Source organism: Chlorocebus sabaeus, chromosome 18 (assembly GCF_047675955.1).
Source record: "Chlorocebus sabaeus isolate Y175 chromosome 18, mChlSab1.0.hap1, whole genome shotgun sequence".
Lineage (NCBI taxonomy): Eukaryota > Metazoa > Chordata > Mammalia > Primates > Cercopithecidae > Chlorocebus > Chlorocebus sabaeus.
In genome coordinates, this window is record NC_132921.1 from 62,369,046 (window position 1) to 62,487,667 (window position 118,622).

At 44.1% G+C, this 118,622-nt stretch overlaps 3 protein-coding genes across 4 annotated transcripts; 2 read left to right on the top strand and 1 right to left on the bottom strand.

Moving 5' to 3' along the window:
* Positions 1-22,005: 22,005 nt before the first annotated feature.
* Positions 22,006-49,816, top strand: CLUL1 (clusterin like 1). Its single transcript, XM_007974495.3, has 7 exons — positions 22,006-22,124; positions 23,207-23,355; positions 29,071-29,238; positions 31,910-32,342; positions 37,970-38,107; positions 45,673-45,887; positions 49,573-49,816. Exons 1-7 carry the CDS (start codon positions 22,019-22,021, stop codon positions 49,762-49,764), a joined length of 1,401 nt encoding a protein of 466 aa, XP_007972686.2. The 5' UTR covers positions 22,006-22,018; the 3' UTR covers positions 49,765-49,816.
* A 13,028-nt stretch (positions 49,817-62,844) lies between these two features.
* Positions 62,845-74,519, top strand: TYMS (thymidylate synthetase). Its single transcript, XM_007974498.3, has 7 exons — positions 62,845-63,177; positions 65,187-65,260; positions 67,608-67,782; positions 70,139-70,240; positions 71,783-71,958; positions 72,469-72,540; positions 73,927-74,519. Exons 1-7 carry the CDS (start codon positions 62,973-62,975, stop codon positions 74,062-74,064), a joined length of 942 nt encoding a protein of 313 aa, XP_007972689.1. The 5' UTR covers positions 62,845-62,972; the 3' UTR covers positions 74,065-74,519.
* Positions 74,520-74,992: 473 nt separating this feature from the next.
* ENOSF1 (enolase superfamily member 1) lies at positions 74,993-113,799 on the bottom strand. Of its 2 annotated transcripts, XM_007974497.3 has the most exons (16): positions 113,635-113,799; positions 107,789-107,897; positions 97,370-97,485; positions 94,455-94,541; positions 94,090-94,116; positions 91,571-91,643; positions 91,435-91,473; positions 90,930-91,012; positions 88,973-89,007; positions 86,021-86,108; positions 83,021-83,155; positions 79,674-79,715; positions 78,723-78,852; positions 78,328-78,427; positions 76,325-76,406; positions 74,993-75,405 (listed from the first exon to the last, which is right to left on the bottom strand). In XM_007974497.3, the coding sequence occupies exons 1-16, from the start codon at positions 113,716-113,718 to the stop codon at positions 75,304-75,306; spliced, it is 1,332 nt and encodes a 443-aa protein (XP_007972688.3). In that variant the 5' UTR covers positions 113,719-113,799; the 3' UTR covers positions 74,993-75,303. The 2 variants fall into 2 exon arrangements, with proteins under 2 accessions (XP_007972688.3, XP_037838388.2); XM_037982460.2 differs by lacking the exons at positions 94,090-94,116; positions 94,455-94,541; positions 97,370-97,485; positions 107,789-107,897; positions 113,635-113,799 and adding an exon at positions 91,750-93,862.
* Between the last annotated feature and the right edge of the window lie 4,823 nt (positions 113,800-118,622).

Consider the following 118,622-nt stretch of genomic DNA (forward strand, 5'->3'; position numbering starts at 1 on the left):
CGCTTGCAGCAGTGGAAACAGAAGTACCTCTCTTGGATAATTTAGAACACTGGTGAGCAGAGGGTCAGATCACCCGGGGGTTGGTGTCACAACCAAAAAAGTGGCTGTGGCACTGAGTTCTTGGATGGTTTTCTACAGCTGGTCCAGATTTTCCATGGGCTCACCTTTAAATTGAAAGAATTTCTGCACTTTCAAGAATTTGAAAACAAAGCCATGTGTGAGAATAGGAGATCCACTCATATGCCCTTGCAAGAAATAGGTTGCATTCCTTTTTCTGCACTTATAAAAAGTACCTCCTCTTTTTTTTTAAAGAAAGCATATATGTAAATGATTCCAAATTAATCTTTAGCATGTGCCCATGTTGTTCTGATTTACTAAACTTTAAAAATATGTCCATTGTTCTCTGTTAACAGCTTTTGGCAACTTTTTCAGAGATTGAAATATGTGAGCAAATTAGAGAAATGAGTACAATTATTAGCTAGTACCATTCAACAAGCACTAAAGAAACAAATACCTCTACAATACATCAAAGGTATGATTATAGTAGATTTTATAATGCCATGTAAGGTTTCTTATTTAACTTCATTCTTAATTCTCAAAATAAAATGAAATTACATAGAAGCAAAGTAATATAGTTACCAGAATAGTATTTTTACATGTCTTTAAGTGATTTTTGTTGTTGTTGTTGTTGTTGTTGTTTAAGGTAATTATGTGATGTTGTGGAAAGAACAGAGACCTGGGTTAGATAGAATGCTAGTTGTCTACCTTAACAGTTTGTGATAGTGAGCAAATTACTTACCTTCTCTGATCCTTATCTTGTTTATCTATGAAATAGGATTGGTAATACTCATCAGGTTGAAAGGATTAAATGAGGCTCTATGTAAAACTTCTAATATGGTGCCTGGGACAGTAGAAGATGCTTAATAAAGATAGCATTCATTATTATTATTAACTTTTTCAGGTGATGGTTATTTTAAATGTTTAGGTAATTTTTTAAACTTTAGAAATAGTTGATTTTCAAATGATTAAGACTGCTTATTTTAATCATTTATTTTTATCACCAGATTTATTTTTATTACCCAAAATGTCAATGACTATCACAAAGATAAAAATTAATAATAATTGGCCGGGCGCGGTGGCTCACGCCTGTAATCCCAGCACTTTGGGAGGCCGAGGTGGGAGGATCACGAGATCAGGAGATCGAGACCATCCTGGCTAACACGGTGAAGACCCGTCTCTACTAAAAATACAAAAAATTAGCCAGGCGTGTTGGCAGGCACCTGTAGTCCCAGCTACTCGTAGTCCCAGCTACTTGGGAGGCTGAGGCAGGAAAATGGCGTGAACCCAGGAGGCGGAGCTTGCAGTGAGCCAAGATCGCGCCACTGCACTCCAGCCTGGGCGACAGAGTCAGACTCCATCTCATGAAAAGAAAAGAAAAAATTAATAATAATTTAAACCCGAAGTATGAACTGAATTGTTTCCTTTAATAGCACATCACATAGGCTGATGATAGTTTTGGTGACTGGTTTATCTATTCTTCCTAAAAGCAAACTGTTGTTAGATGGATGATCACTTGCATGTTGTGACTGAACTCAGCAGTTGGATTTTATTTTTTATTTGCTTCAGTAGCATTAGCCTTTCCTACCAAGACTCGAACAATCCATTTGCCTTTTTACCCCTAAAATCTCTCATACATTATAAATACTGGCTAAATATTTCCTGGACAGACATAAAGAACACATAAATCAGTCTCTGTATGATGTTTCTCACTGTAAAGGAGTTTACCTGGTTCAAGACCAGGACATTTATTGCATATCAGGTTTCTACAGTTCAGCCAAAAGTTTGAGGATAAGGACTTACTGCAAAAAGTCTTCTATTGTTCTCAACCATTTTCTCGCTTAGCATATGCAGAGATTTGAAATGGTCAGTGGTGCAATAGTTGCGTCTGCGTATTTCTCTTGCAGAATATTAAAACAAGGGATTGGCAGTTTATAGAGACGGCTGGCAAGGTGTTTGGAAATACACACAGAAACCTGAGTGGCAAGAGAGGCTTATTATTTCTAGAAATATGCTAGAGTATGTTTTGATTGTACACCTGAGGAATTAATAGATTAAGTAGTTTTATAAGGATTGGGGTTACTAGAATACCGGCAGTGAAGTTTGTCTTAGGACTTATTATTATTATTATTTTTTTGAGACGGAGTCTTGCTCTGTCGCCCAGGCTGGAGTGCAGTGGCCGGATCACAGCTCACTGCAAGCTCCACCTCCCAGGTTTACGCCATTCTCCTGCCTCAGCCTTCCAAGTAGCTGGGACTACAGGCGCCCGCCACCTCGCCTGGCTAGTTTTTTGTATCTTTTTTTAGTAGAGACGGGGTTTCACTGTGTTAGCCAGGATGGTCTTGATCTCCTGACCTCGTGATCCGCCCGTCTCGGCCTCCCAAAGTGCTGGGATTACAGGCTTGAGCCACCGCGCCCGGCTTGTCTTAGGACTTCTTAACTGGATAATCAGTGAAGTCACCAGATCCCAGTTAGAGACAGTTCCAAGTTTTACCAAACTCAAGATAACTGTCCAAGAGCTGTAATGGCTTAATCATCTTTGAATACTACCTCTCAATGAAGCTATATCATAAGGAATAAAAATCTAAGTTTTAAAAAATTGGCTGTAATCATAAGGTGACTAACTGTCCCTGTTTACCCAGGACTCAGGGTTTCCCAGGCTGAGAGACGAAACCAGGACAGTCCCAGGCAAACTGGGATGGTTGATCACCCGACCCAATGGCCTCATCTGTCTCATTAAAATATCTGGATTACTTCATGCCTCAAAAATGTCCTTGGCTTACCTGACTCTAGACAGTCAAGAAGCTTTTATTAATTGCCTACTGTGTGCCATTTTCTGGAGGTGATATTGTTCAACTGATGGACGAGCATCACTGATTGAAATATTTTGTGGTTCTCATGCTTTGTGTCTTGTGCCGATAGCCCCACATGGATATTTCTGTTTCCAGGTTTGTGTCACTTCTGGAGATATTAGCCTGAACTCAGCAAAATAGGATGATCAAAATGAATCTTTCCAGGGAATTCTGTCCTTGTTGTGCTGTTGTCATCTAACTTAGATACAATGGCCGGGCATGGTGACTCATGCCTATAATCCCAGCACTTTGGGAGGCCGAGGCAGGTGGATCACCTGAGATCAGGAGTTCGAGACCAGCCTGGCCAACACAGTGAAGCCCTGTCTCTACTAAAAATACAAAAATTAGTTAGGCGTGGTGGCGTGTGCCTGTAATCCCAGGTACTCGGGAGGCTGAGGCAGGAGAACCGCTTGAACCAGGGAGTCAGAGGTTGCTGTGAGCCCAGATCACCCCACTGCACTCTAGCCTGGCAACAGAGTGAGATGCCATCTCAAAAGAAAAACAAAAACAAACAAAAAAAATTAGCTGGATGTGGTGGCGCATGCGTGTAATCCCAGTTACTCAGAAGGCTGAGCAGGAGAATCTCTTGAACCCAGGAGATGGAGGTTGCAGTGAGATGAGATCGTGCCATTGCACTCCAGCCTGGGTGTCAGAGTGAGACTCCATCTCAAAAAATAAAAATAATAAAAAATAAATAAATACATAAATAAATGAATACATAAATTAGATATACCTAGAAAAGTATAAAAAAATCTTGTGTGAACATAAATGAAAATTGGCCAAAATAGGTAATAGACAGGGTCACGCACGGTGGTTCATGCGTGGAATCCCAGTACTTTGGGAGGCTGAGGTGGGAGGATCACTTGAGGCCATGCGCTCAAGATCAGCTTGGGCAACAAAGCGAGACCTCATCTCTATGAAAGAAAAAAAAATTTTTAAGAGGTAATGAACAACTTGCTTGCCTTCCAGCCTCCCTTCCTTAAAATACTAGGTTAAATGCAATACATGCTCTGACATTGTAGTTTGCTTTCACAAGGACTTACTGAATACTTACTCTAGGCTAAACCTTGTGCTACGTGTGGGGCTACAGGGATGAAAGAGAATTGGTCCTGCCCTCAGGAACCTTTCATTTAGTATGGAGATTTCGTGTGGGCTGGTTGGTCTCTGCTCTCCCCTTCTCCTCCAGATCTATTCTCCACCTTTTTCTTCCCCTCTCCCTGCCTCCAGGGAGGGGGGCTGGATCACTGTGGCTCATGGCTCTGTGGCTTCTGATTGAGTTCAGTCAATAGGAGGCATCATTTTGGCGTGGCAGCTCTGGCGGTTCCTCTGCAATTGCAGTTCCCTCCTCCAAGGATCTGGCACTCACTGGGTTCCTGTATCCAATAACAGACTCCCTTAAATGCTCACTTCTGAAAATAGTTTCTTCATAAAACTATTTTTATAATTTCCTCTGAGTGTGCCTTCTGTTTCCTGTGCAGACCGTGATTCAATAGGAAAACAAATTATTGAAATAGAGGAAGAGAAGTGTAATAATAGAGGTATACATAAGTAGAATGGGGCAATAAATGGTGCATTTTCACGCCATCAAGAGTGCCCATATAACAGAGATAAGTAAATATATCTTGAGTTGAACACTGAAGGATAAGAAACAAATGGGAGAAAGACCTAGAAGGGGCAATATACAGCAAGGAGGGAAAATAAACTATTGTGCATTCATGCAAATGTTAGTGGTTAGGACATCTGGAACACAAAGTATATGGGAGAAAGCAGTGGGAGATAGTGTGGAGAGATAGGCCAGGGTCCATCTGTCTCATGTATGTATGGTAAGCAGTTTTGATCATTATTCACACCCACCCATCATGTACCAGACACCATCTAGCCACTTGAGATTCACTAAACAACAAAACAAAGATTCCTATCCTTAGGAAAACATGAACAATAAGCAATAGAAGGCCAGGCTCGGTGGCTCATGCCTGTAATCCTAACACTTTGGGAGGCCGAGGTGGGCAGATCACCTGAGGTCAGGAGTTCGAAACCAGCCTGGCCAACACGGTGAAATCCTGTCTCTACTAAAAATACAAAAATTAACTGGGTGCGGTAGTGGGCACCTGTAGTCCCAGCTACTCAGGAGGCTGAGGCAGGAGAATCGCTTGAACCCGGGAAGGGGAGGTTGCAGTGAGCCAAGATCGCTCCACTGCACTCTAATTGGGTAAAAGAGTAAGACTCCATCTCAAGAAAATAAAATAAAATAAAAACATAAGCAATAGATACAACCTATAAATAAATTACAAAGCATGTTAGAAAGTGCTAAGTGTTTGGTAAAAGAAAAAGTAGAGCAAGGAAGGTCAGGAATGAGTTGGGAGGGTAGTAGGTTGCCATTAAAAAGGGGAATAGGCCTCATTGGAAAGGCCACATTGAGAAGGAAGTTTGTGCACAGAGTTGAGGGAATTTAGGGAGTTAAGAATGTGGATTTCTGGAGGAAGAGCATTCCAGACAGAGGGATCACCAGTGCAAAGGCCCCATGGCAAGACTGTACCTGGGACATGATCCTGACATCAGTAAGGCCAGTGAAGCTAGAGGTGGAGTGGAAAAGGAGAGAGTGATAGGAGTGGGGTCAGAGAGTTTTGGGGTGGGAAGGTCTTGCGGAACCTTATAGGTCATTGTAAAGCATTTAGATTTTATTCTGAGGGTCACTGGGGTGTCATTAGAGACTTTTGAGCAAAGAGGTACATGCTCTGACTGAACTTTATTCTGTGAACAATGAGAATCAACTAGATGGATTTAAATATGGGTATCCCATGAAAGAAAATTACTTAACATCCTTGCTACTCAAAGTATGATCCAGGACCAGCCACATTGGCATCAGCTGGGAACTTGTTAGAAATGCAGAATCCCAAGTCCCCGAGACAAACTGAATCAGAACTTGCACTTTAACAAGATCCCAGGTGGCCCATTTGTATGGTAGAGTTTAAGAAGCATTAGTTTAGGGCAGGGCGCGGTGCCTCAGGCCTGTAATCCCAGCACTTTGGGAGGCCGAGACGGATGGATCACGAGGTCAGGAGATCGAGACCATCCTGACTAACACGGTGAAACTCCGTCTGTACTAAAAATACAAAAAATTAGCCGAGCGTGGTGGCAGGTGCCTGTAGTCCCAGCTACTCGGGAGGCTGAGGCAGGAGAATGGCGTGAACCCGAGAGGTGGAGCTTGCAGCGAGCCGAGATCGCGCCACTGCACTCCAGCCTGGGCGACAGAGCGAGACTCTGTCTCAAAAAAAAAAAAAAGCATTAGTTTAAAAGATCCCTCTGATAGGAGCGTGGAAGATACACTTGAAACAGAATAGACAAGTCAGAGAGAGGTGGGAAGGGCCTAAAACAGGGCAGCAGTAGGGAGGTAAAAGAGGGGAAAAATATAAAGGAAGAAAATGCACAGCACAATGTAGACAATTCCTAAATACTTAAAAAAATTTTTTTGAAATAATCATAGATTCACAGGAGGTTGTAAAGAAATGCGTAGGAAAGAACAATGCACCCTTTACCCAGCCTCCTCCACCATTAACATCTTATACAACTATATTAAAATATCAAAAACAATCAAATGGCATTGCTACAATCCATAGAGCTTATTCAGATTTCACCAGTTATTAGATGCACTCGTGTGTGTGTGTGTGTGCGCGCGCGCGTGCATAGAGCTCTGTGTAATTTTATCACATGTGAAGCTTTGCTACCACAATCAAGATATACAAGCCATTAGCAGAAGACTTTCTGGTGTTACCTCCTTATAGCCACACCCATCCCTCCATCATTAACCCCGGGAACAACTAATCTGTTCATCTCTATAATTATTCTGTTTCACAATGTTTTATAGATGGGTATGTGCAGTATGTATTTTTTGGGACTGGTGACAGAGCAAGACAGGATCTCACTCTGCACCCAGGCTAGAGTGCAGTGTCGTGATCTTGGCTCATTGCAGCCTCCACCTCCTGGGCTCAGGTGATTCTCCCACCCCAGCCTCCTGACTAGCTGGGACTACAGACATGCGCCATCTCGCCTGGCTAATTTTTTATATTTTTGTAATGATGGGGTTTTACCATGTTGCCCAGGCTAGTCTAGAACCCTTGGGCTCAAGTGATCCAACCGCCTTGGCCTCCCAAAATGCTGGGAGTACAGGCATGAGCCACCACTCCCAAGAGCTTTTATTCATTCATAATTTCTTTGAAGTTCATCTAAGTTGTGTGTATCAATATTTCACTCCTTCTAATTACTGAGTAGTATTCCATGGCTTGGATGTACTAGAATTTATTCATTCCATTCAACCCATTAAAGGACATTTGGGTGGTTTCCAAGTTTCCAGTTTTGGGCTATTATGAACAAAGTTGCTATGAACATTCATACGCAATGAATACTTTTTGTATGAATGAATGCAATGGAATGGAATGGATACGATTTAGTGATCAGTTATGTGGGATGAAGAGTGGCAAAAGTAGTAAAAAGTAACCCTCAATGCAATGTGCAGCCAGCAAGTACTACTACTAACAAAAAAGAGTTTATTTTGTTTCATACATATATTTCTATATATGCATACACACACTTTATTAATAATCAAATAATATCCGTTTCAAATGAAAACAATAATTTAACATAAACTATGAACTTAGAATCTAAAGTAAAACTTGACAACAGTGATGCAGGATTTTTTGCTCCTTAGCTCAGTTGGGTCTGTGTTCTTGTCTTATGCCCAGGAAGAAATAGGTACCCAGACATCAGAGAATGAGTGACGTAGAATTTGTTAGGCAAAAAGGAAAGCTCTCGGGAAAGAGTGGAGTCCTGAAAGCAGGTTGCTGGTTGCCCCTTCGTAATTGAATACAAGAGCTTCTATATAAAAGCTGATGGGGCTGAGTTCCCTGTTCGTATAAGGCATGAATTCCTGTTGGCTCCACCACACTCCCCCAGTGCATATGTGGCCCCTTCATCTGCTAGGGACATGTTTAGGCAGGCCGCCTGTGCGCGCTCCCTTATCTGCACAAAACATGGGTTGGAGGTTCTCCAGGGACCCTTCCCTTACTTTCCGCCTAAAGCAAGCTGGCCAACTCCTTTCAACAATAATAAAGACATATGGACAATGGTTCTCAGTACAATCATTTTAAATATTTAAGTAAACTTAAAATGGTGTTTGTTTTGATTTGACATTTTAAAAGATATTGCTGTTCTAAAAATTCTGTTTTTTTAGTTATTTGGGCTCCTATTCTACAATGTGCTATTACTATTAAGCATTATTGTATCATGGTGTTCCTCAAATAGTTTTTAAATTACTTTTAATTTGAAGAAAAAACATTCTATACAGTCAATGGAAAGTGTCAAAAATGAAAATGAGGCAGGGCGCGGTGGCTCACGCTGTAATCCCAGCACTTTGGGACGCCTAGGTGGGTGGATGGCTTGAGCCCAGGAGTTTGAGACCAGCCTGGGCAATATGGTATAACCCTCTGTCTATAAAAAATACAAAAATTAGCCAGGTGTGGTGGCCCATGCCTGTAGTCCCAGCTACTTAGGAAGTTAAGGTGGGAAATCCTAGGTGACAGAATGAGACTCTGTCTCAAAAAAGCAGAAAAAAGAAAATGATAAAGGATACATATCAGGAAAACATGCATGGTATTTTGTATCATCTACTTTAGAGTAATTCCAGTATAGTGGGTTTTTTGTTGTTTATTTCATTTTTGAGAAAGGGTCTTATGCTGTCACCCAGGCTAGAGTGCAGTGGTACGATCTTGGTTCCCTACAACCTCCACCTACCAGGCTCAAGCCATCCTCCCGACTCAGCCTCTGAGTAGCTGGGACTACAAGCACATGCCACCACGCCCAGATAATTTTTGTATTTTTTGTAGAGATGGGATTTTGCCATGTTGCCTGAATGCCAGCCTCAAGCAATCCACCCCGCTCAGTATCCCAAAGTGCTGGGATTGCAGGCGTGAGCCACCACACCTGGCCCCAGTATAGCACTTTTTTCTTTTCTTTTTTATTCTATGTTTTAATGAATTTACACATTACCCAAATGTTCCTTAGTTTTTCTGCCCTCCAAGATCACTCTGGAAGAATATTTAAGAATATACCAAATAAGAATATTCAAGTCCTCCCCTATGGGTGGCAGGAAGAACACCCCTTCCCCAGATGGTATCTAGCACCTCTGGCTGGGAACTGCTTCCTCATGCTCCTAGGTCCGGGTCCTCTCTTGGATCGACGCTACCACCACTGTGCAGACCCACAGCAGGAAGAAGGACAACCAGAGTCCCTCAATCCCCTGTCCCCAGAGTGTGCACAGCCTGACTCCTAACTCCCCACCACCGACTCTAGGGGGAAAATAGCACCGGGCAGGAAACAATTTTCCTTGTCACCAACCTTTCTCCGAGGGAACCTACTGGCCACCTCCCTCTTAGGACCAGCCCATCATCCACAACATGGAAGTCCAGCTTCCCCTCAAATCAGAGTGCTTTCTTCATGACATTGCTTTGCAAAGTACCAGGACCCACAGCTCTGAGACTCTGGCCGTCCTCCAACCCCTCATTCCCACCCCATCTTCCTTGTCCTCACCCCTGGTCAGGAGAAGCCAAAACATCAGTCAGCGTCCCAGGAATTAAGCGTGGCTTTCTCACCGAGGGCTCGCCCCAGATCAACCACCGCCTTCTCCTGATGTAGTCAAAAGGCTATTAGAGTCTTCTCAAATGAAAGAGATTTTATCAAAGACTTGGAGAATAAAAGAAAAAGAGGATTATATAATAAAACATAAAACAACAAACATACACACAAACAAAAATAAATGTGAGATATGATTCTCCCAGAGTGTTTAGAGCAGGAATGTTGTTGGGCATCTCTCTTTAGCCTTCCCCCATGAGCACCCCCCACAAGGCAAGGCCAGTTCACCCTCAGTGCTCACTACTTTGCAGTGTTCATAGAATATCTGTAATAATTTTAATAGGCTTCCTAAAACTTCTTTCCCTTCCCTTCCCTTCCCTTCCCTTTTCCCTTTTTCCTTTTTCCTTTTTCCTTTTTCCTTTTTCCTTTTTCCTTTCCTTTCCTTTCCTTTCTTTAGAGTCACGTCCCTCTCCATTGCCAGGCTGGAGTTCAGTGGCATGTTCATAGCTCACTGAAGTCTCAAATTCCTGTGTTCAAGTGATCCTCCCACCTCAGTCCCATGAGGATCTGGGACTACAGGCATGCACCGCTATACCTGTCTATATTTTATTTATTTATTTATTTTGAGACAGAGTCTAGCTCTGTCACCCAGGCCAGAGTGCAGTGACATGATCTCAGCTCACTGCAACCTCTGTCCCCTGGATTCAAGCACTTCTCCTGCCTCAGCCTCCCTACTAGCTGGGATTACAGGCTTGCACCACTTACATCCAGCTAATTTTTGTATTTTTAGTAGAGACGCAGTTTCACCATGTTGACCAGGCAGGTCTCGATCTCCTGACCTCAAATGATCCACCCACCGTGGCCTCCCAAAGTGTTGGGATTACAGGCATGAGCCACCACGCCCAGCCTATTTTATTTTAAAAATTTTTTTAGACAAGGTCTAGCTCTGTTGCCCAGGCTGGAGTGTAGTGGTGCAATCACAGCTCACTGCAGTCTTGATCTCCTGGGTTCGAGTGATCCTCCCACCTTAGCCTCCTGAGTAGCTGGTACTACAGGTGCCTGCCACCACCCAGCTAATTTTTAAAATTTTTTTTATAGAGACGGAATCTTACCCTGGTGTCCAGGCTGGTCTCAAACTCCTGGGCTCCAGTGATCCTCCCACACTGGCATCCCAAAGTGCTGGGATTATAGGAGTGAACTACTGTGCCCAGTCTTTTAAAAAATTTTCAAGAGATTGGGGTCTTGCTATATTGCCCAGGCTGGTCTCCACTCCTCCTGTTAAGTGATCCTCCCACCTCAGCCTCCTTGAGTAGCTGGGATGACATTATAGGCACACACCACCACCCCTGGCTCTAAAACTTCTTCTGTGCCATTTGTGCAATTCACCCAATTGCCTCTTTATAGTAATTAATTAGGAACTTGGGTGAAAAAAAAAAGTCAACAGTTATATATAGTCCTCAAAATTGTGTATGTATCTGAGCAGTCATCAGTTGCACAGCGCAGAAGGATGAATTGCAGTCCCTCCACCTAAAAAGCGTTAGTGACCATCACGGAACCGTCAGATGCGTGCCAGACCAAAGCAGGGTGAGGCTGTGCTGGATGCTCTGTTTGTGTCTGCCCGTGCTCTCACTTCTCTGTCTTGCTCTGTGCCCTTGCAAGGTTGACCCTGAGTTGGCATCACCAGGTCTGAGTCTGCTGGTTTCCTGGGTTCCCCTTGAAGGCTACTGGTCCCACAAGGCAACCACGGTTTCAGCTCTAGCTCTCACTGAGCTCCAGAATCATTGTTTCATCCCCTTACCCAAGTGAGAATAATTCTGTTTTATTCCAGGACCCTGACAAATGGACAGGCCAAAAAATCCCCTAGGTATTATCTGATCTTGATGATCAGGGAGGTGTTTGTTTTGTTTTTTTAATGCAGACACAAAATTTTAAAAATTGTTCACTTTCACCTACTATAAGAAAAGTCATATTAATTCACAATTTTGATTAAAAGAACAACCAACTTCTGTGACATTTTGGCTAACAAGTGGTTCAATATTAAAGCTTTGTCAACCAGGTGCAGTGGCTCATGCCTGTAGTCTAAGTGCTTTGGGAGGCTGAGGTGGGAGGATCACTTGAGGCCAGGAGGTCGAGGCTGCAGTCAACCACGATCTCACCACTACACTCCAGCCTGGGCAACAGAGTGACACCCTGTCTCTAAACAAACAAACAAATAATAAATAAAGTTTTTTCAAGCATGGCAGACAATGGCCTGGATCTCTCACTGCCTTTTAGATAAAAATCTGGCAATAACCAAAGAGTTTTCATAAGGCCTGTTGATCTGTTTATAAGATATGCAAATAATTTACTTGACCATTATAATAATCTAAATCTATTGTCTTTATCTTCCAATAATCCAGAGTCAGCACACAAGGATTCTTTTTTCCGTATATAGAATGAGTATTCCTTATCTGATATGCTTGACGCCAAAGTGTTTCAGGTTCTGGATGTTTTGGGATTTTGAAATATTTGCATATACACAATGAGATATCTTGGGGATAGAATCTACGTCTAAACACAAAATTCATTTATGTTTCATATACACCTTATACACATAGGCTGAAGGTAAATTTACACAATATTTTAAATAATTTTGCACATAAAAGAATGTTGGTATACATTGAACCATCAGAAAGCAAGATGTCCCTGTCTCAGCCACCTACAAGGACAGTCTGTAGTTGTCTGGTGTCACCATCATTCCTCATTCCGAATTGATACACTACTGATAAACAATCAGCTTCTTACATTTACACATAAGCACTTAGTTTAAAAATGACATATATATCTGGCATGCTCAGAAGAGTTATATTGCAGCAGAAGGGAGCTGGGAGGGTCCTTTTTTCCCTTGGAGAACACTGAATAAATTGTGTATTATGTGCCTGTGTTCTGACTGCGACCCCATCACATGAGGTTAAGTGTGGAATTTTCTACTTGTCTCTCTGTGCTTAAAAAGTTTAGATTGGCCAGGCACAGTGGCTCATGCCTGCAATCCCAGCACTTTAGGAGGCCAAGGCAGGTGGATCATTTGAGGTCAGGAGTTCGAAACCAGCCTGGCCAACATGGTGAAATCCTGTCTCTACTAAAAATTAAAAAATTAACCTGGTGTGGTGGTGCACACTTGTAATCCCATCCATTCGGGAGGCTGAGGCAGGAGAATTTCTTGAACCTGGGAGGCAGAGGTTGTAGTGAGCAGAGATCACTCCATTGTACTCCAGCCTGGGTGACAAAGCTTGACTCTGTCTCAAAAAAATGTTAGATTTTGGAGCATTTTGGATTTTGGATTTTGCATTAGGTCAGTTCAAGTTGAAAAGAAAATCTGATTTGCTCAGGACAAACTTAACAAAACAAGTGAGATATTCTGATACTATATATATGCTCCTGTTTATATTTCCTTAATTAATTTGGACTTGGAACAACTTAGCCAATTACGGATTAGAGGATGAGACTTAAATGTTACTATACAACGGTTAGAACGATTCATTCCTCTATGTTATCAGCAACTACTTATGGTATTTTACCCATCCTGCTGTCATGGAGATCAAGAACCAAAGTAAAACACATTTGCCAGGGTCATAATAATGTGGCCAGAATTTAAAGAAAAACTTGATTTTTAATTATGTATGATTTTGCTTGTTTAGTCTACCGATTTCTATTTGCTTTAGCTTACTCAAAAATAAAGCGCAGCACTTCTAGGGCTATTGACTCATGTAGGCCTTTATACTGCATGGGTCCAGATGCAATACATCTGGCGGTCTGCTTGGATTGGCCACTGGATTGAAGGAGAGAGAGAAGTCTGGGATGATTCCCAAATGTCTGGATCTGGTGACAGGGAGATATGGCAGGGCGAGCTTGAGGGGAAAAAGCTGGGTTAGGAACCGTTGAAACTGAAGTCCCTGAGGGCTGTGCCGACAGAGAGAGAGCCGGTAGAAGGTTGCCTTTGTCTGTCCGTGGTTCTGGGTAAGTTCATTGAAAGAGAGTTCCAGGCAGTAGAAATAAGAGTACCCAGGACAAAGCCCCAGGGAAGAGAAAACATCTGATGGAGGACAGAGGAAGAAGGGTCAGGAATGAGACTGAGCAGGCGTCATGTGTCTGACACCAGAGCCTGACACATAGTACGTAGTAGACACTCAGCAAATACCATAACAGAGATGAATCCAAGGCTGGGGGAGGTGGCTCATGCCTGTAATCCCCACACCTTGAGAGGCCTAGGTGGGAGGATCCCTTGAGTCCAGGAGTTCGAGACCAGCCTGGAAAACATGGTGAGATCTTGCCTCTAAAAAAGTAAAAACTAAACATTAAAAAAGGAGATGAATTCATAACCTGGCCGCTGGAGCCCACTGTGGGTTGGGTGGGCATAAAAACCCAGCCCACTTTTACCAGCAGCTAATCAATAATTTGCCTGGAATTCTGAGGCTCCCGTCCCACGTCTTGGCTGCCCCTCTCAGATCACCTTCTGGCCGATCCCAAGTCCACTTCCCATGCTCCTTGCTTCCTTCCTCCTGGTCTCCCTCACACTTTCCTTTCCTACTCCCCTTCCCCCCGGGGCCCTGGCTCAGCCCAGCACAGGGAGAGCCCTGTGCCACCTATTACAGCTTGCCTGCACCTTCGCGTCTTTCAGAGTGGAGCACCTACAAGATAACCCTCCCCCCGACCTTTTTTTTTTTTTTTTTTTTTTTTTTTTTTTACCAATACAGATTGCCTCTCATAGCATAATTGGGCTTCATTATTATCCTTAAAGACCCTCTCTCTGTGACAGATTGGAATGGATAAGATAAAAAAGATTGAGAGGATGAAGAACCCATCCTGTTTTGCCAGTGACAAGGGGGTAGAAATAAAAAGATTAGGAGGGCTCAGGCATGGTGGCTCCAGCGTGTCATCTCAGCTACTCAGGAGGCTGAGGCAGGAGGATCACTTGAGCCCAGGAGTTTGAGACTACAGAGCACCATGATTACGCCTGTGAATAACCACTGTACTCTAGCCTGGGCAACATATCAAGACCCTGTTTCTAGGGAAAAAAATATTTTTAAATAAATTTAAAAATTAGGGGAAAGGTAACCACATCCTGCTACAAATAAAAGAAGTTGGAGAGGTAAGAGGAAGACCAAGAGCTAATGGCATCATTTACACAAAAAGAGATGCTTTAAAATCAGTTGCTCATCCAATTCCACAAGGACAAAAAGTAAGAAAGAGGATAGAGAGTCACAAGTGGATTTGGTCATCATTGACTTCTTGATGACTTTAGCAACAAAAATTCTTGTTGGTAGTGAGAGTTAGACCCTGGGGGGCTGGGTAGAGGGTTCCTGGAGCACGAGCAAAGGCCCGTGCCAGCCAATGGCCCCCACTACACTCTGACCTAGCCTTTCTCATCTCAGAAAATGGCATCCCCCATCCAAAGCTCAAGTCAAGAATCCAGCAGCCACCCTTGATTCTGACTTCCCCTCACCTCACAGTCCAGTCCTGTCTCCAAAATAAGTCCCAAATCTCACCACTTCTCACTCTCCAAAGAGCCACCATTATCTCTTTCCTGGCGATTAAAACAGCTTCCTAACTGGCTTCCCTTCTACCTTGCTTTCCCATAGTCCATTCTTCTCAGGACAGCAACAGTGGCCTTTTAAAACTAGTGCATTGGCCGGGCGTGGTGGCTCACACCTGTAATCCCAGCACTTTGGGAGGCCAAGGCGGGTGGATCACGAGGTCAGGAGATCAAGACCATCCTGGCTAACATAGTGAAACAGCATCTTCACTAAAAATACAAAAAATTATCCGGGTGTGGTGGCGGGCGCCTGTAGTCCCAGTTACTCGGGAGGCTGAGGCAGGAGAATGGCGTGAACCTGGGAGGCGGAGCTTGCAGTGAGCTGAGATCACACCACTGCACTCCAGCCTGGGCGACAGAGTGAGACTCCACCTCAAAAATAAATAAATAAATAAAAACAAAATAATAAATAAAAGCAGTACATTATCGTTGCCCTTTGGGAAATCCTCCACAATTACGCAGTCTTTCTTCAAAAAATATATGTATTTCTGACTTCTTACACTGCCTTACTTATAGGATATGCACGTTTCTGATCTCTAGCTAATATCACACTTCTTCTGTCCCCGCACTCTGCCACACTCGGCCAGGTTTGTTCCCACTCCTCCTGCACTTGCTCTTAGATCTCAAAACAGGAATGCTGCTTGTATTTCAGGTCAGCCAGCTTCACACATGTGCCATGTGCACCCCTCGCTCAGAAGGGATCTGTACTTGGTTTGGATCTATTGTTGCCATCTTGAAATTCTTAATACTCTTTGAACACGGGGTCCGTATTTTCATTTTGCACTGCGCCCTGAAAATTGTGTAGCTGGTTCTACTTTCAGGGATTGTATTAGAAGTCTCCTCCTCAAAGAGGCCTTCCTTGGCCACCTATCCTCAAGTAGCCCCTCCCCTTCTGAGTTACTCGCTATCCCATTATTCCCATTTAATTTTCTTTATAACAGTTGTCATGCTTTTATACATTCTGGCCTCTGTATTTATTTGCGTGTTGTCCAGTTCCCTCCCTTTGGAACGCAGCGTGAGCACCTATAACACAGAGACTGCTGTATGCCCGGTGCAGAATGTAATGAGTGCCCAATACATCTGCTGAATAAACTATTGAAGGGTTGAACTTGCTGGAAGCAAGAGAAGCACTATTCTGGGTATAATGGAAATTTTAAATGTACTTGATTTTAAATGTACATTCTAATCAATACTTAAATTTGTATAGTGCTGGTCCAAACAGATAAATTCTGGCTTCATGATGATGGTTAAGTGGAATATAATTTTCTCATTTTGTATTCAAACTAGACCTTTTTCATGAAGGAGTTTGAAGTCTAGATTCAATGCCTACCTTTGCTACTTATGTTATATGAAACTGAAACAATTATTTTATTTTATTTCATTGAGATGGAGTCTTGCTCTTGTTGCCCAGGCTGGAGTGCACTGCTGTGATCTCAGCTCACTGCAACCTCCACCTCCCAGGTTCAAGCAATTCTCCTGACTCAGCCTAAAGAGTAGCTGGGACTACAGGTGCGTGCCCCCACGCCCCACTAATTTTTGTGTTTTTAGTAAAGACAGGGTTTCACCATGTTGGCCAGGTTGGTCTCGAACTCGTGACCCAAGTGATCCGCCCGCCTCAGCCTCCCAAAGTGCTGAGATTACAGGCGTGAGCCACCACACCCAGCAATAATTTTAGTTTAGTCTGAAAAATTTTTTTTTTTTGAGACGGAGTCTCGCTCTGTTGCCCAGGGTGGAGAGCAGTGATGCGATCTCAGCTCACAGAAACCTCTGCCTCCTGGGTTTAAGCAATCCTCCTGTCTCAGCCTCCCGAGTAGCCAGGATTACAGGCACCTGCCACCACCCCCAGCTAATTTTTGTATTTTTAGTAGAGATGGGGTTTCACCATGTTGACCAGACTGGTCTCAAACTCCTAACCCAAGTGATCTGCCTGCCTCAGCCTCCCAAAATGCTGGGATTACAGGCCTGAGCCATTGTGCCTGGCCTAGTCTGAATTTTTTTTAAAAGGTTATTGTTCTACCTTCCAATGACATTGCACTCTATGTGGCTCAATAAAACATTTTCATTTATAATTACTAATTTGACCTGCTCAGCAATCTCTAAGAGAGAGAAAGTAGCTGTAATTCTTCATTTTACGGGTCACGTCAAATCATTTCATACATTCTAGCTATGTGGAAGCTTGGGGAGAATATGTGAATAATAATCACAGAACTTCAGAGCTGGGAGTAACAGTTGGAAATATTTCTTCCAATAATCACATTTTTTATGAGAGGATGATGAGGTCCAAGTGGACAGGACCATGAGACAACCGTGTGGCAAGGAAGTTAATGAAACTTGACCTCTTAAGTCAGTGATCTTTATGTCCATCATTTCTTTTGACCAAGTGAGTTAGCCAACCTTTGTCTGCAAAGGGGGAAACTTTAAATTGAGTATTTACACTCTGCTTCTAAAATTTTGCTTATTATTGTGAATCATCTTCTTTAAGTTTATTAAATGAATGACTGAATAAATGGACATAAGGAAAGGAGGAAGGGAGAAAGGAAGGAAGGGAGGAAGGAAGGGAGGGAGGGAGGAAGGGAAGGAAGGAAGGAAAGAAAGAGGGCAGGAGGGAAGGAAGGAAGGAAAGAAGGGGGGAGGGAAGGAGGGAGGGAAGGAAGGAAGGAAGGAAGGAAAAAGAAGAGAGGAGGGGAAGGAAGGATAAGTCTGATGACATTAGCTGCTATTATATTCTATGTGGATAATTTATTTAGATCTTTATCTTTTGTTTTACTTCTCTTATGCATATTCTCCTCAACCTTTATTCAGCGGGCCAGAGAAGGCGGACTGCCTCTTGAGACTGTGGAAGGACTTCTATCAGGCTAACCTGCCTGGCCTCTCACTCTCCCGGTTCTCACACTGAAAAGCAGAGTGTTATTTGATTCATGTTCTTAGTCTGTGGTTGTCAGTTGAGGAGAACTTGTTAGAGATTTGCCCTCTTTCCATCTTTTTTGGACCTTACTGGTGCAAGACAGCAAATCCTAGCTGGTGTCTACAGGACACATGCTCTCCTGGGTTACATAACTGCAGGGACCACTGTCATTGTATCCTGGAGCTGGTTCTATATAAGACACAGCCTAAGTAGTATACAGGCTTCCTAGTCTGCTCTGGGCCAAATGTCCCAGTCGGAAGCCCAAAGGTTGTCTGGCTATGCCAGTGGCAGGATGGGCAAGTCTAACTTAAGGGTGAGATATTAGCAAGACCACTGTGGTCATGCATCTAAGATGCTCTGTCCAAGCCTGAACTTAGCAACAATAAACTTGACATTTTGAAATCCATCGATTCCTCTCTTTTCCAGTTGATACCACATGCATCTTGTTGCCATCTTTCTTAATTAAGATGACTTTGCTTCTAAATCTCCTTAATTATCAAACTGCTATGTATAATATTTTGTAATCCACTTAAATCTTGAGTACAATGATGTCATAATTATGAAAGTGACCGGATTCACATGAAGTATCGCTTAATCTTAAGAACAAAATGGCAGCTGTGAAAACAGATGAAGTAATTAGAGGAAGAGCCTTTTTGGAAGCTTTGAGATATTTTCAAAGTAATTAGTACTAGTTAGCAATAAAGCTCTGTTCTCAGAAATTGCTCTTAAAGGAGGAACATGGATTAAAGAAAAAAAACCTGCTACTAGGAAGGAAGCCACTAGACTTCCTAAAAACTGGTTCTGTTTTCAACAAAATTTGGGTCTGTTGAAAAAGAACACTTCAGGCTGGGCACGGTGGCTCAAGCCTGTAATCCCAGCACTTTGGGAGGCCGAGATGGGCGGATCACGAGGTCAGGAGATCGAGACCATCCTGGCTAACACGGTGAAACCCCGTCTCTACTAAAAAAAATACAAAAAACGCCGGGCGCGGTGGCTCACGCCTGTAATCCCAGCACTTTGGGAGGCCGAGGCGGGCGGATCACGAGGTCAGGAGATCGAGATCACAGTGAAACCCCGTCTCTACTAAAAATACAAAAAACTAGCCGGGCGCGTTGGCGGGCGCCTGTAGTCCTAGCTACTCGGGAGGCTGAGCCAGGAGAATGGGGGGAACCTGGGAGGCGGAGCTTGCAGTTAGCCGAGATCGTGCCACTGCACGCCAGCCTGGGCCACATAACTAGACTCCATCTCAAAAAAAAAACAAAACAAAACAAAACAAAAACTAGCTGGGCGCGGTGGTGGGCGCCTGTAGTCCCAGCTACTCGGGAGGCTGAGGCAGGAGAATGGCGTAAGCCCGGGAGGCGGAGCTAGCAGTGAGCTGAGATCCGGCCACTGCACTCCAGCCTGGGCGACAGAGCCAGACTCCGTCTCAAAAAAAAAAAAAAAAAAAAAAAAAAAGAACATAGATCCAGCCTTGACGTCAAACGGACCCAAACTTGGACAATAGTAAACTAATGAGCAACGGTGCACAGAGTCAGGGTAGAGCTGGACAGTTTCCTATGACCAACTTTTCCAGGACTCTGCTCTGCTCCTCCTGAGAAAAATATCCAAAGTGCTGCCTCTTCCATTGGCCAACCATGCATCTTTCAGGATAGGACACATCTGTTTATAGGTGTGGATTGTAGTTGCTCAGAAGTGACATTAGGCTATTAAAAATAATAATAGTTTGAGTCTTGCTATGAGCTGATCTGTTTTCCAACAGAGCTAAGAGGTTTCCAGCTAAAAGAGGGCATTAATGGGTAATCAACGCAGCTGACATGGGGTGTGGCTGGGCCTTGAATGTGGGTCACTCTCTGTGCCCAAGCAGAGCAAAGATAAACTCCAGACTGCATGTTGCTCAGAGACCAGGACCAACTTCGCAGGGCCCCTAAAAGGTAGGTGGCCAAGTTCAGAATTGTCAAGGTCTGACCTGCTTAGACAAGTACTGAATACATAGTAAGTAAGGATTGGCTAGTCTCTCTAAACTTGCAAACAGGGCCCAGGGTGATCTTGAGATTTCAGTTGCTGGAGAGACCCATCACGTAGATTCCAGAGTTGGCTATGGTGACTAACAGCTGTCTAAGTTGTTTTTAAATGAATCATTAAGGGCTACATTTTCAGTTCAGCTAATCAAGTAGCAAATTGCAGTGGGCCTAAAATACTCATCTATTGCATTATGTATATGCTAGGCTTTATCACTTTAGTGGGTTATATCGCTTCATATACTGATAGTCAAAAAATGCCAAAAGAACAAACAAACAGAACAAAAATGCCACATGACTGTGTAAGTACACTTTCCAAACTGTTCTAAGCATTTACTCACTTTCACGTTGTGGTTTCTAGTATTTCCAATCTAAGAGACTTATTTTGCCTACATAGGAAACTACATATTTTAAATTGAAAATTAAAAAAATATTTTTAAGGTTTTAATGAGTCCTATCAAAACACATTTGTATAAAGGAAGGTAGCCCAAGGTCACTGTTCCCAATTGTGTACACAGCCTGCCCTCTAGTGTTTTCTTCTAAACAGTATCAAATTTTAGATCATAGTTTTAATCTCAAAATGTTGGGTTAATAGGATTAAATACTGTGTCATCAAATTGATAGTACACAGGTAAATCCCTGACACAGATGAAAATTAAAGCAGAGAAAAACAAAGGTCCTTCCAGAAGCTGGTGGCAACTTCACTGGGGAGATATTGCAAAGTTAGTGGTAAATATACTATATTAAAAAGTTTTGTAAACAGAGTAATGATAAGAAGAAGAGTTAGTTGAAATGATGTATGTAAAATGTGATAACTATATAATTACTAGTACAGTTGCTAGTTTATGATTGTATTAAAAAGATATTCCAAATGTTGATCAAATAATGGAGGTTTCTGTGGTTGTTTTCTTTTTAAAATAGTAAATATATGTAAAGCAGATAAATATCCCCTTTGTGGGAGTTAAAATAATCTAGCTTATTTTATAGTTTTAACTTTATTAAAGCATATGGCTATTCTAACTTATTTAACTTTTCTTAGTAAAGTTTTAACCTCTGTATTTGGAATATGTGTAAGTAATGTATATCAAATTAAACTCAAAGGGAAATTCATTAACTGAGAAGAGAAAATTTTAACTGTGCACTATTCACACCACATAATGGGTTTTATAAGGAGTATGAGAAAAATGTGTGCGGTTGGTTTTGCTTTTTTTAAAAAAAAACATAGCGAACCACCTGGGTAAAAACTCACTTGAGAACATAGAATTTTGGAGGGAGATGCCTGGTGCGGTGGCTCACGCCTGTAATCCCAGCACTTTGGGAGACCGAGGTGGGCAGATAACCTGAGGTCAGGAGTTCGAGACCAGCTTGACCCACACGGAGAAACTCCATCCCTACTAAAAATACAAAATTAGCCAGACTTGGTGGCACATGCCTATAATCCCAGCTACTTGGGAAGGCTGAGGCAGGAGGATGGCTTGAACCTGGGAGGTGGAGGTTGTGGTGAGCTGAGGTCGTGCCATTGCACTCCAGCCTAGGCAACAAGAGCAAAACTCTGTCTCAAACAACAACAACAAAAAAAAATTATAATAATTTGGAGGGGAAAAAAAAAATCAATCTAACAGATTCGAATCAATTCTGTGTTTCCAGATGTTTGCTGTTGACAAGAAAATAAAATGAAGCTTGGACTCTGAGAGGATGTGATCTATCTTCTCCATTGCATTGAGTTTCAAGTACTTCACATGGCGGCCTTATTTAACTGTCATGAAGAATTTAAACCAAACAGGGACTCGAATTTGTTTGTTTTTTTAACTTACATTTCAAGCTTCCTTATGTCTCCGGCACATTAGCATAAGTTGTCTAAAGTCATAAAGAAAAATCGACAGAAAAATGCTTTGGAGCCCCAGGTGTTTTCAATTGATGCCAACAGAAAGTAACCTAATGGAAAGCATTTGATGCGAGTTTATTTTTCCTTTGCAGTAACAGCGGGAACATGAAGCCGCCACTCTTGGTGTTTACTGTGTATCTGCTATGGTTGAAAGATTGTCACTGTGCACCCACTTGGAAGGACAAAACTGCTATCAGTGAAAACCTGAAGAGTATGTTTGGTTTCTTGTCTGTGCTGTGTCCTGTTTGCATGCTGGCTGTCCTGCTGGCATTTATAGTGAGTCGCAGTTGAGAGATAACCATATTCGCTGTTTTCACGGTGAAACGTTCTCAAGGCACTTAAACCGAGTCATCATGACGCCAAACATCTGGATAAAAATAGAAAATTCCAATCACGTCCCTGCAGGCGTTCACATTTCCAGATGTTTGTATCATGTAGATAAAACCTGCCAATTTTTTCACTGCATTTTTTTGTATCATCCAGATGGTTGGTGTCATCTCAGCACAGCTCTAATGAACAGTGAAATACTTTTCAAGCATTTGAAAAATTTAAACCATTAGAGTAATCTGTGCAATTATTCTTAAACTAGTGAAAGAACGGGTTATAATTACATTGAATCTGGTTGTTCTGTGGCCATTAACTTGCAGCCTTTGCTTGGTGATATATGCTTTGGGTACTTAATATTTAAAAGAACAAATTAGCTAAAATGTAGCTGATGTAGGGTCTGTAATTAAAATCAGAGTCAAAAATAAGCTCCTTAGTAGGCCACATTAGCTATTTTGAACAGGGAATGACAATGAATTTTAAATTTATTAAAGGTGTATAAGACACATCCATTAGGTTATTAAGGAAGCTTGTATTACATGGGATACTTTCTAGGTTTCATGCCTCCTTATTAGGTGACTGAAGCTGAAAGAAAGAGAAATTGGTGACTCTGTTTGAGGTCCCCAGTTGGGCGCTTACTATAAATTGTGAAGAAAATGCAAAATTTTATCTAATATAAACACACTTGAGTCTTAAATGAAAGAAAAAAAATGGATAAATGAAAACAGGGCCTGAGCAAACTGACAAGAATGAGGTTCAGTGAACTCTGTTTGTTTAGGAGCTTACAAGAGAGGAACAGAAGGTATGGTCCATGTGGCAGCTGACAGCTAATTCATTATGATCTGCTTTCAGAATATGAGCCTATAAAAGAACAGTGAAGCCTATCTTTAGGAGACATGAAAGACTGGTGAACTCGGTGTTTTGTAATCTGATCAGATCTCAAAGAAAAAATTGCCACGTGTCTTTTAGGTTTTTCTGAGGTGGGGGAGATAGACACAGATGAAGAAGTGAAGAAGGCTTTGATTGGTATTAAGCAAATGAAAATCATGATGGAAAGAAAAGAGAAGGAACACACCAATCTAATGAGCACCCTGATGAAATGCAGAGAAGAAAAGCAGGTACAGTCATTGAAAATAATATCTGTTCTTACACAGATCTGGACCGGAAATATTACACTTGTTAGTGCTCTTGATGAATTACTTGCTTTCCTTAATAACACATTTTATGGGTAGCTGCTTTTATTAGAGGAAAAGTTTGAGGGAAGCTTCAGACTTCCTTGAAGAACATATTTCGTGTAGGATAGGCTTCTGCAAGACTCCAAACCGGAGTCTGGGGGAGTCATCTCTGTTTAAGCGCTGCTTTCTCAAAAATGGATTATTCTTGGTCTCTTCTGAGTTAGGATATTGAGTCAAAAGTATTTGAAGAGTGTTTTTTACTAGATCAGTGGTCTCCAGAATTGTTTTTTTGTTCTGTTTTGTTTTTGTTTTTGAGACAAAGACTCGCTGAGGCTGGAGTTGATCCCAGCTCACTGCAACCTTGGCCGCTTGGGTTCAGGCGATTCTCCTGTCTCAGCCTCCCTCGTAGCTAGGATTACAGGCTCCTGCCACCACGCCTGGCTAATTTTTGTGTTTTTAGAAGAGATGGGGTTTCACCATGCTGGCCAGACTGGTTCTGAACTCCAGGACTCAAGCGATCCACCCGCCTCAGCCTCCCAAAGTGCTGGAATTACAGGCATGGGCCACCGTGTCTGGCCCAGGGTTTTTTTGGTCTCTCATTCCTATGACTAAAAAATGTGTTAGCACTCACTCCTAAATATATGCATATTAACTTACTTATAAATTAGATATGTAAATTGCTACCATTAATATCTCAAGACCCAATATGTATGTAAGGTGAGATTCACCATTAGCGAGTGTGGATGTAAGTCCACATTTCAAATAATCTTCTAAATATTTTGAAACTTTTAGTTGACTTGCCAGATCTGATTAGATCACCATAGTTTTCCTTTGTCACATGGCCAATAAAGAGCTCATAATGATCAAGTGTCAGCTCTGCCATGTTGCTTTTGGTCCACTTGAGCTTAAATTATTCATTTTTTAAAATCTGCCAAGTTTTTTTTTTCCAAGAATCTTGTTAACCCTGCTGTGCATTTAGTGAAGGTTAGTTTAGTTAAAACTAGATAATAAAATCCATCAGTCTACCTGAGTTCTCTTACATGGCAACTCATTACAATTGGCTGCATGTGCACAGAGCAAGGGAACTATAGTCGATTCTTCTGGAATGTAGAGGATCCCCTCTTTCCCAAGGTCATCACATACAGTTGGGCACATACGATATCTAACATATGCATCTCAAGAGAGTACCATGTATATCCAATAATGCATCAGCCTAATTCACTTTTTCAAATTCAAATAGCTTTATTTAATAGCTATAGCTTGAACTACATATTTTATCAATGGAGAACACATATTCAAACGTCTTTGGAAGATGTAAAAAATTGTTCCTATGCTACAGTATAAAGTTCAGTAAATTTCTAAACTATAAACATTGAATAACTTGCAGTTTAATGACATTAATAATTAACATCACACTCAAAACAATGATTTTTTTTTAAAAAGGTTATCTTCAAACATTACCCTTAAATCAAAGAGGAAATTAAAACTGTAACAAAAATAATTTGGAAAATGTTTTCAATTTTAATATTGAGAGTAAATTACTTTTTTTTTTTTTTTTTGGCAGGGGGGACAGAGTCTTGCTCTGTTGCCCAGGCTGGAATGCAGTGGCGCAATCTTGGCTCACTGCAAGCTCCGCCTCCTGGGTTCACACCATTCTCCTGCCTCAGCCTCCCAGTAGCTGGGACCACAGGCGCCCGCCACCGCGCCCGGCTAATTTTTTGTATTTTTAGTAGAGACGGGGTTTCACCGTGTTAGCCAGGGTGGTCTCGATCTCCTGACCTCATGATCCGCCCGCCTCGGCCTCCCAAAGTGCTGGGAGTACAGGCGTGAGCCACTGCGCCCAGCCAAGAGTAAATTACTTTTTAAATTTATTTTTATTTTTTGAAAAATGTTAAGTTGTAAAATACGTATAACAAAATTTACCATAATAACCATTTTTAAGTGTACCATTCAGTAGTGTGAAATACATTCATACTGTCATGTGACCAATCTCCAGAAATCTTTTCATCTTGCAAAAACTGAAAGTCTATACATATTAAACAATGCCCCATTCCCCCCACCCCAGTCAGATTTTTAATTTAAAAATACAAGTGGAAGTTCTAATATTTTCTAACTATCCCTCTATCTATAAAGTTGCGGGCCACTGAATTTCAGATTGCTGCTTGCATCTTTTTACTTCTGAGCATCATGGCCTCTGGGAGTCCATTAAGCAACTGGAGCCGGGTAGTGTGACAGGCTGACCCCAAAGCAGTGTGTCAGCCTGTCACCGGACTGGTTGATGTTGCAGCCCCACCTACTGCCCTGAGTCAGTCAGGGTTCTGGCAAGGAAAGGAGAGTGCGGGACCAGCAGCTGCAAACACTTCTCCCTCTTGGCAGCAATCAAAAGATTTTGAGGAAATCTAAAATAACTCCTCATCAGGAAAATGTGGAAGCCCCTCCAGCTGGGATCTTCCCTGGTGGGCTTGTGAGCCTGGCCATCTGGGAATAGAGACACTAGATAGCAGTAATACACTCTTCACCAAACACATTATCACATGGAATGCTTTAAACATCTGGGTAAAGCACTACTTTCATTTTATAGCTAAGAAAACTGGGGTTTGAGATGTTTGTTAATTAACATGTTACTCCAACACTGTAATGAATGAACTGAGATAAAGTCAGCAGATGTGTGCATGGGGGACCCAGTGACTTCCTGCTTTTCTCACTTCCCTGAACCTCCTGGCAAGGAGGATAGGGTATACAGCTATAACAAGAATATTCCACTTTGGGTGAGTCAAGTAAGCAAATGTGGATTTCACTTCTGGCCCGGAAGAATCCAAGCAACTAGCAGAATTTTTATTTATTCTTAAAAACCTTATTGTACAAAAATTCATTGAATTATACTCTTGAGTTTGAGGCACTCAATTAGAAAGTTAATTGGAAAAAAAAAAAAATCTGTTTAACCCTGAATATCCCTCCCTAAAATTACTTAAAGCCTAGAATAAAGGTCAGTTTAGACAAATTATGAATTGGCAAATATGGTGTTAGCAACCCTCGTCTCTCAGTATTGAGCCCCACCCATTCTCAAGGGGACTGTTCAGTGGTGACCCACATCATCTCTGCCCCCTTCCGCCACCCTTCCTTATTAATATTTAGTGAGACTACCTGAAACTTCTTAAGTAGGAAACCCTAGAGAAGGTTCGAGTGATTTGACCCCCAAACCAGGTTTTATTTGTTTTTACTTTTAATGAAATGGGGTCTTGCTATGTTGCTTAGGCTGGTCTTGAACTCCTGGGCTCAAGGGATCCTCCTGCCTCACTCCCAAGCAGCTGGGATCACATGCACGGGCCGCCACATCTGGCTCAACACCAGGTTTATATAGTACTTTTGATAAACTGTCAACTATAGGAATAGAGTTACAAGCATGAATCTGCCCGTTGGTACAATGTCTAGCAGGAAACGGAGGGCATCGATAGGACATTTCCTCTAGGAATGTTTACCAGACAGAGGTCTACTTCTTCCATGGCAATGTTTCACTTCCAAAACTTGGGACCTGTGATTTGGTAACTGTGTTTTTGTTCTGCTTCTGAGCAGTGAATGGAAGGAAGCCTGAGAGATACTAGTTATTATACTAGACTAGTTATAGTAATAGATGCCTTGTCTATGATAATGGATACTAGTTATAATAATAAATGCCTTGCTTGTTTAGCTCATTCAATTCAAAGACCTTGAGAAGTAGATACTATTATTCCTATTATTCTTATTTGCAAATGAGGAGACTAAGGCTTATACATATTAAGTAATTTGCCCAAGGGTACACAGTCACTGTAGTTTGGAATTGGGAATATTAGGATTTTGGCTTAAGAGGACAATGAGCAGAATATGTAAAATTGGGACTGATTGAGAAAATTCTGGAGGTATTGTTCCTTGCCTTGGAGAAACAACCTTTTTTTTTTTTTTGAGACAGTGTCTTACTCTTGTTGCCCAGGCTGAAGTGCAATGGTGTGATCTTGCCTCACTGCAAATTCTGCCTCCCGGGTTCAAACGATTCTTCTGTTTCAGCCTCCCAAGTAGCTGGGATTACAGGCACCCACCATCATGACCAGCTAATTTTTGTATTTGTAGTAGAGACAGGGTTTCACCATGTTGGTCAGGCTGGTCTCAAACTCCTGACATCAGGTGATCCACCCACCTCGGCCTCCCTCAGCCGGGTGCAGTGGCTCATGCCTGTAATCCCAGCACTTTGGGAGGCCAAGGTGGGCAGATCACTTGAGGCCAGGAGTTCGAGATCAGCCTGGGCAACATGGTGAAACCCCATCTTTACTAAAAATACAAAAATTCGCCAGGCATGGTGGCACGCACCTGTAGTCCCAGCTCCTCGGGAGGCTGAGGCACGAGAATCACTTGAATCTGGGAGATGGAAGTTGCAGTGAGCTGAGATTGCACCACTGCACTCCAGCCTGGGTGACACAGCCAGACTCTGTCTCAAAAAAAAAAAAAAAAAAAAGATATGAGATTCCAAAATTGTTCTGCCAAGTCCAAGGACACACACACACACTCCTCTCCGGGTCAAGCTGGGGCCCTGGTAGTTCTCTTATATGGATCATAGCAAACGCTACCTGGCTTAGCAGCTGAACTTTACAGTGAGAGCAACTGACAAATCCTAGCCAGGCAGAGAAGATGTGGAAGACTGTCAGTGCCCAGGTGATTCTTTGGGCTTAATACTCCAGGAAAGGGTCATTTCCATTAGCTCTGAGGTTGTCTTCTTATAGCCAGATCCACTATACTCACTTAATTCCCCTGCACAATATCTCGGCATGTAGGCGGCTGGGGTTCAGAAGTCCAAACTTGCAGGGAAGCCAGAGGTTTAGGCAGGGGCACAGGAAGAAGGGTCTGTTGCACCATAGTGCTGACCCGTGAGGCACTCCAGGGGCAGGGCTGAGGCTGGCAGGGACAGGTGCCACTGCTGCTGGGCTCCTCACCACCCAGAGCAGGACTTGGCCAAGTACAGCAAGCACCACAAGGGGGAGCGCTGGGAATATAAACAAGAAGAACAAAGGCTTGTTTATATTCGCATTTATATTTATTTAATATTACATTATATATAAATATAATATATTTATTATATTACATTCTAATTGCAGAGATGCAGAATGGCATAATAACTCAATGGGAACATTTAATTTGACATACAAGAATGCACTTTCTTGCAATGTTTAAGCATATACAACAATTAAAGACAGCATAAATGAAAGAAATAAAATGTGCCAGCTTTATAAAGTGTAAAGCCCACTTTCCCCATGCCCCAGTGGACGAGAATTGAAGACAGACTTCCCAGTAAATAGGTAAATCACAATTGTTCCCAGATCGGGATGGCATCTTCATTGTCAGGTCACCCACACCTAGAGTAATGTTTGTCACATAGCAAACACTCAGTAAATACTTAATGAACAAATGAATGAACAGATGAATGAGATTTACAGTCTTCAGTAGGGATCAATCAGCACTCTCTTCTTAAACTAAACAGAAGGCTTTGGGGGAGATCTGGCAGCTGCGAGGCACCTGAAGGAGAAAGAATGAAAAGCAGGTTAGAATGTGCACATTTCAAAGGGTGAAATCAACTAAGGTACACATAGATCATGAAATGGAAATTGGACTTTTGTTTCTACTTTTAATTAGGAGGCCCTGAAACTTCTGAATGAAGTTCAAGAACATCTGGAGGCAGAAGAAAGGCTATGCCAGGTGTCTTTGGCAGATTCCTGGGATGAATGCAGGTCTTGCCTGGAAAATAACTGCATGAGAATTTATACAACCTGCCAACCTAGTTGGTCCTCTGTGAAAAATAAGGTAAAAGAAAAAGAGAGCTCAAGATTTCACAGTTTTGTTGTTGTTGTTGTTTGAGACGGTGTCTCGCTCTGTAGCCCAGGCTGGAGTGCAGTGGCCGGATCTCAACTCACTGCAAGCTCCGCCTCCCGGGTTTACACCATTCTCCTGCCTCAACCTCCCGAATAGCTGGGACTACAGGCGCCGCCACCTTGCCCGGCTAGTTTTTTGTATTTTTTGAGTAGAGACGGGGTTTCACCGTGTTAGCCAGCATGGTCTCGATTTCCTGACCTCGTGATGTGCCCGTCTCGGCCTCCCAAAGTGCTGGGATTACAGGCTTGAGCCACTGCGCCCGGCCTGATTTCACAGTTCTTAAGGCACGTATTTCAGCTTACTTTTTTTTTTTTTTTGACACGGAGTCTGGCTCTGTTGCCCAGGCTGGAGTGCAGTGGCCGGATCTCAGCTCACTGCAAGCCCCGCCTCCCGAGTTCACGCCATTCTCCTGCCTCAGCCTCCCGAGTAGCTGGGACTACAGGCGCCCACCACCTCGCCCGGCTAATTTTTTTTGTATTTTAGTAGAGACGGGGTTTCACGGTGTTAGCCAGGATGGTCTCGATCTCCTGACCTCGTGATCCGCCCGTCTCGGCCTCCCAAAGTGCTGGGATTATAGGCTTGAGCCACCGTGCCCGGCCTCAGCTTACTTTTTTATTACTTTATGTTAATGTTTAGAACGGAGATGCCTGATCTGATAGAGGCCTTTTGCTTTCCAGAATCTAATACTAATGCTTACATCCTATCACCTGTGTCTACGTGATTTATAAGGTAGAGCATCCAGTCAGTGGACACTGAATGCATCTCTTAAAATATCCTGGCTTTCTGCCTTGTTTTGTTCTTTGTGAACATGTTCCTACTAGATAGTAAGCTCTTTGAGCGCAGGGATCATATCTTATTTGTCTTCATTTGCTCATTGGTGGCATCCAGTAAATGTTTACCAAATCGCATTTGGAATCATAGCATTGCAGTCTCTGATTTCAATCCACATTAATTTTTCCTTCTGGAGGCCAAATATTTAAAGATATTCTCTGCCTCCCAAATGTCACCTTCAACATGCTTGCCCCTTATGCATAACACACACACACACCCTTTCATGTCCCCTTTCGCCCGACCCATGTATGTTCTGTAGGACTGGCATGTTTTCTTCTTTGTCCCCTTTGGTTATCTTCTCAGCAGAGGGATCACAGAGGGTGGTGACCTGAATAGGATGAGCTCTGCCCCACTAACGGCTCCAATTAGGCTAGATTTTCCTCCCCCTTCAAGAAATGAGCTGAATACAAAATTGAGTGGAATTTCACGCTCCATATTAGAGCACATACTAATTAGAATATGTTCCTGGCTTGGCAATGCCATACTCAATTACAAAGGGAGCAACTACTAAGATAATGAATGCGCCAAGTTAATTTGCCTCCACTATTAATTGCATCTGCTCTATTTTTAGAGCCACTGTCACCTGCTAATACACCAGAATATGGCGTAATGAGCAGCAGCAGGAAGTCAGGAGATTTGGGGACCATTCCCATCTGGGTCAGTTGTGTGATCTTACGAAAATTTCTTGGGGCTTTAAAGGTTTGTTTTGTGGATGAAGAGTCAAGTAAACAGAAGCTGGTAGAGGGAGAGGCAGACAACCCACCCAAATTCTTTTCTTTATATTTTTCATGATATGGGGTGTGGCTCTTTTGCCCTGGCTAGAGGTAGTGGTGCCATCTTGGTTCACAGCAGCCTCCACCTCCTGGGTTCAAGTGATTCTCCTGCCTCAGCCTCCTAAGTAGCTGGGATTACAGGCACCTGCCACCACACCCAGCTAATTTTTGTATTTTTAGTAGAGACAGGGTTTTACCATGTTGGCCAGGCTGGTGACCTCAGGTGATCCATACGCCTTGGCCTCCCAAAGTGAAAACTTGACCTTTTTAGGTTATTGGTGGGCAAATGTAAACCAGGAGAAATTTCAGATCCTGTTTCCATAGGCAAAGGCAAAGTCAGGTATAAGAGGATTAAGAAATTATCTTAAAGTTCATTGCCTCATCCTAGCTTGCCAAGAATTATTCTTGATTTGAAATGACTACTGTAAGTTGACTTTAAAATTTGCAATAAGAAATGGTCCAGGGCTGGGTGCAGTGGTTCACTCCTGTTATCCTAGCACTTTGGGAGGCCAAGGCATGTGGATCACCTGAGCTCAGGAGTTTGAGACCAACCTGGGCAACACGGTAAAACCCTGCATCTACTAAAATACAAAAAAAAAAAAAAAAAAAAAATTAGCCAGGCATGGCGGCGTGTGACTGTAATCCCAGCTACTCGGGAGGCTGAGACAGAAGAATTGCTTGAACCAAGGAGGCGGAGGTTGCAGTGACCTGGGATGGTGCCATTGCACTCCAGCCTGAGCGACAGAGCAAGACTCCATCTCAAATAAAAAAGAAAGAAAAGAGAGAGAGAAAGGAAGAAAGAAAGAGAAAGAAAGAGAGAAAGGAAAAGAAAGAACAAAACAAAGAAAGAAAGAAAAAGAAAGAAGAAAGAGAGAGAGAGAGAAAGAAAGGAAGAAAGAGAAAGAAAGAAAGAAAGAGAAAGAAAGAAAGAAAGAAAGGAAGGGTCCAGAAAGAAAGTAATTTTTTATTCCATTTCTGTCCCCTACTCTACTCCACAGATTGAACAGTTTTTCCAGAAGATATATCAATTTCTATTTCCTTTCCATGAAGATAATGAAAAAGATCTCCCCATCAGTGAAAAGCTCATTGAGGAAGATGCACAACTGACCCAAATAGAAGATGTGTTCAGCCAGTTGACTGTGGATGTGAATTCTCTCTTCGATAGGAGTTTTAACGTCTTCAGACAGATGCAGCAAGAATTTGACCAGACTTTTCAATCACATTTCATATCAGATACAGACCTAACTGAGCATTACTTTTTTCCAGCTTTCTCTAAAGAGCCAATGACCAAAGCAGATCTTGAGCAACATTGGGACATTCCCAACTTCTTCCAGCTGTTTTGTAATTTCAGTGTCTCTATTTATGAAAGTGTCAGTGAAACAATTACGAAGACACTGAAGGCAATAGAAGATTTACCAAAACAAGACAAAGGCAAGTATTAAAAGATAACTTTTACTTAGAGGTCTATACTAAAGTCAAGTTTTGTTTAGCTTCAGAAATGGTAGACATTTCTGAGTCACATTGTATGGTGCTTCTTGAAGTGATAATTTATGGAAAATGTTTCAGAGCCTCTTAAAAGAAGCTTTGAAGTCTGCTAAACACCATCCCTCTTCCATCATTGTTGAGAACTGAACTCTTTCTAGAGCAAATTTTCAAAGCAGAAAGAAAAAATGCTAATAGGTTGAGAACTTAAAAAAAAAAAAAAGGTTCCCTCATTTATTATTTGTTTATTTATTTCATTTTGTGACAGAGTCTTGCTCTGTCTCCCAGCCTGGAGTACAGTGGTGCGATCTTGGCTCACTGCAACCTCTGATCCCAGGTTCAAGCAATTCTCCTGCCTCAGCCTCCCGAGTAGCTGGGACTACAGGTGTGCACAACCATGCCCGGCTAATATTTTTGTATTTTTAATAGAGACAGGGGTTTCACTATCTTGGCCCGGCTGGTCTCAAACTCCTGACCTCAGGTGATCTACCCACATTGTCCTCCCAAAGTGCTGGGATTGCAGATGTGAGCCACCATGCCTGGCCATTTCTCTCATTTATTAAAGCTCATGTAGATGCTCAGCTCTATTCTGCTAAAGCATCAGAGAGTTTCTGTAAAATTGATCTGAAATCCTCAACTCCCAGTTTGAGAAAAAGCCCACTCTGACACATAACCAGAGCAATTTAGTGCCCTCCTCTGAATCACTACAATCATTCCTTAAATCATAAAGCGTATGCATAAAACCACAGAAAATGCTCACAAACCCCACACTACAGAAATATTAGATAAGAATTGCCTTCTACCAATAGTAATCATGCCTCATGACGCTCCATGTTGGAGACACAATGCTGCTTTATGTTTCCAGGCAGGAGATATCTTCTGTGGGCTTCTATGGAGTAAATTAGATCCAGCATTTGAGAAATGAGAGTTGCCACGAGGGTCAAGTGTAGGATCTGCATTTCCTTTGTTATTGTATTGACCACTAAGCCAGGTTGAAGGCTGCTCTCCTTTGAGATGAAAAATAAAATGGGCTCTTTCTATCCATTTTTCTCTTTCTTTTTCTTTTTTTGAGATGGAGTGTTGCTCTGTTGTCCAGGCTGGAGTGTACTGGTGCGATCTCAGCTCACTGCAACCTCTGCCTCCTGGGTTCAATCAATTCTCCTGTCTCAGCCTCCCGAGTAGCTGGGATTACAGGTGCCCGCCACCACACCTGACTAATTTTTGTATTTTTAGTAGAGACAGGGTTTCACCATGTTGGCCAGGCTGGTCTCAAACTCCTGACCTCAGGTGATCTGCCCGCCTTAGCCTCCCAAAGTGCTGGAATTACAGGCGTGAGCCACCACACCCAGCCAGCTACCACACCCAGCCAGCCACCACGCCTGACCCTATCTGACTATTTTTCAATTATATTAGCTGTAGCTGGCAACAACTGAATCAGATTCTCAGAATCGCCATGAGATTACATAACTGGCCTCTGCATAGGAGAGGTTTACTTTTCAGAAACTGAAGCTAGAAACAATGCATTACATCCTTCAGGTCCCATCGTTCCATGAACAGAGAACAGGCATCATTACTGGAATTGTTGGGTTCTATTTCAGAGTCCAGTGGACTTTTTTTATAAGTCAAGTATTTCGTCTGGTATTCCATTCTGAGGTTCCAAATTCATCAAATATTCAGGATAAACACCAGGCAAGTAGACTAAATCTATCCAGGCTGGGTGGTATCAAGTGATTTTAGCCTGACTGTTTAAATGGATATCAACTGTCTTGGAATAACACTGAGAATGTGTTCATTAGAACAAAAGGATTCCTCCCCTCCATGTTGTGTAGTGGCCTTACACAAGCTTTGCTTATATTTCCATGTGCACAGGACTGTCCGCAGTGGTTCAGACATGCCAGAGTCTAGATAATGTGCCAACCACTGTAACCCTCTTCCACACACCAGCTACGAACATGGGTTACCACTGTCTGCCACCATTGCCTTCTCATTCACACAGCTGGGGGCCAACCCTACTCTCAGCTGCCTCACACACCCCCTCCCCAGCCCCTCCGTGCCACTTCCATCTCAGTGATGACCTAAAAAGCCAAGGCCCCCTGTGAATGCAAATATTAAAGACAAAAACAAAATAGCAAACAAAAAAAGTCTATTTACTCTATTGTACTCTTCTTTCTCCAGTATCTCTCCTCTAGCCAGACAGTACACAGAAGCTTACCACAGAGGACACATTGTCTTCCCAGATGAGCAAATGTGACTGTTTATCAAGAATAGTCAGGCAGGGGCTCTACGGCACTTGAATGTGGTTTCCATCACTTTTCTGGACAGGTAGTTGGTGAGGAGTAAGCTTACTGCCCCTAGAAAATCTGCCTAATGACTTGACACTTTGAGTTTTGCCCCTTGTGGTAGGCAAAATAATGACTGCCCAAAATATCCCCACCCTAATCCCCAGAACCTGTGAATTTATGTTAGGTGGCAAAGGCAAAGTAAGGTTGCAGATGGAAAAAATAAATTTGTTAATCAACTGACTTTATTTTTATTTATTTATTTTTTGAGACAGAGTCTTGCTCTGTTGCCCAGGCTGGAGTGCAGTGGCGTGATCTTGGTTCACTGCAACCTCCACCTCCCGGGTTCACGCCCTTCTCCTGACTCAGTCTCCTGAGTAGCTGGGATTATAGGCACTCACCACCATGCCTGGCTAATTTTTGTATTTTGACTAGAGGCAGGGTTTCACCATGTTGTCCAGGCTGGTCTCGAACTTCTGACCTCAAATGATCTGCCCACCTCAGCCTCCCAAAGTGTTGGGATTACAGGCATGAGCCATCGTACCCGGCCTCAACTGATGGATTCAATGTAATCACAGGGTCCTTAAAAGTGGAAGAAGGAGGCAGAAAAGAATTAATTGCAGTGGCCGCAAGAGAAGGACTTGGCTCTACTTTGATGGCCTTGAAGGCAGAGGACAGGGGCCATGAGCCGAGGAATGTAGGTGGCCTTGAGGAACTGGAAATGGTATAGAAATGAATTCTCCTCTAGAGCCTCCCAAAAAACTAGCCCTACTGACATCTTATTTTTTATATTTTTTATTTTTTTGAGACAGAGTCTCAGTCACCTGAGTAGCTGGGACTACAGGTGCGTGGCACCACACCCAGCTAATTTTTGCTTTTTTTTTTTTTTGAAACAGATGACATCTTGATTTTAGCCCAGTGAGACCCACTTCAGACTTCTGACCTAAAAGACCAAACAATAATGAATTTGTGCTGTTTCAAGCCACTGAATCTGTGGAAGCTGTAACAGAGCTAATAATAATAGTAACTGACCAACATTTACTGAGCAAGTTCTGTGTGGCAACCTTCATGGATGGGCCTTATTGGTCATGATTGTTTAAAGGGCCAAAATCAGAAAAATAGCCAAAACTGAATTATGAACACCAGGAAAAGGAGAGTGAAAATAAAAAGAATCAGAAATATCTTGATAATCAATGTTATTTTTGTTTTTTTTGAGTATAGGCTCATTTTGGTCTCAAATTTCTTTCCTACCTTGGTCTTTCTGGACCTCAGGTCCTGAATCTGTTGAAAGTGAATAGTGAATAGGTCCAGCTCTTGGAGTTGTCTTCACTTGTCTTATGAATCCCTGGAAAGAACAGATGAGATCATGTTCTACTCTAGCTTGACCAGTGCAGGGGACCAGCAGACCTGTTTCTAATCCTTAAGAGAGAATTAGTGGACATTAATTTTCACATGGGAAAAACAGACAGGCAGGTGGGAGAGTAGATGATTTATCTCAGGCACTGCACTGGAAGTAGCTCCCTGGAAGGGTTCTGAGGTTCTGTCAAGGCTAGACTAAGTGAGGTGATAGATCGTGCTCTGGGTGCAGGATGGGGAATTAGTGTCATATGGGCCTAGAATTTGTCATCCTTGGTGTACGTACCAGGTATTAATCTAGATGCTAGAGATAAAATGATGATTATGACACAGCTTCTGACTTCCAGGAGCTCAGTCCAGAGAAAGGAAAACAGATTAGTGAACAATTACATCACCATATCGTGGGTAAAATGGCAGAAGAAGGCACAGAAGAATGACAAGATTAAAATGGCAAGACCAAGTCCCTTCCCTCAAGAGGCTTAGAGTCTAATGGGAAAGATAAGAAAGCAAACACTGCATAAAGCGGGACTCAATTCTACAGTGGAAATTCTCACAGGGGGCTATGCAGGGCAAAGAAGAGGGTCCAGGAAAGCAGCTGGGAGAAACTGACTTTCTAGTCACCAAAGCGGATGCGTGCCTTCCATGCCATTCTATCGAACAACGCTTCGCTGTTTTTAAACTATGGACATTGCAATTTATGTCAAAATAAAATGTTTCATTTTTAAATGCTGAGGATTTAATCTAACAGAAGATCATCAGGTTGTAAATTAGTAATACATGTTTCTTAATGTCAAATACTCTATCGGGAACTGCCAGTTTTCTGTTGGATAGACTTCTCTTTTACATATTTTTATATGGATTAATTCTCTTAGGGGAAAAAACTTTTCAAAACATGATCTGCTTTAGGTATTTTCCTAAATCTTTGACCCACTGTTCATAACCGTATGTACATCTCCACACACACATACTCACACACATATGTGTGTGTGTATATATATATACATACACGACAAATGCAAAAATAGAATAGTAATAAAATAACCACTTATCACCCACTTTAAGAAACAGACATTTCTAATATCTTTGAAACTTCTTCCCAATTATAGCTTAAAAAATTATTAAAGCATTTTTTAAAATACAGAAAAATCCAAGAGAAAAAGTTGCTTACAGTCACCTATTTACTTAATCCTATTGACATCAGAAATACTAATGATATAAATAAGACATACGATTTTTAAAACATATAAAAGAACAAAATTAACGAAAGCTGCCCTCTCCTACCTTATCTAGTCCCTCTTCTAAAAGATAGTTGTTAATAATTCTTCATGACTCCTCCTAGAAAATAAAATTACATGCATTAATATATTTGTGTATATACTAATAATAAATGTCTAGTAATGAGATTCTTGGATTCAAGAGTATGTGCAATTTTTAATAGATGTTCAGTTGTCCTAGGAAATTATTGCACAGAAACGCAACATGCGTTTCTGTGTCTAAATATAGGAAAAAGGGCCCGGCACGGTGGCTCATGTCTGTAATCCCAGCACTCTGGAAGGCCGAGGCGGGTGGATCATTTGAGGTCAGGAGTTCAAGAAACCAGCCTGGACAACATGGTGCAACCCCATCTCTATTAAAAGTACAAAGATTAGCTGGTTGTGGTGGCTGTCACCTGTAATCCTAGCTACTTGGGAGGCTGAGGCAGGAGAATCACTTGAATCCGGGAGGCAGAGGTTGCAGTGAGCCAAGATCCCGCCACTGCACTTTAGCCTGGGCAACAGAGCAAAACTGTCTCAAAAATAAATAAATTAAATACATACATACATACATATATACATGAAAAAGATTTTGAAAGCACCGGTAAGAAAAAGCAGTGGCATTGTCTTCACTTCTTTACAGTGCAAACTCTTAGACACTAACGTGTAAATGTTATGTTCCCTGTAGCCCCTGACCACGGAGGCCTGATTTCAAAGATGTTACCTGGGCAGGACAGAGGACTGTGTGGGGAACTTGAGCAGAATTTGTCGAGGTGTTTCAAATTTCATGAGAAATGCCAAAAATGTCAGGCTCACCTATCTGAAGGTAAATAATTGCTATTTTTTAAAAATTATACTTTAAGTTCTGGGGCACATTTCGTTATAAAGTTTCAGTGCCACAAAAGAAATAGCACTCGAATATGAAATTTTCTTTTTAATTCTCAGCAAGGCAAGTTACTTCTGTAGACGGTTGCACCCTTACAGATGGAACAACGGTGAGCGCGCACTTCGACAAGGGAGGGGAAGGTGTTCTAGCCCCTGCTGCTGTGTCGTTCTCCTATTGGCTAGGGTTAGACCGCACAGGCTGAACTAATTCCGATTGGCTAATTTAAAGAGAGTGATGGGGTGACTGGTTTGGCGGGAAGAACGGTTACGACAGAGCAGGTAATTGGAATTAGTCAGGGTGAGTAGGTACTCGGAATGAGTCTGGGCGGGGCAGGTAATCGGAATGGGTCGGGGCGGGGCAGGTAATCGGAATGAGTCCAGGTGGAGCAGATAATCGGAATGAGTCCGGGTGAAGCAGGTAATCGGAATTAGGGTGAGTAGGTACTCCGAAAGAATCGGGGCAGGGCAGGTAATCGGAAAGAGTCGGGGCGGGGCAGGTAATTTAAAAAGGTTGCTTTAGGAGGAAATCAAGTTTAAAAGTAGAAGGCAAAGAATTGAACATACTGACATATTGATTGTTTGAAAAGAAATTCAAAACTCATATCTAACAATTTTTTTAGGGTTTCTTTAGTATTCTGGACAGAGGACAAAATCTCATTCTCACAAACATGGTGGATTCATTTGCTTTCCTCCTCCAACCACTTTTTTGCAGGCTCATTTCCATGTGGGGGCGTTCAATGTAGGTTTATAAACTGGTTTTTTTTTTTTTTTTTTTGAGACGGTGTCTTGCTCTACTGCCCAGGCTGGAGTGCAGTGGTGCAATCTTGGCTCACTGCAACCTCCACCTCTCGGGTTCAAGCAATTCTTCCTCAGCCTCCCGAGTAGCTGGGATTACAGGTGTGCGCCACCATGCCTGGCTAATTTTTTTGTATTTTTAGTAGAAACGAGGTTTCACCATATTGGCCAGGCTGGTTTCTAACTCCTGACCTTGTGATCCGCCCACCTCGGCCTCCCAAAGTGCTAGGATTACAGGCATGAACCACCACCCCCGGCCCGGTTTACAAACTTTCGTTCTTGTGATTTTTTTTAAAAAAATGATTAATGACCAAACACTACTGTGCGCAAAAGAAAAACCTTGAGCAAATTAGGGCAACTCCTTCCTTCTTACCGCAAAAAAAAGAACACCCGCCTCCAACCATGAAAGAAACCTTTTCATTCTGTAAATCAGTGTTTAGACAAGTGAAATCTTTTTTTTGAAAGTGGCATTGGCTCTTTCCTGTTGGTGGGTTAATTAACTAATTAGCATTTAAATTGGGAAAGTGGCTTCTCCTTCCAAGCCCCAGGAATCCTTTTCCCTCCCAGAGTGGCCTTTCTAGTTCCTTCCCCATTTAGGAAATCATTCTCCCTTTCCTCCATCCCTCCCCTCATTCCCCTTTCCTTCTCCGGACTAAAGTCACTCCTACCCCACCAGAGCCAAATTACAAATTTTCTTATATAAAACAAGAGCTTTTGATTCCTATGCTTCTGCATTTTATCTCACTAAAGCCCTAAGGGAAGGAAATTTTTAAAGTGTGGCTAATGGCTTAGAGTTGGAAATTGGAAGATACAGGATGGACAGAAATCAATACGTCAGTAAATTCTACAACACTAGCTAGAGATTTTGGGCAAGTCATTTATGCTGTCTAGGCCTCAGTTGAGTAATTTGTAAGTAAAGGACCCAAGATAATCTCTGGGTTCTAACAAAATTCTTCTATAAAACAGTGGTCCCCAGCCTTTTGGTACGAGGGACTAGATTCGTGGAAGACAATTTTTCCAAAGATGGTGGGGCAGGGGGTATGGTTTGGGGATGATCATCAGGCATTATTCTCCTAAGGAGCGTTCAACCTAGACCCTTTGTATGCACAGTTCACAACAGGGTTCGTGCTCCTGTGAGAATCGAATGCCACTGCTGATCTCACAGGAGGCGAGGCTCAGGCATACATGCTTGCTCACCTGCCGCTCACCTCCTACGTACAGCTCCCTTCCTGAGAGACCACAGGCTGGTACGGGTCCATGGCCCAGGGGTTGGGGGACCCCTGCTATAAAGGATGTTCAGAAAAATCAGATTATAATTCGTTTACTACCAAGTAATAGCTCTTGTGCCCTTAACTTCCCACAGTGAAGACCGCTGGAGTAATTTATATCAACAGAAAGAACAAAAAAGCATAGTCAGTGGAAACTCCTGTCCCTCCCTTGGCTTTGTCTCCTCAAGCTAACAATGAGCAACTTGCAACAAATTTTGCTGTTCAGAGAAAAGGGAGAATGGAATTGTTACAATCTTTTCTGTCACCTAGGCTGGAGTGCAGTGGTGTGATCTTCACTCACTGCAACCTCTACTTCCTGAGTTCAAGCAATTCTGCTGCCTCAACCTCCTGAGTAGCTGGGATTACAGGCATGTGCCACCACACCTGGTTAATTTTTATATCTTCAGTAGAGACAGGGTTTCACCATATTGGTCAGGCTGGTCTCGAACTCCTGACCTCATGATTCTCCCACCTCGGCCTCCCAAAGTGCTGGGATTACAGGTGTGAGTGGCAGCCAAGAAATTGTTACAATCTTAAACAACATAATATCCTGAACATATTTGGCTTTTAAAGTATCATTAGATACACCACAATAGTAATAAAGGTTACCTTTGGGTTTTAAGATTATACATGATTTTTAAAAATACTTATTTCTGTATTTTCCAAACTTTTAACCATAAGATATTCCTTGACTTAGGATAGGGTTATGTCACAGTTAACCCATCATAAGTTCAAAAAATTGTAAGTCGAACCATTGTAAGTTGGGGACCATATGTACATGTATGCATATATGATATTAAAAAGTATTAGACATCTTTAAAATTTGACTTTTTAACATATTACTTTTATTTAATCACCTTGCTCAAGGAGCCTGTAAATTACATATTAATATTCTCTATTATGAAATAGGTCTTTCCCTTGTGCAAATTAACGCATTGTAGGGGTTCTAAACATCTATATGCTTTCCAACTCAAAAGGAATAAGGTTCCCTTTCTAATTTTTTTATTCAATTAAATAAAAAAACCATGAATTTAATGGAGTCTATTAAATTAGATCATTATTCGAGTACTTATTAAACCTTTTTAAAGTCGACAACACCCCCTGTCTCTTTCTTTTTAAGCCGGAGTCTCGCTTTGTCACCCAGGCTGGAGTGCAATGGCACGATCTCGGCTCACTGCAACCTCCGCTTCCCAGGTTCAAGTGATTCTCCTGCCTCAACCTCTCGAGTAGCTGGGATTACAGGCACCTGCCACCATGCCCAGCTACTTTGTTGTATTTTTAGTAGAGATGGGGTTTCACCATGTTGGTTAGGCTAGTGGCGAACTCCTGACTTCAAGTGATCCGCCCGCCTCCACCTCCCAAAGTGCTGGGATTACAGGCCTGAGCCACCACGCCCAGCCCCTTTCTCCTTTTTAAACATCACCAGCCTAGGTTCTTATTTCCACTGAATTCTCAGGCTAGTTGGGCTAGTGAGGGAGTCAGGTTACACGGGCCACAGAACAAGAACAAGGATTGTTCTTTCTCTCCCTCTTCCACTTCATTCTCTCTCAGCCTCTCCCCACCTCAGTAGTTGGTCTTTTCTCCCCCTTCTTTTGAAAGCAGAGTCCATTATACAGATGGACTTGTCTATTTCTCCACATCCCTCTTGGGCCAAATTTTCTGCCATGGGCACATCTACCCCGCCTTAGAATGTATATTAGACAATTTGACGTCTAGAATATCTTGTGGCAGAAAAGGATTTGGAAAGCATTGCTCCAAGTAGCTTTGATTATAAACTGGACCTTTTCGCTGGGTAACCTGAGCAGTTGAGAGTGCTCTTCCTCCTGGCCTGGAGCAGTGGCTCACACTGTAATCCCAGCACTTTGGAAGGCCGAGGTGGGCGGATCACCTGCGGTCAGGAATTTGAGACCAGCCTGGTCAACATGGCGAAACCCCGTTCTACTAAAAATACAAAAATTAGCCGGGTGTGGTGGCATGAACCTGTAATCTTAGCTACTCAGGAGGCTGAGGCAAGAGAATTGCTTGAACCTGGGAGGCGGAGGTTGCAGTGAGCTGAGATCAAGCCACTGCACTCCAGCCTGGGCCACAGAGCGAGACTCTGTCTCGAAAAAAGAAAAAATAAATAAATAGATAAATAAAATTAAAAAAATAAAAAAGGAGTGCTCTCTCTCCTGAATTGCTGACTCGAGGACTCTCAGCCTGTTTTATCATTTGGAAGGTGGGAATAATATATCTGCTTCATACACATCTTTTGAAGATTAAATAAAATGTCTGAAGTATCAGTGATTCTCATTATTCAAGTATTTGTTTTTTAAGTCACAGTTGCAAAGTTATATACAGAAGCAGAGGTTTTTATAACAGAAAAATATACACTTCATATACTGACCTCTTACAAAAATAGTCTCACTCAAGTATCCCTCTATGTATCATTAACATCTATTTCCTTCTACCCAGCTAAAATAGTTTATTAATAATTCTTGAATGTCACAAGATAATACAGAATAAATCAGATAATACATTAAAATGCACCTGATAATCTATATGCACCAGATAATAGATACAGTATACATCAGGTAATACAGTACAAATTCAATGAAAGTTTAGTGTTGCAAAGGTAAAATGTAAAGAATGTCCTAATGTGCTCCCATACTGCTTAAAATTGTTATTATAGATTGCATTTTATTATAAATATATAAAGAATGATGTAATAGGCCAGGCATGGTGGCTAATGCCTGTAATTCCAGGTCTTTGGGAGGCTGAGGCAGGAAAATCACTTGAGGTTAGGAGTTCAAGACCAGCCTGGCCAATATGGTGAAACCCTGTCTCTACTAAAAATATAAAAATTAGCCAGGTGTGGTGGTGCACACCTGTAATCCCAGCTACTCCGGAGGCTGAGGCAGAAGAATTGCTTGAAACCAGGAGGCAGAGGTTGCAGTGAGTCGAGATCGAGCAACTGCACTCCAGCCTAGGTGACAGAGCGAGACTTTGTCTCAGGGAAAAAAAAAAAAATTCTCAATCACCTAGATTGAGAAATAGAACATTACCAAAACAGACAAAGCCCCACTATGTCCCCTTCCACATCACATTCACTTTATCTCCTCAAAAGGAAAGTGCTATTTTGAATTTGGTATTAATTATTTCCTTGCATTTCCTCCTACTCATATCATGTCCCTTATACATATAATATATACAGATGCCTATATCCTACATAGCAATGTTTTACATTTTGATTTTTGCATTTTCAATGTAGAACTTTTAACCTTAAAAATATGCTTCATACAGCCAGGCGTGGTGGCTCATGCCTGTAATCCCAGCACTTTGGAAGGCCAAAGTGGGCAGATCACAAGGTCAGGAGTTCCAGACCAGCCTGATTAACATGGTGAAACCCAGTCTCTACTAAAAATACAAAAAAATTTAGCTGGGCGTGGTGGTGCGCGCCTGTAGTCCCAGCTACTCAGGAGGCTGAGGCAGGAGAATCGCTTGAACTCGGGAGGCAGAGGTTGCAGTGAGCCAAGATTGCACCATTGCACTCCAGCCTGGGCCACAGAGTGAGACTCCATTAAAAAAAAAAAAAAAATGCATCATACAAACATGAAATGGGCACATGTCTGGCTGGGCGTGGTGGCTCATGTCTGTAATCCCAGCACTTTGGGAGGCCAAGGTGGGCAATTACTTAAGGCCAGGAGTTTGAGACCAGCCTGGTCAACATGGTGAAACCCCATCTCTACTAAAAATACAAATATTAGCCAGGCATGGTAGCGTGCACTTGTAGTCCCAGCTACTCGGGAGGCTGAGGCACAAGAATCACTTGATCCCAGGAAGCAGAGGTTGCAGTGAGCCAAGATTGTGCCACTGCGCTCCTGCCTGGGCAACAGAGTGATACTCTGTCTCAAACATAAAAAAAGAAAAGAAAAAAGAAATGGGCACATATCAAATGTTAATTTGACTATTTAACTTATTAATGAAGGAAGCAGCAGGGTGTTAGAGCTGGGTCAAAGGAGTATAAGAGAGACTGGAGTGCTTACAGTCAGGGACAGACAGAATGCTGAAAGATTATGGAATTAGATATAAGTTAGTTAATATTTGAAAAGGCAACTAAACTGTAAATTTTGCCATTATCTTTTCTAACAGACCAAAATAATTTACATCTCTACTAGACAAACATTTGCCACTTTTCATTCCATAATTTACAGGTAATTTCATGGAGTCAGGCCCTAATCAATAGTAAATAGTAAAGACAACAAAGGATCTCTTCCTTAGACCTTGAAGTGATCTTTGGGTCGACCTCTTAGACAATAATTTAGTATGACATTGAAAGGACATGCAAGCCTGGGCAGCAAAGTGAGACCCTGCCTCTATAAAAAAATTAAAAATTAGCTGGGCATGGTGGTGTGAGCCTGTAGTCCCAGCTACTCAGGAGGCTAAGGTGGAAATAGCACTTGAGCCCAGGAGTTCGAGGCTGTAGTGAGCTATGATCACGCCACTGCACTCTGGCCTCGGTAACAGAGCGTGAACCTGTCTTGGAAAAAGGAAAAAAAAAAAAAAAGAAAAGAAAAAGAAACGAAAGGAAATGCAGCCATTCTTTTGCCTTATTTCCAAGTTCTGGATAATTTTTCTTTCTTAACAATATAAATATTATTACTTATGTATTCTTTTGCAATGTGGCTTTTCACTCAGTGTAGTTTGCAAGGGTTAGCCATGTGGATACGTGCTGCTCTAGTTCATTAATTCACTGTTGTATGTTGGTCTATGTAGGCAGATCACAATTTATTTATTCGTTCCCTAGCTGAAGTACATTTGCTTTCAAGGTTTTGCTATTATAAACACATCTCATACCTTTAATCAAATGATAATTTTGTCTCTTCAATCAGCTTTGATTTACTTTGTTCTAATACTAAACATGCAACTGTAATTATAATTTCATTATTGATAAATATAAACTAATTTCCAAAACATCACAAATCTTTTTTTTTTCACTGTTTACACTTTTGGTCTTAATTTTAAGTGGCTTCACTATATGTGGTTCTTTTCCTCTTTTCCCATACTGATTACTGGTACTGGACATATACATCCAAAATCAAACAGTAGTGTCCTTTTTAAGGGATAATGGGATGTGATGTAGAAGGGGCATAGTAAGGACTTCATCTGTTTTGGCAAATTTTTTCTTAATATAGGTGGTAGGCATGTGGAATTTATGACAAAAAGTTCTGTCTCCAGCCCAGTTTCTGTTACATAAAACCATATAATTAACAGTTAAACTGGATCTGGTTTGACACAGGTGTAGGCGATATTAATAATTACTCCAGAACGACAGACATAACTAAAAACTCCCACAGGCAAAAGGGGAAAATAGACAGTGTAAGGGCTGGGATGTAAGCCCATGTCGCCCACCTCCAAGCTTCATGGACCTTTTCCTTCTCCATGTTACTTTCTTCTTTGCTAGACTGTCCTGGCGTACCTGCTCTGCACACAGAATTAGATGAGGCCATCAGGTTGGTCAATGTATCCAATCAGCAGTACAGCCAGATTCTCCAGATGACCCGGAAGCACTTGGAGGACACCGCCTATCTGGTGGAGAAGATGAGAGGGCGATTTGGCTGGGTGTCTGAACTGGCAAACCAGACCCCAGAAACGGAGATCATCTTTAATTCAATACAGGTAAAGGCGAGACCCAAGAGCAGATACGGAGATGACATGTGCACACCTTGATTTCACTGTTAATTTACGTATGAATTGTATCTGAATTTGAAAACAAGCTGCAGGGGGTATTCATATATCCATTGTGATTGCCTTCAGGCTGACTTGATTTAACGTAGTTCATGGTCTTTAGAAAACATGAAACTCTATAAAGAAAATCAAGGCCAGGCGCAGTGGCTCAAGCCTGTAATCCCAGCACTTTGGGAAGCCGAGACGGGTGGATCATGAGGTCAGGAGATCGAGACCATCCTGGTTAACACGGTGAAACCCCGTCTCTACTAAAAAAAAAAAAAAAAATACAAAAAACTAGCCGGGCGAGGTGGCAGGCGCCTGTAGTCCCAGCTACTCGTGAGGCTGAGGCAGGATAATGGCGTAAACCCGGGAGGCGGAGCTTGCAGTGAGCTGAGATCTGGCCACTGCACTCCAGCCTGGGCGACAGAGCCAGACTCCGTCTCAAAAAAAAAAAAAAAAAAAAAAAAAAAAAAAATCAATTGAAAACACAAAATACTTTCTAATCTAGAAATGGCTAATTCTGCTTAGAGTTATAGGGCTATAACTGATAAAGGTAACCTTGAAGAAATCTGGCCAACGTAGTTTTTAAGAGAGAAGACTTACAAATAAAGCAATTTGAGTTCAAAATTTGACTCTGAAACTTACCAGCTGAGTAAGCTTGGGAAAGTACCTGAACCATTGTAGGCCTCAGTTTTCACCTGTAAAATGGGAACAATAACAGCTGTCTTAACATGTACACCTATAAAGTGATTAGTATAGATTTCTTATACAAAACAAGAGCTCTGTAAATTATAGCTCTTATTAGTTGCTGACACAATAAAGCCACTGAATTATCTTGAGAATTAAACATTTATATGTTACTCTTCACATAAAAATATATTGCCAGCTGGGCACGGTGGCTCATGCCTGTAATCCCAGCACTTTGGGAGGCCGAGGTGGGTGCATCACTTGAGGTCAGGAGTTTGAGACCAGCCTGGCTAACATGGTGAAACCCCATCTCTACCAAAAACATAAAACATTAGCCAAGTGTGATGGCGCACACCTGTAATCCCAGCTACTCAGGAGGCTGAGGTAGAAGAATCGCTTGAACCCGGGAGGTGGGGGTTGCAGAGAGTGGAGATCGTGCCACTGCACTCCAGCCTGGGCAACAAAGTGAAAGTCTGTCTCAAAAACAAAAACAAAAATAAAAACATATTGCCATCTTAAATTCCACCTATACCATGACTCCCAGGTTCAGTCAATAACTTTTTGCATAATACCCAAGTGACTTTTCTTCCTAAGACATCCCCCCTCCAACACACACATTACCTTAATCTACAATCAGGCTAGTGATTCCTGATGAGGCTGGTATCGAGGGGTTCCCAGAAAGACCTGGATACAAAAATTACTGGGCAGAACAATTGAAGATGCAATATTCTGTGTAGTATGTTATGTTGGTACCCTATCCAGATCCCTGGGGATCCCTTTTACCAGCTCCCATTGGTGCTGGTGCTGCTGCTAACTGCTTATCTCTGAAACTTTCTCCCAAAGATTGCCCTTGGGGCACTTATGCCCCAGAGTTTCCTGCAGGATCAGGCTGAGGCTAATGGTCATCTGAAGCCATATTCTTGCTTAGCTGCTTTCTCTTCTCTAGTTTGCTTTCCTCTCCCCTTAAAAGTCGCACCTGAGAGCGCTCCTTTATAAACCATTTCTGTCAGAATCTCAGGCACTGCTTCTAGGAAATCTGACTTACAGCATTCTGTAATCCAGCATTTCCCTCTTTTTTCAAACTACAAAGCTGTGGATCATGCATGATTTGAGAAATAAGTTTGGAAAGTCACAGCAAGCTCATTAAAAAACAAGGTTAAAAACCATACAAAAAATAGACTAGGACAAAGTAGAAAATATTAGCATGTATTGCATTTCATAAGTCATATGCACATCATGGAATTTCATTTCCATTTTCTATGTGTATATGTGTGTAAACATATATACACACACATATGTAGACATACATGTGTGTTTTGAGTCATGCTATCAAGTGTATTCATTACTACAGACCAGTCAAAGAGTTTTGAAAGCCGCTGTTCCAGTCCCCGCCAGCTCTCTGATTCTGTAACTCCATTAGATCATACTCAAGGAAGGTAAAGTAATTCAATATATTCGATCATCCTCATATATACAGACTTTCCGTTTAATGAGGAAAACGTCTTGTCTTGAAGAATAAAACTTGAAGAAAAATTTTAGCAGTGCTTTCAACCTTTAGAAATCTACAGTCAATATTTAGTTGTTTTTACTATTGTCAGTATTTCCTATTCTGTGCTTCAATTTACATCCATTCTAGTGTCTCTGAGTAACACTAGCAGATGTGTCTAAAATTCTTTATGCTGATAGCAAAGGCACTTCTATATAAAAACCTCCACATAAAATAAAATTATGGTTTTCAATTATACATTTTTATAACAATTATTACCACTAAAGAGCATTTACTAGGTATCAGGCAGTGTTCTAATAACGTTTTCCATTTATCAGACCATTTAATACCCTCAGTGACCCTATAAGGGAAGCAGAATTCTTTGCCCAGTTTTTCAAATGAGGCACAAAGGAGGTTAAGCAACTTGTCTGAGCTCACACAGCTAGTAAATGATAGAACTAGAATTCAAAGTCAAGCAGTATTTCTCTAGAATGAGTGAACGTAACCACTTTGCTAAACTGCCTGTGAAGTTACTTTTCTCAAAACAGCTCTTATGTCACCATGTAAAGAAAAATACAAACCCATAAAATAGCAAGTGCTGAAGAGAAGCCTTAGGAAAGAAATATACAAATTCCAGCAAGTGAAAACGGCTATCGCCCCTGGCTGTATAATAGTTACATAAGTGTTTACTTTATAATTATTTAAACCAAACATAAATACTTTATGCCGTTTTTATATATGTTATTGTCACAGAAAGAGAAGGGAAAATTTAAAAATCATTCTCTTAGGGTTACATCAAGTTGCCTATCAGTTCAGTTCCATTTAAATGATTCAAATCAAAGTCTATGCACTGGAGAATTCATTAAGAGAGTAACATACTTGTTATTCATTAAGAGTGACATAAATTTTGCATTGATTCTTGCCAAAATCACATAAACAACTATAAATTGTAAATTTTTAGGAAAACTCAGTACAAAGCTTGGTGCAATGCAATAAAGTTTGTGGCACAGACAGTAATAATCAGCAAACATCCCACCTCCTGTTCATATTTTCCAGCTCCCCCTGTGGTTAAACGTTGCCATGTGGCAAGTTCTGGCCAATGAAGTGTGAGCAAAACTAAGAAGGGTTCTTTGTAGACTGAGACAGTGGAGAGCCTATGTGTGCTCATCTATTCTCTTTTTCTGCTGAGGGCACAAAGGAAGTCATGAATTCATCTGCTACAGCTATGAGATAATGTGCCTCTGCCTACCAGGCTCCTCAGTGTTTACTGGTATGCGGCCCTTGTAACGGACACATAACATGAACAAGAAATAAATCTTTGTTGCATGAAGCCCTAGGAATGCCGGGACTAATCTGTTACCTCAGCACAGCCTAGCCTATCCTGACTAAGGTGGTATTAAATTACTATTGAACGTGTATTGGGATTTAGTAATCTTTTACTGTATAATCCTTCTTCTGTAGGTAGTTCCAAGGATTCATGAAGGAAATATTTCCAAACAAGATGAAACAGTGATGACAGACTTAAGCATTCTGCCTTCCTCTAATTCCACACTCAAGATCCCTCTTGAAGAAAGTGCTGAGAGTTCTAACTTCATTGGCTATGTACTAGCAAATGTTCTACAGCATTTTAAGGAACATTTTAAAACTTGGTAAGTAGAGTGCCTGGTTAGGAATGCCTTGTTGACAGGAATAGTTAATTCTCAAAAGGGAAAAACAAAACTTGTTTGAAAATACCTGGAAAATATGTTTAACCTCATTAATAAAGACATGAAAACAAACAAGATGGCATTTTCTGCCTATCAAATTTGCAAATTAAAAAACCCCCGGGAAATCCTGATAGGAATGTGATGAAATGGGGATTCTCATATATCATGTATTAGTGGGAACATACATTGGTTTTGCCTTTTTGAAAGCTATTTGTTTATGCATATGAAGAGCCATAAAATTTCTTTTTGATATAATAATTCCACTTCTGAAATCAATCCTAAGGAATAAATCTAAATTTGATGAAAAGTTCTCCCTCCAAGATCTACATTTACAAAGTTATTTAAAATATTAAAAATGTTAAACATAATCTTAATGTGTAAAAATGAGACAGTGGTTAAATAGATTATGGCTAAATACATTCAATACATTTTATGAAATGTTAAAAATATTCAAAAAATTTATATAATGACTTGCTAACTACTTTAACAAGAGCTTTAATATAAGCCAGTCTTGGAGGTGATATTATTATCATCATTTTACAGAAAAAGATCCTGAGGCTCAACGTCCAATGTCCAATGAACTACTCAGGTCGGAGGTGGTAGAGCAGAATGTGGAGCCAGGTCTCTCTCTGACTCCTTCATCACACTGTACTGCTTCCTGTTAAGATATTTGCTCAAAAAATGCAAGATATAAAAATCTGGGTAATATGATCAATCTTAAAGAATAATTACATTTTAAGTTACTCGTAAGGGACCTTGTTAGTAGGTCACCATCAGTGTGTAATTAAGCCAGATGTGACAGGATTTGCTGCCTCTCCCTTTACTTCTGAATTATGGAGGCCTTTTTTTTTTTTTGGTTATATCAGTCAAATGACCAACATCTTTTTAGCATCTACTAAGTTTAGATACGGGAACTAGGTACTGTGAAAGAGAAAATGAAAAATTTGACAAGATCCTGTCCCCAAGGAGCTTCCTATCCAACAGGGAGCACAAGACAGATAGACAGACATACACACAACTATAAAGCAAGGCAGGATTTAGAGAGTTCACAGGAGCAGGCTCTGGGAGTTCGGGGGAGGGTCGTTCACGTTCTCGTAGGGAAGAAACTTCTGAGCTGGATATATTCCCTTTCTCACCGTCCTTCTATCCCCTCTCTTCTTCTCCTTTCCTCTTTCCTCTTCCTCCTCCCACTCTCTCTTCTCCCTTTCTTTCCTTTTTCTCCTTTTTTTTCTTTTTCTTTTTCTTTTTTTTTTGAGACAGTCTTGTTCTGTCGCCCAGACTGGAGTACAGTGGCATGATCTCGGCTCACTGCAACCTTGGCCTCCTGGGTTCAAATGATTCTCGTGCCTCAGTCTCCTGAGTAGCTGGGATTACAGGTGCACACCATCACACCTGGCTAATTTTTGTATTTTTTAGTAGAAACAGGGTTTCACCATGTTGGCCAGGCTGGTCTTGAACTCCTGACCTCAAGTAATCCACCCACCTTGGCCTCCCAAAGTGCTGGGATTACAGGCATGAGCCACCATGCCCAGCCTCCTCTCCCTTTTCTTTTTTTTTTTTTTTTTTTTGAGACAGAGTTTAGCTCTTGTTGCCTCGGCTGGAGTGCAGTGGTGTGATCTCAGCTCCCTGCCACCTCTGCCTGCCGGGTTCAAGCAATTCTCCTGCCTCAGCCTCCCAAGTAGCTGGGATTACAGGTGCCCTCCACCACACCCGGCTAATTTTTTGTATTTTTTGTAGAGACGGGGTTTTGCCATGTTGGGCAGACTGGTCTGGAACTCCTGACCTTAGGTGATCCGCCTGCCTCAGCCTCCCAAAGTGCTGGAATTACAGGCATGAGCCACCACACCCTGCCATCCTCTCCCTTTCTTAAAAATACATCAATTAATTAAATATATAAATGTAGACACACACACAGGCAGCATCAAAGTGTATAGGTTGGAGAGGAGACTGTTCCAAAAAGAGGGACGGCATGGGCAAATACAGCGAGAAAGAGTAGAACATCTAGGTACTGGGGGCGCTGGGAAGTCCTGCTAAACTGGTCCCCTCACACTGTGGGGCCTTTAAGTTTCCCTGTGTCAGGGCACCTCCCCTCTGTGAGTTTGGGTTCCTTCTTTGGTTGCAGGCAACCAAGACCAGCTCAGCTGAAAGAAATGGAAGGATGCTGACTCACGAATCAGAGGGGAAGCTGGACCACTATGCCCAGAGCCAGGCAGACACGGGTCGGGTCTAGAGTCTGGGAGGAGGAAACCCATGGACAGTTGCTTCAGGGCCCAGCGCTCACGGTGAAGCAGCTGCAATTGTTTTTAGTCCTCAGATCACTCTGCTCAAGATGTGACTTGCCAGGAGGAATCTGGCTGGCCCAGCTGGGACATGTGTGTCCACCTCTAGACCAGGAGAGAGGAGAGTCTTGGTTGACAGTCCCCATGTCTACCTCTTTGTCTAGGTTACTGAGTCATCAACAGATCTCAGTTCAAAAAGTCACTTGTTCAGGGGCAATATACCCTCTTCTACCCATAAACTAGGGGCAACATGCCCTCCCTCCCCTTTCATACTTGACCATTACACCATGCAGCGCTCAGCTCTTGTAAGTTGACATTTACCCACGTGGCTCTTTATGAACGTTTATCTCCATCCCGAGACCTACAGTCCATGAGGGTACCACCATTCTAGGGTTTTTGTTCTTCTCTTTGTCAGTGGGGACTTAAGACTGTGCCTGGCACAGGGCAAACCCTCAATATTTGTTGAACAAATAAATTAATAAACACATGTAAATGAATATCAGTAGAATACAACAAGAGTAACAGTAGGTGAAGGTGGAAAGCAAAGGTGGGAAGAGGTCAGGGCTCTGAGTGCCGGGCTGTGGAGTCTGAGCTTCACTCTGCAGTGCTGGTGAGACGCGATAGGTTTTAGAGAAAGGAAGCCTCATGCTGGTGCCCCAGTAGGTACTGACTTCGCGTTTGTAGCCAAATCAAAGTTTTTCCCGTAAAGTCATCTATCTCTTCCCAGATGTCGGGACTTGCAATGGCAATGGGAAGTGAGATACTGAGTAATTGAGAGATCAAGTATTTTGATCTCTCAAAATATTTTACTAACAAGGCATACAAAGTGATTTTTCACAGGCAATGTTAATGTTTTTCTTTTTTATGTATAGTTTTAAAATTCTAAAAGTAACAAAATCACAGCTACCAAACATTTAGACGACAGAAGTTATCCATAATCCCACCATCGTAACACAACCACTATTATCATTTTACTGTTTTCCTTATTCACATTTTCTACTTATTTTCTTAGATTCCAAGAAATAGAATTACTTGTTTAGAGGTTATTAACATCTTATTGTTCTGGATATATATATATATTGCTAAATGTAATAACAGCAATGTCTGCAGTACCAATTTCTCAAATAAATACTAATTTGCATTTCAATTTTTTTTTGAGACAGAGGCTCTCTCTGTTGCCCAGGCTGGAATGCAGTGGCGTGATCTCGACTCACTGCAACCTCCACCTCCCAGGTTCAAGCGATTCTCATGCCTCAACCTCCCAAGTAGCTGGGATTACAGGTGTGCACCACCACACTTGGCTAATTTTTGTAATTTTTAGTAGAGATGCGTTTTCACCACGCTGGCTGCGCTGGTCTCAAACTCCTGGCCTCAAGTCATCCTTCTGCCTCAGCCTCCCCAAGGGCTGGGATTACAGGCATGAGCCACTGTGCCTGGCCTGGCATTTCAATTTTTAAAATCTTCAGTAGTGAATGAAAAATTTTATCTTATTGTTATAATTTTATGGTTTTTTATTGTTCATGAGAATAAACATTTTCCAAGTTTGTTTACTCACTGAATTTCTTTTTTCTGCATCTTATTCAGTATCATGGATACAATTTCGTCAATTTTCTGATTATATGAATGCATTCAGGGTCCCAAACCTGCCAAAGTTTGAAGGCAAAGATACTAAGGGGAAAACCAGGAAAAGATGGTAGAAAAGAATCACCCTGGCATTGTCAATCATGTAGACATTTGCCAGGTGCCCTAGCTGCAGGTATATGGCTCACTGAAACATGAATTCCAATTATAGGGTGAAATATATATTTAGAACCCTCTTTTGGAACTTCCGTCTAGTTATCTAGCATCCTAAGTGCCTGGACATTCCTGATTGGTTTGCAATGTGTTTTATTTCCCATCCCCAAGTTTCACAGCTGCTGGCCCTGGGATTAATAGTCACAGGCTGTAACACAGTGTCTTGCACATCCCGAGTATTGAATAAGCTTTTGTAGATGGATTCTTACCATCAACATCATCATGAAAGGCAAACATACAAAATTTGTTGCCTAATGTAATGAGTCATGAGTAACCGAAGTTTATTGACCAAACACTACGTACATGTAGAGTACGGAATAAACACTTGATTATCACATCCGAGGAAAAGACCATTTTAGAGGCTCAACAACCCAGGAAAACTGTGAAGATTTCTTCAAATTGTTAAGAATATCCATGCATACAGGTTTCACATGATTTTGCTATATACAGTATCAATTTTTCCAAAAGCCAAGAGCGTTTTATTCTATCACCCATCCTGGACATTTACTCCAAGAAAAAATACACTGAGTCTATAAGTAATGGATTAGTATTTTGATCGTTGCTGCCTTTTTTTTTTTTTTAAAGGTAAGAAGATCTAATGCATCCTATATCCAGTAAGTAGAATTATCTCTTCATCTGGGACCTGGAAATCCTGAAATAAAAAAGGATAATGCAATAAACGTAGTTGCAGGAAAGTATGTTAGCTATATACTATGAAGTACTCTTAGTTTACTTATGTTGAACGACTTAGCTATTAATACTCAAATTGAGTTAAAATGAAAATTCCTTCTTAAAAAATGTAATGTAATATGTATTACATTTTACGGTACATTAGTAGTTCTTTGTATATTGAAAAAATACGAAATCACCTAGATGTCTATGTTCTATCACATCTACAAACATGTCACTTTCTAATTAATAAAATGTTCTTCCATTAGTTTGCTTTTACACTTAAAATATATATAATTGACTTTTTGGGAAAAATATCTGAGATTCATTGCTTTGTTTCGTAAAAACCAATAGCTTCTGTGTAGTCTTTTTAAAAATTGTGGTAAAATATACATGGCATTAATTTACCATTTTAACCATTTTAAAGTGCACAATTTGTGGCATTAAGTACACTCACACTGCTGTGCAACCATCACCAATGTCCATCTTCAGAACCTTTTTATCTTCCCAAAGTGAAACTCTGTACTCACTTCCCATTTCCCCGTCCCCCAGCCCCCAGCAACCATGACTGTACTTTCTATGAATTTGACTACTCTAGGTACTGCATGTAGGTGGAATCATTCAGTATTTGTCTTTTGTTTTGTTTTGTTTTTTGTTTCTAAGACAGGGTCTTACTCTGTCGCCCAGGCTGGAGTGCAGTGGTGCAATCATAGTGTCCTTTCGTGACTGGTTTGTTTCACTTAGTGCAATGTTTTCAAGGTCCATCCATGTTGTTGCATGTGTCAGAACTCCTTCCTGTCTTTGGCTAATATTCTTGCATAGATTTACCTAGTGTTGCTTATCCATTCAGCCACTGATGGACACTTGGGTTGCTTCCATCTTCTGGCTATTGTGAATAATGCTGTTTTGAACATGGGTGTACTACATAGTTACCTTTTAAAACTGACACAACAGCGCTGTCTTTTGACATACATATTTTATGGAAAACAGAGTTTTTCTGGCTGACGCTCAACCTCATAATTTGGAGCTTGGTGCAACACAATAGAGCTATTTGTCAGTATATATCACTAAGGATTACAATGAGAGTATATATAGTCAGTATTTCAAATTATTAAAAAAAAATGTAGGCTGGGTGCGGTGCCTCACACCTGTAATCCCAGCACTTTGGGAGGCCAAGGTGGGCGGATTACCTGAGGTCAGGAGTTCAAAACCAGCCTGGCCAACATAGTGAAACCTTGTCTGTATCTACTAAAAATACAAAAATTAGCCAGGCGTAGTGGCGCATGCCTGTAATCACAGCTACTCGGGAGGCGGAGACAGGAGAATTGCTTGAACCTGGGAGGCAGAGGTTGCAGTGAGCCAAGATTGCATCACTGTACTCCAGCCTGGGCGACAGAGCAAGACTCTTTAAAAATAATAATAATAATAATAATAATAAAAAATAAATAAAATGTAATGAAAGAGAGAGAACTCTGAACTTTTAAAGAACTTTTCACCCAGTCTTGATCTATCTGAAAGAAAGGCTTGTCAGAGAACGTTAGAGTTCAGAGGCAGCCAGTTGAATATAATTGACTTCAAACTGTCATGCCCGTCCGTGTGAAGAGACCACCAAACAGGCTTTGTGTGAGCAACATGGCTGTTTATTTCACCTGGGTGCAGACGGGCTGAGTCCGAAAAGAGAGTCAGGGAAGGGAGATAAGGGTGGGGGGCCGTTTTATAGGATTTGGGTAGGTAAAGGAAAAGTACAATCAAAGGGGGGTTGTTCTCTGGTGGGCAGGAGTAGGGGTCACAAGGTGCTCAGTGGGGGAGCTTTTTGAGCCAGGATAAGCCAGGAAAAGGAATTTCACAAGATAATATCATCGCTTAAGGCAAGGACTGGCCATTTTAACTTCTTTTGTGGTGGAATGTCATCGGTTAAGGCGAGGCAGGGCATTTGCACTTCTTTTGTGATTCTTCAGTTACTTCAGGCCATCTGGGCGTATATACGTGCAAGTCACAGGGGATGCGATGGCTTGGCTTGGGCTCAGAGGCCTGACACAAATGAAGATAAACCTTTTGTAAATCATAACTAAAGGCTATAAAAAATGAGAGTTATATTATTTTTTTGAGACAGGGTCTTACTCTGTTGCCCAGGCTGGAGTGTAGTGGCATGATCTGGGCTCACTGAAGCCTTGACCTCCTTGGCTCAGGTGATCCTCCCGCCTCAGCCTTCTGAGTAGCTGGGACTACAGGTACCATCACGCCTGTCTATTTTGGGGTTTCTCAATGTTGCCCAGGCTGGTCTCAAACTCCCGGGCTTACGCAATCTGCCCGCCTCAGCCTTTAAAGTGCTGTGATTACAGGCATGAGCCACTGCTCCTGGCAGGGAATTATTGATAGAATCCTGGGTTCCTCGGTGTGCAGTAAATCTCAAATACAGTCTATTCAACCATAGATTTTATATGTTTGTTAGTGAAGGTGACAAAAAGTGATTAAGACAGCCTATTTTCTATCCAATGAGCTAGCAAAAGCTTCTAGAGTGGAAAGACAGTGGGGGAAGTCAGGCTCAAAGCAGCTAAGTGGAAAGAAGATTTTGCATGCAGGCTGACCTGGATTTTCATCCTGGCTACTATATTTTCTAGATGTGTGACTCTGGGCAAGATCCTTAACCTCAGTGTCATCTATAAGGTAATTTAAGGACACTAGTGCTCCGCTCATCTGTGGTTTTGCTTTGCAAGCTTTCCGTTACCTGAGATCAACCGCGGTTTAAAAATATGTGGAAAATTCCAGAAATACCTAAGTTTTCAGTTGTAAGCCATTAAATCTCATGCCGTTCCTGTCCCCTCCTCTCTGGAGGTGGATGCTCCCTTTGTCCAGTGGCTCCGCAATGACTGCATTCCCCAAGTCATTCTCTTAGGAACCCCTTCTGTGTTCAAGGAACCCTTACTTTACTTAATGATGGCCCCAAAGCACAAGAGCAGGGATGCTGGCATACTGTTATAATTGTTCTATTTTATTATTATTGTTGTTCATCTCTACCTGTGACTAATTTATGAATTCAACTTTATCATAGGAAGGTATGTATAGGAAAAAAAACATGGTATGTATAAGGTTCAGTACTATCTGTGGTTTCAGGCATCCCCTGGGGGTCTTGGAACATATCCCCTGTGGATAAGGGGGAACTACTGCAAAAGTTTGTGTTTTATAGAGTAGTTGTGAGAACTACATTAATTCATAATGTGTGGTTCATGAGACTCATTGATGGACGGTAGTTGCAACAATAAAAAATTATATTACAAGTAACTGATTCAGACTCTCAAAAACATTAATTTCCTGCTTTCTTTTACCTAAGTTTACCTACATGTTTGAGTTTGTAAAGGGGAGGTTTTTCTAGACCAATAATTTTCAAATGTTTTTGCTCTCTCATACTTCCTCAAAGGTAATTGAAAAAGTTGCAACATACTTGCATGTGATTTTTCTATATAAGTTGAAAGAATAGCAAATTGTTATTTTCCCATGCGTTGTAAATATTAGCAGGTCATCCCTCTTTAAAATGTACCATATGGAATCTAAATATCATTGCAATTTGACCCCGCATCATCCATTTAAACAAATATACAAGTTTTTCTTTAACAGTGAGAAATTGTATCTCATTCCATTTTCTCCTTAAACTCTTATTTCAATCTACATTCCTCAGAGAATTTTATCCTAATGTAGTACACTTTTATGCTTAAGTATCTTTTGTTGATCAATAAAATACTGATTTTTAAATTTTAAAAATTAAGAATATCCTGTGCATCAAATTCTAGGTATGAAATATTTATTCCAGATTGGGTGATCATTGTAATTATTATTTGTACATAATTGATCAAAATAACATAAATATACTACAAATTTCTATGACTATTAAATATAAAAAAGTAAAATTTTAAACAAATATATCTCTTAATGAGAAGGAAGAGCTTTTTATACTCCAATAAGTTAATGTATCCACTAATAATTATTATTTCTTCCTAGAACAAGACAGGATTAAGCATCATGACCATCCCTATTGGGGGATTTTTTTTTTTTTTTTTTTTGAGACGGAGTCTCGCTTTGTCGCCCAGGCTGGAGTGCAGTGGTGCGATCTCCACTCACTGCAAGCTCCGCCTCCCGGGTTCACGCCATTCTCCTGCCTCAGCCTCCCCAGTAGCTGGGACTACAGGCGCCTGCCACCGCGCCCGGCTAATTTTTGTATTTTCAGTAGAGACGGGGTTTCACGGTGTTAGCCAGGGTGGTCTCGATCTCCCGACCTCGTGATCCGCCCATCTCGGCCTCCCAAAGTGCTGGGATTACAGGCGTAAGCCACTGCACCCGGCCGGGGGATGTTTTTATAGATGCAAGCACTGTGGCACCTACTGGCATAAATGCACCTGCTGATTGGAATGTTCTTTCCCCAGATCTTCCCTGTTGGTTTTTTCCCAGTATTCAGGTCTCAGCTCAAATGTGACTTCCTCAATGAGGCCTCCTGGTGATCAGATCTAAAGCACCCTCTACACAATCACTCTTTAGTGCTATACCCATTAATTTACTATCATCACACTTGTCACTACCACACAGATCTTGTTTGGTTACTTTTGTAGTGTTTGTCACTGCCAGAATGTCAGTTCTATGAAGAAAAGGACCTTGTCTGTCTTGCTGTTTGCAGACATGAGGAAGGTACCATGATATAAATGTGTGTTAGTGAATGAATGAATGATATTTGTCTGAGAGAACTATTCATTCTAACCGACATTTATGGAGTAACCACTTTGAAAAGAACCATTCTCTCTTTACTATCAAGTCAAGATACTCAAGGAAGGCAGTGGAAGAGGAAGGTCCATGTGGGCAGAGGAGCCTAGTCTTGAGATGTGATTTAGCTGGTATTTGGGTGGAACCAATAAACCAGCCTCAAAAATAACACAAGGGGCCGGGTGCAGTGGCTCACGCCTGTAATCCCAGCACTTTGGGAGGCTTGAGGCAGTCGGATTACTTCAGGTCAGGAGTTCGAGACCAGCCTGGGCAACATGGTGAAACTCCATCTCTACTAAAAATACAAAAATGAGCCGGGCATGGTGACAGGTGCCTGTAATCCCAGTTATTCGGGAGTCTGAGGCAGGAGAATTGCCTGAGCCTGGGAGGCAGAGGTTGCAGTGAGCTGAGATTGTGTCACTGCATTCCAGCCTGGGTGATAGAGAAAGACTCCGTCGAAAAGAAAAAAAGGAAAAAAGAAAGAAAGAAAAAAAAAAATACACAAAGATGTGCAATTGATGCAGGGCAGGTGAGCCTGGAATTGGGCCTAGCCCAGGAGGGTTCTTGGTTTTGCTCAGGAAAGAATTTAAGAGCTACCTGGTAGAAGAAAAGCTCTATTGAGGTGGCAGCTACAGCTCCCCGAGTGCTCCTGCGAAGCAGAGCTACCCTATAGGCAGTGGGCTGACAGCAGTAGCTCAAAGGCAGGTCTGCAGTCATATTTATAACCTACTTTCAATTACATGCAAATTAAGGGGCAGATTATGCAGAAATGTCTAGAAAAAGGGTGGTAACTTCCGGGTTGTTGGCTCATTGCCATGGAAAGGGGCAGTAAGCTCTGCGTGTTGCCATGGCAATGGTAAACTGACATGGCACACTGGTGGGCATGTCTTATGGAAAACTATTGCCCCATCCTTGTTTTGACTACTCCTCAATTTGGTCCCAAGTCGGAGCCCTGCCTCCAGAGTCAAGTCCCACCTACCTCACAATTATTATGTATCAGGTTTTTAAAAGTAACACAAGGAAGGCTGGGCATGGTGGCTCACGCCTGTAATCCCAGCACTTTGGGAGGCCGAGGTGGGCAGATCACTTCAGGTCAGGAGTTTGAGAAAAGCCTGACCAACATGGTGAAACCCTGTCTCTTCTAAAAATACAAAAAAAAAAGAAAAGAAAAGAAAAGAAAATTATCTGGGCATGGTGGCAGGCACCTGTAGTTCCAGCTACTTGGGAGGCTGAGGCAGAATTGCTTGAACCCAGGCAGCAGAGTTTGCAGTGAGCTAAGTGCCACTGCACTACAGCCTGGGGTGCAGAGCAAGATTCCACCTCAAAAAAAAAAAAAAAAAAAAAAAAAGAGTAACAGAGTAACACAAGGAAATTAAACACAGATAATGTGCATCTGGAGAATTTGGACTATTTTCAGCCTGGGATCTTGCTGGTGCTCCGAAACGCGAAACGCGTAAGGAAATGTGTAGGGACAGTTTTCAGCTGGTGTGGGGTGGGGGAACGCCAACGTGTGGTTGGCTTTCCACAGTCCTGCTAAAAAGCCCTGCAATGTGCAGAACAAACCAGTCCAGCTAAGAAAAGTCCCACCAAAATGCTGAGAGCACCTCTGTGCTCAATCAACAGTTGAGGCAAAACGATGCTTTGCAAGTACAACACATGTATCAGTGCATTTTAAACTCATTATAAAATCGTTCTGTAAACCCCAAATAAAATTCTAAGCCCCAGAACCATCTGAAAAGACCCCTCCTTTGGGCCAAAGGCATTCCAAATTTAACCTGAAACACTAGTTCAGGCCGGGATGGGAATGGGAGCCAGACATGCCTCATTATTCCCTCCTCCGTTTGGAATTTAGGCACAGCTGACCAGCATTGACATCAACACTGGCCTTAAGACAAGTAGAACACACTCTTTAAGTCTGACAAGAAACATTTACAATCTACAATCTATCTGTCTAAAGCCTGCTACCTTGAGGCTTAATCTGCGTGATGAATCCTTGGTCTCCACAACCCCTTATCTTAACCCAGATATTCCTTTCTATTGATTCAAATCTTTTTTTTATCCCCCCTAGACGGCTCTGTCGCCCAGACTGGAGTGCAGTGGCACTTTCTCAGCTACTGCAACCTCCGCCTCCTGGGTTCAAGCGATTCTCCTGCCTCAGCCTCCTGAGTAGCTGGGGTTACAGGTGCACGCCACCTTGCCCAGCTAATTTTTGTATTTTCAGTAGAGACGGGTTTCACCATGTTGGCCAGGATGGTCTCGATCTCCTGACCTCGTGATCTGCCCGCCTTGACCTCCTAAGTGCTGGGATTAGAGGCGTGAGCCATCACGCCCAGCCCCCTATTGATTTCAAATCTTTAGATAACAATTCTTTCAACCAAATGTATAAAAAATCAAATTGTAGCCCAATCACCTTGGGCACATGTTCTCAGGATCTCCTGAGGGCTCTATCACCGGCCATTGGTTACTCATATTTGGCTCGGAATAAATTTCTTCAAATATTTTACAGAGTTTAACTCTTTTCGTCAACAGTTCCCACTCCCCAGTGTTAATGTTATAAACAATTCAGTAAAATTGGAAAATGTGGTCTATTAACAATTTGGGGCCGATTGCGCCAGCACTTTGGGAGGCCAATGCTGGTGGATCACCTGAGGTGAGGAGGTCGAGACCAGCCAAACATGGCGAAACCCCATCTCTACTAAACATGAAAAAACAACAACATTAGCCGGGCGTGGTGGTGCGCCTCTAGTCCCAGCTACCGCGGGAGGCTGAGGCAGAAGAATTACTTGAACCCAGGAGGCGGAGACTGCAGTGAGCCGAGATCAGGCTACTGCCCTCCAGCCTGGGTGAGAGAGCAAGGCTGTCTCAAACAAAAAAAAAACCTTAGAAAAGCCCAGGCGGTTTTTTTTTTTGAGACAGTCTTGCGCTGTCGCCCAGGCTGGAGTACAGTGGTCGAATCTTGGCTCACTGTAACCTCTGCCTCCCAGGTTCAAGCAATTCTTCTGCCTCAGCCTCCCAAGTAGTCACCACGCCCAGCTAATTTTTGTATTTTTAGTAGAGACGGGGTTTCACCATGTTGTCCAGGCTGGTCTTGAACTGCTGACCTCAGGTGATTCACCCCACCTCGGCACCCCAAAGTGCTAGGATTACAGGCTTGAGCTACCGTGTCCGGCGCCCTGGAGGTCTTTAATCAAGTAAAAAAGCTGCATTATATCACTTGCTCAGGTTGCAAGCCTTCAGTGAGAAAGAATAAATGGAAATAGAAATCACTTATTGAAACAGATCTCAAATAGCAGTTTTGTTGATAAGACCGCAGGAAAACGTGGGAACTGTGCTGCTGGCTTAGAGAAGGCGCGGTGGACCAGACGGTTCCCCAGGGGAGCAGTCCCTCCGGGTCACTGCACCTGCATCCAGGTTCCCGGGTTTCCTAAGACTCTCAGCTGTTACCCAGGGCTCCGTTCCGAGCCACACCTGTGGCTCCTGCGTTTCCCCGTGGCGCACGCGCTCCAGGGCTGGGGCCGCTAGGACCCCGCTGAGCAGGAAGAGGCGGAGCGCGGGACGGCGGCGGGAAAAGAGCGCGCGGAAGGGTTGCTGCCACTGCACCACTTCGCCTGCCTCCGTCCCGCCACTCGCCGCGCCACTTCGCCTGCCTCTGTCCCGCCGCGCCATGCCCGTCGCCGGCTCAGAGCTGCCGCGCCCGCCCTTGCAGCCCGCCTCACAGGAGCGGGACGCCGAGCCACGGCCGCCGCACGGGGAGCTGCAGTACCTGGGGCAGATCGAGCACATCCTCCGCTGCGGCGTCAGGAAGGACGACCGCACGGGCACCGGCACCCTGTCGGTATTCGGCATGCAGGCGCGCTACAGCTTGAGAGGTGACGCCGCGGGCCACTGCGGGACCGGCGGCGGGAAGGAGGGAGGCGCGGCTGGGGAGAGCGCCCGGGAGCTGGCGGGCGCTGCGCAGCCCGTTTAGTCCTAACCTCAATCCCGCGAGGGAGGGGACGCATCGTCCTCCTCGCTTTACAGACGCCGAAACTGAGGCTCCCATTAGAGACGTGACTGGCGCAGGGTAACACACACAGGAGCGACAGCCGGGAGGTGAGCCGAGTCCCAGCGGCTCCACGGCCGGGACTCGCAGTCACCCCAGTGATGCCGTGGCCCCTAAGGCGGGCATGATCGGGCAGCGTTTGCCCGGTGCTGGAGAGTGAGGGAGAGGAGAGCTGCCCGGGCTTGACCGGGCGCTGGTCTAGAAGTCCTCCTGGCTTTTGCCCCTCCTCCATCCTCCCCTGTTGACCGTTCCGCTTTGCAGAGTTTTCAAAAACTGGAGCGAAAGTGATGTGGGCGGGGCACAGGCGGCGGGAAGAGGAGAGTTGAGGCTGGCGCGGGAACTTGGTTTCCTGGTGGCCTCCCATCCAATCCCCACGAACCAGCTTTCCTCTTAAACCTTGAAAAGAGAAATTCGGGAGTCCGAGTATAAGTTCTTATTCGTCCTTTCCTCTTTTCCTTTCAGACAGGATCACCCCAGGCAAAAAATGCCTCGCGGGTTATTGGCGTCAGGCTTTCAGGGGACAGTGGGGCGGGGTGGGCACAGGACGTTAGGCAGCCTTTGGCCCTCCCTAACGTCACACGGTCCTGTCATCCTGGATCCTGCGCCTGCTGCGTGGGGGAGGGGAGACTCCAAGGTGTGTAAGCCAGAGGCTGACTTTGACCTCTCAGATAAATGGAGCGCAGCCTTGACACAGGGTTGGAGGTGGTTTTGAGTGGGGAAACCCATTCTTGATGAAGCAGATTCACTGTGGTTAGGTAGGGGGAAAGCCCTCTAGCCCACGGAACCATCTAGAGACTGGAATACACACCAGCTGCTGTGGCTGATCCGCGTGGGGCAGCTTGGGGAGTTCTGTCTAAGCAGAGGGATCCACTTTTCTGCAGCTTCAAGCCCAGGGGCCTTTGATAAGCCATAGATCTCACTTTTAACCCACTTTTCTGCTTAGACATTGAGCAAGTTACTTCTCTTTTCCTTTTTTTTTTTTTTTTTGAGGTGGTGTCTCACTCTGTCCGCCCAGGCTGGAGTGCAGTGGCGCGATCTCGGCTCACTGCAACCTCCGCCTCCCGGGTTCACGCCATTCTCCTGCCTCAACCTCCCGAGTAGCTGGGACTACAGGCGCCCGCCACCACGCCCGGCTAAATTTTTTGTATTTTTAGTAGAGACAGGGTTTCACCGTGTTAGTCAGGATGGTCTCGATCTCCTGACCTCGTGATCCGCCCGTCTCGGCCTCCCAAAGTGCTGGGATTACAGGCGTGAACCACCGCGCCCGGCCTCAAGTTACTTCTCATACAGCTTCCCTATATGTTAAAAATGGAGGAAATAACGTTCGGTAGGCGATTCTGATAAAAGCAGGTGCTTGCAAAAATCTCTCTCTGTTGTCTGAATATCAGCTATACCACAAGAGAGTGTGGGATGAACGAGTACTGCATTTAAAGGTAAGTTTTTACACTTTTATTTCTCTGTGGCTCGACACTTCTGATGCCTCCCTTTTTGTCCCTGGGACACAGGCTTGGTGTTGTCTTCACACCTAGTGGGCAGTGGATAGTAGCTCCTCCCTTTTTCCACATGGTCATCCCTGCTCTCACCACCATCTCACTGTGTGGAATTCCTGTGTCCAGTGGTCACCGGGGCACAGAAGTGCTGTCTCAGCCTGAATTGGGTTACTGATGTGCCTTGCTGCCTGGCAGCTCCACCCTGATCTCTGGCCCACTTTGCCGGAGTCTAGGCTTTCCGCATGCTCCAGGGCCTCGTGTCCCAGGGCAGTTTTCTTCCCTGAAGAAAGTTGGATGGCATGATCTGTCTTCCTCTCTTGAAACTGTGTGGCAAATTGTTTTTCAGATGAATTTCCTCTGCTGACAACCAAACGTGTGTTCTGGAAGGGTGTTTTGGAGGAGTTGCTGTGGTTTATCAAGGTAAAGAATCGCTACTATTAGAAGTGATTAGTCTGTTTTCAACACAGCAGCCAGTGAGATCCTTTCAAAAGTCAAAGCGGCCAGGTGTGGTGGCTCTCGCCTGTAATCCCAGCACTTTAGGAGGCTGAGGCAGATCACCTGAGGTTAGGAATTTGAGACCAGCCTGGCCAATATGGCGAAACCCCCATCTCTACTAATAACACAAAAAATTAGCCAGGTGTGGTGGCACATGCCTGTAATCCCAGCTACTCAGGAGGCTGAGGCATGAGAATTGCTTGAACCCAGGAGGTGGAGATTGTAGTGACCTGAGATCGTGGCACTGCACTCCAGCCTGGGCGACAGAGGGAGAACTCGTCTCAAAAACAAAAAGACAACACAAAAGGTCAAAGCATATCATTCCTCACCCTCAAGCTCTTAGTGGCTCCATTTCACTCAGTAAGAGCCACGGTCCTTATGGGGTCCCTTTTCAGCTCTGGCCTTAGCTGCTGCTCTCTGCACCAGCCCTGCTGTTCTTGTGAGTTTTTGTGCACACCGGGACATCCCCACTCCCTGGAACCTTCTTCCCCCACACTTGGCTCCTTCCTTTGAGTCTCTACTCAGGCAAGCCTTCCTAGACCTGATTTAAAACTGTGACTCTTCCCCCAACCTCCTTGGTTTTTCTCCATAGACAAATGTCACCATCGGATGTATGTCAGCCTTTCCCCTCCCCTGTTAGAAGGGGGACAGCAGACAGTAAATAAATAAATGAAATGTGCTGTAAGCTTTGAGGGCAGAGGATTTGTTTCTCGTGTTCACTGTTGTATCCCTAGGGCCTCAAACACAGCCTGCTACATAGCAGGAGTCAATATGTATTGATCACTAAATATAGATACCATCTGTGTTCCCATGTTCATATAAACTAGAAGAGTCTCTTCAGTAACAAGGTGAACCCCTTCCAGAGGGCTGAGTAGGTAACCTCAGGCCGGGGCCAGAGTGCTCTGAAGACAGGCAGCAGCCCAGCCCAAGCTCCTCTGTGTTCTGTGTCCTGGTCTAGAACCAGCAATGTTCTGACCAGTGCTTTTTGGAACGTAGCTGGAGTCTGGGCTCAGGTCTGGGCCATGCTAGAAGCTGGGATCCCTTCTATAGAGCACTTGGTGTGGCTTGTATGGTCCTGGGGCAAGCCAGACCCAAGCCCTCTTATCCCATTTTAGAAAGGGCTTAAATTTGGATCCAGCCCCAGTCTGCCTTAGCTCTGTATTCTTGGGGTATTTTGTTCTGTATTGGCCTATCTTGATCGACAGTGAGCCTTGGATTTGAAACATATCATCAGAAACCTCAGAAGATGACTTTCTTAAACTGGCTAGAGCCTGGTCTGAATGGATGAAAAGGAGAGACTTTTGAAGCAATATGTGAAAGACTGAGAAATGATTTGTTGGGAATAAAGACAATCGGGACAAACAACAATAGAAAGGGAGGAAGCAAGAGACTCAGGAATAAAATGCATTCCCCTGTTTCAACTTAATGCTTGAATTCAGGATTCTAAGAAGTCCTTGCCAGGAACGTCAGACTCACCTCTGATAGTCATAGTCAGAGTTACTCCATTGGCGACTCGATCAATACAGGAGTTGATGCACCTGTACTGTAAAATACTGATTAGTCTGATCATTAGGAATATCCTGCCAGGTAGCAGATACACGGAACAGATTGCATGTAGGCATTAAATTCATTTTGGTATATCACATGTAGACAACACATTTGATTAGGAAACATAAAACCGTCAGATTGGTGGATATCACTTAGAGGTGTTTAGTCTAGAAAGCTTAGCTGGGGGGAATGGAAGAAAAGATCTGAGAGGGTGGTTCCAAAGAAGGGATTAGACTGTCCTAAAGCCCTCAGGAATCTGGGCTGGGACCAGCCTGCTTAAAGTTAGGATGGGCAGCTGGGCGCGGTGGCTCACACCTGTAATCCCAGCACTTTGGGAGGCCAAGGTGGGCGGATCACCTGAGGTCGGGAGTTTGAGACCAACATGGAGAAACCCCATCTCTACTAAAAATACAAAATTAGCCGGGCGTGTTGGCGCATGTCTGTAATCCCAGCTACTCGGGAGGCCGAGGCAGGGGAATTAGTGGAACCCAGGAGGTACAGGTTGCTGTGAGCCGAGATCACACCATTGCACTCCAGCCTGGGCAACAAGAGCGAAACTCAAAAAAAAAAAAAAAAAAAAAAAAAAGGGTGGGTGATGTCAAGTGCCCACCTCCCAGCAAGCCAGCAGGGGCCAGAGGCCCTTGTAGGTGGTGTCTTGGGGGGATCAACTGAGATGGCTCAGGACTTACTTGGATGCCTGCTCTGCCCTCCCCATCTCTTCCAGGGATCCACAAATGCGAAAGAGCTGTCTTCCAAGGGAGTGAAAATATGGGATGCCAATGGATCCCGAGACTTTCTGGACAGCCTGGGGTTCTCCGCCAGAGAAGAAGGGGACTTGGGTCCAGTTTATGGCTTCCAGTGGAGGCATTTTGGGGCAGAATACAGAGATATGGAATCAGGTGAGGAGACAGAACAATGCCTTCCATTTCCTGAGTGCCCTTCCTAGCACCTGTTTGCTGTGTTGTTTTAGATAAGGTCTGGGGGATGAGTCAGTGTCCCAGGAGCTGATGTATAGCTTTGACCTTGTGAGGGGTGGTGCCAGTGAAGCCACAATTAAGCCTCATGAAGGCCATTTCACACTCTTGATGATTAGTACTTACTGGGCGCTTGGCACTTTCCATACCTGTGTCATCGGCAGATAGCCGCATGGTTGGTGTTTGTGTTGGGGAATGGGAAGTTCATCTGTGGGACAAGGGACAAAATGCCCCCATTGCTTTGTGGTGGCTTTAATTGCCCTTTCAAGGCTGAGCCACAGCGTGCTGTAGGTGGCGCAGCTGTGAAGCACAGTGCCAGGGTCACCCTCTGCTGCCAGCTCTGCAGATGTGGAGAAAGAAGGAAACATCTCACTCCTGGACTTCCACTTTACTGTCACTGTTGGTGTCACTTCTTGCTGGATGTCAGCCCAGCCCCTCCCACCTGTCCCTAGGAAAAGCAGATGCCACCTTGGGATGTGGGGTTGTGTGTGCAATTTACTAGCTGGGCAGAGACCAGCAACCTGGAGAGCTTGTGTCTCATCTAAGGGGACAGTCACAATTTACCTCCAGCCACCTGGAGGAATTTGGCCCTGGTGATGTCAGAATTCAGTAAAAGCCTAAAATCTACATTTTATGTGCGATCGTGAGATCTTTTAAATGTTAGTAGTTTCAGGAAGTTTAAAACTGCTGTGTGGACCTAGAATAGGCAGGTTCCTAAAGGCAGAAAGTGGAATGGTGGTTGCCAGGGACTGGGGGACAGGGAGGAGTGCGGAGTTCATGTTTAACGGGCACAGAGGTTTGATTAGGGATGATGAAAAAGTTCGGGAGATGGATAGTGGTGATGGTTGCACAACATCGGGCATGTGCTGAATGCCTCTGAATTGCACACATAAAAATGGTAAGTTTAATGTTACATGTACTTTTATCACAATGAAAACAGTTGCTGTGTGGGCCAGGTTATTTGTGCAGGTAAGTGTTCTTCAGGTCGTTGCCTGCACCTCAGTTGTAGGGTGTCCTTAGGATGTGAGGCTACTCCCCTGGCTTAATGGTGCTTTAAATCCTGCCTAGTGTTCAATTATTTCTTGGCACTGAAGAGGCCTAATAAAATTACGGTTTTAGTTTACAGTTGTATGAGTGCTTAGCTGTTGGATTTTAGTAGGGAAGTTTGTCCCTTCTTGTTTTTGATTTTGTTTTACAGACTCACAGGACATTTTTTTAAAAAAATGCACAGAAGTTTCCCTGGACTGTACCCAGTTTCCTCCAGTGATAATATCTTGGGTAACATCCTGTATACATTCACATTGGTGCATTCTTCAGAGTTGTCAGATTTTGCTAGTTTTACGTGCACTTGTATATGTGTATATTTGCAATTTTAGCACGTGTAGATTGTTGTAACCACTACAATCAAGTTACAGAACTACACCACCACAGTTTTATCTTTTTAAAATCTTTGATGTTACCTTTTTCAGAACTGTGACCATGAGAGGACTTTCCTCCCAAAATTTTGAGAATTACTGAACCAGAATATAGTCTGACACTAATAGGCAGAAATTTAACCAGAGGAGATTATGAAGCTCTGCACTTCAGTTAACAAATCACTTCTCAGAATCTCAGATGGAACAAATCAGTTCCATCTCAGAAGGAAGGAAAGGGATTAAAATTCAGAAACCAGAAATGGGAGCAAAGTACAAGGTGGTGTAATCATTATAGAGGTTTCCTGACGTTTCCAAGTCAGTCGTGTGTTGAGCTGCTAAACTCTAATTTTAGGTGGAAGTGTTGGAAGCATGCTGCTGAGGTAATAGAAAGGAATCCATGGTCTTCTGTTAGTTGGAAAGTACATGGAATGCTATATTCTACATAAGATACAATACTTTCTGTGAGACAAGGATAAACTAGATTTGTCAGTGAAATTGTGACAAGAATCGTTGATGGGTTTAGAGCCTAAGTTCGTGGGGAGCGCTGGAAGAAATTAAGATTGTTAAGATTAGAAAGGGTTAGCTATGAGGGGAACAGGAGGAGGTGACTCCATGACAGACCCGATATTCAAAGGACTGTGTAAAAGAGGAGATAGACTTTGTTAGGGCTCCAGAGGACAGAGCCGGGAGTCAGACAGGGCCTTGAACTCAACCCACCGAGATCTGCAAACTTTATGGAATGCACCAGGTATCATGGGTCAAGGGGGGACCCTGGGTGAGAGGCTGTAATAGATGACCTCTAAGGCCATCTCATGACATGTGTGATTAATGTGTGTACCTGTCCTCTCTTTTTGACAATTCTACAGATTATTCAGGACAGGGAGTTGACCAACTGCAAAGAGTGATTGACACCATCAAAACCAACCCTGACGACAGAAGAATCATCATGTGTGCTTGGAATCCAAGAGGTTGAAAGAACCCCATCATCTTCATTTATACTAACCATACTCTTAGAGGGAAGCAATGTGGTTTTGTGCAGAGGCACCTGAGGGAGGCAGGACCCTGGGAACTTCCCCCAGCCACATGGTTGGTTGTGTGACCTTGGGCAAGTCACATTTTGCTCCACTTTCACCTTCAGATCATGAGGTTGGGTCCAGATGATTTTTTTTTTCTTTTTTTTTTTTTTTTTTTTCTTCCTGAGACAGAGTTTTGCTCTGTCGTCCAGGCTGGAATGCAATGGTGTGATCTTGGTTCACTGCAACCTCTGCCTCCCGAGTTCAAATGATTCTCCTGGCTCTGCCTCCCGAGTAGCTGGGATTACAGGCATGCACCACCACGCCCAGCTAATTTTGTATTTTTAGGAGAGATGGGGTTTCACCATGTTGGTCAGGCTGGTCTCGAACTCCTGACCTCAGGTGATCTGCCTGCCTCGGCCTCCCAACCAGATGATCTTAATTTGTGTATTTATACTCATTCTTACTCTGAAAAGGGCTTTAAATTGCCTAGAAACTACATGTAAGATGTTAACATTTTTAAATGGAAGCCGATGAAGTTCTAGGTTGCTGCCACCTCACTAACATTTTTAACAATTATACTGTAAAATTCAGCTCTACCAGGGTGTAGAGCCAGGTGTGGTGGCTCAAACTTGTAATTCCAACAACTCCAGAGGCCAAGGCAAGAGGATGAGTTGAACCCAGGAATTTGAGGCTGTAGTGAGTCATGATCATGATCATGCCACTGCACTCCAGCCTGGGCAAGAGTGAGACCCCGAATATTTAAAAACAAGAACAACAACAAACTCTATCAGGATATCATAAGTACTTAGGATGGAATATTTGCATCTGTAATAAAGACTTTTTTTTTTTTTTTTTTTTTTTTTTTTTAAAAGACACAGTCTCACTCTGTTGCCTAGGCTGGAGTACAGTGGTGTGATCTTAGCTCACAGCCTCCACATCCCAGGTTCAAGTGAGTTCCCTTCCTCAGCCCCCGAGTAGCTGGGACCACAGGCTTGTGAATTTTTGTATTTTTAGTAGAAACGGGGTTTCACTATGTTGGCCAGGCTGTTCTCGAACTCAAGTTGGCCTCAAGTGATCTGCCCACCCTGGCGTCCCAGTGTTGGGATTACACACATGAGCCACTGTGCCTGGCCATGTAATAGAGACTTTTAATATAGGAGGGTGTACCAGAAGCACCAGTTCCCTGTGGCAAATAGAATTATTCCTGCTGTATTTGTAATTTGGTGCCACGAAGGTAGCCCAGATCCCTTCAGCTCTGATGAAAGAGCATTGCTTCAGCGGACATCTGCAGAAAGCTTGTGCCAATGGATAGTCTCCCTCATGTCCATGCCATTGCTGCAGGGGCTGTGGGTTATGGACATCACTGCAGCCCAGTGGCTCTCCTGGTCTCCACCATATGAGTTGGCTTTTGTTTTTCTCCTGTTTTACTTGGCCTTTAGCTGTGGTCTTTTAAACCACCACCCCTCCTTATCTTCCTCTGTGCTGGTTCCTCAGATCTTCCTCTGATGGCACTGCCTCCATGCCATGCCCTCTGCCAGTTCTATGTGGTGAACAGTGAGCTGTCCTGCCAGCTGTACCAGAGATCGGGAGACATGGGCCTAGGTGTGCCTTTCAACATCGCCAGCTACGCCCTGCTCACGTACATGATTGCGCACATCACGGGCCTGAAGGTGGGCTGTCTCGGGAAGGGCGACTTGCGAGCCTAACACTGAGCTCTTCAGTTCTTTAATACGGGAAGACGAATTGCAGAGAGTTTAGTCTCTGATGAGTTTTTAAATTGGATATGTGTAAGTAAGATGTGAATGGGCTTTTACTTTGAAACCTTCCTTTTCTGGAAGGTTTTCTGGCCCTGTGGTATATGCACTAACAGATCTATACAGGTTGTTTGTGATACGGCTTCTATGAATTTTCTCAAAAGCTATGCTGAGGTTGGGTGTGGTGGCTCATGCCTGTAATCCCAGCACTTTGGGAGACTGAGGCAGGAACAATTACTTGAGGTCTGGAGTTCAATACCAGCCTGGGCAACATAACGATCCTGTTGCCACAAAAAAATGGAAAAGCTACACTAAATTATTATTTTTTTAAAGCCTTGAGGTGTCTGCATACTCTAATGTTTTTAAATGATGTTTTAAAGGAATTGAAACTAACATACTGTTCTGCTTTCTCCCCCGGGTTTATAGCCAGGTGACTTTGTACACACTTTGGGAGATGCACATATTTACCTGAATCACATCGAGCCACTGAAAATTCAGGTGAGAATTAGATGTTATACTTTTGGGTTTGGTACCTTCTCTTGATAAAAGGTTGATTGTGGAACAGGCATCTGCTCAATGCTGTGTCCAAGATAAAGATGGCTGCTCCGAATGCGGGGCTTCAGTTTAGGGAGAAGTACTGGGCAGGACAAGGCAGGCATCTGCCTCAGCAACCATGGGCACTTAACATGTCAGATGCTGTGAGGTACTAAGCACCAGTACCAGAGAGGGAAGAGCCACATTCAGGCCAGGGGATTGTCCAAAAGGGGGCATTTAAACTCATTTTAACTTGAAGGAGAATTAAGTGCAATTGTTTTTCCCTTTTTTTTTTTTTTTTGAGATGGAGTCTTTCTCTGTCAGCCAGGCTGGAGTGTGCAGTGGTGCGATTTTGGCTCACTGCAACCTCTGCCTCCCAGGTTCAAGCAATTCTCCTGCCTCAGCCTCCCAAGTAGCTGGGATTACAGGTGTGTGCCACCACACCCAGTTAATTTTTGTGTTATTAGTAGAGATGGGGTTTTGTCATGTTGGCCAGGCTGTTCTCAAACTCCTGACTTCAGGTGATCCGCCTGCCTCAGCCTCTGAAAGTTCTGGAATTACAGGCATAAGCCACCACCCTGGCCATAAATATTTTTCATTAATTTTACATTAGGTATAATATTTAGGTCCAAACTTCAGAAGTCTTTTGAAATCCCTAAGTTATAGCAGCCAACAATTGATTTGAAATGGCAATAAAAATATAAGTTCATCTGCTTCATAAGCCTTAAGGAAAAAAACTCAGAACCAGAGACTTTTTAGCCCCTTCCAGGTTAGATTCAGATTTTAAAAGTTACTCCTTTGAGGGAATTTGACTGCTCTTGAGTGGAGGGTGACTTTAGGCTTATTCTCTCTGGCTTTCTGCTCCAGTCGTTTTTCTTCACATCCTAATTGCCACTGTCTGTTCATCCCAGGAATCCTGGCTTTCATCCCTTTCTGTTCACTGTTCATGCATGTTATCTTTCCTCCTCTCTGCCAGGGACAGATGGGTTAGGGATTGTGGAATTCAAGTAAACTTAGATTAACTATGAGTTACAGACTGTGTTTCTGTCTTTAATAAATTTGCCAAGAGTGATGAAAAGAACTTACACCTAATGAGGCACCAGGCTCCTGACACTGTGTAATGTCACAAAATACCCTTCACTCTTGATCTGTGCAAGAAAACAGCTGGTTGCGCTCCAATCAAGCGCTCCAAGCTGCTTGTTACATAACCTACAACAAGGTATCGACAGGATCATACTCCTGTAAAATAAAACTGTTGATCACATCCTGTGTGCTTGTTTCATGGACATGAGGAGCAATTACAACAGGTTGTACAATTATGGCAAAATAATGGTCTTATTTTGTTTTTAGCTTCAGCGAGAACCCAGACCTTTCCCAAAGCTCAAGATTCTTCGAAAAGTTGAGAAAATTGATGACTTCAAAGCTGAAGACTTTCAGATTGAAGGGTACAATCCGCATCCGACTATTAAAATGGAAATGGCTGTTTAGGGTGCCTTCAAAGGAGCTTGAAGGATATTGTCAGTCTCTAGAGGTTGGGCTGGATGCAGAGGTAAAAGTTCTTTTTGCTCTAAAAGAAAGGAACTAGGTCAAAAATCTGTCCGTGGCCTATCAGTTATTAATTTTTAAGGATGTTGCCACTGGCAAATATAACTCTGCCAGTTCTTTCCATAATAAAAGGCTTTGAGTTAACTCACTGAGGGTATCTGAAAACGCTGAGATTATGAACAAAGGAGAATGAAATGTATGTGCTCTTAGCAAAAACACATGCATGCATTTCAATTCCACGTCCTTATAAAGAAGGTTGGTGAATTTTAAGAATTTCACAAGCTTCCCTCAAATCTGAGGGAGCTGAGTAACACCATCAATCATGATGTAGAGTGTGGTTATGAACATTTAAAGTTACAGTCGTTTTATATGTTGCTATAATAAAGAAGTGTTCTGCATTTGTCCATGCTTTGTTCATTCTGTAGTGCCACGTACCTGCTCAGTTCCTTCCTAAAATAGATTTAAAGAACTCTCCTAAGTAAACATGTGCTGCATTCTGGTTTGGATGCTACTTAAAAGAGTAGATTTTAGAAATAGTGACTATATTTTGCCCTATTTTTCTCATTTTAACTGCATCTTATCCTCAAAATATAATGACCATTTAGGATAGAGGTTTTTTTTTTAAACTTATAACCTTAAAGGGTTATTTTAAAATAGTCTATGGACTACCATTTTGCCCTCATTAGCTTCAGCATGGTGTGATTTCTCTAATAATTAAGCAAGAAAAAGATGCAGAACCACTTCGGGGTTAATCAGTGAAATCTTTTTCCCTTCATTGTGTACCAGATACCCCCTGGTGTTGGCATGACTATTTTTATTTGCTAATTTATGACAAGTGTGAAGTAGAACAAAGAATTATTCCAACAAGTTATGCAACATGTTGCTTATTTTCAAAGCACAGTTTAATGTCTAGGTGCCAGCCCTGGATAGATATTTTGTAAGAGCATCTTCCTGGACTTTGGGTTAGTTAAATCTAGACTTATTTAAGTATTAAGTAGGATAATGTGTATTGATTTGCTAAAAGAATCAAGTAATAATTACTTAGCTGATTCCTGAGGGTGGTATGACTTTTCATTGAACTAATCTTGGTAGGATTTCTTAAAATCCATATCTGTAAAACTATTTCCAAGAAATTTGAAGCCTTTTCACTTCAAAAAGGAAAAAGATGTTGGGGCTGAGCACTTAATTTTCTTGAGCAGCAAGGAGTTTCTTCCAAACTTCACCCTCTGGATACTGGTGTTTCTTTACAGAGTCCTCCTTCATTTCTGTTGAGTAGCCGGGATCCTATCAAAGACCAAAACAAAATGAGGCATGTTAACAACCACCTGGAACAAAAACAGATTTTATGTATTTATGCTGCTCCAAGAAATGCTTTTACGTCTAAGCCAGAGGTAATTAATTATTTATTTATTTATTTATTATTTTTTGAGATGGAGTCACTCCATCAGTTGCCCAGGCTGCAGTACAGTGGCACAATCTTGGCTCACTGCAACCTCCACCTCCCAGGTTCAAGTGATTCTCCTGCCTCAGCCTCCCATGTAGCTGGGATCACAGGGACCTGCCACCATGCCTGGCTAATTTTTTGTATTTTTTTGTAGAGACAGAGTTTCACCATATTGGCCAGGCTGGTCTCGAACACGTGACCTCAAATGATCCACCTGCCTTGGCATCCCAAAGTGTTGGGATTATAGGCGTGAGCCACCACACCCAGCCCCGAATTAATATTTTTAAAATAAGTTCTGAGATTGTTGGAAATAGGGCAGAGGAACACATTTTACTGGCTGCTTGCCAGAGTTAGTTAACTCATCAAACTCTTTGATAATTGTTTGACCTCTGTTGGTGAAAATGAGTCATGGTCTCTTGAACATGATCAGAATAAACGGCCCTAACCACACAATTGTAGTCAAAACTTTTTAGGTCACTAACTTGCTAGATGGTGCCAGGTTTTTTTGCACAAGGAGTGCAAATGTTAAGATCTCCACTGGTGAGGAAAGGCTAGTGTTACAGAAGCCTTGTCAGAGGCAATTTAACCTCCAAGTCCTGGCCCTCAGGCCTGGGGATTTTGATACAACTGAAGAACCGTTTGTTTCTGGATATTGCAAATAAACAGGAGTCAAAGCTTGGTGCTCCATGGTCTAGTTCACGAGACAGGCATGGTAGTGGCTGGCAGCATCTCTGCAGGGGCCCCCAGGCCACAGCTCACCTTGGGAGGCATGTAGGAAGCCCGCTGGATCATCACGGGATACTTGAAATGCTCGTGCAGGTGGTCAACATACTCACACATCCTAGGAGGAGGGAATCAGATTGGGGCAATGATGTCTGAAGTCGGATTATTCACATGGTGCTAACTTAAAGCAGAAGGGGTGAGTACCACTCAGAAATGACAGTGTGGGCCAAGGCTTAGCTGTGTTACCATGCGTTTCTAGGCAAGTTCCTAAACCTCTGTGCCTCAGGTGCTTTTCTTCTAAAATATAGCAATGTGGGGTGGGGACTTTGATGAAATGAACACACGAAGTCCCTCTAGAGGTTTTGTGATGCCCTTTAAAAGGCATCAATTCAGACTCTAAATATCCGGAATTATTTGGGTTCCTCTGGTCAAAAGTTAGATGAATAGATTAAAATCACCAAATTTTGTGATCTATTTTTTAAGAAGTGTTTGTATTTTTTCCTATGGCTGCATTAGCTGCCAGGGACTTGGGGTTTTTTTGGCAGGCAGGGTTGGGAGGGCCATTTTGTCACTGCCTCAGCTGGGCATCTAGGAAGCATTAACACTGTGGACTTTGCACCTGGAAAACAATCCGAACAGGTCCATGGGACACACCCACCTCCATCCAAGAACCGAGACATCTAGGGAACCAAACCCAGATGCAGAACAATAAAATACATTCCATACTCTCCACCCAAAAAATAAAATCACCAAATGAGGTTCCTTTCAGCTATACAAATGATTTAGATGAAGAGCAGAGGATTTAGAATCAGGGCAATCTGTGTTCAGGTTCTGTGTCAGCCACTTTGTAGTTCTGAGCCTTGGGACCAGCGACCGAGATCTGCTGCCTGACTTCCATCACCTGTTACTGAACAGCTGTGACAGGCAGGCTGATATGGTTTGGATTTGTGTCCCTGCCCACATCTCACGTTGAACTGGAATCCCCAGTGTTGGCGGCGAGGCCTGCTGGGAGGTGATTGGATCATGGGAAGTGGTCCTTCAAGAACAGTTTGGTACCCTTTCCTTGGTGCTATTCTCGAGATAGTTATCACAAGATCTGTTGTTTAAAAGCGTGTAGCATCTTCCCCCCTCACTCTCTCTCCTCCTGCTCTTTGCCATAAGAAGTGCTTGTTCCCCCTTTGCCTTCCACCATGATTGCAAGTTTCCAGAAGCTGAGCAGAAGCCGCTATGCTTCCCGTGCAGCCTGCAGAACTGTAAGCCAATTAAATCTCTTTTCTTTCTAAATTACCCAGTCTCAGGTATTTCTTTATAGCAGTGCAAGAATAGACTAACACAGTATAAAATAGTTCTGCTATATTAAAAGACAGCACCTGTCTACTCACTACCGCCCTGAAGAGAGAAACGGTTACCATTATTACTGAAGCCTCCTATGTACCCTCAAGGGTCCCATTTATCTCTCACAGTCCTGAATTTGGCGTTTCCCTTTCCCAGTGAATGCTTTTTTGCCTTTGCTATATACTTGCAGTCATCTTTCTGTGGGACATTTAATTCCAGGAGACAAGAAAAGTGTAATAAGCAAAACCCTATGTGTGCAGATGACTGGAAGGAGATTGTCCTAATTTAAAAGACCAACTGGGGCATTCTGAGAAATAAGATGAAATAAATGTATGTCTACACCATGGAAGACTCCAGTACTGGGAAGAGGAGATGGGACAGAAGTACAGAATACACGTGATGAAAACAGGAGCTGGTTAAGGGAGTAGTGTGGTTGCAAGCCTCACCTTCAATGTACTTAAAAAATAAAGTGAGTCAGCTACCAGACCCTATCCTAGGAGGCAAAATGACTGTTCGTTGGTGGGTCTCTGCTGTTACTGCCCCGTGTGGAGAAGTGGAAGCAGAACCAACTCTGCCTGAGAGTTACAGGACAGGCCAGTGGACAAGGTCTTGGTGTCTTTTGGTCATGAAGGTAGAATTTACAAGTTCTGGCCTAGACTGAGGGACCCTACTGAAGCAGAAAGTATTAATCCCACATTACTGACCTGTTTTTAAGGCATGCAGAGACTGATATGTAGTCAAATATAATCAAGTGCTGCACCAGTTCACAGAGGCCAACTCCACCAGCATGGGGGCAAACAGGAACTAAAAGGAAATTGTTTCTATTTAATACCAAGAGTAGGGCAGGGAGAGGAAGGGGTCAAAGGGAACTTTCTGGTTTTTCTTATTGCCCACAGGTGATTAAATCATTCATTAATATTTAGGGATGAAATTCCAAGATGAAAATCATCAATAATTCCCAGATTAAGGCTAAATGAGTTAGAAGAAATCAAAATGGCAAACTGGAGACTCCTGCGCGTGTGAACTGCAAGCCATCAAGGGAGGTGTCTGATTAGTGGGGAAATGAAGGTCTGGTCTGCAGCCACTGCAGCACCCTTACTTTCAAACTTTTTGGCCATCAGCAATACTGAGAGGTTCTCATTGACACTGCCCAGTCTGCAACTGTCAATCTGGAGGAACTGCAGGGCCTTCGCCTGTAGGAGTTGCTTAAATATCACTCTGTTGTGGCACTGGAAATAGAATTGAACATAACACCAACAGAAGAGTCAGCCTTGGCCCTCAGGATCTCTAAAACCTGGCAACGCGGCCTCTCTATGCCAATCATTACTCATCAGTGGCCTTCGGGAAGCCCAGACTGTATTTTGTCTGTTCTCGCCGGGCATGAGGCACGTTTTTCTAGTGTGGGCAGGGACCTTGTGCTCACTTCTTTACAAATCTGCTAATGCAACAGTGTGAGTCAGGGTAAAATCACACTGGCTCACCATTTATGAGGGAATGACTGTCACAGCGACTGATAAGTGGGAGATGAGCTGAAGCATCAGGATGAAATACGGTGACAGTGATGAGCAGGTGGCACAGACGACAACGCGGAACCGCGGCAGAGCAGTATTGCTCCTTTTGCCGGGAAAAGAGAATCTGCTCGTCACGCTGCTCTGCTCGTGGGCTGACTGCAGCAGGTTTTGGCAGGCACTTGGGCTTCATTTATAAGCTCAAAAAGTGAACGCAGTCATGTTTATTCAATTTGAAAGCTGGCTTTCTTAACACCATTTTCTGCCCTTGCAATAGCAACTTTAAATTGCTGCCTTGTCAATTTCAATTAGACCCTTTGAAAAAGATAACTGACCTTAGTCATATAAATTGGAGAAATAGCCACAAACTTTTTCTATATCTGACTAGACTGATAAAATGACCCAGTTTCTAAGATGATGAAAATTTCCCAACTGAAAGTACAGCAGGTGATGGAGCCTAACACACGACTGTGTTCTTGGTCGCTGGTCAGCGTGTACTGACCCCAAGGGGACGTCACTCACCTGTTGGGGGCGTCACTCACCTGTTCTCCTGTGGCAATGCCAATTCCTAATGGGACGAGTGCCTATAAAATAGAAGGCAGCCTGGTGTTATTTTCCTAAGTTTTGAACTGCAACTCCTAATGTTTAAAAACATTTATAGTTGAAGGAGGAAACAGTCCTGCTGTTGAGCCATGTGAAGACTCAAGACTGGCAAAGGATGTCCAGGGGAACACATGCCTGCAGGAGGGCTCTGTGCATCTGCAGAGGAGAACGTGAGCCCTGCTGAGCTGCCACCACCAGCCCTGTTCCTGACCAGGGCTCTGCAGATGCCCTTCTGCAGTGTCCTGGCCCATGCTCCAGCTGTGCTCCTCCCAACGTGGACGGCACCTCCTTCTGCAGCCTGCGCAGTGGCATAAGGACAGGGCCACTCGGAGTGGCTCATTGTGAACTCACAGGGTCCAACCTTTGGCCGACTCCTTCCTGTGGGTCATCACTCTGTCATTTCCCTTCTTGCCTCCCTGAGAAACCTCCTTCTAGAACCCTCTCATATCTTTTTTTTTTTTTTTTTGAGACCAAGTCTTGCTCTGTCACCCAAGCTGGAGTGCAGTGGCATGATCCTGGTTCACTGCAACGTCTGCCTCCCAGGCTGAAGAGATTCTTGTGCCTCAGCCTCCCAGGTAGCTGGGATTACAGGTGCATGCCACCATGCTGGCTAATTTTTTTTTTTTGAGACAGAGTCTCGCTCTGTAGCCCAGGCTGGAGTACAGTGGCGCCACCTCGGCTCGCTGCAAGCTCCGCCTCCCGGGTTCACGCCATTCTCCTGCCTCAGCCTCCCAAATAGCTGGGAACACAGGCGCCCGCCACGCCCGGCTAATTTTTTTTGTATTTTTAGTAGAGACGGAGTTTCACTGTGTTAGCCAGGATGGTCTCGATCTCCTGACCTCGTGATCCGCCCACCTCGGCCTCCCAAAGTGCTGGGATTACAGGCGTGAGCCACCGCGCCCGGCTAATTTTTGTATTTTTAATAGAGTTGGGGTTTTGCCATGTTGGCCAGTCTGGTCTCAAACTCCTGACCTCAGATGATCCTCCTGTCTCAGCTTCCCAAAGTGTTGGGATTACAGATGTGAGCCACTACACCTGGCCTCGTGTCTTTGTTGATTCCAAAATCCTCTTCCTTAAGGCAGGAAAAATCCGTGAAAAAAAACTAAAAAAAAAAAAATTCCTCTTCCTTCCAGCTCAGTGGGTGGCCTTAGACCTCAATCTGCAGGTTAGGCTGAGACCACTGCTCACCTGGTAGACTCCTCACCTGGTGAGGTACTGGACTGTGCACCTGAACACAGCCCTGCTGCTCTCTGTCCTCTCACCTGGTCCCTGAACACTACCTCACTCACCTGCCACCTGGCCTCTGGGCAGTCCGTCCATCCTCTACTGGGACTGCGACTCCACAGCTACTCTGCGAAGGCATCCTTGGTTTCTCCCTGGTTTCCCTTCCCTTTGTTTAGGATAAAGCAATCACACTAATAGCTCACATTTTTGGAGCTCTGAGTACCTGCCAGGCGCTGTGCAAAACACTGTCTTCAATGATTCCTGGTCTCAATCCCATGGGAGAGAAGCCATCGTTATCCCCATTTTATAGAAAATGAGAAAACAGGTGTGCCGGGTTTGAACTGTTCCTGGATCACAAAGCTAGAAAGTGGTAGAGCCTGGGTTGGAACTCCACTGATTCCAGAGCCAGAGGAGGCATCTGAATCAGCCAACTACTCAGCAGAAAAATCCCTTCATTCAGCAGCCAACTATCCCTGATTCCAGTGCTGGCCCTGAGTCTCATGGGATGTGTGGCCTTGGGCAAGCCCCGCCTGTGCCACCCAAGGCCTCGGCCTTCTCATCTGCAGAAGGTCTTAGTTTGAGCAGATGGTCTCTAAGGCACCGTTTCAAGCTAACGTTTTATGCTTCTTAAAATTTCTAATTTAAGTACTCTTGGTTCTTTATCTCAAAAGAGAAGAGAAAGGGAGAAACGGAGGACGGGGGAGGAAGAAAGGCCATTTGACTTATTTGTTCTACCATTTTAAGCATATATATCAGACTAGGGGCCAAATGTTTTTCTTCCTTTTCAATATTTCCTGAATCTGCTCTATTCAAGCTGCCCTCTCCCTTTATGTCTCCCAGATGCCTGGAAAAGCCTCCTCACTCCCATCCCTGCCTGGGTTTCTCCCTGCCCGTTCCTCACCTCCCACACACCCTCTGTCTCAGTGGACTCTAATGTAGCCACCAGTCACATCATCTGTGCTCCAGCTGTCACTATGCTATTTTTTTTTTTTTTTTTTTTTTTTTTTGAGACAGAGTGTTGCTCTGTCACCTAGGCTGGAGTGCAATGGTGCAATCTCGGCTCATGGCAACCTCTACCTCCCATGCTCAAGCCATTCTCCTGCCTCAGCCTCCTGAGTAGCTGGGATTTACAGGCACACACCACTGTGCCCAGCTAATTTTTTTTTTTTTTTTGAGACGGAGTCTCACTCTGTTGCCCAGGCTGGAGTGCAGTGGCACGATCTCGGCTCACTGCAAGCTCTGCCTCCCGGGCTCACGTCATTCTCCTGCCTCAGCCTCTCTGAGTAGCCGGGACTACAGGCAGGTGGATCATGAGGTCAGGAGATCGAAACCAGCTAATTTTTGTATTTTTAGTAGAGATGGGGTTTCACCATGTTGGCCAGGCTGGTCTTGAACTCCTGACCTCAGGTGATCCACCCACCTCGGTCTCCCGAAGTGCTGAGGTTACAGGTGTGAGCCACCATGTCCGGCCACTATGCCGTTCTTTCATTGGAGAAGCTGCAGTGGCTTTCTCTGACTGGCTGCATCCTCTGAGTGGACAGACCCCATAATCCAGCCCCACGTGGCAGCCTGTCTGACAGCTCCCCGGCGTGTGCCCTGCACTCCCTGGGGCATCTCCATTGCCCCCACCTGGACCTGCAGGCTGTGCAGCTGCTCCTTCCTCAGATGCTCCTAAGGGGATGGCCTCCCTCCTGTAAGCAAAACCTGGGAGGGTTAAAGCCCAGAGCAGCTTCCTGGGAGATGCTCAGTTGGGCAGAGATCAGGTTGGTGCTAGGCCAGCTGGCATTCAGCAGGGCACAGCCACCCTGCAAGAGCCCTAAGGAGGAAAAAGCAAGTGGGACCCAAGGTGAAAAGTCTTGTTTCCCAGGGGCTCATCAGCTGAGATTCCTGTTGTGGAATGATTCCTCGGAAAGTATTTGTCACACACTACAATTATTTCAGCTACTTCATCAGGAAATAAATGCAAGAGGGAACAAGTGAAGAAATTTTAGGACCCGTCCCCAGCACTCTGGGAAACTAAACAAAAAATAAGGTGCCCCAGCAGCAGCCGCCGTTTTCCTACCTTGGAGATGGCAGCATGCCCCAGAATGTCATCAGGGGAGGTTGGCTCCTCGATCCACAATGGCTTGAACTTGGCCAGCTTAGACATCCACTCCACTGCCTCAGGCACATCCCAGCGCTGGTTGGCATCCATCATCTGCAAAAAGAGACTCTTCACAGGGAAGTCTGCTCTGAGCCAACCTCGTGGCAGGGCTGTGGCTCCCAGGGAAGAAATGCTGTCACTCAGTGCTACCAACAGCCGAGTGAGACTCCCTAACACCTCCGCTGAGGCCCAGCACACAGCCCTAACAAAAAGAGTCCGAGAGCAGCCACTGAGACGGGGACTCTGGCTCCAGGGACAGTCTTTAGGAGGAGCTGTGAATTGCTCGAGGAGCCGCTGGGAGGTCCGGCAGTGCTCTGGGCTGGGCCATGAGAAATGCTCGCTGGCCCTGGGCTCTGGTCCAATCTCCATTTAGATGCCACCCAAATACATGTGTCTTACAGGCACACACCAGTGTTGGTTCTGTTTGTAGAAACCATTTTGTCACATTCTGAATCGTGCACAATCAACATTAAGTTTGTTCAACGGTCATTTATTGACTATTGCCCACTATGTGTCTGGCACAATAATAAACAGCCTAAACTCTTCCATAATGGCACACCTTCTCCACTAGGCACTTTATGGATTTTGTTCCATTTAATATTTATAATAATGGGCCGGGCATGGTGGCTCATGCCTGTAATCTCAACACTTTGGGAGGCTGAAGCCCGTGGATTTATTTTCTTTTTTCTTTTTTTTTTTGAGATGGAGTCTTGCTCTGTTGCCCAGGCTGGAGTGCAGTGGTGTGATCTCGGCTCACTGCAACCTCCACCTCCCAGGTTCATGCCATTCTCCTGCCTCAGCCTCCTGAGTAGCTGGGACTACAGTTGCCTGCCATCATGGCTGGCTAATTTTTTTGTATTTTTAGTAGAGACGGGGTTTCACCACGTTAGCCAGGATGGTCTCGATCTTCTGACCTTGTGATCCACCCTCCTCGGCCTCCCAAAGTGCTGGGATTACAGGCGTGAGCCACCGCACCCAGCTGAGCCTGTGGATTTCTTGAGCCCAGGAGTTCAAGACCAGCCTGGGCAACATAGCAAAACCCTGTCTCTACAAAAAATACAAAAATTAGCTGGGTGTGGTGGTTCTCACTTGTAGTCCCAGCTACTCAGGGGGCTGAGATGGGAGGATCCCCTGAGCCAGGAGAGGTCAAGGCTGCAGTGAGCTGTGATCATGCCACTGTACTCTAGCCTGGGTGACTGAGACCCTATCTCAAAAAATAATAACCCCATGAGGCAGTTCATATTAACCCATTTTACAAATAAGAAAACTGTCATGCAGAGAAATTAAGACTTGCTTAAGAACAGTAAATCAAGTGAATGGTGAGTTCAAGTCCAGTCCTCTCCCTCCTAGGCCCTGGCTCTCTGTGTACCACTATCCTTCTTGGAAGCCAGGTGCTGGCTGTGCCCAGCTTAAGGGACAGCCCCTCATCCCTGATCTTATCATGCTTGGAGAAACGGATATCTCCATAGAATGTGCTAAGTGATAAGAGCTCCCTCCCAGGACACTATGAAAACCAGAGGACGGCCGGGCGCGGTGGCTCACGCCTGTAATCCCAGCACTTTGGGAGGCCGAGGCGGGCGGATCACAAGGTCAGGAGATCGAGACCATGGTGAAACCCCGTCTCTACTAAAAAATAGAAAAAAATTAGCCGGGCGCAGTGGCGGGCGCCTGTAGTCCCAGCTACTGGGGAGGCTCAGGTAGGAGAATGGCGTGAACCCGGGAGGCGGAGCTTGCAGTGAGCCGAGATTGCGCCACTGCACTCCAGCCTGGGCGACAGAACGAGACTCCGTCTCAAAAAAAAAAAAAAAAAAAAAAAAAAAAAAGAAAACCAGAGGACAGTATGCCTAGAATGAATTTTTTTTTTTTTTTAAGAGACTAGATCTCACTCTGTTGCCCATGCTGGAGTGCAGTGGTATTATTGTAGCTCACTGCAGCCTCCAACCCTGAGCTCAGTGATCCTCTTGCCTCGTCTTTCAAAGTAGGAGGGATTACAGACATGCACCACCACACCCGGTTAATTTTTTTTCTTCTTTCTTTTAGAGATGGAGTCTCACTATGTAGACCAGGCTGGTCTCAAACTCCTGGCCTCCAGTGATCCACCTGCTTTAGCCTCCCAAAGTGTCAGGATGATAGGCATGAGCCACTGTGTTTGGCCCAGAACCAATTTTTTTTCTTTTATTTTTTGGTACAGATGGGGTTTTTCCATGTTGCCCGGCTGATCTCATACTCCTGAGCTCTGGCAATCCGCTCACCTAGGCATCCGAAAGTGCTAGGATTACAGGCATGAGCCACAGCGTCTGGCCAGCCCAGAATCAATTTTTATCATAAGTTATTTGGATAAAGATGACCTCATTAAAAAAAAAAAACAGCATTAATTCATATATAAATAGTGATCCTGGGTTAAGAACTCAAAATTTCTATTTTAACTTATGCAAAAAAGCCTCTGAAGCCTCATAAAAACATCTTACTGTCTTTCTTTTATGAAAATATTTTACACATAAGAACTGGTTTATAAAAATACACATCAGAAATGACTGATCCTTACATTTATCTCAGTAAAGTTCCAACATTTCTTCAGTAATGGCCCTGACACCCTCCTACCTGAGGAGCTGGGAGGGGAGATTAAATGATTGACACACGAAAGCACCAATGGGAAAACTTTGCTCAGGTGCATCTGTGTTAGCAAGAAAGGATCCTTAACCCCAAACTTACTTAACTAGTTCTGCAGAATTAAAAAATGTAAAACTATTAGTCCCTTCGGTTTTTTTTTTTTTTGAGTTTGCCTACTGCAAGACTATAGAACTGTACTTCCTCTGACAATTACGTTTTTAAATTCCCAATGTTCTTTAATCTTGAAACGAGTTGCATTTAGTCCTGGACAAAGTCCGCTGCTTCTCAGTGGTGTGAGAGGATATTTACCAAAGTCTTCTCTGGTCCAATCATGTCTCGGATGATTTGGCATCTTCGCACGTCATCCTGGAGATCAGCACCCACCTTTACTTTAAACCTAGAAAATGTATTTGGTTTGCTAGTTTAGACCTGTACCTGGACTTGGCAAGGGCACCTGGGGTTTCTGCAGAAGTGACCGTCTTTCTGTCAACAATTCACAGATCATGTTTTCTAGTAACCTCTTGCTCTTTCCTCATCTTCAGATAAGTCAGTTGAAATAAACCTGTGAACTTTATCTCTTCATTCAGTATCAGGGCAATGACTCTCAATATCTATTGACCTGGAGTTAAGAGGCTAAACAAAGAAGTCAGGTCTTTTTTTTTTTTTTTTTTTTGAGACGGAGTCTCACTCTGTTGCCCAGGCTGGAGTGCAGTGGCGTGATCTCCACTCACTGCAAGCTCCGCCTCCCGGGTTCACGCCATTCTCCTGCCTCAGCCCCCCGTGTAGCTGGGACTACAGGTGCCCGCCACCATGCCCTGCTAATTTTTGTATTTTTAGTAGAGACGGGGTTTCACCGTGTTAGCCAGGATGGTCTCGATCTCCTGACCTCGTGATCCACCCGTCTCGGCCTCCCAAAGTGTTGGGATTACAGGCTTGAGCCACCGCGCCCAGCAAAAGTCAGGTCTTTAATACAATTACCTCAGTTTTTGCTGTGCCATGAAAAGGAATTAAGAACAAAAAAGCCACAGTGAGAACTGAAAAGGAGAGCGGGGCTGACAAGGGGTGCTGAGCTACCCTCTGATAGCCTGAATGGGAAGGGTCTGGTTTACCAAGGAGAACTCTGTCTTGAATTAACTCAGTGAGAGGAAGGCCACAGGGATGGTCTGTCCCCTGCAGTGCAGGGGCCTGAGGTTCCGGCAGGGAAAACGATGGTCATGTAACTAGGGAATAGCAAAGTGCAGCTGGATCCTGCGTGCAGAGGTCTCCTTTACACCACATCCAGACACTTATAGGGAGCTCCTTAATCTGTGTGGATGTCCAGCTATTCTCTCGAGACACGGGCCTCTACGTCCACACCCCGTGACGCTGCTGTCAGAAGGGTGTGTTGCTGGCTTCAGTGTGGGCACTGGCAGTTGAAGGAGGGGACACCACCACGAGGCGGCCAGCATCTGCCCCCTTGAACACCAGCCTATCCTCCTTGTGCACCTCGCTGGCTGAGGTCCTCCTGCTGCTTTGCAAAGAGCCCCAGCTTACAGAGTGCCTGCCACACACTCTCAGGCACCTGCCGTTCTCTTCTGTACCAGCTAGGGGCTTCAACTACATGATCCGTGATGCTCCAGAGAGGGTGGCTGGCCTTAGGCTCTGGGTGCCAGGCTTCCTGTGCTGAGAAGAGGCCCTTTAAATCTCCCCACAGCCTTCTCTGTTGCTGCAGCCTCCCCGGGGTATGTAGAGGGAGGGCAAGCAGCCAGCACTTACAGCAGCTGCTCTGAATCCTGCCCTGTGCTGGTCCTTCTGAGATACGGCAACTTTGAGGAGGACCCAAGCTCATATTATTTCTACTGATAGACAGAAAATGAAGTTCAGAGAGGCTGAGCAATTTACTCATGACCACACAGCAAGTACTTGCAGGGGGTGAGGGGAAAAGGCAAGATGTGATTTCAGTTCCATCAGATGCCACCACCTCTTTCCATGGCTTCATGCTGCCTCGTTCAAGCTCTCACTCCTCAACTCTTTATTTAGCTGAGGCATTAACAAGAATTCAGTGCCTCTCCAACTTAAGTGTGCACAGGAATCACTCGGGGCTTTTGTTCCAATGCAGATTCCCATGCAGCGGGTCTGGGGAGAGGCCCAGGCTGCATTTCTGACAAGCTCCCAGGTGACGCTGGAGCTCCTGCTCCACAGGATACACTGAGTAGCAGGAGGCTCAGGGGCCAGAGTGGCTGCAAGTCAGATAGGAAGCCTGGTGACATGTCACAGGCAAAAAGTGCCACCATGAGCTGCGCTGAGGGACGCACAGTGACTGGGTCAAGAGAGATGACGGTCCTTCTGCATCCTGCCCTGTGTCAGGACGCAGGGTCATCAACCATCGAGGCTTTTATCCAGAGAAGGTCTTAGGATGGCCAGAGGTCTTTACCTGCACAGGCAAGAGTCAGAAGGGAGAAGTGCAGATGAGCAGTGTGGAAAGGAGGTGGCCTAGAGGGAGAGGAGGGCTGTCACTTCAAGCGGAAGAGGAACAGCCTGGCTCTTGGGAACTGGGACCTCTGGCTGGACATTACATGGAAGCAAAGGGTTCCTGACATCAAAGACCCACCTGGCTGGGTGCGGTGGCTCACACCTGTAATCCCAGCACTTTGGGAGGCTGAGGCAGGAGGATCACCTGAGGTCAGGGGTTCAGGACCAGCCTCATCAACATGGCAAAAGCTTGTCTCTATTACAAATACAAAATTTAGCCACGTGTGGTGGCGGGTGCCTGTAATCCCAGCTACTCAGGAGGCTGAGGCAGAAGAGTGGCTTGAACCTGGGAGGTGGAGGTTGCAGTGAGCAGAGACTGCGCCACTCACTCCAGCCTGGGTGATGAGAGTGAAACGTTGTCTCAAAAGAGAAGAAAAGACCCGCCTAATACTTAGAGCCCTCAAAGAATGGAAAGTGCCTAACCAAGTTAAGCTCGCTGCCTCTGGAGATGTTCATGCAGAAGCTGAATCAACGCTATTTACTGATGGAAAAGACTGGATTTCTATTCTAGGTTAGTGCCTGAAATCAAAATCTCCCAAGCCTCTTTCCACTCTGATGTCCTAGAATTCTAATGAGGACACACATCCTGCCTTTAGAGAAAGAGCCTGGCCTAAGGGGAAACTTCTCTTACGCATCCCTATGAGCCACAGTGATCCTAGCCCGTGCGTGCCTTTTACTCCTTGGCTCCCCTCCACTGCCTGAGTCTCTCCTGCCGCCAACTGGGCAAGTCAGGTCCCTCATCACACTCACCTGGTCCAGCCGTCCTTCAGCGCCTGGGCACAGAGCTGTGGGAAAGGAGCACAGGGTCACACACTGGAGAGAGCCCCTTGGTCTGACCAGGACATTAGTCATTGCTGGTCCATTTCACAAGCATTACGGTTATAGCATAGACCAGAGTAACACTCATGTGTTGTTGAAATTAACAGCAGAAACAGCTTGGCTGACAGAGATCACTTTTTACTTGTAGGGTGACTTTCTCTCCTCATCTCTATGGGAACCATTTTTTTAATGGTCACAACCTTCCTGGAAGGAGAATATAGCATTGATCTTTCTCTTTTTAAAGCTAGAATATTCTGTGGCATCCACAGAACGATGTAAGAGTAACGTGCAGAAGCCAGCCCCTCTCTCCTCACTCTCTAAAAGTGGGCACAGCGTAAGGAGAAACAGTAATAAATCAACCACGTGCCGACTGCATGCCGTGTGCCAGCCAGGAGGCCTTGAGCATGACACAACTTACAGCATGTATCTGAATCCTCAAAACCACCGCATGAAATAGGCATTATTTCTCCATCTTGCAGTGGGTCTGCCGCTGGTGCTGCCTGGGAATCATACCCTAGGCTGTCACCTTCCAGAGCCCAAGGTGATTCACTAAGTCACAGAGTCCCAGGGTCCAAAAGGTGAATGACTTTGCATTTGCTTGTGTACTTTCAGAACGAGAAAAAATACTTTTTTTTGTTGTTTTTTGAGATGGAGTCTCGCTCTGTCACCCAGGTTGGAGTGCAGTGGTGTGATCTCGGCTCATTGTAACCACTGCCTCCCAGGTTCAAGTGATTCTCCTGCCTCAGCCTCCTGAGTAGCTGGGACTACAGATGCACGTTACCACGCCCAGCTAATTTTTTGTATTTTTAGTAGAGACAGGGTTTCACCATGTTGGCCAGGCTGGTTTTGAACTTCTGACCTCAGGTGATCCACCCACCTTAGCCTCCCAAAATGCTGGCATTACAGGCATGAGCCACCGCCCTCAGCCAAAATGATTCAGAAAGGTGAACAAGAAAATATTAAATTTCTCCCGGAGAGGCTGGAATCTAAAGCCCATGTGACATGAGAAGGAATATATATTTGGTCTCTGCCCCCATTGCTGCTCCCCTATTTCCTAGCACACAGCCCCTAAAACCCTTGGCATCTCCTGAGTGACAGGAGTGTCTTTTGTATGTGAATGAGACAGCCCTGCTGAGGTCCCCTGTGTAGCTTCAGGATGGGGCTGGGGACAAGAAAGACCTGAAAGGCATGATTGTGGGTTGGAAACTTTAGCCTATTCCCAGATCTCTGGGGAGGGGAGGGGGCTAAAGGTTGAATTGATGGCCAATGGCCAAATACTGAATCACACTTAAATATTGAAGCCTCCATAAAACCCCCAAGGGACAGGGTTCAGAGAGCTTCCAGGTTGGTGAACACGTGGAGGTGGTGGGGGCGTGGCTCACCTGGAGGGGACATGGAAGCTCTGCACCCACTCCTCACACCTTGCCCTACATGTCTCTTCAGTTTGGCTGTTCTTAAGTTGTATCCTTTATAATAAATGAGTAAACATAAGTAGTGTTTCCCTGAATTCCATGAGCCATTCCACCAAATGACTGAACTCAAAGCGGGGTTTGTGGGAACCTCTAATCGGAGGCAAAGCCAGTCAGAAGCACAGAAGACAACGTGGACTTGTGATTGGCATCTGCCATGGGCCAGTCCTCCAAGACTGAGCCCTTAACCTACGGGGTCTGAGGCTAGCTCCAGGGAGATGGTGTCACAATTGAGTAAAATAGCAGGACACCCAGGTGGTGTCCACAAAGAAGCGGAAAACTGGCTGGCGTGAGAAGGAAAACCATACAGGTCTGGTGTCAGAAGCGAGGTATTGAGAGCAGTGGTGTGAGCACAGAAGGAAAAACAGGTTGGTTTCTCCCCATTCAGCCTGTTTACAAAGCCAGGTTAAAATGCCCACCTGCTTCAACGTGTCATCTGAGTACCCCAGCCAGGCGCACGAGGTGGTGTAAGCAGGGTAGCCTTGTGCCAGCATTTGCTTCTCTGTGAAAACACAGCACCGTCAACACTTTGCCCTTCAGAATTGGAAGTGCCTGTAGCTAAGCTGTTTGCCCTGGAGAGTCCAGCTGTTCTCCTGACCTGGCCTTTTATACACACCCAGGCACAAATTACTAGGATGTGAAACCCAGGTGGTCACGATACCCTCACAGATTGCCCTGCTCCCCAAGGGCCCTCCCTACAGTGTAATCCTAAAGCCAAACTTCCTTTCAGCAGTGGCTGAAGCAAACTCTGCAGTCAGAGGTCATACCCAGGAGGCTTCACCATGCAGACCTGAATGTTGATTTGAGGGCCTAGCTACTCAGCATGGGGCATTTGGGAGGACAATGTGTCCCCCAAAAGGACAGCGGCACTCAAAAGTGGACAATGTTAGCAAAAACAATGAAGAAAAATTTCTTACAACCCACCTCTTTCTTTTTTACCAACTTGACCTTTCTGCAGTATTTCTGGAAGAAATAAAAAGCATCACTCACTCTTTTAGGCAACAAAGCATGCCACTACTGTATGTGCACATTGTGTACCCGAGAAAGCTTCCAGACTCACCTAGGGCATCCTCTTCAGTCAGGACATCGGTGATGTACCTGAAATCTATGCAGGACACCAGCGTCCTGGGATCCTGGCAACGTGATAGGAGGGGAAGAGGCCTGAATCAATTCTAAGGTGGGTTATATTTTGTTTTAAAAAAATTATTTATTATGCTTTTTTTAGAGACAAGGTCTCACTCTGTTGGCCAGGCTGGAGTGCAGTGATGTCATCATAGCTGACTGCAGCCTCAGTCTCCTGGGCTTATGTGATCCTCCTGCCTCAGCCTCCTGGGACTGAGTAGCTGGAACTCCAGGTGTGTGCCACTATGCCTGGCTAATTTATTTTTATTTTTGTAGAGATGGGGTCTCACTATGTTGACCAGGTTGATCTTGAGCTCCTGGCTTCAAGCAATCCTCCCTCCTCGGCCTCCCAAAGTGCTGGGATGACAGGGGCGGGTTATGTTTCTAAGAAGTTGCTTATGGTGATACATGGGGCTCATTCTTTCCTGGCAGGGACCTTTAGGGCTTTGTTAAATTGTTTGACTCTGTCATTCCTAAGTGTAGAGTCCTTTAGTGGCTCCTCACTGCCCCGACAAAGCCCTCAGACACTGACGCTCTGATCCCTTGCCACCCGCCCCTACCCTGTTCTTTCCAGCTAACATGGCTTCCTGGAAGGAGGGCAGGGCCCCAGGCAAACACTCAGCAGGAGCTCGGCGGGGAGATGAATGCCTGGCATCACTGTACATCAGCTTCACACCGCAGGGCTGTCCACGGTGAGCTACGAGGCTGGGGATTCGTGCTGAGACCTCTCCCCACCCTGACGGAAGAGTCAGTTGGAAAACAGCCAGTAGTTCCATTCCCACTAACATCTTATATGTGGTAGAGACCAGTGATACTCTACCACAACTGTCGAAAATCCTAAAAGCTCTTTCAAACCTCAGATTCTACTTCCAAGAGTTCTGGGCCAGGTGCGGTGGCTCACATCTGTAATCCCAGCACTTTGGGAGGCTGAGACGGGTGGATCACCTGAGGTCAGGAGTTTGAGCCCAGCCTGACCAATATGGTGAAACCCCGTCTTTACTAAAAATACAAACAATTAGCTGGGCATGGTGGCAGGTGCCTGTAATCCCAGCTACTCAGGAGGCTGAGGCAGGAGAATCGCTTGAACCCGGGAGGCGGAGGTTGCAGTGAGCTGAGATCACGCCACTGCACTCCAGCCTGGGTGACAAAAAGGAAACTCCGTCTCAAAACAAATGAACAAACAAACAAACAACAACAACAACAAAGAAAAGAAAAGAGTACTGGCATTGAAAGGGAACAGGATCCAAAAATGGAGAGTCCACAGGTGGGACCTCAGACACATTTCTGGTGGCCTGCAAATCATTCCCTTTTGGTGGCTACCTCCTCCAGCACTGTAAAAGGCCGGCCTTGAGTCTAGAAGGGGGCTCAAGAGCTCTGTGTCCTTCCCCTACGGATGGCCCCGAAGCTACTCTCCATGTGACAGGCGATGTGACAGCTTCCTGTCTCCACTTTCCACCAGAGGAGGAGTAGTCTCCTGCCCAACACTCTTCAAGGCCATGGTGTTCTTTGTTTTTCCTTAATTTTTTGCCAACTAATAACAAGGGCCTTCATTTGTGGATCACGAGGTTTTTAACCACCACCCAGGTGTTGCACTGAGGCCACCGCAGCTCAGAGTGGGGAAGTCACAAGCTCAAGGTCATGCAGCTGGTGAGCAGTAAAACCCGGACTCACAGCCAGCTCTGCACAGGTCTGAAGCTCATTCCCCTTTAATTTGCCCAGTTTTTTCCACCTCAGCATCCAGTTGCTCACCCCTGCTATGAAAAGGTCAAGGAGAAAGAAAACAGTCAAGTGCATAGCTTTAGAACTCAGTGTTGAGCTCCTTCCCTGCTGGAACTGTACAGTAGAGGCTACAATGGCCTCATCTTACTCTTGGTGTCATAGTGACTGGATAGTATTTTTTCTTTTTTTCTTTTTTTGAGACAGGGTCTTGCTCTGTCACCTGAGTGCTGTGGTGCAATTACAGCTCACTGCAGCCTGAAACTCATGGGCTCAAGCCATCCTTCAGCCTTCCAAAGTGCTGGGATTACAGGCTTGAGCCACCATGCCTGGCCTAGATAATATCTTCACAATATCATAACATCTTGCTTTTCAGAGTTTATGAGTTACTTTTCTCATTGATCTTTAATTTTATGAGGTTCCTAGAGAAGTTAGGATGATCCTCTTGTCATAGTCAGGCAACGGAGGCTCAGAGAATTGGCATCGCGTGTTACAGATGCACGGTGGGGAGGCAAGACCCCCTCACTGCTTCCCCTCATGCCACACTGCCTGCATGAGCACAGCTATCCGTTACATCAGATATCAGAAAAGGAATGTCATGTTTTATTGGCTTTTTGCTTTATCATCACCATAGTGATCAACAGATAGTCCTGAATATATTTACTGATCATCAAAAGGCATGTCATTCATGAAATCCATTTCATTTACAGAAACAATTGTAACATTAACGATCCTACTCACCATGTCCACAAGTAACTTCCAGACAGGCTTGAAGTAAAAAAGAAAGGATTTGTAAGACATATGTGTAAAGTCCCCATTTTTTTCCTGACAGTAAATGCATTGGCAGTAAATGCTGGCTCTCAGCCACCGGGTCCCTACACCCACCTCTACTGCTGCCTGCGCCTTCCGCCATCCCATCCCCTCTTTCTCCTCCTCCTGCAGTTCCCTACCTACTGCCAAAACCTCTCAGGGGAGGAAAAAACACCAAAGCAATTCTCTGTATTTCCTTTTGGGGGCTGCAGTGTGTCTGTCTCTCCTCTGTGCGTAGGGAAAGTCAGTGTGGTGCAGTTCCCAGGGGCCTCCTAAGCGTTTGTGAGAGGAGTTACCTTTCCCTCCTGCTTGGCCCACAAGTCCCACACCGCATTTAGGACAGCCGCTGTCGCCAGGTGCACCACGCCCTTCTCTGGACCAATCTGGTTAGGAAGCAAAGTACAACAGCACTTTAGAAATGAAAAAGAGGGCTGGGTGTGATGGCTCGCGCCTCTAATCCCAGGACTTTGGGACCAAGACCAGCCTGGCCAACCTGGTGAAACCCCGTCTCTACTGAAAATAGAAAAATGAGCCAGGTGTGGTGGTGTGTGCCTGTAGTCCCTACTCCAGAGGGTGAGGCAAGAGGATCACTCGAACCCAGAAGGCGGAGATTGCAGTGAGCCGAGATGGCACCACTGCACTCCAGCCTGGGCAACAGAGCAAAAGTCTGTCTCAAAAAAAAAAAAAAAAAAAGAGAGAAAGATATTTAGGTCTTCCATCCAGGGACACATCTCAAGAATTAAAAGGCAGCAATAGTAACCCACCAACCCACCTAAAGGTTAAGTTTAAAAACAAACAAACAGTTGCTAACCCATTGAAGAGTTTCAAGAATAGTAGGAAAAACACCTGTGTTTTCCTCTCTTCTCTCTCTCTCTATATATATATATACACATATACATATGAACACACACACACGTACTTCTTTTTTTCTGAACCATTTGAATAAAGTTGCAAATATCATGCTCTTTTTACCCTAAATACATCAGTGTATAGATCCTGAAAACAAGGATATTTTCTTACATAACCATAGTACAATGATCACACTCAGGGAATACCACATTGATAGAATACTGTTATCTAAAGGCCAGTCCATAATCAAATGTCAATCAAATGGTTTTTTCCTATAATGTATTTTATTTGACCCTAATCCGTATCCCATCTGGGATCACATATTGCATTTAGTCGTCATGCCTCTTTAGTCTCTTTTTACCTGGAGTAATTTTTCTTCTTCTTCTTTAAATGTTATTAGCATTTTAAAAGAGTACAGGCCAGTTGATTTGTACAGCATCCCTCAATCTGGGCTGATCATCAGTTCCTTCATGATTAGATTCAGGTAATACATTTTTTTGGCATAAATACTACATAAGTGATTATGTCATTTGTTTTATTATTAGGGTTGTTAACTTTTACCACTTGGGTAACTTAGTGTCCATTTGGTTTCTCCACTGTGAAGTTACCATTTCATTTTCCAAGTAAGGAGGTTATTATTGTCCCAAAATTTGGGCATCCCTTGATGACTCTTGCCTCAATTAATTGTAGCTATGACAGTTATGGTGATTTTCTGATGTTATCATTCCTTTTATATTTATTAGATTTTAATCAGCTGTAATGGTGGGCTTGATCCTGTTGTTTATTATCTCCTTAAAAAATTTTATTTTATTATTTTTATTTTTAAAAAGTACAGATGGGGGTCTCACTATGCTGCCCAGGCTGGTCTTGAACTCCTGGCCTTAAGGGATCCTCCTGCTTCAGCCCCAAGGTGCTAGGATTACAGGCGTGAGCTACTGTGCCCAGCCGATAGTTCATTATCTGAATAGACTCATGGATTTTATTCAATGGGTCATAAGCCATTACTATCATATTTATTTGGATGCTCAAATTGTCCCAGATTCAGCCAGTGGGAACTTCTTCAAGGTGACATCTTTCAAGGTAAATTTAATATTCTGTGTATAAAGTAAATATGAAATCCCAGGCACTATTGAAAGTACATTCTCTTGTGCCCTTCTCTGTGCATGGATGGGAGACTGAACCAAGTTAGGGAAAGACAAAATCTGATATCGTGGGACAAAGACAAAGGTCAGGGTATTGAATTCACCTTACTGTGTTAGAATCCTTTCTCCAGAGTCTAACTTTCTCATGCCTTGAATTTACAGTTCAAATACCAAGCTATGCACATAAAAGGCACGATGGTCTTCCATCTTTTTAAATTTGCTCTTCTGTTACTGTTTTCTCTTTAATGACCTTCTCTTCTATCTCTAATACTACTCACATTATTTCTCCATAAAAAGATTGCCCATTCAGTAGTTTATCCTCTAAACCATTTCTCAATTCAGGGAGGATGAGATGAGGTCCTTAGAGAAGAGATAGCTCTCAAGACCCAATCCTTAGAGAAGAGATAGCTCTCAAGACCCAATCCTTAGAGAAGAGATAGCTCTCAAGACCCAAATCTCTGGACCTCATCTCCTTAGTAGAACATTTTATTCAGCTAAATTTGGGCTTGAGTCATTTAGATCATCAGTCTTACAGAAATGACTTGTTTACCTCAAAATACTGATGATCTAAATGACTCAAGCCCAAATTTAGCTGAATAAAGTTTATACTTTATTTTTATTTATACTTTAAATTTATACTTTATTTTATACTTTATATATATACTATATATACACTATATTATATACTTTATTTTATATTATATATAATTATATATATATTATATATATACTATATATAGTATATAATATACTATATTATATACTTTATTTATACTTTAAATTTATACTTATACTTTACTTTAAAATTATAAAGCCATCTCTAGGCCGGGTGTGGTGGCTCATGCCTGTAATCCCAGCACTTTGGGAGGCTGAGGAGGGCGAATCACTCAAGGGCAGGAGTTCAAGACCAGCCTGGCCAACATGGCCAAACACCATCTCTACTAAAATTATAAAAATTAGCTGGGTGTGGTAGTGCGCATCTGTAGTGCCAGCTACTCAGGAGGCTGAAGCAGGAGAATTGCCTGAACCCAGGAGGCGGAGGTTGCAGCGAGCTGAGATCGTGCCACTGTACTCCAACCTGGGCGACAGAGCGAGACTCCATCTCAAAAAATAAATAAACAAATAAACCCATCTCTGTTTTCACATTTGTTGCACTCAAAGGATATCTCAGACCTTGGTAGTATTACTTATATAAGCATTTTACGAAATAGGTCCCTTACCCATCTGAGCTGCCCATCACTCGTCAGCTGCCTATAGAAGCCTCTGAAGTCACCAACAATGTCCTTGAGGTCCTTGTTGAGCACATGGTGGGCGAGGGCATTGACAGCACAGACAACTATTTAAAAAGGATTGAACTCTTGTTTATGTTTTTATATTAGGTCAAGAAATTAACACCCGAAAACATCACAAACAAACAAATGTGAACATTTTATGAAAAAAATGAAATCTAGACCAGGCGCAGTGGCTCATGCCTGCAACCTCAACACTTTGGGAGGCCGAGGCAGGCAGACAACTTGAGATCAGTAGTTCCAGATCAGCCTGGCCAACATGGCGAAACCCTGTCTCTACTGAAAATAAAAAAATTAGCAGGGCACAGTGGTGCGCGCCTGTAATTCCAGCTACTCAGGAGGCTGAGGCAGGAGAATCGCTTGAACCCCGGAGGCAGAGGTTGCAGTGAGCCGAGATTGTGCCATTGCACTCCAGCCTGGGCAACAAGAGCAAGACTCCATCTCAAAGGTATATTCTTTTTAAAATTGCATCAAATATGTTTTTTTTTTTTTTTTTTGAGTCTAGCTCTGTCACCCAGGCTGGAGTGCAGTGGCGTGATCTTGGCTCACTGCAAACTCCGCCTCCCAGGTTCACACCATTCTCCAGCCTCAGCCTCCCCAGTAGCTGTGACTACAGGCGCCCGCCACCACGCCCGGCTAATTTTGCTTTTGTATTTTTAGTAGAGACGGGGTTTCACCGTGTTAGCCAGGATGGTCGCGATCTCCTGACCTCATGATCCTCCTGCCTCGGCCTCCCAAAGTGCTGTGATTACAGGTGTGAGCCACCACGCCCAGCCGTTCTGTTCTTTCCTTTTCTTTCTTTTTTTATTTTTATTTTATTTTTATTTTTATTTTTTGTCAGGGTATTACTCTGTCACCCAGGCTGCAGTGCAGTGGCATGATCACGGCTCACTGCAACCTTGACTTCCCCGGCTCAGGTGATCCTCCCACCTCAGCTTCCTGAGTAGCTGGGATTACAGGTATGTGCTGCCAAGCCTGGCTAATTTTGGTATTTTTTGTAGAGATGCAGTTTTGACATGCTGCCCAGGCTGGTCTCAAATTCTTGGGCTCAAGGGATCCACCCGCCTTGGTCTCCCAAAGTTCTGGGATTACAGACATGAGCCACTGTGCCCGGCCCCATATATGTTTTCTGTGGTTGTCATAAGAAATATCACACAAGTAGAACAGGTGTTAATCCATATACTGAGCTAAACTTCCCGAGTAGAGAACACATTGTGATTGGCTGTCACGTGAAAAACAATCATAGATTGACAAGTTTAAATAATGTTCCCAAATTATTTTCCTATTTACTTTCTAAAGTGTTTGAACAATCAGATTCAAAACCAAACCATGCTGGTTCATGTTCCTAAGGAATAAGAAGGCTGACTTAATAGAATTTTTAAAAAGAGAAATGCCTTTTCATTATTGACAAGTATAGAAGATGCCTTGAGTTCACAATATAAACTATTAAAGATTAAATAAAATGAATTTGCAATTAGCATGCTATTTGCAAAATGTTAAAATACATGAAAACACTGTCTACAAACATGAAATTTCTTACTATTGACTTTCTTATGATATACTACATTTCTCATAAGTAATTTGAAGGTTAAATTTAATTTGTGTTAGCATTACCATCAATTATTTATTTTTGGTACCTTTAATTATTATTATTATTTTTTAGAGATAGGGTCTCACTCTGTCACCCTGCCTGGAGTACAGTGGCAGGACCTTGGCTCACCCCAATCCCCACCTCCTGGGTTCAAGTGATCCTTCCACCTCAGCCTCCTGAATAGCTGGGACCATAGGCTCCAGCCACCATGCCCGGCTAATTTCTTGTATTTTTGGTAGAGATGGGGTTTCACCATGCCTCCCAGGCTGGTCTCGAACTCCTGAACTCAAGTGATCCACCTGCCTCGGCCACCCAAATTGCTGGGATTACAGGCGTGAGACACTGCACCCAGCACCTCACTGTAATCTTGAATGCCTAGTCTCAGGTAATCTTTTTGTCTCAGCCTCCTAGTAGCTAGGACCTACACATAACACCACACCAGCTAATGTTTAAATTTTTTGTAGTGACAAGGTCTTGCTGTATTGCATGGGGCAGCAGGTAGAGAGGTTCTGGAACTCTGGGCTCAAGCGATCCTCCCACCCCGGCCTCCCAAAGTGTTGGGACTACAGGTGTGAGCCACCACGTCCTGTGGTATTTTACTTTAAAAGGATTTCTTGGACCTGGCATTCACTCCTGTAATGCCAGTACTTTGGGAGGCTGAGATGGGCGGATCACTTGAGCTCAGGAATTCGAGACCAGCCTGGGCAGTGTGGCAAGACACCATCTCTACAAAAAATACAAAAATTAGTCGGGCATGGTGGTCCCAGCTACTCGGGATGCTGAGGTGGGAGGATCACTTGACCTCTGGACGCAGAGGTTGCAGTAAGCTGAGATTGTGCCACTGCACTCCAGCCTGAGTGACAGAGTGACAGAGCTGGACCCTGTCTCAAATAATAATAATAATAATAATAATAAGGCTTTCTTGTGTTAAGATGATGAATAGTAAAGTAACCCTTTGATCCTTTGCCAATTCTAGGAAACATTTAGCCTATGTTGTGTACATGGCCACAATAATTGCATCAAGCCATCAACTTAGCTTCAAAGAAAGGAATGTATTCCAAAACATTTTGATAAATTTGTTTGGTGCTGCCATGGATTCAATAGTAAAAGTTTTCAGTCATTCAATAGGACAGTTGTAGAGGTACAGTTTTACTGTCAATAAGATCCTGAGAAGGACACTATGAAAGTGGTGCCCCAGGCTGGGCACGGTGGCTCATGTCTATAATTCCAGCATTTTGGGAGGCAGAGGCCGGTGGATCACCTGAGGTCAAGAGTTTGAGACCAGCTTGGCCAGCATGGTGAAACCCTGTCCCTACTAAAAATACAAAAATTAGCTGGGCATGGTGGTGGGTGCCTGTAGTCCCAGCTACTTGGGAGGCGGAGGGAGGAGAATCACTTGAACACAGGAGGTGGAGGTTGCAGTGAGCCAAGACTGTATTATTGCACTCCAGCCTGGGCAACAAGAGTGAAACTCCGTCTCAAGAAAAAGAAAGAAAGTGATGCGCCAAGCTTTTTTTTTTTTTTTTTTTTTTTTTGAGACAGAGTCTTGCTTTGTCTCCTAGGCTGGAGTGCAGTGGCGCGATCTTGGCTCACTGCAAGCTCCATCCCCCGGGTTCACGCCATTCTCCTGGCCCAGCCTCCTGAGTAGCTGGGACTACAGGCGCCCGCCACGTCGCCTGGCTAGTTTTTTGTATTTTTTTTTTTTTTGAGTAGAGACGGGGTTTCACCGTGTTAGCCAGGATGGTCTCGATCTCCTGACCTCGTGATCCGCCCGCCTCGGCCTCCCAAAGAGCTGGGATTACAGGCTTGAGCCACCGCGCCCAGCCTCCCCAAGCTTTTAGCAGATGCCTGGCTAAGGGTGAAACAGCTCTGGGATGATTGCACACTTGTGGTCAGATGTAGCAGTTAGGGCTGAACCAGCCATTCCAGGTTCTCTAGGGCTTTTGTTAATGGGATACACAATCATTCTGGTTCAGATATTCGTTCCCTAGAATTGTGAGAAGACAGAATCCTCCTCACTCCTTGAAGGTGGATGCTCTTGAATTAAAGAAAATCTGAAGTAAGTCAGTGACTCACAGTGAGGTACACTGACACCAAACCATCGTCTCGGGGATTTGATTGTTGCTATAAATCATTGACTGAAGCATACTTCTGGTTCATGTCACAATACCAAATGCACTTAACAAAAGCTAAGGATGATCTCATCTTTATAACTCTCAGCGTGCACAAGCAACACTTACGCATTCATCTACAGTGTGTGGATTTTTCTTGCTCAACAGGAGACTAGAATTTGTTGCATTTAATAGAAATTTGGGTTGTGAGGCCAGGCACAGTGACTCATGCCTATAATTCCAGCACTTTGGGAGGCCGAGGCGGGGGGATCACCTGAGGTCAGGAGTACAAGACCAGCCTGATCAACATGGTGAAACCCTGTCTCTACTAAAAACACAAAAATTAGCCAGGCATAGTGGCGCATGCCTGTAATACCAGCTACTTGGGGGGCTGAGGCAGGAGAATCACTTGAACCCAGGAGGCAGAGGTTGCAGTGAGCCAGCCAAGATCACGCCACTGCACTCCAGTCTGGGCGACAAGAGCGAAACTCCACCTCAAAAAAAAAAAAAAAAAAAAATAGAAATTTTGGTTGTGGCAGGAAATTGACTTGGAAAAGAAAAAAAGGCCCTTGAAGGCAGCTTCTTGCCAACTAAACATAGGGGGTTTTCTCTTGTTTGGGTCTGCTCAGGGACTTCAATTCTCTGGAGCCTCTAGCACTGGAAGGATATTGAGTAAAGTCTGTGGGTGACTTGTGGGTGTCTGAAGTAAGAGTGGTGTCACAAACTATTAAGGCTGGGTTTTTAAAAATTTTTGTCTATTTAAAAATTCTTGCTGGGCGCAGTGGCTCACGCCTGTAATCCCAGCACTTTGGGAGGCTGAGGCAGGTGGATCACCTAAGGTCGGGAGTTCAAGACCAGCCTGACCAATATGGAGAAACCCCGTCTCTACTAAAAATACAAAATTAGCCGGGGTGGTGGCGCATGCCTGTAATCCCAGCTACTCGGGAGGCTGAGGCAGGAGAATCGCTTGAACCCGGAAGGCGGAAGTTGCGGTGAGCCGAGATCACGCCATTGCACTCCAGCCTGGGCAAAAAGAGTGAAACTCTGCCTCAAAAAAAAAAAAATTGTTTATCTGTACATCTTTTTCTTTTTTCTATATATTCTTTTAAAAACTAACTTAGTCTACATTGTACATATTATTATATATGTGTCCAAACCCACTGAATATACAACACTAAGAGTGACCCGTATTGTAAACTACAGACTTTGGGTGATCATGATGTGCCAATGCAGGTTCATCAGTTGCAATAAATGGGCCACTCTGGGCAGAATGTTGATAAAGAGGGAGGCTGTGGCTGTGTGGGGACAGGTGTATGTGGGAAATGTTGATAATGAGGGAGGCTGTGCCTGTGTGGGGACAGAGGTATGTGGGAAATCTTTGTAACTTCCATTCAGTTTTGCTGTGAACCTAAAACTACTCTAAAATAAATTAAGTCTTTAAAAAAAAAAAAAGGCTGCCTCTGGTTGCTCACGCCTGTAATCCCAGCACTTTGGGAGGCTAAGGCGGGTGGATCACCTGAGGTCAGGAGTTCGAGACTAACCTGGCCAACACAGTGAAACCCTGTCTCTACTGAAAAAATACAAAAATTAGCTGGCATGATAGTGGGCACCTATAATCCCAGCTACTCAGGAGGCTGAGGCAGGAGAATCACTTGAACCTGGGAGGTGGAGGTTGCAGTGAGCCGAGATCACGTCACTGCACTCCAGCCTGGGCGACAGAGTATTTAGTAACTAACTAAATAAATAAAATAAAATAAATAAAACAAAACAGAAACAGGCCAGTCATGGTGGCTTATGGCTTATGCCTGCAATCTCATCACTTTGGGAGGCTGAGGCAGTGGATTGCTTGAACTCAGGAGTTCAAGACCAGTCTGGGCAAAATGATGAAACCCTGTCTCTACAAAAAATACAAAAATTAGCCCGGCATGGTTGCAGGCACCTGTAGTGCCAGCTACTTTGGAGGCTGAGGCAGGAGAATCGCTTGAACCTGGGAGGTGGAGGTTGCAGTGAGCAGAGATCATGCCACTGCACTCCAGCCTTGGCAACAAGAGCGAAACTCCATCTCAAAAAAAAAAAAAAAAAAATTTTTTTAAAGAAAAAAGCAAAACAAAACCAAACCCAGGTCAGGTGTGGTGGCTCACGCCTGTAATCCTACCACTTTGGGAGGCTGAGGTAGGCGGATCACCTGAGGTCAGGAGTTCAAGACTAGCCTGGCCAACATATAGTGAAACCCTGTCTCTATTAAAAATACAAAAATTAGCTGGGCATGGTGGCACATACCTGTAGTCCCAGATACTTGGGAAGCTGAGGCAGGAGAATCATTTGAACCCAGAGGTGGAGGGTGCAGTGAGCCAAGATGGCACCACTCCACTCCACCCTGGGCAACAGAGCAAGACTCTGTCTCTCAAAAACAAAACAAAACAAAACAAAAAACCAAAACATTAGCTAGGCATGGTGGCTTGTGCCTGTGGTCCCAGCTACTCGGGAAGCTGAGGTGGGACAATCATTTGAGTTTGGAAGGTCAAGGCTGCACGAGCCGTGACTGCACCACTGTACTCCAGCCTGGGTGACAGAGCAAGATCTTATCTCTATCAATTAATCAATAATAAAAACTTTAAAAACACAAAGAAAGAAGGATAAAAAATGAATATTAATTAAGTAAATTTAATAAAGACATGATTTTAAAAAATACCCAACCAAAAACTACATTGGTGTATTCTACACATTTGAAAGACAGCCCTCCCTCTCTGTCTCACACACAAGCACTCTCTTCACAGTAACCCTATGTTTTTTTAATCATAAACGGATGATTAGGTAAGTAAGCAGAAGAACCAGGATGAGCTAATGGCATTTTTCATCTTCAGTGTGAGTGCCGTGTAACACATTTAGTGAGATTGCAGTGAGTCACCTGAAATACGTAGCAAGGTTAAAGTTAAAATGGGTTCTGTCATGTTGTGGTCTGAAAAAGGCAGAAGCCAAAAACCTTAGCATAAAAGAGTCATTAATTAAAGTCATGGAGAGATGGAAATTGATTTACCCCTGCCTGAGACATCCACCAAGACAGTGGTGTGGGGCTGGGAATGGAGGAGGGGACGGGGAGTGAAGGCCCTGAACACTGAGCTCAGCACCCATCCCAGAAGAGCTTCTTATCTATCTTAGTGCCCAGGGCCCCTCCACGTGTGCCCAAGTCGGCAAAGTTTAAAGTCTTGGCTGTTAACAGAGAGTGGGTCCAATGGCCTAACATACCTTGTAAGCTCTCTGAGTTTTATGCAACCTTTGGGGGTGTGTGTTTGTTGTAGGGTTTGCGGGATGGAGAAAGACAGCAGCTTCATAAAGTACTCAACTTACAAACAAGGGATAATTAAAGTTGCAGGATAAGCAGAAACATAGCTCACAGCTCTATCTTAGTAAGTGGTTACTATTTTGGGGAAAACTTTAACAGTAAATTGTTTACTTAATAGAGAAAAGGGGGACTGACTCACAGTATGGTCTCCTCTCTCTGCCTGGCAAATTCCTGTTGGCTCTTCGAGACTCACCTCAAAGCATTACTTCTGCTCTGAAGCCTTCCCTGAGCCGTTTGGACAGAGTGAAGTTAGCCTCCCTGATATGGGTTAGAAATTCTGCACAATTTTCCTGTTGAAATGTAATCCCCAGTGTTGGAGGTGGGGCCTGGTGGGAGGTGATCAGATCATGGAGGTGGATTTCTCATAATGGTTTAGCACCATCCCATTGGTACTGGCCTTGAGACAGTGAGTGAGTTCTTGTGAGATCTGGTGGCTTAAAAGCATGTAGCACCTCCCCACTCTCTTTCTCTTGCTCCTGCTTTCGACACAGGACGTGTCTGCTCCCCACTCGCCTTCCACCATGACTGTGAGTGTCCTGAAGCTTCCCTAGAAGCTGAGCAGCTGGCACCATGCTTTCTGTAAAACCTGCAGAGCCATGAGGCAATTAAGCCTCTTTTTCTTTATAAATTACCCAGTCTCTGGTACTCCTTTATAGCAATGCAAGAACAGCCTGGCTTGGAGTAGTGGTTTGTGCCTGTACTCCTAGCACTTTGAGAGGCCCAGGTGGGCAGATCATTTGAAGTCAGGAGACCAGCCTGACCAAACATGGTGAAACCTTATCTCTACTAAAAATATAAAAACGAGCCAGGCATGGTGGTGTGTGCCTGTAATCCCAGCTACTCGGGAGGCTGAGGCACAAGAATTGCTTGAACCCGGGAGGTGGAGGTTGTAGTGAGAGAGATTGCGCGACTGCACTCCAGGCTGGGCAACAGAGCAAGATTCTTGTCTCCAACAAGAAAAAAAAGAACAGCCTAATATATCCTCTCTCTGTAAAACTTGTACATAATTTTAAAAAATAGTCATTCTCAGACTACACTATGATCATATCTTTTATGTCTACTTCCCTAATAAGTTTGTGTGCTCCTGATATGTGGGATTCTGTCTTCTTCATCCTTCTTTAACTTTTTTTTTTTTTTTTTTGATGGAGTCTCGCTCTTTCACCCAGGCTGGAGTGGAGTGGCACCATCTCGGCTCACTGCAAACTCCAACTCCCAGGTTCAAGCAATTCTCATGCCTCACCCTCCTGAGTAGCTGAGATTACAGCCACGCATCACCACGGCCAGCTAATTTTTGTATTTTTAGTAAAGACAGGGTTTCACCATGTCGACCAGGCTGGTCTCGAACTCCTTGACTCAAGCAATCTGCTCACCTCAACCTCCCAAAGTGCTGAGATTACAGGCGTGAATCACCACGCCTGGCCTATCTTTCTCTTTTTAAAATTACTTCAGTGCCTGATGCATGGCAGCACTCAGGAGAAGTCTGCAGAAGGACTAACTTGCCGGACAACTGACCACCAGCCCTGTGAAGAGCAGAAACAGCAGCCACCTGGGCAGTGTCCATTGCAAGTTCAAGAAAGGTTCCCTTGCCATTCACACATACACACACTCAAACTCACACACTTCTTTTATATGCTTAACAATTTAAAATCTCTCAATGGGCCAAGATTTTTTTCTACAACTACTGAGAGTGCTGATGGTGCAAATATCCATGGGAGATATCACACTACCGCCAAAGTTAGAGAAACTCTATTGCCTCCTTCTAGACCCTTACCCTTCAATCTATCATAATTTGGCTTCAGCCCTTAATAATCCACTGAAATTGACCTGGCAAAGGTCACTGTTTTGTACTTCTTGAATATTGTACCATGTGCAGGTATGATGTGTTCAAAAAGAGTTGCATTTAAAAGTTCTGAAGAGAAAGTGCTTCGGGCAGTCAGGCGGTTCTGCCATGACTTGCTGGGTACCTGCCTGTGCCTCAGTTTTCTTCTCTCTAAAAAATGAGATGGCTCAAGATCACCATTGAGATCACATCCAGCTCTGAGAAAAGTTATGTTCTGTATCTTATTTAAGAAAATAGAAGGCCGGGCGCGGTGGCTCAAGCCTGTAATCCCAGCACTTTGGGAGGCCGAGACGGGCGGATCACGAGGTCAGGAGATCGAGACCATCCTGGCTAACACGGTGAAACCCCGTCTCTACTAAAAAATACAAAAAACTAGCCGGGCGTGGTGGCGGCGCCTGTAGTCCCAGCTACTCGGGAGGCTGAGGCAGGAGAATGGCGTAAACCCGGGAGGCGGAGCTTGCAGTGAGCTGAGATCCGGCCACTGCACTCCAGCCTGGGCGACAGAGCCAGACTCCGTCTCAAAAAAAAAAAAAAAGAAAATAGAAAATGCAAATAAAAAAAGAATGACGTATACACAGCTCAGTATGCATCTTAAAGAATCTGCTCTTCCCCAAAGGAGACCTTTGAGATTGGGTGGGGCCAAAGCCCTTTTTTGCCATGAAAATAGTGAACTTGAAACCAATTTGGTGTGAAATATTTTGAAAAGGCTGGGTGCAGTGGCTCACACCTGTAATCCCAGCACTTTGCGAGGCTGAGGTGGGCGGATCATTTGAAGTCAGGAGTTCGAGACCAGCCTGGCCAACATGGTGAAACCCCGTCTCCACTAAAAATACAAAAATTGGCTGGGCATGGTGGTGGGTGCCTGTAATCTCAGTTTCTTGGGAGGCTAAGGCAGGAGAATTGCTTAAACCCAGGAGGCAGAGGTTGCAGTGAGTTGAGATTGCGCCACTGCACTCCAGCCTGGGCAATAGAGTGAGACTCTGTCTCAAAAAAAAAAAAAAAAAAGAAATCTATATATATATAGAAAAGTGAGTAGACTCACTGTGCACATCACAATGAGCCTTTTTTTGCTGTGGGAACTCACATCTCCTCCCTCTCCTTGCCCTTGGTTACTCACCCACAGCAGGTTGTTAAAGCTCGACAGTGGCCCCGGGTGAAAGGCAGGTGAAAAACATCCTTGTAGCTGTCATTTGACACAGAGAAACAGACTAAGAGTCAAGGATTTTCTAACAGACTAGAGATGATTGCAAGGAGAGAGGCCAAATTCTGTCACTTTTAAATTTCTCCCAGTGAAATAAATAACAAACCATGAAACACTGTTTTTACTCACTTTGAGCAGTTAAACACAGAGAAAAACAAGATTGGAACTGAATCTAAATCAAGATTCGAATGAATCTAAAAATCTAAGTTAGAATCTCATCTGAAAATTAAGCATTCTGGAACCTTGAGAGAATCTTCAACTCACCAACTTCAGTGCCTTTTCCCAGAGTGAAGGTGATTCCACACCCCTTGATTCCATCTTCTGCATCAGTTTCTATGACGACATAGGCAGCTGAGTAGTCAGGATCCGTGTGCTGCAGGAGAGAATTCCCCGCCGAAACGATGCCAGCATGAGAAACCCAAAAAGAACCATGAGAATGATGTCACATGAGGACAGACAATGCCACAGGGGCCATGCCACAAGAGCTCCCACAGAAGGAACTGTTGCTATACCCCAAAGAAAACAAAGGGCTCTGAATGGAGAAAAGGAATGTCCTCCTGAAAGATCCAAAGTGTTTCAATAAGTGCAACGTATACTTTTTTTTTTCGAGATGGAGTTTTGCTCTGTCACCTCGGCAGGAGTGCAGTGGCGTGATCTCAGCTTACTGCAACCTCAGCCTCCCAAGTGCAAGTAATTCTCCTGCCTCAGCCTCCCAGGTAGCTGGGATTACAGGCACATGCCACCACACTCGGCTGATTTTTGTATTTTTAGCAGAGACGAAGTTTCACCACGTTGGCCAGGCTGGTCTTGAACTCCTGACTTCAGGTGATCTGCCTGCCGTGACCTCCCAAAGTGCTGGGATTACAAGTGTGAGCCACTGCACCTGATCGCAATGTATACATTTTTATCACCTGTTTTCAATTAGGTCAAAAAGTGAGGCTCATTTTTATTTATGTATTTATTTTCTAAATAAAAAAATAGAGATGGAGTCTTGCATGTTGCCCAGGCTGGTCTCAAACTCCAGAGCTCTAGTGATCCACCTGCTTGGGCCTTATCTTAAAGTGCTGGGATTACTTACAGGCATGAGCCATCATGCCCAGCAGCGGCTCAATTTTAAGCCAAGGAGTTTTCACTCGCAGCTATCTCTGTCAGCTCTTTGAACAAAGTTACATTCACAAGCAGCTTCAAATTGAACAAGCCAAAGGTTCGGAAAACTCTTGCATAAAATTGGACTGATCTCACAGCAGTTTATAGCAGGGCTGAAAACACATTGGCACAAGGTCAGACACCAGTGGGGGAAAATGAAGAAGTAAAGCTTCTAGATGAATTCGCTCTTTTTTTGTTTTGTTCTATGTCATGGAATAATGGAGACCCCGAAAAGTCAGGCAGAAGATCTGAATGCATTCTTAAAGAAGAATTTTGCATAAGGCTATAAAAATTTATTACTGTTGTTATTATTCTATAATATTTATTGTGCCAGACACACTATATTCTAAGAGCTCTACATGGTTTAATTTAATCCTATAACAGTATTATAAACTAGGTGCTCTTATCCCTATTAGAGAAGAGGAAATGAAGTTTTAAGGAGGTTTAGTAATTTGCAAACGGTCACACAAGTAAATAATATTTTATTATTATTATTATTATTATTGAGACTGAGTCTCACTCTGTCCTCCAGGCTGGAGCGCAGTGGCATGATCTTGGCTCACTGCAACCTCTGCCTCCTGGATTCAAGCGATTCTTCTGCCTCAGCCTCCCAAATAGCTGGGATTACAGGCACCCGCCACTATGCCCAGCTATTTTTTTTTTTTTTTTTAGTAGAGATGGGATTTTGCCACGTTGACCAGGCTCGTCTTGAACTCCTGACCTCAGGTGATCCACCTGCCTCGGCCTCCCAAAATGCTAGGATTACAGGTGTGAGCCACCGCACCCGGCCACAAGTAAATTGTCAAGGCAGATTTTAATTCCCTGTATTGGGGGTGTTGTGGCTGAGGGAGCTGTATGTGATGGATGGGAGCCCTGAGTCTGGTGTCACAGCCCAGTGGCAGGAAATCAGTGTGATGCATCACTGAGCACCAACTACGTGTCAGAGCTGGTGCAGCTTGCAAGGGTGTTACAGATATGTCTGCCCTTGAGGAGGTTACATTTGAGAAGACCTGGTTATAGGATGGGCATGGTGGCTCATGCCTGTAATCCCAACACTTTGGGAGGCCAAGATAGGAGGATTGCTTGAACCCAGGAGTTCAACCCTAGCCTGGGCAACAAAGCGAGACGCCATCTCTAAAATAAATAAATAAAAAGACATAGTTACAAAAACTTTAATAATATAAGGCAGAACATGCTAAGGCCTGGGAGAGATGCAAACTATGAATGACCGGCAGAGAGCACTGTTAGCTGAATGTGCTTCTTGAAGCGGGAGACGGCTTTATGAAGACAGAATCTGAGCTGGCCAGTTGAGGAAGGGGAGCTTCTCAGCAGTGGGAAGGGGAGTGAAGGGTTTGGGAGGGAGGAATATCTCAGGTGAGGTAGCAGCAGCAGTGCAGACAGTAAAGGGGTCAGAAGAGGGAGAGACTGGAGTGTATTCAAGGGTTGGTGCCCATCCTGGCTTGGCTGAGCCATTGGGTTCCTGAAGGAGTTGAGCGATGAGGCTGAGAAGGAGACTCCAAGAATTAAAGACCCATCGACAGTTGCTGGGTTCCAAGAAGAGGAAGCAATGGAAAAAGGAAACTTTTCACTGAAGCCTCAGATGAGGGTCAACAGGACGAGATGAGCCAAAAGTGACTTGAAGCTTTTGGATCCCTGTGATTAGCAGAATGATCCAAGATGGGTCAGGAGGGAGGGGCGGCAGGGTATGGAAGATGACTTCTGATTTAGACAAATCGCGTTTAGCATGAAGGTGAAAAACCTAACAGGAAGTATCCAGACCTATGGGTTAAAGAGGCAGCTCCGGAAATGAGATCTGGGAATCTCCGGCATAAAGGGCGGCACCAAAGCCAGAATGCGGAGAGGGTCTTCACGGGAGTGTGCAGGGAGACAGGGAAGACGCTGGGGCCTGAGCCTGAGAGAGGGAAAAAGGGGCCAGTGGAGGAAGGAGGAGCCGTCAGAAAGGCAGGAGGCCATGAGGGGAGAGAGCCCACGAAGAGGCGGCCGACAGCGGAACAAGTATCCGAGAGTAAGGACAGCCAAAGGAGAAATAACAAGGGCAATTCACAGAGAAGAAAGGAACATAAATCGATTTCAGATTAAGAAGGAGGTAAGCCCAGCGTAGTGGCTCATGCCTGTAATCCAGCACTTTGGGAGGAAGAGTCAGGTGGATCACCTGAGCTCAGGAGATCGAGACCAGCCTGGACAATATGGTGAAACCCCGTCTCTATCAAAAATACAAAAATTAGCCGGGTGTGGTGGTGCGCACCTGTAATCACAGCTACTCCAGAGGCTGAGGCATGAGAATCATTTGCACCTGGGTGGCAGAAGTTGCAGTGAGATGAGATCGCACCACTGCACTCCAGGCTGAGCGGAGACTCTGTCTTAAAAAAAAAAAAAAAAGCAGGAGTCTTTAGCAGATTTTGAGGATAGCTTTATTGCTCTTTCTTGATAATATGCTACTTGTGATCAGGGAGGCTCACTTTGCGGCTAAGTGCTGATGTTCCAGCATGCCTCAAGGGCACGTGAAGCCATCTCCATGGTGAACTGCAAAGCAGCTCATTCTAAAAGAAGGCACCTGAGAGTTGGATACAACATACGCCCTATCTCCCCAAGATAAAATGCTTAAGTATTTATGAGCTTGCAATACCACTCAGGCCCAGAGGCAAATTCCATTTCTTGAATTATTCTACAGCAAACCAGGCTGTCTTTTGAAACAGGGTCTCTCTCTGTCACCCAGACTGGAGTGCAGTGACACAATTACAGCTCATTGCAGCCTTGACCTCCCAGACTGAAGAGATCCTCCCACCTCAGCCTCCTGAGTGGCTGGGACCACAGGTGCACGCAAATAAGCCCAGCTAATTTTTGTATTTTTTTGTTGAGACGAGGTCTCACTATGTTGCTCAAGCTGGTCTCGAACTCCTGGGCTCAAGCGATCCACCTGCCTCGGCCTTCCAAAATGCTGGGATTATAGGCTTGAACAACCACCACGCTCAGCCAAACCAGGCTGTTTTAACATTTCACAAATTCAAAGTCAAGTCTAGATTAGGGGTTCCTTCTGCTTCAGTTTCCTCAGAGTGAATAGTAATTACAGCCAACCCCTCCTTTTTCCTTTAGAAACAAGGTCTCACTGTGTCATCCAGTGCCCAGGCTGGAGTGCAGTGGCACGATCATAGTTCACTGTAATTGAACTCCTGGGCTCAAGTGATCCTCCTGCCTAGGCCTCCACTTAGGATTACAGGTGTGAGCCTCATGCCTGGCCTATAGCCAACTTTACTGACGGCCTTCTCTGAGCCAGGCTCTTTACAGGTATCTCATTTACATATATAAAGTGAATATTATTATACCCATTTTACAGATGAGAAACCTAGGCTTAGAAAGATTGTGTGACTTACCCACAGCTGCTAAAGCTTCACAGAGGCAAAGGCAGTTGCATGAGATTGAGTGTTTGGATTCTATAAGACAGTAAAATTTCAAACATTTGAGTTCCATAAAGGATTGCCTGCTGGGTGTTTAAGTCATTTACCAACATCATATAAGAAAGGACACATGAAGATTTTAAAGAGGATGACAGCCTGGGCCCTGTCTCTACAAAAAATACAAAAAGAAGCTGGGCTTCATGGCGCACACCTGTAGTCCCAGCTACTTGGGAGGCTGAGGTGGGAGGATTGGTTGAGCCAGGGAGGTCAAGGCTGCTGTGAGCCATGATAGTACCGCTGCGCTCCAGCTTGGGCAACCGATAAGAGACCTTGCCTCAAAATAAATAAACAAATAAATTTTAAAAATAAAATAGAATAAAATTTCAAAAATGCAGGATGAACTTAATCTCAAAAAGGACTTTCTTTTGCATTTAAAAACTTTCTTTAACAAGAGGTATATTTTTATAAAATATTTCAGGTACAGAAAGAGTATAGATAATGTAATGAACACCAGCTTGCCATCCACCCAGTTTAGGAAGTAAAACATTACAGTGGGAATTAGAGACCTCGTGGTCCCCTCCGTGACCCCGTGGTCCCCTCCGTGACCTCGTGGTCCCCTCCGTGACCCCATTTCCTTTCCTCCCTACTGGTAACCATTTTCCTAACATTGCCGTTCCTCACTTCCCGGCATACTTTCACACATTCACCACGTGCCCATACAACTCTGCTTTTCTAGCGCGGCCAGTCACATCAGTGGACCAAGACGGGCACTGAGGACCCAGAGGGGAACAGGCTCCCTGAAGACCCTGCATAGTGTTTGGGAAACACCGCTCTAGAAGGGGGAGGGGAGGGAAGGCCTGACGTTCTAACACCCTCAGTAAGCAAAAAAGACCTTCAGTATTTAGGTAGGAGTCAGAGTTCCTGCCCTTACTTTATTACATCTCTTAAGACTGATACTTGCATCAATCCTTTCTAACCATGTTTGAGGGTAATTTCATGAGCGCTCCCTCTCATGTGACCCGGTTATCACGCGCTTGCTTTCTCAACCCGACCGTGACACCTTCATTTCATGGACGGGTCCAAAAGACCCAGAGGTTTGGATCTTCTCCAAGTCACACAGCAAGTTGCGGAGGCGGGATCACCACTCCAAACTCCCAGCCCCGGCCTTCCTGTTCTCCCTCACCGCGAACCCCGTCGCGTTCAGGGCACAGAGGAAGCCAGCTAGCGCTGTGCTCTAGGGTTTCATTGGCGGGAACCCAAGAAAATAATTTTGCTGCTATTGCCTATTATGCATTCTACCATTTCCAGCAAAATGTGAGTCGTAAAAGTAAAACCAGGATATTCTAAACTCCAGCAAAGAAAAAACCCAGGAGAGTGGAAAGCTTCTGGATACTTATACAATTGCTCCAAGGCATGAAAAGCAAGTGTCTGCTCCAGGCGCGCCTCCCACCGTACAGAAGCAATGGGTTCGAAGTCGGGAAGCTACCCGGGGCCTGCAGGTCTGCAGTCGGCGGGGCGAGACGGACCCGGGCCGCAGGCCACCCTTACCATGGCGTCTGAGCCGTGGCCCCCAAGCGACGTCGGGAAGCGCACGTCCCGGACCGAGAGCCGGGAGATCCTGCCGCGCACCATGCTCCCCGCACCCCGCAGCCGCGCCACCCGTGCGGTCAGGACTGGTCGGGATCCCCAGTGCGCGGCGGGAGGGTGGGAGCACGGCGAGGCGGGGCACCGTAGGGGCATAGAGGGCGCTCATTGGCCGCGCGGCCGCACCCCGTGAGCTTGGCCCCATGGGAGCTCCAGTCCCCGTTCGGGGCTCCCCGGGGCGCGCTCCGCCTTCCGCCGTTCCCTTCTCAGCCTGGAAGGAGCTGACCCCGCGGGGGTTCGCTCAGGGCCGCCGCGGAACCTGGGCGGGCAGGAGGCCTCGCGCCAGGTCGGCACCTCCGCGGGACCCTGCTCGGCCCGATTTGAAGACTCGTGAAGGGACCTGCCCGGGAGCGGCACGCTGGAGGGAGACCTCGGGTCTGAGCGAGTGCATTTGCTCAGCGGCAGATTCCGGCCAGTGGCTCAGCTCCCGACCCGAGGCCGCAGGTGCCGCCAGCGTACCCAGGAGAGCAGTGCGCTAGAAAATGCTAGGTCTCTTTAAGTGCCCACAGTCTCAGTTTGCCACCTGATAAATTAAGAGGCAGGTCATCATTTATTACACCCATACCGATGCAGGGTGTTTTAAATACCTTACCTCAGCCTGTAATCCCAGCACTTCGGGAGGCCGAGGCGGGCGGATCACCTGAGGTCAGGAGTTTGAAATCAGCCTGGCCAGCATGGCGAAATCCCGCCTCTACTAAAAGTACAATAATTAGCAGGGTGTGGTGGTGCGAGCCTGTAATCCCAGCTACTAGGGAGGCTGAGGCAGAATTACTTGAACCTGGGAGGCGGAGCTTGCAGTGAGCTGAGATCGCGCCGCTACACTCCAGCCTGGGCGACAGAGCGAGACTCCGACTCCAAATAAATAAATAAATAAATAAATAAATAAGGCTGGGCGCGGTGTCTCACGCCTATAATTCTAGCAGTTTAGGAGGCCGAGGCGGGCGGATCCCGAGGCGACAGAGCGAGACTCCGACTCTAAATAAATAAATAAATAAATAAATAAATAAGGCTGGGCGCGGTGTCTCACGCCTATAATTCTAGCAGTTTGGGAGGCGGAGGCGGGCGGATCCAGAGGTCAGGAGATGGAGACCATTCTGGCTAACACGGTGAAACCCCGTCTCTACTAAAAACACAAAAAATTAGCCCGGCCTGGTGGCGGTCACCTGTAGTCCCAGTTACTCGGGAGGCTGAGGCAGGAGAATCATCTGAACGTGGGAGGCAGAGGTTGCGGTGAGCCGAGACTGTGCCACTGCACTCCAGGCTGGGCGACAAAGCGAGACTCTGTCTACAAAATAAAAATTAAGAAAAAATTAAAAAATTAAAAAAAAAAAACGGGCCAAGAAAATTCAGTGAGTAAGTCTTTCCAACAAATGGTGCTCGAACAATTGAATATCCCTATGAACGAACAACACAACCCTGGATCCTTACCTTATATCATACACAAAAATCATCTCGAAGTGGAATATAGATCCAAATTTTAAGAGCTAGAATTATAGAACTTCTAAAGAAAACACAGGAGAAAATCTTTTTGTACTTGGATAAAACAAACTTTCTTAGGACATTAAAAGCATGAATCATAAAAGAAAAACATTGTCAATTAAATTATCAAAATTAAAAATGTTTTCTCTTTGATAAAAACCATTAAATAAATGAAAACGCAAGCTGTGATTGACAGAAAAATATTTGCAAAACATATCTGTTAAAGGACTTGTATGCAGAATATTGAAAAAATTACAACTCAGTACGATGACTTGATATAAAAAACGGGCAAAAGACTTTAATAGACATTCCACCTAAGCAGATATATGAATTTGAAATAAGCTTATGAAAAGACTCAACATTATTAGTCATTAGGGAAACGCACATTAAAACCACAGTGATGTCCTACTAACACGCACCGGGATGGCTACAATTAAAGTGACTGGCAATACCAAGTATTGGCAAGGATGTGAAGCAGCTGGAACTCTCATACATTGCTGGAGGGGTGTGAAAGGGTACAGCTTCTTTGGAAAATAGGTTATCAGTTTCTCAGAAAGTTAAACATTCATGTACTATACAACTCAGTAATCCTAGTCATAGGTAATTATGCAAGAGAATTTAAAACCTATGTTTAAAACAAAAACTTGTATTTGAATGTTCATAGCAGCTTTCTGATAGCCTAAAACTAGTAACCACCTAAACATCCATCAACTGGTAAAAGGACAAAACCAGGATATAGTACACATCCATGCAATGGAATATTACTGAGCCATAAAAACATGAATCTCAAAAGCATTATGCTAAACGAAAGACATCAGACACATTGACTACATATGATTCCATTTATACAAAGCCCTAGAAATGTACAGTCACAGAAAACACTCAGTGGTTGCCAGAGGTCAGGGTGAATGGAAGAGGTTGACTGTAAAAGGGCATAATGGAATTTTCTGAAATGATGGAAATGTTCTGTGATTCTGGTAGTGGTTTCATGGCTGTATACATTTGTCAAAAACTCCAGTGGTACACTTAAAATGGTGAGTTTGTTGTATGTAAATTATACCTCAGTAAAACAAAAAATATTGCTTTGGGGTGCTGCCTCCTCTTTGAATTTGATTCTAAGTTTGAATTTTCTTTGAAATTGTACTTAAAACTGCAAAAATGTTCTCTTGTATTTCTTTTAGATTGGGTTTCTTCTGGTTCCACGAGTTTTTCAAAATTTCTGCTTAAGTGATACCACCCTTTTCTAACTTTCTAGCAATGATAAAGATTTACAAAAACCAACCAAACCAAGTTTGCCATCTAGTTCCACGGTATACCCTCTCAGTGTTTTAGGAGACTAAGACTTTCCATGAAAATGGTGCAATTATGAGTGAATAAGTGGAATTTAATAAACTTTAAGGGCCATACCACTTTAATTCAGTTATTAGAATCTGTCAACCTTTTTGGTCAACTGCAAAGTTTTTATTTCTCTCATCCCTATTGTCACAGGGTAGTGACAATTTTTTACTTGGATTTTCAAAGTCCTCCAACTTACTCAAGTTAACTTGACCTTTAAGATCGCAGTGAAGCTGGATTGAACCCCTATGCCATGTCCCTGTGAAATCCAGTGTCTCTCCAAGTATCTCTGGAAGTACTGGTGGTCTTTTCTTCTACTGACCTGATTTATTTCCCGAATTAATTTCCCCATTGCATTTAAGCTAGGTTATGAAATCCATCCCTATCATTTTTTGTACCTTGTCATTATACCTTCTGGCCGTGACCCCAATCCCTTTTCTTTCCTAAGGTCACTGACTCACGGTTGTGTGTAGCCGATTTGCAGGAAGGTTTGGGGTAGCAAGGACTCTGCAAGGATCTTAAAATTGAATACCGCCATCTGTTTCTTCAAGGTCCCAGGGGCCATTCCTGCTACTACAGAATTTTCACATATTATCTACTTAGCTTTTATCGTTTTACTAAGTGTCATTTCTAGTTCTATTTTTTTTTTGAGACAGGGTCTCACTCTGTCACCCAGATTGGAGTGCAGTGGCGCGATCACAGTTCACTGGTTTCTACCTCCTGGGCTCAAACAATTCTCCCACCTCAGCCTCCTTAGAAGTTGGGACCACAGGTACGCACCACCATGCCCAGCTAATTTTTGTACAGATGGGGTTTCGTCATGCTGCCCAGGCAGATCTTGAACTCCTGGGCTCAAGCGATCCTCCAGACCAGACTCCCAAAGTGTTGGGATTACAGGCATGAATCACTGCACCCAGCCTCCTTCCTATTCATTTTAAGATTCAACTTGTAAGTTATTGAATTGCAGTATAACAGCTAATTGAACATTCTGTCCAAGTTTTAGAAGAAATGGTTTACTAATACTGGAAAAATAGACACTGAAAAACTCATTTAAAAAATATTTGTTTTGGGGCAGTTGTGGTGGCTCATGCCTATAATCCCAGCATTTTGGGAGGTCGAGGTGGGCGGATCATCTGAGGTCAGAAGTTCGAGAGCAGCCTGGCCAACATGGCGAAACCCTGTCTCTATTAAAAATACAAAAATTAGCTGGGCATGGTGGCACACACCTGTAATACCAGCTACTCGGGAGGCTGAGGCGCAAGGATTGCTCTAACCTGGGAGGCAGAGGTTGCAGTGAGCCAAGATCGCATCACAGCACTCCACATTGAGTATAAAATGTGCCTGGCCCTTAAGTCACATTTTATACTCAACTTCCAAATGAATTAAAATGCTTTTTAAAAAGCATAACCTATAGGGCTGGGTGCAGTGGCTTATGCCTGTAATCCCAGCACTTTGGGAGGCCGAGGCAGGCGGATCACTTGAGCTCAGGAGTTCTGAGACCAGCCTAAGCAAATGGCAAAATCCTGTCTCTACAAAATATCAAAAGTTAGCCAGGCAATGTGGCTCACGCCTGTACTCCCAGCTACTTGGGAGACTGACGTGGGAGGATTGCTTGAGCCTGGGAGGTCGAGGCTGCAGTGAGTCATGATGGTGCCACTGCACTTCAACCTGGGCAACAGAGCAAGATCCTGTCTCTCTCTCTCTCTCTCACACACACACACAAGCACAAACTATAATATAGATAGATGAATATTAATCTTGGGGTAGATGAGGACTTCTAAGCATAAAAAAGGAATGAACAGATTTGACAATCTACAAATGTACAACTTACATGTCAGAAATTACATGGAAAATTAAAAGGCAAACAGGAAACTAGAAAAACATTCTTAAATTGAGGAACTATTGCTATGCTACAAACATAAATGTTTACTAAATGAGGTTTTAGAAATCAGAGAAAAAGCCAATAATTTTAGATAGTAGTAAACGGTAATTAACACTATTATCTTATTGAAAATAAATGCTTTTGAATGACCATTCAAAATATAGTACTATTTTATTTTCATTATACCTATATAATA

Bases quoted from the DNA above. Each gene is read 5' to 3' on its own strand.
- ENOSF1 (XM_007974497.3), bottom strand. From the start codon at position 113,718: ATGGTGCGCGGCAGGATCTCCCGGCTCTCGGTCCGGGACGTGCGCTTC. The intron at 91,013-91,434 runs GTGGGTTGTAAG...GTGTTTTCACAG, and splicing joins AGTTGGTAAAAAAGAAAGAG to AGAAGCAAATGCTGGCACAA. The intron at 76,407-78,327 runs GTCAGTAATGTG...CCCTCCTCCTAG, and splicing joins TCTGCATGCCTTAAAAACAG to GATGTGTGAGTATGTTGACC.
- TYMS (XM_007974498.3), top strand. From the start codon at position 62,973: ATGCCCGTCGCCGGCTCAGAGCTGCCGCGCCCGCCCTTGCAGCCCGCC. The intron at 70,241-71,782 runs GTTGAAAGAACC...CTGGTTCCTCAG, and splicing joins GTGTGCTTGGAATCCAAGAG to ATCTTCCTCTGATGGCACTG. The intron at 71,959-72,468 runs GTGGGCTGTCTC...CCGGGTTTATAG, and splicing joins CGCACATCACGGGCCTGAAG to CCAGGTGACTTTGTACACAC.
- CLUL1 (XM_007974495.3), top strand. From the start codon at position 22,019: ATGAAGCCGCCACTCTTGGTGTTTACTGTGTATCTGCTATGGTTGAAA. The intron at 29,239-31,909 runs GTAAAAGAAAAA...TCTACTCCACAG, and splicing joins GGTCCTCTGTGAAAAATAAG to ATTGAACAGTTTTTCCAGAA. The intron at 32,343-37,969 runs GCAAGTATTAAA...TGTTCCCTGTAG, and splicing joins TTTACCAAAACAAGACAAAG to CCCCTGACCACGGAGGCCTG.